General features: G+C 42.6%; 4 protein-coding genes across 9 annotated transcripts; 3 read left to right on the plus strand and 1 right to left on the minus strand.

Annotated features, from left to right (window-relative positions):
• The first annotated feature begins 9,128 nt into the window (after positions 1–9,128).
• On the plus strand, positions 9,129–48,585 carry CCDC80 (coiled-coil domain containing 80). Of its 2 annotated transcripts, none has more exons than XM_083438326.1 (8): positions 9,129–9,904; positions 10,412–12,279; positions 19,268–19,424; positions 21,513–21,649; positions 22,633–22,781; positions 24,547–24,650; positions 25,628–25,744; positions 48,576–48,585. In XM_083438326.1, the coding sequence occupies exons 2-7, from the start codon at positions 10,423–10,425 to the stop codon at positions 25,723–25,725; spliced, it is 2,502 nt and encodes an 833-aa protein (XP_083294452.1). In that variant the 5' UTR covers positions 9,129–9,904; positions 10,412–10,422; the 3' UTR covers positions 25,726–25,744; positions 48,576–48,585. The 2 variants fall into 2 exon arrangements, with proteins under 2 accessions (XP_083294452.1, XP_083294451.1); XM_083438325.1 differs by lacking the exon at positions 48,576–48,585 and adding an exon at positions 27,426–28,446 and having other exon boundaries at positions 9,131–9,904; positions 25,628–25,708.
• Positions 31,788–45,525, minus strand: SLC35A5 (solute carrier family 35 member A5). 4 transcript variants are annotated; one of them, XR_014510577.1, is made up of 8 exons: positions 45,378–45,525; positions 43,381–43,533; positions 42,661–42,759; positions 41,390–41,523; positions 39,724–39,791; positions 37,466–38,255; positions 33,220–34,747; positions 31,788–32,907 (listed from the first exon to the last, which is right to left on the minus strand). XR_014510577.1 is itself a non-coding variant. In XM_083438437.1 (7 exons), the coding sequence occupies exons 2-7, from the start codon at positions 43,508–43,510 to the stop codon at positions 34,679–34,681; spliced, it is 1,290 nt and encodes a 429-aa protein (XP_083294563.1). In that variant the 5' UTR covers positions 43,511–43,533; positions 45,378–45,525; the 3' UTR covers positions 31,788–34,678. The 4 variants fall into 4 exon arrangements, 3 of the variants coding, with proteins under 3 accessions (XP_083294563.1, XP_083294564.1, XP_083294565.1); XM_083438437.1 differs by having other exon boundaries at positions 31,788–34,747; XM_083438438.1 differs by having other exon boundaries at positions 31,788–34,747; positions 45,369–45,522.
• On the plus strand, positions 46,055–63,386 carry ATG3 (autophagy related 3). The gene is made up of 12 exons (XM_083438477.1): positions 46,055–46,264; positions 47,809–47,850; positions 51,529–51,578; positions 52,489–52,559; positions 53,510–53,617; positions 53,853–53,902; positions 55,484–55,562; positions 57,687–57,721; positions 57,965–58,132; positions 59,265–59,392; positions 61,947–62,015; positions 63,091–63,386. The coding sequence occupies exons 1-12, from the start codon at positions 46,193–46,195 to the stop codon at positions 63,170–63,172; spliced, it is 954 nt and encodes a 317-aa protein (XP_083294603.1). The 5' UTR covers positions 46,055–46,192; the 3' UTR covers positions 63,173–63,386.
• Positions 63,387–67,874: 4,488 nt separating this feature from the next.
• Positions 67,875–107,467, plus strand: F5 (coagulation factor V). Of its 2 annotated transcripts, XM_083439063.1 has the most exons (25): positions 67,875–68,160; positions 71,290–71,381; positions 74,479–74,601; positions 76,292–76,504; positions 76,911–77,054; positions 77,160–77,381; positions 79,588–79,753; positions 80,396–80,573; positions 81,148–81,250; positions 82,665–82,876; positions 84,504–84,654; positions 85,392–85,604; positions 86,390–88,526; positions 89,855–90,014; positions 91,963–92,199; positions 92,651–92,858; positions 94,092–94,271; positions 95,232–95,348; positions 96,299–96,370; positions 98,431–98,525; positions 101,667–101,822; positions 104,364–104,508; positions 104,618–104,766; positions 105,412–105,594; positions 106,700–107,467. In XM_083439063.1, exons 1-25 carry the CDS (start codon positions 67,988–67,990, stop codon positions 106,844–106,846), a joined length of 5,976 nt encoding a protein of 1,991 aa, XP_083295189.1. In that variant the 5' UTR covers positions 67,875–67,987; the 3' UTR covers positions 106,847–107,467. The 2 variants fall into 2 exon arrangements, with proteins under 2 accessions (XP_083295189.1, XP_083295188.1); XM_083439062.1 differs by lacking the exons at positions 67,875–68,160; positions 71,290–71,381; positions 74,479–74,601 and adding an exon at positions 76,097–76,188.
• The last annotated feature ends 1,089 nt before the right edge of the window (positions 107,468–108,556 follow it).

Genomic DNA, 108,556 nt, shown 5'->3' on the forward strand with positions numbered 1-108,556 from the left:
ATTAACGCCTCAAAAAGGTCTTGTTTCTCCCATAGATTGAACCATGGATTCAAACCGAAATCAGACATTGCTCTTGAATGTTGCTCCGAGTCTCTCCCCAGCTCACTGCTTTACTTCCAAGTCACATCATTTGCAACTCAGCACTGTGTCAAAGTTCCATAAACGTGGGTGCAAAGGTAAAGGGGTTATCCACAAGATAACGGCAAACTGCTTATTTGTGGATTTCCCTCCCATTGTGCAATCTTCTCCCAGGGCCTTCAGTAATGACAATGATGGGCAGCGACTGGGAGTGCAATAGTCAATGCTGCATGGACCATCATTCATCAGGACTGCCTGTTTCCTGTTTCAAGAGGAAGCTAATGCCTCCTCATTTCCTTGAGTTATGCTGAAAGAAAAGGAAACGTTATCAGTCACTTGGAATTTCCTTCCTCTCTCCATAATATGGACTATCTCTGTTATTCAGGAGGCTGTAATTTATTTCTTTGGCAGAGAAAAGTTTGCCATTAAGCTTGAGAGGCAATGTGTGTGTTAGAAAAATCTTGTGTAGCAGTATCCTCTCTTCTCCATATGCTTGAACATAGGAAATCCACCAACTCTTCTTCCATCCTTTAATTAATTGATGCACTGTGTATACCTACAGTATTTCTACAGTGGTACCTCGGTTTAAGAACAGTCCTGTTTACAAACGATTCGGTTTACGAACTCCGCAAAACTGGAAGAAGTGTTCCAGCTTGCAAACTTTACCTTGGTCTAAGAATGGAATCCGAACGGTAGAAGGGCACCAGCGGCGGGAGACCTCATTAGGGAAAGCGTGCCTCAGTTTAAGAATGGATTCAGTTTAAGAACGGACTTCAGGAACGGATTAAGTTCGTAAACCAATGTACCACTGTATTTCTATTATTTGTATCCTTTTCCTTCCAAGGCACAAAGGCTGCATACCTGGTTCTCCCCTGCCCCATTTTATCACAACAGCCCCGTGCAGTTGGTTCGACTGGGAGATAGTGGCTGGCTCAAGGTCACCAAGTGAGCTACTTTGCTGCACAGAGATTTGAAGTCTTGCTTCCCAGGTCATAGTCTAACACAATAACAGTATGAAATGGGGTAGAAGTTAGCATGCAAGTAAAGGAGGAAAGAGCAAAACCAATAAGAGGTTTGACATGGGTAGATATGAACCAAGAAATGTGTGGAAAATTGAGAAGGGAAGGAGTACCAGCCAAGTTGAGGGAAGTCAAAAATGAGAGAATGGTTTTATAAATTGTTTGAATTGTATTAATTTGTCTTATTTGTAAACTGAATAAAAATTATATTTAAAAAAAAGAGGTTTGACATGGGAAAATGGAGTGGAAATTAATAAGGTATTTGGAATGAGGTGGAAATTAGGGGAAATTAGATAAGAAACTAGGGAAAGGGTGGTGGTGCTGAGTGTATTTAATGGGGCAAATGAATAAGACATTTTGAATTAGGCCACACTTTGACACTGAACTCCTAGAAAGTTGGTAATGGGTCAGTGGTCTTGGGTCAGCCTGAAAAGGGTTAGTTACCCCTGTTCTAAGCACTACAAATATTGGATCTTACACTGGCCCATACCAGTATATCCTGATGCAGTAGTGATCAATGTCAGTCTTTGTTGTTGTTTTATAATGTGCACACTAGGTATCTAGCAACCATCTATGAGCAACTGCTGGTGGTGCCATCACTGGACACTGCCCAGTTGATGCTGACCTAAGAAAGGGTGGTGGTTCCCCCTTTGTGAAATACCTTCCCTGTGTGGTGTGTATGGCTTTCCTTATTATTAATAACATTCAGAAGTTAAAAACTCAGGCATTTGATGGCTGAAAGAGACTGTTCCTGGCAACCATTAGTTCGTTAACTGTGGGGGTGTGCGACTGTTTTAAAAAATGTGTTTAGATGTTTAAAATATGTTTTGGCTTTACTTTAATTGTATTGCTTTATTGTTTGTTTTTTTGCTGCCCTGGGCTCACTTTGGTAGAAGGACAGGAAAGAAATGCAGTTGATTGGTTGATTATAAAGCTGCAGGGACCAAGTTCACACAGTTTCCTTTACTGGCATAGCCAATAATGAATGAATGTGTAGCTGTCTCGCACGTTACACATGAATGCATACCGTCTATACACATGTTGCTGATTCAGTAACCTGTGAGGCGGCCCAGAGTTTTTTCACATGGGGAAGGCTCCACATCTAGTCACATCTAGCTAATTTGGGGTGCCAAATGGCCCAGTGAATGCTGCAGAGGTATTTGAAAATACAGTAGCTGAGTTGTTGTTGTTTAGTCGTTTAGTCATGTCCGACTCTTTGTGACCCCATGGACCAGAGCACGCCAGGCACTTCTGTCTTCCACTGCCTCCCGCAGTTTGGTCAAACTCACGCTGGTAGCTTCGAGAACACTGTCCAACCATCTCGTCCTCTGTCATCCCCTTCTCCTTGTGCCCTCCATCTTTCCCAACATCAGGGTCTTTTCCAGGGAGTCTTCTCTTCTCATGAGGTGGCCAAAGTATTGGAGCCTCAGCTGCACGATCTGTCCTTCCAGTGAACACTCAGGGCTGATTTCCTAAAGAATGGATTGGTTTGATCTTCCTGCAGTCCATGGGACTCTCAAGAGTCTCCTCCAGCACCATAATTCAAAAGCATCAATTCTTCGGCGATCAGCCTTCTTTATGGTCCAGCTCTCACTTCCATACATAGCTACTGGGAAGACCATAGCTTTAACTATATGGACCTTTGTTGGAAAGGTGATGTATCTGCTTTTTAAGATGCTGTCTAGGTTTGTAGCTGAGTTAGTAGCAACCAAAAGCTTCAGCTACCCAAAGTCCTTCTGGGTTTACCAGAAGACAATATGTACACTGTGACGTATCTTTGAGCACCTGTAAGGAGCCAGCTGGATGATGGTATGAACAGCCAATTACAAATATACGAGCGATTTGTGCCTTCTCTCCCTTAGTGATTGCCTGTGCTCTCTGCATCTCATTTCACACTTGTCTTTGCACTACGAGGCAAGTGTTGATGGAAATAAGCCAACTGACATTTATGACAAGGCTTAACTTGCTTGCATTCTTTTATTCCTTGGGCAAGCTAGATGTCATAGAGACATGATCCATGTGTCAGAATGTAGGTCATATTTAATTGCTAAAAAGGGGTCAGATGGGGGTTGAATTAAGGTCCAGCATGGGGTTGCTGAAATCTTCCTCTGCTTGCAGTCTTTGCCCAGAACTTCACTCTCGTTATTTTTATCGCAGCGGCAATTATTTTCTTTCTCACAGGGCATACGACCTATTTGTTGAGCATTCATCCTGATTTGCTTGGACAAAGCTTTTGTGGGGGTTAGATTGTACACAGTCTTTATTGAGCAGTCATTCTGATTTGTTTGTGAGGATATTATCTTACAATAAGCATTCATTGTGTATTCATACTGGTTTTCTGGCAGGGTGTTTACATGTCTTGCCGTTAATCATTGTTCATTCCACACTTTTCAGTTCGTTTCCCTCTTCCCTTCCTAACCGCAAAAATATCTCCCCCCTTCTTTTAAGTGGATTGGTTGTGCTAGGGCAACAGAGCGCTTTAATTCACTTTAATTGCACAAACCTACATTTCCTGGTATGCGCTTGAATCCCTCCCACAAAATATCAACAGTCTGGATTGGATGCTCCCATAGCCCCACAGAGTGAAAAGCAACTGAGGAAAAGCAGAGGTTTTCTGGGGGGTGGGGGGAAGCTGCAACTCAGTTCAAATACTCGGGTCTGTGTTGGTTCCCTGAAAAAATATAAGTATAAAAGGAGAATTCCTGGATTCCAGCATCCAAGTTTGGGGCACCACATTGGCTGAGCCATGATTTTATTGTTTTTGAACTAATTCCTTTCCAGTATCCCCCCTCACCACGACCATAAAGTATCAATTTTGTTATACAAAATAGACTACAGCACTTTTTCTTTGCCTCTTAGTAACAGCCCAAAGGACTTCCGGGTCAGTGATTTTTAAAGACGTTGTAATAAAAGGGAGCTGCCACCAAGCGTGCTTTTTAAAAACATTAGATATGCATTGGGACACCTCTCCCTTCCATTAAGCCTAGCTGCAGCTGCATTTCATGGAAGGGGGCAGTTGCTTCCCCAGCAAACTGCTCTGTGAAGTGCCTCCCCCACTTCCATTAAACAGCTCACCTGGTCCATCTGCCGCATTATTAGTGGCCACACAAACTGCAGAGTGATGACAGCCTTACATTTTTATGTAAGAGTACAAAAGAACACATATAGGAAGCTGCTTTATACTGAGTCAGACTATTGATCCACCCAGAATAATCTACACTTTCTGTCAGTAGCACTCCAGGGATTCTGATAGGAATCTTTCCCAGTCCCACCTGGAGATGCCAGGAAGTGAACCTGGGACTTTCTGCATGCAGGGCAAATGTTCTACCATTGAGCTAGGGCCCTTCTGTAGGAGTCAGCAGCAGTGGACACTCTGGATACTCTTTTACTCCTAAGTAAACATGGATACGATTGTATCTTAAGTCTCTTCTGCACCAGCTAAGACTTCATCACAGCGTGCTACTCCTGCCCGCTAGTTGCCAACACATGCACCAGCCATGCCTCCCTGGCCTATGCATGACCGGTATCCATCTTAAGGGGCTATGCACATATTAATGAACTATGCACACATGACTGCCTTCAGCGGACACTGTCCATTAGGATTCCTGCCATAAGTAATGAGCCCTATATGCTTGCATTGGTAGGATGTAGTCTCCTTTCATACAGACACTGATCATGCTCCACTTGGAAGGACATGGCTGATGGGTGCAAAAGCACATTTAGGGGCAGGTCTAGCCCACTCATGCATTTATACCAAATATCTGAAGAGGGTTATAACACGTGTAGAAGAGAAGCCCTGGTATGGGTGTGGAAGGGACTCTTTGTGACTGTAGAGACAGAGGTCACAGAACAGCCTTATAAAAGAGGTTCATATCTGTGACTGCCAAATCAATATATCACCATAAAAAAGCATTATGGAATGAAGAAGGATTCCATGGAATTGTATGCCATTCAGCCCAATTCATAAACCAGTTAAGTGTTTGGATTTACCTAATGTACAGCACAGTCTTGTGCATGTGCACTTGGAAGGCCTTCCTGAGTTCAAAATGGTTTGTTCCTTCTGTGTTAGATTGCTCTCTGAACACAAGGGGACTGGGCTGTTGAAAGCCTAGGTTCCTAGATCTGAAAATTTCAGCCATGTTCCTAAAATGGAAAATGGCTCCCCCACATTGATTCACATTTTATTATGCCTTTGTGTTCTTTCCCCTTTGCACAGTTAAAATATGCATACAGTTACATCTCCTTCATAGATACCATGTTCAATGTGTGGCGAACGTTCCTAACAGCCCTGGCCAAGAGACATTTTGTTCTCCTCGGCTGACGTCATGCTTCCAGATGTCAAACAGACGCCATGGATGAATTATGTCCGTGTGCACTCATGCCAGTAAGTACAGCAACGTGGACAAAAAAGGGTGCTGAAATCGGGGCGATAGAAGAAGAGCCCTGCTGGATCCAGCCAGAGGCCAAGAGTTCAGCATCCTGCTCTCACAGTGGCCAAATAGATGGCTGTGGAAAGACCACAAACAGAACCTGAGAACAACATAAACTCTCTCCACATGTGAATCCCAGTAACCGGCCTTCAGAGGTATCCTGCCTCCAACAGTGGAGGTAGAATATACCGTATTTTTCGCTCTGTAGGACGCACCCGACCATAGGATGCACCTTGTTTTAGAGGGGGAGAACAAGGGAAAAAAATCTCCCCCTCTCAGCTCAGTGCCCCTTCAGCGAAGCGACAGGAGAAACGGAGCCCCTTCCATTTCTCCTCCCGCTTCGCTGAAGGGGTGCTGTGCTGCTCTCCCTCTCTGCTGAAGCCAGGAGAGTCTTGCTCTCCTAGCTTCAGGAAAAGGAACCCGAAGTCTCCGGAGTGCAGCGGGACCTCCTGCTGTGCTCCGGAGGCTCCAGGCTTCGGCGAAAGCAACGCGAAGCCTCCGGAGCGCGGAGGGAGCGCTCCCTCTGCGCTTCGGAGGCTTCGTGTTGCTATCGCTGAAGCCAAGGAGCCTGCATTCGCTCCATAGGACGCGCACACATTTCCCCTTAATTTTTGGAGAGGAAAAAGTGTGCCCTATAGAGCAAAAAATACGGTAACCATTGTCTCTCATAGCCACTGATAGTTTTATCCTCCATCTCTACTTCTGGTGGGAGAGAATTCCATAGTTTAACTTTGTGCTGTGTGGAAAAGGACTTTCTGTTTTGGCAAGAACATATGCCAAGAATGCCCAGCTATTTACAACAATGTGCTATGCAAGATGAATCTGCCATATTTTAGATATTATCTTGTCAAGAAAGTGAGGTTTTCTTTACAGAATATAATGTCAAAGTCCTGTATCTGAAACGGCTTATACAGCAGGCCATTGCTCTTCTTCATATATTAAATGCTGATGATTCAGTTGGGTGAGAGAATATTCCCTTTAGTAACATAAAAATATGTGGTGGAATTTGGGCAACCTGGAGGGGAGGATTCTGTTTCCTTTAAATCCAAAGGACACTCTCATTTCTTGAACACAGTGATATGAATGAGTATGTATTATTATTATTAACTGAACTGAGACAGAACTCCAACTACTTCATTTCCACAAATGAATTTGTCCCCGCTGGGTTGTTGTTTAGTCGTTTAGTCAGAAGGTCCTTCTTCTCCCATGGTCTCAGCCTTGGATCCAAGCAGAAACCAAGCATGGCTCTCCCTCTCTGGCTGCTTCTAGCTTCCAGCTTGCACACACCCAGCTCTGGCTATTGTCTTCTTCAGTATCAGACAGGTGAGGGAGGGGGCCCACCCATTTGCCCTCTGGCACAGAACAACTTCTTTTCTTATGCTAACAGCCCATCCTTAGGGCTATTAATCACCAAGAAGCTGGCCTGGCTACTTCAACAATGGAATTCTACAGGAATTAGAAAGGACTGGGGCATACAGCCTAACCCCCACCCCACCCCAGACTCACAGCAATACCATAAAACAGCATGTTGTTGTTGTTTAGTCGTGTCCAACTCTTCATAACCCCATGGACCAGAGCACGCCAGGCACTCCTGTCTTCCACTGCCTCCCGCAGTTTGGTCAAACTCATGTTGGTAGCTTCAAGAACACTGTCCAACCATCTCGTCCTCTTCTCCTTGTGCCCTCAATCATTTTCAACATCAGGGTCTTTTCCAGGGAGCCTTCTCTTCTCATGAGGTGGCCAAAGTATTGGAGCCTCAGCTTCAGAATCTGTCCTTCCAGTGAGCACTCAGGGCTGATTTCCTTAAGAATGGATACGTTTGATCTTCTTGCAGTCCATCCTCTCCGGGTACCATCACCCCTTTATTATTTAATTTTATTCATTTACTAAATTTCTATACTGCTCTTTTTTCAAGGATCTCAGGGCAGTTTACAGTCATGAGCTTTAAATGTGTAATGTGGCTGTGACATGATTTAAAAGCGAAGATGACATTTGGGTGAAAGATACTACATTTGGGTTAAAGGTACTACAAAAGCATAACTGTCCTACTATATTTCATCAACTGGTCATAGTAAACTTCAGGAGATGCAGTGCGAGAAATGTGAGGCTATGCACTGAATGATGCCTTTGGGCCAAATTAGATAGTCACTTAATACATACCAAACAGCGTTTCCATGTGCTCTGGTTTCCGTCACGGTGTTCTGTTGCACCAGAAGCAGTTTAGACATGCTGGCCACATGACCCGAAAAGCTGTCTGTGGACAAATACCAGTTCCCTCAGCCTGAAAGCAAGATGAGCGCCACAACCCCATAGTTGCCTTTGACTGGATCTAACCATCCAGGGATCCTTTACCTTTACGTTTTACATACCATGTAGTTATATATCTTCTTTTTCCTTCATTAATTTCAGGCAGGGGGAGGATTCTTACTGAGAAGGCAGCACTCAGGGAAAGGGAGCTTATCTCTTTGCTTTCATACTGCAGTCAGAATGGATATTGTCACCCTGTGCAACTAGGAGTCTTAGAACAAAAGTGTGCCCCCAAAATGTAATGTGTGGATGAGACTGACATGTGCATAACCTCTGAAACCGCCAGTACACATTGTATGTGCATACACTCTGTATGTGTGACTGAAGATCAAGAATGAGCATTTTCTGTGCAGTTTATAATTGTGTGAGCTAGTACACATCCATAAGGGTGAAGCCAGTGACTTTGTGTCCCCCACTCTATGTGCATAACATATTGGACTGGGATTGCAGAGAACCATGTTCATATCACTTAGCCATGACCATTCAGTGGTTGACCTTGCACCTAACCTGCCTCACAGGATTGTTGTGAGGGTAAAATGGGAGGCGGAGCCACGCATCCTACCTTGAGTTATTTGAAGGACAATAAAGTGCATTCTCTGACTGTGTCCATGCTCCCGTTTGCACTGCACCCAGTTTGCTCCTGCTGCTAGTTTGGGAAGTAATGCTGGCACACTGTCAGCCACACAATACGTGCCTATCCTGTGTCAATCTTGCCATTTCTTGTGGGTTCCCCAACCTTTATTGGAATTGAATCAAATAATGATCTAGCTGCATTTTAAGCCTGTAGTGTGTGCACAGCCCATGCCTGAAATCTACAGAGTGTCATATTGAAGTATGAAAAGTTCCATGTACACAACACAGCTTTGCCTTGTAGTGTCTGCTAGCCAAACATGAGGCCTGCATTTCCACAAAACAATCTGGAAAGGGAAATTTCTTAAAAAAAACAAACCGAGTGATTTAGTGTTACTTCTCAGGAAAAGAAAGCAATATACTAAAAAAAAAAAAAGACATAAAGAAAGCAACGTGTTTTTGTCTTTGAAAAACTGACATTCTTTTGAACATAGGTGAGGTGAGGACAATATGTTACTTAGTTTTTTTAAGCCGTGAGTCCACTTTTCAAACATGAAAGGACAGAGGAGGGAGATTCGGCAATGGAGCCAAAAGTGCTGAAAGAGTTAAGGTCTCAACCACCCTGTTCCAAAAAGTGATTGATGATGGTGATGTGTAACATTTCAGCTGCTCCCCCACCCCACAAAAAACCCTCCCTCCTCTCTCCTTCAAAAGTGTGCGGAAGTGGGAAAAGGAGGCAACAATGTTCTGTTGATCTGTTAAACCGAAGCTCCCTCTGCCTCTCTTATTTCCAGTGGCTGAAACTGTTGTTTCAGTTTGGGTTGGAGCTGGCCTGAAGTTATCCTGACATTTCTGGGAGGAGATCCAAAAAAGTGGTTTTTGGAGGTGGGGAGGGGGGTAGGAGGAGGAAAAATAGAGGATAGGGAGAGGGACGATTAGGAAAGGAGAGCAAGGTGAGGAGAAACTCTTTCCTCAGTATCACATTTGTGCGGGTGCTTGAATTTTGCCTGGAAAATCTATTAGCCTTGATGCTTTGGCTCTCTGGAGAGAGACAAAGGAGCTGCACTCCACGGAGGAGGAGGAGGAGGAGGAGGAGGAGGGCATTGATGGGGAAGTTTGTGGGACTCTAAAAAGAGGGGGAAAGAGCACAGAGCTCCAGCAACAGCAGCAATTCTAACATCAGAGAAATGTGCCTCTCTGTGGCTGCCTCCTGAAAAGAAAAGGGGGGGGGGGAGTCAGAACTGCGGCTAGATGGAGAAAAGCAAAGACCCTTTAGAAAAATCCCTTTCATTGCACCCAGCTTGGTGAAGAAAGTGAAAAGAGAAAGAAAGGGGAAAGCCAGGAGGGCAGGGAGCCATCGTGAACTGGACCTTGCCTGGAGCCCGTTTTGTGTAGCAGAAAAACTGCCGAGCTGCCTACAGCAGATCTACATGGCAAAGCCCTCAGTCTAAAAGAAGGCTCCGAGAGAATCATTTCTTGAAAGGAGAGTTTCCCGGAAGGGTAAGTTTTGACACTGCTCTGCTACTTTTGAGGGACAAGCTGACATTTGTGTATGTATATGTATATTAAATGTGTAGGCAGATGCATGTGCTGAGGCAGATGTTTGAACAGATCCCTGTTGTCCATTGCTGGTTCTCTCAGTCGTTTCTGTTTAAGACTATGTCTTCTTGAAATGAAATTTCCACATTGCTCCAGTGTGAACACCATAAAGATAGCGGCGAATCGTCCTAATCCGATACGCAAGCTGGCCAATCTCCCTTCTTTGAGAGAGAGAAACTAGAGAATGCTGTTCTCTATATATTCGTGCCTATGTTAAGAGTGGAGTTCCATCTAAAATGGAAAAGGGGGGCAAATTTGGAGGGTGCTGATTCTCAGAAATGTTGAAGGAAGTTCAAAGCATCTAAGAAAGATTAGGAAAATTTCTCAGGAAGGAAAGTGTTTTTGCAGTCTATATGAATACCCAGTATGATCATTAACACTTGTCCCCATCTTCTTTTATTTTTAAAGTCAATCCCACAATGAAGTGGGCACCGGTTGTGAGTTTAACTGTGCTGTGGGCTGCGTGGCTAGTGTGTGGCATGGAAAAGCCATTGAGGCAAGCTGACAGAGGGAGGCATGGAGTTAGGAGAGTGCCTCTGGCCTATAGGGGCAGTAGCAAATCAGCTGCACAGACGAGGAGAGCTGGTGTGTCCCACAGACTTTTAAGCCCTTCTGGGAGGTTTCCTCAACGTCCTCTTGTCAAAAGGGATTCTTTGGAACCAAAAAGGCCACAAGCAGCCCCGCTAGAAGATGACTCCCGTGCCCAGGTGAAGACTGGTGGGACTAAAGTACGGCTGACACAAAGACCTAAGGTGGAAATGGTTAGGGATGAAGGGCCATCCACTGCGTTTCGATCACGCACAGTGCGTTTCCCATCTGGGTCTAGTTCCCCCAACATTCTGGCTAGCTTTGCTGGGAAGAATAGAGTCTGGATTATCTCTGCTCCTCATGCCTCTGATGGCTATTACCGGCTCATGATGAGCCTTCTGAAGGATGATGTCTATTGTGAACTGGCTGAAAGGCATGTCCAGCAGATTGTCTTGTTCCATGAGGAGGGCGAAGAGGCAGGGACAGTCAGGAAGATAACCACGGAAGGGAAAATCCTGGAACAACCTTTGGATCCCAGCCTCATTTCCAAACTCATGAACTTTCTGAAGCTGGAGAAGGGCAAATTTGGCATGGTGCTGCTAAAGAAGACATTGCAAGTAGAGGAACGATACCCTTATCCAGTTAGGCTGGAGGCCATCTATGAAGTCATTGACCAGAGTCCCATCAGGAAAATTGAGAAAATAAGGCAAAAAGGCTTCATCCAGAAATGCAAAGCTGCTGGGACAGAGGGCCGGGTTGTTGAGGAAGGCAACAATGGTGCTAGTGTCACTAGGGCAACACCAGGTGGTGGACATGTCCAACCAGTATCCAGGAAAGAAGAAACAAGGAAAAGCATTGGGCAGCCAACACGGGTTAAAACTGTGAAGAAGTTTTCGACAACCACACTGTCTCCCCCTCCAACTAGGGCGCCAACTCTTCCTCCCACAACTCTCAGGCCAATCACCAGAATGATGACAATAGCAAGCAGGCCTACAACCACCACCACCACGACTGTGCCTACTACACAGAGAACTTGGACCACAAAATCACACACCTTGCTTCCCACAGCTCCTGAGGTGACTGACGCTCGGGTGACAGAGAGTTTCTCCTCCCCTGTATGGAAAGAGAATCGCAGAGAAAGGAATCCAGCCCACACACAGAGGCAACAGACCACCACAAGGAGACCCAGCAAAGCCACTCATTATGACACCAATTCAGAGGTCCCAACAGCCACCTCGGCGCATCCAACGAGGGCAAGTGCCGGACGATACAGAGACAACCGCACAGACCGGAAGGACTATAACAGTCGAGGTTCCAGTGTCACAGCTGGCCAGCACAAGCCTGCTAAAAGCAAACCACCTAAAAAGAAAGCCCAAGAGAAAATACTGAGCAATGAATACGAGGATAAATACGACTCAGGGCAGCCTGCTGTTCCTCGCTTAGAGGAAAATGTTCCGGCGGGACATATCCCGCCAAAGAAAGGGAAAGATCCAAGGAAACATGACCGCTTAGATAAACCTGAGAAGAAGAAGAAAGAAAGATCAGAGAAGAAAAATGAGAAACAGGCCAAGAAGGACAAAGCTGAAAAGAAAAACAAGCAAGAGAAAGAGCGCAACAAGAAAAACAAGAAAGGAAGCAAAGCGGACAGCGAGGGAGTCCTGAAGTCCAATGCCAAGCCTTTCACGCAACCCCCCAGGAAAACTGTGACAACACTTTTGGATTTATTTGAAGGCAAAAGACGCCTCCTGGTAAGTAGATTATACATGGGCATGCATCACTTGAGGTCAGTTCACAAGTTAGGCTGCAATCCTAACCCCACTTACCTGGGAGGAATCCCCGTTGAATTACATAGGACTTACTTCTGAGTACAATTGCAAGTTTCTTACTGAGGCCCTGTGTCTACCTTTATGTGTAGCAGCCAAAGCAGCCAACCATCACACACTTCTGTCTCCTGAAAGCCTTGGGTGCCCATTTTTCTTTATTTAAAACACTTCACTTGCTCTGGTGGCATCTCTTCGCCCCTAACTGCTTTCAGGGGAAAGCAGGTGATACCAGAGTGAGTTGAAAAGAAATGGACAAATCCTGCTGGAAGGTAGGACTCAATGTCAGCCCAGATTTATGCAGCCCTTGGCCTGGTTTCAGGATCCCTCTGCAAGCAGTCATTTCAGACCTCTGTCAAGAGCGATCTGTTCCTCCCACACTAGAGAGAGGAAGAGAAAGAAAGATGGCGGCCCCACCCACTGCTGACTTCAACTCCTCCCACAGTCAGCAGATGGCCCCTGACAGATTAACCCTGCTGGACTGTGGCCCTGAAACACTGTTCAGTATCACCATCACATGACAGGGAAGACGAACCCATGGCTCTCCAGATGTTGTTGGACTATCTCATATCTGACCATAGCCCATGATGGATGGGACTAATGATGGAGTGGAGGGCCACAGTTTCTCCACCCCTGCCAAATGATCTTTAGTCTGTCCTGGGCATATTCCAAAGGCATGCCGCCTAATAATGTGATGTATGCCTTATAAGTCTCATAGGGCATATGATGCAACCTTTCTCAATCATGTGCAGAAGCTGCCAGAAACCTATAACTGGGGAGGTGAAGATGGTAGGAGCTGTATTTTGCTAGTCCAGGCCTTAAAAGAAATCCAGAGAAGGATGTGCTATGTTCAGCATGGTTGCGTTGTCACTGCTTTCATATATATTTGAACTCATAGCTCTTCCAGTTGACATCTGTTCACAGTAATGTTGATAACTTCTGGGTTTCAGAATCAAGCCAACTGTTTTTTGGCACTTTTCCTGGGCAGGAACATAATGCATTTGCAAACATATCCCTTACAAAGTTGTTGGTGAGATGCACAGAGTTGCCTTTCTCTTAAGTAGAACAGCTTGTGATGAGCTTCTGAACCTTAAAAGCAGCACAACGTGGCTTTGTATCTCCAGAATTTAATAACTTCACATATTATTAGCCGGCTCCTCTCTGAAATCCTTTTGCAGAGGACACAAAGCAATATGCTCAGATGTTTTCCTTGGCAGGAGGAATTCAGCTTGAAGGCATAGTGTGACAATTCAGACACCCTTCATAGGCCACATTTTTCATACACAGTAATCTCCGTGAAACAAAAAGCATCTACATTACATCTCTTAAGTGTACAACGTTTGTTTTGTTTGCCACAAAGTATAATGATTAGGAAACCATGCAATATAATGTGTGGCCCATAGCCTTTGGTAATGCAAAGTTCCTTATTTTTGTGTGTGTGCCGTATTCCTTTGAATGCTTACTGAGAAGTAAATGCAATGTGGCTTACTTCCAGGTAAGTGTGTACATGTTTTCAGCTTTACAGCACATACCTAGGACATGTTGGCTGAGAAGTAAATTCCACTTAGTTCGATAGGATTTACTACAAGGGCATAGGATTGCAGCCTTAGTGTGTTTGCCTTCTGCATTTCTGCATACAGTGGTACCTCGGGTTACATACGCTTCAGGTTACAGACTCCGCTAACCCAGAAATAGTGCTTCAGGTTAAGAACTTTGCTTCAGGATGAGAACAGAAATCGTGCTCTGGCGGCGCGGCGGCAGCAGGAGGCCCCATTAGCTAAAGTGGTGCTTCAGGTTAAGAACAGTTTCAGGTTAAGAACAGACCTCTGGAACGAATTAAGTACTTAACCCGAGGTACCACTATATTAACCTGCTTAGCTGTTTGGTATAAATAACTGCTGGAGTTCTTTCATTTTGAGGGTGAATGCTTCTCCCAGATCTTAATTAATTAATTGGTTGATTGATTGTGATAATGATAATAAGAATAATACCTGGGTTGTGCAAGGTCAGCTTTCTCTGTTGCTTGCAAAAAGGAATTAAGCAGCATGTACAACAACAACAAAAATTTTAAAGCAAAGTTTACGGCAGAGCAATGGCAGGTTATGCCCTGATGAAGCATCATTTCAGGTATGAGGAATACATACAGGAGTGTTTGTGTGCCTTTAATGAGGTGCTAACTTTTATGGGGGGACGCGGGTGGCCCTGTGGGTTAAAGCCTTAGTGCCTAGGGCTTGCCGATCGAAAGGTCGGTGGTTCGAATCCCCGCGGCGGGGTGTGCTCCCGCTGTTCAGTCCCAGCGCCTGCCAACCTAGCAGTTCGAAAGCACCTCCGGGTGCAAGTAGATAAATAGGGACCGCTTACTGGCGGGAAGGTAAATGGCGTTTCCGTGTGCGGCTCTGGCTCGCCAGAGCAGCGATGTCACGCTGGCCACGTGACCCGGAAGTGTCTCCAGACAGCGCTGGCCCCCGGCCTCTTGAGTGAGATGGGCGCACAACCCTAGAGTCTGTCAAGACTGGCTTGTACGGGCAGGGGTACCTTTACCTTTTTAACTTTTATGGAAAGAAATTAGTGGCAGGACAGGGTGAGGTCAAGATGAGATCAGGATGATAGTTAACGGGATAAGCAGAGATATAGAATTGTAGAGTTGGAAGGGACCACGAGGGTCATTTAGTCCAACTGCCTGCAATGCAGAAATATTTTGCCCAACATGGGGCTTGAACCCACAATCCTGGTATTAAGAGTCTCATGCTTTACTGACTGAGCATATAAAAAGCAGATTGCACTGACACTATAAGTAGATGAGACGAATGCTCTCATATTGCTCTTAAGATGCCTACAGAGAAACATTGCAAAGCAGAGCCCCTGTTCAGGTGGTCAAAATCAGGTACATCCACGACTATGATTTCTTAGCATGTGTTGGGGATTGAGGTCTATTCCACCAGTGAAAGCCCTGATTATCGTCCCATACATGGATTTGCCTCTTAATGAAGCATGCACCTGTGAGTGGATTTAAACTATAAGCCTTGTTTGCAAATGCAGCACCAACCATACATTTTTTATTATTATTGATTTACTTTGCAAACTGTTTAGACCACTTAAATATGAAAATATCCAAGCAACGTTTTGGGTGGCGGGTGGTGGGTGGAGAGAGCCTTGTGCCTTAAAGGTGCTTTCAAAGTATTGTGAATTTACAGACAACTTTCTTTCTAGCATTGCTTCAACCAAAGCAATCAATCTTTCTTTTCAAAGTGTAGCAGATTAGAAAATGGAACCTAATCTTCATAGTTTGACCTTCATAGTGAAGTCCTAATACTTAGCAGGTTATGGTTGTTTAGATTTAGGGAAAGCCCTTGATCAAAGCAGCGAAGAGATGCCAACTGACCAGGACATAATGTCTTGGTCTGTTTGCTATGTCTTGGCCTGCTCCTGTGCCGTCAACAGCAGCCAGATTGGTAGAAATCTGCAAGATAAACTTTTTAATGGTATGGAGACATTCAAGGTCCTGTTAAAGAAAAGGAAGCAAGAGCCAACTCTGAAATCTAGACTTATCACTGGCTTTGACTTCCTGACTTCCACCTACTGTTTGTGTCTGTGGTTTTGCTTCAGGCCCATCTGTTTTGGCTCGGTTACATTGCTTTTGTTTGCTACTCTGCGGTGTGGAAGCGCAGTCTGAAAACCTGAGTTCATCCCCACAGAGGATGCAGCCAGTCTGCATGTATAACATATACTAAAATTAACCCCCTGCATGAACAGGCCTCCCCACATTTTTTTAAAAGAGTGAAATATACAAGTATTTGCTTACAAAATAGCTGCTCAATGTGAGTAGGAGAAATTGGGATTACTATGGAGCGGGGAGCAACAGGGGGGGAAAGCTTAACTCTCCCAATGCTGTGGCCCTGGTCTAAAATCGGGGTCTTCAGTTGCAGTATTTAGCCTTTTTAAAAAAACAAAACAAAAAACGTGGTAGGTGTAAGCAACAAATAATCTCCTGCTATCACACTTGAGGTAGGAACTGGAGAGAAATACAATTTTGTTTGTGTTGTAATGAGAGACTACCCAACTTGAAGCAAGGCAGGGTGGACTGCAGACCTGATCTCCCAGCACCACTTATCAAGATGGTATAGTGTACTGTAGGGCAGTAGCAAGCTTGGGGTGGTGTGGGTGCACTAGCAGAAACAATCTGGTGCTGCTACCAGATTGCATGTGCACCACCCAGACCTCACTGCTACTCTGCATCCACATTGTCTTCGTATGAAGCGGCAAAATGGCACTAGGAGGCTAAGTCCATGGCAGGACAGCCCCCACACTTCCTGACCGCTCCTGCCTGGAGGGGAGATAGCGTATAAATGTAAATAATTGTTGGGTTGGATCAGACTTTAGTCATAGATATATTGAAATCAATGGGACTTAAGATAATCATGGCACTGAAACCCAGCCAGATGGGTGGGGTATAAATAATAAATTATTATTAATGGATCTGTACTTCAATATAACTAAGTCTGGATCTGACCCATTATATTGGATTTCTTGCTAAGGGCTGTGTGTGTATGAAGCAATGGCAGTTCTGAGGCTTGAATTTGGCGACTTCAAGCCTGGAAGCACAAGCTTCCACTTCATACCTCTAGGAGTTCAAGGAAACTATGAAAGTTCAGGAATTTTAAGGCGGTGTTGTCACAAAATGGCCTCTGGCCTTTGTTGGCTGTAATCAAGGTAATCCTTGACTCATCTTTAGCTGCCCAAACCCTGTTTGGTTTGTTTCTTCTGTTCTTGTCCGTTCAAGTCCATTTCCATGTTCTGTGCTATTGGCTGCCTTCTGGATACTGACCTTTGCCTGACCATGGTGCAATTGCTTAGAGAGCCTTTAGGAATGATAATTAAATAGACCCCTCAGGCATTACTCAGATCCTGGCCTGCGAGTCCTCATGCCTGAGTGTGTTCCCAATCAACAGCCAAGTTTCTGGCAGTGCACTACAATCTGATCCAGTCCTATGTAAATAAAAGGCAAACACCATTGGTTTGCTGCCGGGTGAGAAATTAAAACCAGCCACCACTTTTATCTAAAGTTCCAGTTGCAAAAGGTTGATAGTGTATTACCATATCGAACTGGCTTAGCACAAGCACACAAGCAAGGGTGTTCCCAGTGAGGAGACTGTGGTGTTTCTCAAAGGTTAAGCAGTGGTTATTTCCCCCTGGAATTTCTGGCCTGCAGTAAGTTGCCACATAATGCAAAAAGCTAATTTTCTTTCTTTATATATAAAAAAGTTTACATACTGCTGCAACATAAAGTTATATCACAGCGGTTTACAACATAAAACCAAACAATATAACCAGAAAAAGTTAAAAGTAATTTAAAAGCAAAACAAATTAAAAACAGTCAACATTAGATCACTGTGCGGGGGTGTACTCTGAATTGCCTGCATACCCAGTGGTACAGGAAGTTTTCAGCAGGCCTTTAAAAGTTGGCACAGAAGGTGCCTGCTGAATCTCTATGGGCAGGGAGTTCCACAGGATGGAGCTAATGACACAAGGTTTGGTTTCTTGTTGTCAAACGAGCCGCACCAACACAGAAAATGATCTCTGAGGTATCCTGAACCCAAGTTGTTCAGGGCTTTGTAAATCAATACACCAACCCTGAATGTGGCTTGGTAGCAGGCAGGCGATTGTGACATATGTTGTCAGTGTTTACCTCAGTTAATAGTTTCCTGAAATACCTCCCCCCCTCCCTGCTGTGTACTTGAACAGTCACGTATAACACACCCTAAACTTATTTGCAACACGCTTAAGGCATTGTTTAATTGTTTTACATAGGAAATCTGGGGGCTGGGGTAGGCATTGCATTTGCTAGGTGATCAGCATAGTGAATTTTGTCATCCCTTTTGGAAGCCATCACTGACATGCGGCAGGGGCAGAAAAACTCCCTCTGGCTTGGAGCCAAATATTCTACTGTGCAGACGGTGGAGGGCACTTCCCCCCAGAAAACTGGCCTTGAGGGGTCAGGGGACACTCTAGAGCAGTGGTTTTCAACCCTCGGGTGCCTTGATGATGGCCAGGGGTGCCACTGGCAACACTGGCCTCTGTCCCTCTTTCCTTCTCTCCCTCCTCTGATGCCCTCTCACATCTCTGCCTCCCAAAGGCTTGCACAGCTGTTCGTTGCGGCAGCCCTGGCTACAAGCTCCTCAGGCAAATAATGCCTCTGGGGCTGGCCAGGGGGTGCTACCCAGGCCCCTGTGGAGCAGTGTAAGGAGGCCCCTCTCTTTGGGGCGGGGGGGGGGGCAGCTCGGAGACCAATGGAAGCAGTTCTGGCTGCCCAGAGGACTCTCAAGGAGAGGGGAGAGGAGGCTGAGGGAACACTCCACAAGGGAGGGTGTTAGAAAAGGGGTGAGGGGCTGCCAGCTCTGCAGGCAAGGGGTGACATAACTGGGTTCCTGAGCCCACAGGGGTGCCGCAGAAAGAATGTAGTTGGTCAAGGGAGCCGTGGGCCCAAAAAGGTTGAAAACCTCTGCTCTAGAGTGTTTTGGGGGGACTTTTTTGCTGGGGAGGGTATGGCCACACACATGCATAAGTGCAGCTTTGGATAAAAGCATATGTAATTAGCTCTGACTCATATGGTGAGCTGAGACTTGCATTAAACATTCTAGATGGGAGGATAGAAGCAGATCCCTCTGGCAAATATATTATGTAGGCCAGGCCTCAGGGCTGCATCCAGTGCTAGTCCTACTCAGAGGAGGCCCATTGGAATTAAGGACCAACCTAGGCTCATTATTTGGTCTACTCTGAGTAGGGCTAGCATTATATACAGCCCATTGTCTACGAGTTGTTGTGAAAACCCTGGGAGTATTATCTATGTATGACTTCTGGTACTAACACGGTTCAAAAACCAACAACCTAAACCTTCTGTTCTCTGTCATCTTCCTAGCTGATCACAACTCCCAAGATTGACAGCACCATGTATGTGCAACAGAGAGATGAGTATCTGGAGAGCTTTTGCAAAATGGCAACTAGAAAAATCTCAGTGATCACCATCTCTGGCACCGTGAACAACAGCCGCATGAAGATTGACCACTTCCAGCTAGGTTGAAAATCCTTTCCTTTAATTTCTTTCTGGGCAATAGAGGCATGGAACAAGTGTGTTGTTGTTTTTTTAAAAAAAGAAATCAAAAACCCTGAGAGTCCCTTTGTGGTAATATGGTTCTTCCCTCTCCCACCCTTTGTATTTGCATAGTTGGTATTTCCCCCGTTTGGTTTTCCATGGCAAAAAGTTCAAATAATTGGAGCATCACTGCGCTGGTCTATCAAGTCAATGAAACAGCAGAAAGCTGAGAATTGTGACCTGGCCATGCCATAAGGCAGGAAGTCATTTGGTTCAAGACTAGGAACATCTCCTGTCTCCAGATCTTTGTATCCTAGCCCCTTTCAGGTGTTTACTTATCCCTAGAGTGTCCACATGGCCTCCTCCACATGTGACCTTGTCATGAGTAGAAAGTTCTGAAGATGCACTCAGCTAAACATGGCATTTGGCTTTCCTGTGACCAAGAGCCCTCTGTGATGTAGGTTCCCAGTTACAGGGAGGACCGTAAGCCCATTCAGAAGAATGTGCTTACAATCCCCTTCAGACCTTCCCACTCTCAGTTAAGGAAGGGGCTGGCATGTGTGACCCATGGACAGAATAAAGATGAACACCTAAATAGGGCTTTTGATTCTGCTCATATGCTCAGTGTCCAGTTTATTTTGCAGGTCTTTGGTTATAGGCTCATATTATCTAACACACACAAACCTGACTGGCTAGTGTTAAAAAAAAGAAGCAATTGACCTTTGTCCTTGTGTTCACACTTGTCATTCAGTGAACCTTACATTCTTGCTGTGAAACAATGACAATTTCATAAAGTTAAAACTTAGACATGTTGGATTGGTTTTGTATGAAACCAATACAACAATAACAATAAACTAATAAAATTCAAATTGAGGCAAAGTTCATTTGTCATGAGTCCTTGGAAAGTTTGATAGTTTAATTGCAGTATAACCTCATTTATCTGAATAGTTTAGATGGTAACCTAAAGATTCACGTGCTCTTAAGTGTTCCTGTTTACAGAGGAGTGCATGAAATAGTGCAGAAATTGATATTTAGCTGTAAAAGCAGATTTGGGCTACCGTTGAATGCTTTTGAAATTGCATTCATGTAGGTTGTTACAGATGCAGCCTTTCTTCGTAATCATAATGTTTCAATGCACACTGATTTCCTAATGGTTCCAAGTATTGGATTTGGGCTGCTCTTTGGGTGTTCCTCTTTGCAGGGGAGAATTACACCACTGGAGTTCTTTTTTCAGGCTGCCAGGGTCTGAGAAAGAATGAATGATGAGGATGCTTTATACAGATAAAAAGTTTTTGCTATCTTATTCATGGGCAAGACCTGCATTGCTGTGTAAACATAAACAAACAAGCATACTTGGCCTCAATTAGTTTAAAGTGTAGAAATACCAACTTTGAATAGGGAACAACAGGAGTTTAAAATAGATCCTGGAATTTAGCACCCCCATCCCATGAAATCTCTCACCAGTTCTTTCTCTCCCCCCCCCCCATGGCATTTCTGGTTGGCTTTTTGACCTACTCTGTTTGGTTTCATCTTGTGGTATTAACTTGCATATTGTACAGAAGCCTTATAAAAGTGATTTGTGTAGTCCAGCCTTCATAGTCTTACACACCCTAAATAAACCAAAACCTTAAGGAAGTAAACACATTGTACACCCTTGACTGATGTAAATTTTGCACTGACGAACAGCACAATTCTATACAAATCAATTCAGAAATAAGATCAATTGAGTTCAGTGACACCTAACCCCAGGATAATGGGTACAGGGCTGCAACCTAAGTATCTAACATTATGTCTCTGGGTTGATGGTGTCAAGGTTCTCACTGGTCTCCCTTCTATTATTTGGGCTGTTTTGCATTAGCAGCTTCATATATGAATGGTGCTCAAAATGCTTGTTTAGGAAGAAGTAATGTTTTTTAAAACTTCACTCACTTCCCCGTCGAAAAGACTAAATCTTTTTGGTGGGTACGTCTGAACAGAAGGTGAACAGAAGAACTTTCCCCCTTCTTCCTTGCTGTTCAAAAGTGAATTTAGGCTTGTTTGGCACTTATCTCCATGTTGTTTTCCTTTAAAGACAATGAGAAGCCCATGAAAGCGATAGAGGATGAAGACCTCGTGGACCAGCGTCTCATCAATGAGCTGAGGAGAGAATATGGAATGACATACAATGACTTCTTCATGGTGCTAACTGACACTGATATGAGGGCCAAGGTAGGGAGAAGTATATTAGCCTGGGGCAGGAGAGATGCATGAGTGAGGATGAATCAGGATAGAGTGGGGCAAAAAACTGTGCTAGTACCTGAAGAGGCAAAAGAAGTTGAAGATGGTAGGAATCATGGAACCCAAATCCAGATGGTAGGAACCAGGGATTTTGGTGGGAAAATGCTCACTTGTATGCTTACAGGTCGTGGCATTAGGAATGGAGGAATAATTTGATTTTGGTTGCATTTTAATGAGAAACTACCTAATTCACACTTATTGAACCAATATAAAAGCCCAACATAATAATCCTTCAAAATCTGCACTTCTCCGAATATTGTAATGCAGTTCCTCAACCAAAACATGTTTACAAAAGTGCATATATTTGGAGAAAGTCTGCACAAAAATGCATAAATTAGGGAAAATAACATACAATAGTGCATTATATTATCATGAAATGCTTGCAAAAATGCAGTCAAAACTGGATACAAATATATATATATATATATATATATGGAGAAATTAACACTAAAATGCTGAGGAATTTCATGAAGATTTTCTAAAATGCAAGTTGCTACAGAAATGTGGAGAATTGAATTAAAGATTGGATGAACGAGAAACCAAAACTGACAGATTCATCCATTCCTTCATGGCATTCAGCTCCTACTACAGAATGATCCTGCAAAGTGACAGAAGGCACTCACTATAAAAAATCTTCAGTAGCATGAACATGACTTTATTTACATATGATATTTAATTTATACTCAACCTTTATTTAATCATGGAACTCAAAATGGCAGACACAGAATTCCCCAACCAGAACCAGACCTGCTTCGTTCACGTGCTTTCAACCATGCCTGAGACCCATCAGTATTAATCTGTCAAGAAGAATGAAGCTGACAGTATAATGACATTGGCCATTAACTTTCAATGGGAAAGCAGATGTTAAGAGATTTGTTTGCCATCAAACCATTTCTCAATGTTTCCTTTTACAGCAATACTATGAAGTGCCCATAGCAATGAAGTCTGTTTTTGATTTGATTGACACCTTCCAATCACGTCTCAAAGATATGGAAAAGCAGAAACGTGACGGCATTACCTGCAAAGATGACAAGAAACAGTCCCTGGAAAACTTTTTGTCCAGGTATTTCCTAAAGCCCACCTGTGGCTATGCCAGAGCTCTTTAATAATGCAAATTGGTTTAATATTAAGCACTTGTTGAACATGTATTTTCCATTAACTGATTACTCTGGTCAAAAACTCACAATAATCTTCGTAGTAGTTAGTTCCAAAACAGAGAGGTGGTTGAGTTCAGACCTGTTTATTGTTTCCAACGAATATCCACTGCAATTAATAGACCTAATTAATAGACCTTCATTCACTTCAGTAGGTTTATTCATAGTAAGACTAGAATTGAATACAACCCTACATTACTGCCAATGGGAAACCGCACAATTTTGTTTGCAATTAAATATCTAGTAATTAAAGTTAGATACCTAATAATTAAAATTGAGCACAGAGTGAGGGAAGTACATTTAGAAATAACCACTTATAAGAACATTTATAAATGGAAATATCTCCAAACATCATGTTTATTATCCTCACCTCCACCCCTACAAAATGGGCATTCACTGATTGTAATGGAGAGAGACCTCTCATTTTCTATGAGCGTTGGCAGTACTAATTTGTTTTCTATAATTACCTCTCCCCCTGAATGAAACAGCAGGCAGCAGCATAATTTCTCAGCCATTGCTTCTCTGGGAAAAGCATTCAAAATAATGATGTTGATTGTTCTTAATTTGCATGTCAAGTCCCAGCAAATTGAACAACCGGTGGTGGGGGGGGGGGAGAGAAAACCCTCCAGCTTCAGAGAGGCAGGCTCCTAATTTGTCTCAAGTTAGAGAACCCAGTCTCAGACTCCAGTTCTAAACACACATGCTTGGGAGCACGTACCATTGATTTCGGTGGGATTAAACCACAGAGCCCAGGACTTGCTGATCAGAAGGTCGGCGGTTTGAATCCCCGCGATGCGTGAGCTCCCGTTGCTCGGTCCCTGCTCCTGCCAACCTAGCAGTTCAAAAGCATGTCAAAGTGCAAGTAGATAAATAGGTACCACTCTGGCGGGAAGGTAAACGGCGTTTCCGTGCACTGCTCTGGTTCGCCAGAAGCAGCTTAGTCATGCTGGCCACGTGACCCGGAAGCTGTACCCCAGCTCCCTCGGCCAATAAAGCGAGATGAGCGCCACAACCCCAGAGTCGGCCACGACTGGACCTAATGGTCAGGGGTCCCTTTATCTTTACCTAACCATGCATAGGACTATGTGGTAACAACTAATAAAATGACTAAGGGATTGTCAGGTTTAATGAATTGGGGGAGGAAGGAGAGGGAGCACACATACTGTTAAAGAAGGGAAAGGTCAGGAAGATATAAACAGGTAGGTATAAACAGGAGCGCAGAGGTTCCATCTGTAAGACAACATCTGTAGCTGTTTAAGATACCATTTCCTGCTTTGAAACGGCACATGTTACTCTGTACATTTCTCTCTATATAGTTAGCTTTGGCTCTTCTGTTTTTTAATGTACAAAATAACCCACACTCATTCACTTTCGTGAATAAAGCAATAGAAGGTGATCTTCAAAGGAGAGGTGTGGGGAAGCTCAAATGGAAAAAGTATTTCATTTACATTAGTTCTGCCTGCCTAGGAAAAAAAACTTGAAATTTTGACAGCACAACCGAATAACCTGAAACCTAAAATGGCATTTCAAAGACATCTGAGCACAATTGCTTCCTCATGTTTGCAGTCTGTTTGACCCACACAACTTAAATCTGATTCCCGCTAGAACCATCAGGACTAAATTCAGTTGGAATAATCTTTGTGAATAGATTTTCTCCACCTATTCTCATTCCAGATTCCGATGGAGGAGAAGGTTGCTAGTGATATCTGCTGCCAACGATGAAGACTGGGCATATTCACAGCAGCTTGCAGCCCTTACAGGGCAAGCCTGCAATTTTGGTAAGTCTCCATATGCTTGCTTTCAAGCTATTAACTACTCTTGGTTTTGTTTGTTTTTGAAATCCTTTGCACCAGCATGAGGACCTTCAAGCACATGGGCCAGATTTAGCTTATTAACTACTCACAACCCTATGCATTTGGATAGTACCATTTGCTACAGCAATCCTGTTATTTTCATGGGATGTATAGTATGAGGGGGGTGCATCTAAGAGCAATTTTACCCATGGCAGCCTGGATGTGGCAGCTGCCAAAAATTGCTTGTGTGCACTCTGTGCAAGGTTTGGAACATGTACCAGTCTGATCATTTGAAGAGCTTTGCATGCCAGCAAAAATGTCTAGTGCTGGCATGGAGAGATTGTCTATGTGATCAAGTAGAAGTGGTTGGCAGCTTCCACATGCATAGTGCATGAGAACTGGGCATACAATCACAGACCTAATTCATTGGCATTCAGCATTTCATTGCCTATAAGAGCCTTTGCCAACCTGGTGTCCTCCAGATGTTTTGGGGCTGATGGTGGTTGTAGTCCAAAGCAGACATCAGGCTAGCCTCCAACATCTGTTTCGCCAAGACATAGCAGGGAATGAGCCTCCTCAAATCCTTGTGGACTGCTTGAATCAAGTGATTCTTTAGTACCTTCCTTGATTGCTGTAAAATAACAGTTTTTAAGTTTAGAATCTGTGCTCAAATTATTGGGAGTGGGGAAGGTAGGAGGAAATCTATAACCTCCCCACAATTTTAGCCTGATCATGGTTCCTCTGTAGCCTTCTAAAACCATTAGCAAAGAGCATCTTCCATCCATAGAATTGGGCAAATCTATGCAATGTTCCTAAAGAAACTGCATACCAGCCTCCTGTATTTTGAGCTTATAGAAATGTGGGTGGGTGTACATCTGAGAATTTTGCAGTACATTAATGTTTGCCTTTCACTTAGTAGAAAAAGCTGGCATCAGTCTTTGACACCCTTCTTGTTTTAACAGGTCTGCGTCACATAACTGTCCTCAAGCTGTTAGGTGTGGGAGAAGATATTGGAGGAATGCTGGAATTGTATCCAATCAATGGTGAGAAATTATTTTGAGTTTGTAAGACAGCTCTGTGTGTGCCTATCATTCTGAGCCATATACCTGTATGATGTATCACAATTATTATTATTATTATTTTAAAAACTAGAATGCATATTATTGTAAGTTTATTTTCAGAAGTTGTTCTCAAATGGGTCTTGAGTTGTGGCTGCAAGAAAGGTCATAGAACGTGAATGAGAGTCACACATGAAGCTACAGCACAGTCCTATCTCGCGCAAATCCTGGAACATGCTGTATCCCAGTAACAACACTTGAGAAATTGATTTAAGGAACTTCCCACTGTGGAACTTCCCATGGCCCTAGTTTGTTTTAGTGGGCAAACAGACGTATGAAAAGCATGCCCCTACAGTGCTTGTTTAAACTTAATTTATTATGTTCTGTATTTCTCCAACATTATTATTATTAAGTTGCCTTGTGAGTTTCCTGAAGCCAGGAGGACAAAAAACAAACAGCCTTCCTCAGCTGTAGTCTTCTTCAGGCATTATGCCCAAACAGGAAATAGGGCACACTGTGTATACTGACCTTGCTGCCAAAGTCCCTATCCCACTTGCTTGGTCCCTGACCTTCCTATGTTGAGCCAGGAAGAACTGAAGAGGGCTTCTGGCTGCATTCGGTTTAACATGAGTAGAAGACTCAATGTGATTAGGAGCTAGTGTGGTCAAAGCATGCATAGGGATGGCGAGGCAGGGCCCCCATGACTTCTGCGTAGGTTGATATTTCCTCTTCAAACATAACACCTCAAAACCTCTGGAGAAGCATACACACACTCTCTCTCACACACAGACACTGTATATTTAAAGTTACCAGCTAGATTAACAATATGTAACAACTGAAAAAATGGGCAAGATACAAAATTATCGTACAGTGGTACCTCAGGTTACATATGCTTCAGGTTACATATGCTTCAGGTACAGACTCCGCTAACCCAGAAATAGTGCTTCAGGTTAAGAATTTTGCTTCAGGATGAGAACAGAAATCGTGCTCTGGCAGCGTGGCTGCAACAGGAGGCCCCATTAGCTAAAGTGGTGCTTCAGGTTAAGAACAGTTTCAGGTTAAGTACGGACCTCCGGAATGAATTAAGTACTTAACCTGAGGTACCACTGTACTTCCCCAAGTCTTTCATGCTATAATTCAATATAAGGAGAAAATAATTCAGGGCAGTACATCTGGTGAAAGGGGTAGGGGGGGCAGGAATGAGATACCACAAGCTGGCACAATTCTCTCCCAGTTGGAAAAACTCAGTTACATAAACACGAGTAATTCAACTGAACTAGAGGAGCTCAATGGCACTCCCTTTTAAACCAAAAACACACGTTCCCCTTATTAACCTGCATCCCACAGATATCCAAGAATAGAAATGGAGCCCCGTTTGCTTCCAAAGGGCACTGGAAAGCCAAAGAATTTGAGCACTGAGGAAACGAGATCCTAGTGGATACACTTTCAGTCCACAGTGAGGTTAATGTGTCACGGAAACCTGACTATTTTCCAAAAAAAAAGGCATCTTGCTTTTTATTGCTGTGGGCAGGAAATGATGTCCACTTGGCTGCCCAGAGTCATCTCAACCACCATCACGCCTCCAGCCTGTTCTACTTCAGCTTCATATATAGTACGCTTGAATACATATTTTGCTTTTAAGAATGACTTGTCTGTGTGTCATGAGATGCTGACAAAATTCCCCATCTCTGTCTCCTCCTAGGGAGCTCCAGCGTGGACAGGGAAGAGCTCCCTGCTCATTTGGTGAAAGATATCCGCAATTATTTCCAGATCAGCCCCGAATATTTCTCTATGCTTCTGGTTGGAAAAGACGGGAACGTCAAATCTTGGTACCCTTCCCCAATGTGGTCCATGGTGATTGTGTACGATTTGATTGACTCTATGCAACTTCGGCGGCAGGAGATGGCCATCCAGCAGTCTCTTGGCATGCGGTGCCCAGAAGACGAATACGCCGGGTATGGATACCATGGTTATCACCAAGGGTACCAGGAAGGCTACCAAGATGATTACCGCCATCATGAAAGTTACCACCATGGATACCCCTATTGAAATTAGGAACTTAACCTTTACCTGCACCCTGCTTTCATCTTAGTAGCCATTCAGACCACAAGCAGCCAGATGTGGGAAGCATTTGATGGTCACCTGGCAATGTTTCTTTTCTTCCCTCGTTCAGTCAAGGGACTACTAAAGTATCGGACTTTGGCCTTCTCTATAACACGCATGATGTGAAATAGGTCAAGCCAGTATCCTTGGTGCCTTATGGAATAAAGACTCCTTTATATTCTGGAGCCCTTCTAATCTGAAGGTATATCTTGGTGCTATGTATGTATAGAAACCCCCACCCCCCACAAACCCCACACACCCTGACTCGAGTGATGGGCATTGTACTGTAGGCAGAATATAAACTGTAAAATAAGACACTAACACTCCTATAGCTTCCTGTTTCCCCATGCCGAGGGAGGAAATATTTATTAGAAAATGTTGTGAATTTTTGCCGAAGTGGAGGAATGGTGGATCATATTACAAAATTTGCCGCTCAAAAGAAATCCTTTTAGAAAAACTAATGTTAAAGGGTTGTTTTTTTAATTAAAAAAATGTTTGGGGTAGAATGATTTATTTTATAACATGCCAGCTCTGTAGTATAACGGTTTCACCTGTTATGGAAAACTTGAGATTGTTAAAGGTTTGAAATAATACAGTGAGAGATGATTTTGTGCCAACCATGTTGCTGCTTTAGCTGTGCCTCTTTATCTTGTTAAGAGTTTTTCTCCCTTTGAAGGCAGGAAGCCATTCAGCTCAGGGAAGGTCCTGCCTGTGGGACAGAAGAGGTGGAATAACAGCACTTTCCAAGGAGGAAGACATCTTCTCCCTATCCTAAGTTATCCTCCTGCCTTGGCAAGGAAAGCTGAGTCATTCTCAGAGAGTTCTTTAAGGAAACTGAGACATGCATCCTAGAAACCTAAACAAAAAAACCAGAAATCAGCAGTAGATTAGCAGATTAACAAAAGGGCTCAAAGACACATCTCAGCTCTAGGGCAAGTTCTGCTGCTTTCACCCCCTGGGAACAGCATTCCTATAAATTGACACCTTGAAGGAATTTATGCCAGGGGCTATTGTTTCAACGTACCACATATTTCAATTGCGAGCCCTCTCAGTAGACCAAGTGTTGCCAGTCTGATGCCCTGAAATATACTTGGAGTCGAGAGTGGATTTCATGAGCTGAATAAAGCTCATAGTGGTGAGGAGGAATGGAAGTTCCCCCAGAATGTCTGCTTTATATACATTATTTACACAATGGGCCCCATGTGATTGGCTAATTCCGGGATTCACCTGTAGGCCAATCAGGTTGCGGATTCACTACTACCTGGAGCTGGATTGGGTGGCTCCTGTAGACCAATCATACTGCTGCATTCTGAACCCTATTGTTCTAGGACTAATCAGACTGCTGCCTTCTGGATCCTATTCAACTCAGTACATAACATGCCCGAAGGTGCCATGGTACCTATGAAGGCTTCTAGTGGCACAGCTGGGCAGGTGTCCCAGACTCTGAGCTGCTTTACTACTACTGTGGTCTCCGGCCTTCCTAGAAAGAAAGTTATGGGACAACATGTGCAGGTAACGTCTAAGTGATTTCTGCAGTGGTGTGGCTAAATTGGATATTTTTCATGGTACTGAGGAATGCCATGGAATTGTTGAGTCATCTCACAGATAAGCAAACAAGCCATGAATTCATAGAATTGTAGAGTTGGAAGGCACCCCAATCCAACCCAACCCCCTGCAATGCAGGATTTGTTTCTCCAAAGCTTGGTTTCTTTTCCATCTGTTCTTGCCTCATGCCTCTGTAGCTTGACAAGCATCTTGTGGTGGGGTTGCCATGGCTAAACAAAGGTGTTGGGTTTGAACATAACATCAAATCCTGGCTCCTTTTTAAAAATTTAAAACAAACCATGGTTCATAAAGCAACAACATACCAATGGCTTCACATTCGCCCGTTAATCTGTTGTGCTGGGATTAGGTGTTCAAAAAATCCACACTTTCGTTAAACAAATAATGGCTTACCATTATGTGCAAACCAGGCCAATATCAATTATAAATTACTACAGAGGAATGCAAAACACAGCAGAAAAGTGAGGGTTTCCCCTGGTATTCATGCACAGTGCACAAGTGGAGACAGAGACCTGTATTAAGTATAGCAGTAAGATTATTGTTCTTCAAGTGCAAGGATGTCTGCTTGAAACAATGTCCCCGATCCTCCTCCCACCCACCCAAGTGCTATTTCTGGAGATTCTCCCAACCCTTTGCAACAGATTTGGGAGGGAGATTGAGGGGAAAGTGAAAATTGTACTGGCTTCTGCTAGCACAATGAGTTAGTTGAATACAGCCCAAAATATGTGGTTTGAAAGTCTAACTAACTACTCCTGTTTAATGTCAATCTTCAGGCTGTGTTAGGCAAATTTATAAGTGCAGACCTTTTATGGGAGGAAATTCTCTGGGAATGTTTAAGTAAAAATCTCTCTGCCTTTTGCTTCTTTAACTGAAATGTAATCTGAAGCTAATGGCCTCACAAATGCTTTCTGGAAACATACTAGCAAGGGCAGTTGTAATTGTGGTCAAAGTGAGGAGACCCAAGCAATTCAAATGCACACTACATGCAGTGGAAAGCACTAAAAGTAAACTGCACAACAGTAGTCCAAGCTCTAACTCTTTGGGTGGGTGTTATTTTTTGGTACTAGGAGTTTCCTTTGCAAAGCAAGTTATCTACAATGGTACCTTGATTCCCAAACGGCTTAGTTGACGAACAAATCAGCTCCCAAACGCCACAAATTCAGAAGTAAGTGTTCCAGTTTGCGAACATTTTCTGCAAGCCGAATGTCTGTTTTGTCTGTCAGCATTGTTTCCGGGGCCAATCAGTCAATCATAAGCCACATCTTGTTTGGGAACGTTTTAGAAGTCGAACGGACTTCCAGAACGGATTGAGTTCGAGAACCAAGATACCACTGTACTATTAATGAAAATAATCATCTGGAATCTTTATTTGGAAATACTTTTAACAAAATCAAATTTCACACAAGCCAAACAAAGCAAAGTTTCCTCTCTCCTAGGGCAGAACTACATGTTACACTGGAAAAAAAAAGTGCTTTCTCAACATGTCTGCATTTAAATATGAATGGAGGAGCAGGGGGACATCTGAAGGGGACAGACGGAAAGGCAGGAGAAACTTAAGCCTTCCAGCACCTCCCCAAAATTATCCTAGGTAGTTTTTTGCTGCAGCTTGGTTTCTTTCCAATCATGGCAACAAAAGTACTCTATCCCACCCCACATATTACACAATAGCCATGCAGGGATTTGCAGGGGAGATTTGGGCACAGGAAAGGTTACCATGAAACCTCTGGTCCTATATTAGTATTCTTAGAGAAATATTTGTTCTCCCTGTATTGTATGATCCTTGGCTAATAGGGGACTGTTATAAAATGTGGGCTGGTCTACAGGTTAAGCTGTTTTTCAGTATTTTAGCTTTCTTTGGGCTATGTCCTGGATTGAAATAAAGGGACAACTAAGGGCATTATTTGCTTGGGCAAGTTTTACTCCTCTTTTGCCCCAGGAGACTCCAGAGTATCCAAGGTATTAATAATACCTGGGATAAAGTGGATTCCCAACTTGTGAGTTGCATGCAATTAGTGGAGCAATTTGATGTGGCTCACAAAACTGCATTAACAGAACAGTCTGTATTCATATGCAGTTACTGGCAGCATATATACCCATTCGTGTTATTGCCACTTTGTAAAAAATAAGCTTTGGATTTCTGCTTTATCATCCATAAACGTCTTCTTTCCTCATGCATCTTCTAGCCTTAAAGGTAAAGGTACCCTTGACCGTTAGGTCCAGCCGTGGATGACTCTGGGGTTGCGGCACTCATCTCACTTTACTGGCCAAGGGAGCCAGCGTACAGCTTCCGGGTCATGTGGCCAGCATGACTAAGCAAACCTTCTGATCGGCAAGCCCTAGGCTTTGTGGTTTAGACCACAGCGCCACCCGCGTCCCACAAACACACAAAAATCCAAAATCCATTTACGTTGTAGTTTATTTGGCCGTGTGGACTGTAAAACAATGAAAACACCACAAAGAGGTCCCACATTTTGGTTAACACCAGGCACTATAAGGGAATCAGGCAGAGTTCCTTAATGAATGCACTTGAATAGCAACAACAAAAGAGTGTACACCAGGAAGCTCCTGTTCTGTTATACTAGCAAACAATGGAACAGATGTCTTAGCAGCAAGGCTATCACAAATGCAAATGAGGAGCTAAAGCACAATCAAAACCACTGTCCACATAAACCACACCTGCTTCAAAGCTGCTCTTAGGAGCAATTAGCTCCTTATTTCAAACTCTGTTCAAATAAATAAGCCAAGTTCAAAGGAATGCTCCATTTAGACTTCTTCCAATATATTTTTGAGTTCTAGGAGTGTCATAAAACAATCTGAGAAACCCCCAGAAGCTGCACCTTTCCATCAACAGACACAAAAATGAGTTGTTATATATGCAATAAGAAGAAGAAGCTTATATGATCAGATCACCACTTCCTGGAGTATTTATCTACTTCTGCAAGATAAGGGCCTGTATTTCTTCCCATCCCACTGCTTTGTTGCTGGGTTTCTTTGTTTTTTGGCAAATAGGGACTTGGGCTGGAAGTGTAAAACTGAAGCTGTGACAGTTCAAGTATGACCAAGATTTTCAAATTATATTGTAGTCCCCCTAAAAAGAAATACAAGAGAATAGAAATCAGAAACACCCGACCTCCTCGCCCCATTTCTGTTCACACTATTTCCTTATACATAGTCTCATCCCTGAATGAACCCTAGTTAAATTACAAAACATGCGTTTCCTTGAATCATACTTAACAAAAGGCATTGTTAAAAGTTCTAAGCCTACACCCATAACATTGTTCTTTGTTACTTTTTATTTTATCCCTCATATTTTTGTCCCTGTGCTGCACTTTTACACAGTTGTAGTACGCAAAAAAAGTTGTATTTTACACAGAGACAGGCATTAAAGAGGACAAGAGATAAAACTAAGGGACAAAAGGCAGAGTGGGCACTTATGCCGAAATCAAATATGGAGAGGCACTGCAGCTTGCCATTTCAAGTAGCAAGAATAGGCCAGTACAGGCACATGTTCCTTTCATCTGTGTGCTGCCCTTTTACACGAGCTGTGAAACAAACCAGGAAGTTTCAGTTAATATATCATCTTCCGGATACATTCAAACTAGGAAAATACGGTTAGTGACTTCTAAAGAAGACAAGGATATGAAACCATAGTTTAAAGTTGGCTTTTGAATCCTGGCTGATTTGGAAGCCGTTAACGATAGTCAGGGAGATGGAATCATCATGGGAAGCGATGATTAAGTGCAGCTTCTTGGTTTGTTTCACAGCTCGTGTAAAAGGGCTGCGCACAGATGAAAGGAACCTGCGCATACCCTGTGCTCCTAATTCAGTACTTATCACATTTGAAAATGTGAACAAGCGCATTGGGTTCTAAGGATCCATCAGCGGGATGACAATTTTGATTTGTGACAAGGAGGGGAGAAAATCATTGTGAGCCCACACCATGGGGGGGGGGGGGAAGAAACCTATGGCCCCCCAAATGTTGGTGGACTGCAACTCTACCATTACTTTACCGCTGGCAATTTTGGGTAGAACAGATGGGAGTTGTGAGTCCCAACAACATTCCCACCTTTGCTTTAGAAGCAGCATTAGGTATCCCAACAACAACTTTCAGGCTCAAGTATAAGGATACCTAATGCTCACGTGTAAAACATAGCACCATAAACACCAGGAGGGTATATAGTGTTCTTCAATATGTAAGCTTTGGATTACTATATTGCAACCGCATCCACCACTGAGCTCCACTTCACATGGTACCAGTGGCATCCAATGCTACTCCTATCCAAGAGAAGAACTGCTGGAATTAATGACTATGACTAGTTTATGTCCAGTAATTTCAGTGGGTCTACTCTGGGTAGGACTAGTACTGTGGACAGCCCAATACTTTAAAGCTGCTCCTGTAAAACAGTTTAAATATACATCTAAGAGCATAGTTGTGCGTCTGACAAATGCACTTCTTCAACTGTGCAAATCACAGAAATGTGAGTCAGGAACCATGTGTGGCAACAGCATACACACATGGTGGTAAAGACACATTTGACACTGTTTCAAATACCCCTGAAATATGAGTAAATCCTTAGATGTTTGTGGAATACAATTGTGAATAGTTTGACAGCTCTTATATCCAGAATACTATAAGATGAACAACCTCCATGGCTCCATCTATTGATTCTTCATTTACATTTGCTCTGAACCAAGGTACCTCGGCTAACTTCAGTAGCGTTAATGCTTTCTTACATTCATGTGAAAGAACCAAGTGAGAAAGTGCCAAGTGATGCTTCCAGTTCTACGTCTCTTCATCCAAAGCAGTCTGAAGTAGCAACCATTGCTGACCGCTCTCTTTCTGCAGGAATTCTTCACTCTCGTGAACTACAGAAGTCAAGTACATAAGAGCAGCTGTGCTGGATCAGACCAAAAGCACAGCATCCCACTAAGCACCATGGCCAACCTGATGACTATGGGAAGCCTAAGAGCAGGACACGAAGGCTCCCAATCCCCAACAACATGTATCCAGAGGCACCTGTATTTGATCCTGGAGTCCTCATTAAGAACCACAGATAGCATCATCCTCATCCTCTATGACTAGGTCCCTTCCCTCTTCAAGACCCCTTCACAGTAGTTAATCTATTACCTTGCACAGCTTTATGAAAACACAAATTAAAATCCCACCTTAGTGATAAGAAAGAAGAAACCTCCACCTGTTGGTAACGGTCCGAACCTCCCCCCACCTCCCAGGGTAAAACTTCATTTTCTTAAATAAGAATGTCTGTACTTCAAAAATCCAAAGTCAGGCTATAAGGCCTCTTCTTCTGAATCATGGTCACTGTCTTGCTTCGTAAGTCTCTCAAGTTCTTCTCCATCCTACAGAAAGGGGAAAGAGAGCGAAAAGGCAACATTAGTCTATGCTTGGTTAACATTTTCAACTGATAATAAACAAGAAGTAAGCACTAAATATTTCAGCTTTGTGAAGTGACAGCAATTTATAGAATATTCTTGTAACAGGACCCACAATCATGGGCTTCACTTGACCTGGGTATATTTTGAAACTGCTGCAAGATCTTTTCATTTCAGCTGGGGTTTCTTATGGCCAGGAATCAGGGGTGGGTGACTGGGGGAAAGAGAGAGAACTCCAGAGTTAGCAGACTCATATGTATCTATGTTGAGGCTGGAGAACCTGGGGCCTGAGGGCCAAAGACTGTCCTTCAAGGCCTCCTTGGGACTCTCTCCAGGTCACATTCCTCCCAATGCCACACTTCCTCCTGGCCTGGCTCTGCACTCTCCTTGAGTGCTTTTGCCTGGCTGGAATGTGTCCTTGAGCTGCGATAATGCCTTGTTTGCCTAGAAGGAAATATGTGGGTCTAGAAACCCCTGCCTTTTGCATGGCTTGATTGTAAAGGTAAAGGGACCCCGACCACGGCCGACTCTGGGGTTGCAGCGTTCATTTTACTTTATTGGCTTTATTTACTAAGCCGCTTCTGGCGAATCAGAGCAGTGCACGGAAACGCTGTTTACCTTCCCGCCAGAGCGGTACCTATTTATCTACTTGCACTTTGAGGTGCTTTCGAACTGCTAGGTTGGCAGGAGCAGGGACCGAGCAATGGGAGCTCACCTCGTCGCAGGGATTCGAACCGCTGACCTTCTGATCGGCAAGTCCTAGGCTCTGTGGTTTAACCCACAGCGCCACCTGCATAGCCTACTGTAAAAAGGCAAGAGCCACACCTGTTGCTCCACCCACTTGGTGCCTCTGGCCATGCCCACCCCAGGTATGGGTCCTTCAGAAGGTTGCCCAGGACAGACTGTAGCTCTTGGGCTGATCAGTGTCCCCCACTTTCACCTGTTCGCATTATACGGCGTAAAGGCCCTTTGCTAGTGCCAAAGCTATGCTTTAGTGTGTCTCTTTCGAAGCATGTTCTTTCCCAATTCACTATAAAATCATTTTCTGAACTACCCATTCATTAAAGTTAATCCCCCTAGGGTGAATCAGATCAAATGCTGAAACAAATAAATACCAGACTAGGACACAAAGAAGCCCAGGTGCCTAGTCTTCCAAATATGTGGTGCTGGCTCTGAGTTTATATGGATGCCTATGAATTAAGAACACTTTATGAGCCTAAAAGGTCTATAAATATTTGTTGTTACAAGCCATTTATTAAGAATTAGGAGCTGAACTGCAAGCAGGAAGGCTGAATGGAAACAGGCAGCAGGTGGCAGCTCAAGCAGCTGCCTGTGAAGGTTGCATAGTAAAACTTTACTGTCATCCTGAGCAAATAATCGGAGTGAAGATCATGCAAGGTCACTTGTAACAAAGGGTTACTTTGAAACAATCAAGTGAAAGTGATAAAACTGAGCAGCTGGGTTTTAAATCTCTTTTGGATGCTAAGGCTGCAATTCTATGCATGCTTACCTCAATAAATACACTGGGAAACACATCTGAGTGCACCCTGGAGCACAGATCCTACATATTTTCCATATGTCCTACTACGCCTATCTTAGATCTCTGCGGAAACTTTTGCTCTGTTATGTATTAATAGGTAAGACTGTTTACTCCTCCCTTTTTGTATCAATTGAATAATATTTTTATAGGCTACTGCTGATGAGTTTAACATGCACTGATATATCCAGAATTTGAGTTCAGCAACAGGACAATAAAATTTAACTATATTCCATATTATTCTGCAAAGGTACCACACAGATGCATCTAGCAGGAGCAGGAGAAGCTCTGACTTGACAGTCATGAATTGATTTGTTAATGGAAACATTTAATCACCTGCACATGTTTTGGGGAGCTGCATCTGCGAACTGAACCCAGCAGAAATCCAAGATCATAGATGCAGATGTGAAAGCTCCCTCTTCCTATAGGTCTTCCAAGTTATCACTATAAAGCATTCATTCAAGTGTGCACAAATGTTACCCAAGAGCAGCTTTAACTGTCAACAGCGCCCTCTGGTGCCCACTTGCACAAAGAAGCGGCTATAATTCAACACAGCATTAAGCCCACTGAAATCAATAGTCGTAAGCGCAGTTAACTTTGGGTCAGGTTGCCGGCTTGCTGCCAGCACATTTTGTCATTTCTCAGCTCTACAGATATCTATTACAATGACACCAAGCCAACATTCATGGGTGGATGGGAAATGTCTACAATGACATCAGGTGCCTCACAAAAGCATTGGTTTGCAGCACCGTAAGCAAGTGAAGCAGAGCCACTCATTTGCAAAGGGGTAGACCTGCAGCTAAACCACTAAAGCCTAAACCTCTGAGAGCCAGTGTGGTGTAGTGGTTAAGAGTGAGACTCGTAATCTGGTGAACCGGGTTCGCGTCTCCGCTCCTCCACATGCAGCTGCTGGGTGACCTTGGGCTAGTCACACTTCTTTAAAGTTTCTCAGCCCCACTCACCTCACAGAGTGTTTGTTGTGGGGGAAGAAGGGAAAGGAGAATGTTAGCCACTTTGAGTCTCCTTAGGGTAGTGATAAAGCGGGATATCAAATCCAAACTCTTACATCAAAGCAGCAGCAGTGGTGGTGGGATGGCATCAGCCGGCCCGCGCAATGGACTCAAAACAACCCCCTTCCCAAGCCTTACCCCATTGGAGCGCTCCCAGGGCCCTCCACCGACTTTGCTCCTCTCCCACTGAGCGGTGTATTCCACACATCGAGGGCTGCTGGAATGGTAGATGAATATGGACAAGAGCACCACAGGAGCCTGCAGGAAGAACTCCAGGGAAGGCTTGAAGTCAAAAACAAAGACAGACACCGTGGTGATGATCACGGTGGTGACCTGTGCAGACAGGACGTGAAACATGTTGTCTCGGAACTTCAAGATGAAAGCCACGGAGAGCCCCAGGAAGGCAGTGACGAAAATAAGGGCGACAGAGAACGCATTGTGCCCATAGAAGAACCCACAGTGTTCTATCCGGCGCCTGTTTTCAGGGCGCAAGCTCAGAATCAGGGCGTTGAACATGGCTCCGAAGAGGTACAGCTTGGTGTTCTGTACAAAGATGTTTTCACTGAACTGGCCTCCTTCTTTCAATATCTTTTCATTGTAGATGTTGGCCAGGGCAGAGATGAAGCACTGCACCAGTATGAGCAGGTGTCCTAGCCCAAGGGGAATGGTTCTCAGGGCTCCAGTGGCAGCAGTGATGTTCCAGTTTAAGCTGGGGAAAAGCCACGTTCTCGTGCAGTTCTCTCTTCCTGAGCACTCTTCCTCCAGGCTGGCATACTGCAGGCAGCTGTTAGAGTGGCTGAAATAGATGTCGTGATGGAACCCATGCATGGCCAAGCTATGCTTGTGGCTTCCTGTCCCAGCCGTCAGGGCGACAATAGACAGGAACAAAATCAGCAGGGATGCCCACTGCACCCAGGAGAGTTGCCGCCTGTGTGTAGACAAAAAAAAAAAGACTCTCAGTGTACACGGACAGGTGCGAAGCCATCCAGCAAGTCAATCCCAAACAGCACAAGTCGTGGGTAGAAATATGCTGCCCGTCTTCTTTGCCGAGGTAGCTGCACAGACACAATCTCTTCTCAGCTCCCCAAAAGTAACATTTTCAGTGCTGCAACACATAAACCAGGAGACAGAAAACTGCGGGTATGCTGTACTCAAGGACCAGGATTTCAATCAGCAGTTTAGAACATCCATCTCTCTCACCTAATACAGTGGTACCTTGGGTTAAGTACTTAATTCGTTCCACAGGTCCGTTCTTAACCTGAAACTGTTCTTAACCTGAAGCACCACTTTAGCTAATGGGGCCTCCCGCTGCCGCCACGCTGCCGGAGCACGATTTCTGTTCTCATCCTGAAGCAAAGTTCTTAACCCGAGGTACTATTTCTGGGTTAGCGGAGTCTGTAACCTGAAGCGTATGTAACCTATTATACAGGTACCACTGTATGAAGATTGAATTATTTTGCATTTGTTGAAACTGTGGAAGGTGGACATAAGGATATCAGAGAATCCATCCCTAAGTAGAATATGGCTCAGCTAGAATATCATGACAAGACTACTAAAGCCATCATTTTGGGGACTCTAAATGCACAAGGGCCATCTGAAACACTGAGGACTAGCTCTTACTGAAATCCTGAAGGAAACTAAATACATAGGACAGGAGGCTTATTGGTGCTTGGCTTCAAATTAACCTGTAATGTTGGTGACGGAATTTGTACCTGCTGCATAGGCTTATTGAAAGTCTAGTCCTAAGCAAGTTTACTCAAATGAAATTCTGTCTCATTCATTGGGACCAAAGCACGTGTGTTTTGTTATGAACAACCAACAAAGAAAAAGAACCAAGCTCAGTCAGCGTCAGTAGCATGCTCATTAACACATAAAGACTTAATACATATCTGAATTTACAGTGGTGCCTCGCAAGACGAAAAGAATCCGTTCCGCGAGTCTCTTCGTCTTGCGGTTTTTTCGTCTTGCGAAGCAACCCTATTAGCGGATTAGCGCTATTAGCGGTTTAGCGGCTATTAGCGGCTATTAAAGGCTTAAGGGATTAGCGGATTAGCTGCTGAAAGGCTATTAGCAGCTTAGTGCCTTAGAAAAAGGGGGTGGGGAGGGAAAAAAATCACAAGAATCGCAAGACATTTTCGTCTTGCGAAGCAAGCCCATAGGGAAATTCGTCCTGCGAAGCGCATTGAGAAACGGAAAACCCTTTTGTCTAGCGGGTTTTCCGTCTTGCGAGGCATTCGTCTTGCGGGGCACCACTGTATTTTGGCTTGCTTTAAATTTCAAACACCTTTATATTCTTGTTTATAACTGATTTAAAGAGATCTTGGTGAATTCTAATACCAACACTAGAAAGAAAGAAAAATATTGACTAATGAAAACATGCTTCCATTGCTACTTACTTCAGCACAATTCTGAACAGGAGAGCAGTTGTTATAATGACAAAATTTGAGAAAAGCACAGCCATGGCCTAGAGAAAAGGAAGTTGAGGAGCAAAGTTACATGCCAAATGCAACCTAGCAATGGGATAATCAGTCTGTAATGCCCTTTTATCAGGAAGGTCTGCACTAATCTTGATATCATAGCTGAGGCTTCTTAGTCCAAACATAACTTGCAACGGCAAAAAGAACGTCCTCACCTGACTTAAGAACAGCTGAGAACTTGTTCTGAAAAACTTTTTATCCTGTTCTTTGTCTTATGACCCCAGGGCGATTTATAATGTTAAAAGAGTAGACAATTGACAAAAAAGGCATAACATAAGAAGAAGTGTGATGTTTGTGCCTATGGGCTTCCCCACCTCCTTTCACTATCTTCTTGCATCATGGTTATTTGAAACCATAATTTCCTCTTACATCTGAGACTGAAAACTATGGTTTCATGTTGTTTCATGTTGAATATTTATAGAGTGCTTTCTACGGTACAAGTGTGGCTCTTTAGAAGGGGTTAGCACAGTGTTTCTCAAACTTAGGTCTCCAGCTATTGTTGGACTACAACTCCCATCATCCTTGACCACTGTTCCTGCTAGCTAGGGATGATGAAAGTTGTAGTCCAACAACAGCTGGAGATCCAAGTTTTTGGGGGAAATGTGTTAGCATGATGCTTATTTCCAACCCAATGAACCACTGTTATGTTTGAACCACTCTTATTTCTTACCTTTCTAGAACACAGCTCTTTTCCTTATGACTAATATCATATGGATTTTTTTCACCATGGCTCAATTAAATGGGGAAGATAGCCCATCCTTGAACTTGTAGGTTTGAAAGACATGCTACTGTCCCCATTTAAAAACAAAAACAAACCTTGGCTATACATACCCTCTGAACCTGCCCTGTTGCGCTGGGTCATAGCTAGGCACAATACTCCAGATATGACTGGTGTCAATTCCCTTAAGATTAATTACTAGCTATTAGATCTTGCGGGGACGTGGGTGGCGCTGTGGGTTAAAGCCTCAGTGCCTAGGGCTTGCCGATCGAAAGGTCGGCGGTTCGAATCCCCGCGGCGGGGTGCGCTCCCGCTGTTCGGTCCCAGCGCCTGCCAACCTAGCAGTTCGAAAGCACCCCTGGGTGCAAGTAGATAAATAGGGACCGCTTACTAGCGGGAAGGTAAACGGCGTTTCCGTGTGCGGCTCTGGCTCACCAGAGCAGCAATGTCACGCTGGCCACGTGACCCGGAAGTGTCTTCGGACAGCGCTGGCCCTTGGCCTCTTTGAGTGAGATGGGCGCACAACCCTAGAGTCTGTCAAGACTGGCCCGAACGGGCAGGGGTACCTTTACCTTTACCTATTAGATCTTGCATACAAGTTTTTGTTAAACCAAGTGAAAAACACATTTCCTTATCCATCCCCTCTTGTACTATAGCTCTGGCAGAGCCTACCCTAAGTATCCAGTTCAGCTACTGAGATAGTTAGTTCATCTCAACAGGTTAAAAAGTGAAAAAAAAGAGGTTCCCTGCAGTCTCGTTGACTTGACCATAACTTCAAGTTAATAGTAAGTATGGTATGGGACACATTCTCTGTTTACAAAAACCTTGAGCATAAAGTGCACATTGAATTTCTAAAGTGTTACTTACTGGCTGGAGATAGGACAAGACATAGAAGACAATCAGGTTATCCAGAAAATAGAGGAAGGCGGGAATTGACCACTTAATGTAGCTATTCAATTGCCTCCATGAGCTACAGCCAAATCCACTATGAGAATAACCTCCTAAAAAAGGAGTAAATAGGGAAGAAAGGGGGGGGGGGATCAGTTAAACACTCTTAATTTGCTTCATATCTACACAAGGGTGGCTAACCTGCAGCCCACCAAACGTTGCTGGACTACAAGTCCCATCATCCCTTACCATTGGCCATGCTGGCTCAGACTAATGGGAGCTGGAGTCTGACAATGTCTAGAGGGGAACAAGCCCCCCACTCCAGCTTTTGCCCTTATTCTGGGGTTTAAAGAGGCACAATCCTTGAATAAATAAATTCACAGGGAATCTCTTGGGCAGGCTCAAATATGAAACTATACCATGCTTTCCTGAAAAGATGTTTTGACTAAATGCTTGCAGTCATGTTGTTTGAAATTCAGTCTCCAGTCACTGGGTTCCTGATCTTCTTGCTAAGACTGATTTCCTAATGTGTTAAAGACATTTAAATGGGAACTTTACCACATATATTCAGTATTTTGAGGCATTTGTGTGAAATAGCTTGCCTCAGGGAAAAGGCTACTTTGCAAGTGTTCTCTCTGTTGTGGCAATCGTCAAGTTTTTCAAAGCACTATTTCAAACAAACCTCCACCCAAAAATGACTCCACATGAAAAGTCACGATGTATGCACTTTTATCATGTGATGAAACATGAATTCAGCCCACAAGGCAAGTAATAGCTTTGAATGCTACACAGCTTTAAAAGGTAAAATTCATGAAGAATAGGTTTATCAATGACTTTACAGAACTCCTAAGTTCAAAGGCAGCATGTGAGTAACTACTAATGGCAAGAGAGCGGCCTTATACAAAGTCAAACCATTGGTTCATCAAGCTCATTATTGTTCACACTGACTAGCTTTGCCACTCCATGGTTTTATACAGCAGGCATTCCCAGTCCTACCTGGAGATGCCAGGGACTGAACACAGAACCATCTGCATGCATGCACCCCACACCACTGAGCTGGAGCACTTCCCAAAACAGTACTTTTCAGCAGAGCAACACTGCATCCTCACAGATCCCATATTTTGTGAGTACAGACAATGCAAGACAGATTCATCTTATAGCTGCCTAAATTCCACTGATACATAGCAAGCAACTAGGGAGGACATTCTTGTAGCTAAATATTGTGTAAGAACCCGACCGTAACAGCTTACCTTTCCTGGTGACCCAGAGTGCCATTACCAGACAGAGCACCAGCTTAACTAATTCCGAGCACACATTCACAGTTGCAGGAAGATAATCATACTGGTTATCTGAGAAAACAGAGGGTATACAGCATGTTACAAATATCTACACCGAAGAACAAAAAACTAGCAACAGGTGGCCTGTGTGCGCATGTATCTTCAACACAGATGCAGATGTAGGATTTGGAATACCAGCAACTGCTGCCTTCATTTTTATGCAACAATTAAGTTTTCATGCCATACAGCTGTGAAGAATGCATGAAAATATTCATGTTGTTGCTGTTAGAAAGCTTGGTAGATTTAAAAAAGGGCTTTGAGGTTCAAGGGGTAAGGCTTCTGTAGTCTACACATTGCCCTGCCTCCCCCAAATCACCATTATCATGCATCTCATGCTCTTTTACCCTTTTCCTCACAAGGAGCAGGTAAATATATCAAGTGACATAAAAGAAATGCTGGTAGTTCTGCTTGATATCACAGAAAAGTTATCTGACTACACAGAGGGCTTATTACAACTGATCTTCATGGCTCTGAAGAAAGAAAACAGATTGCCAGGTAATTCTGATTAAAAAAATTAGGACTATTTACATTCCCTGATAATATTGTAGCCTTATGCTAGTAGAGAGCATGAAGACAGATAGCATGCTGATCAATCATGTTGTTATCCATATAGAATTAAATATTCAAGCATACCTTCATTGGCAGAGTATTTCATTAGAAGGATACGACTTGATCCCAAGGTAACAAAGGTACCTCCTAGAAGGAATGTATACATGGCTGGCTTGGCCCACCGGGCAGGCTGACTACAGCACCTGGACTCCATTCCACTGCCTTGTCGTCAGTGCCCTTTGAACAGCAAAGCAAAAACTTATCAAGTAGATCCTTTCAGAAAAACAGCAGCATCTGTTTTATTACTAGTGAACATAACAACACCCAATAGGCTATTAGTGCTTTGCTTTACGTAACCTGCATGAAATTGTGTTTTTTCTGTACATGCTTGAACAATATTCTGGAGGCCCTAATCTAATCTTCTTGCATTGCTATTCCAAATAAAACCATTAAAGCACCTGCAGAACTGAATGTCGCAAACATTTTAAACTAAGATCCTAAGAATGTAAGAAGAGCCTTTCCTCACAGTGGGAAGCCCCAAGCAAGACCTGAGTGGAACAGCACTTTTTCCACTTGTGATTCCCAGGAACTGGTACTCCGAGGCATACTGCCTTTGAGAGCAGAGGGAGAAGATAGCCACTGTATCTAGTAGTCATTATTAGCCTTATTCTCCATGAATTTGTCTAATCCTCTTTCAAAGCTATCCATGTTGGTGGCATCACCCTATCTTCTGGGAATCAATTTAATAGTTTAACTATGTGCTCTATGAAAACAAATGCTTTTTTTTTTGGCCAGTCCTGAATCTTCCAACGTTCGGCTTCACTGGATATGTCAGAGTTCCGATCTTACAAGAGGAGAGTAACTCCTACCTATCTGCCCTTCATCATGTAGAAGGTTTATTAAGAAACTTCCCTTGTCTCAGCTGAATAAGCTGAAAGGCTTATGGCATCTGAAGCATTTTGAGACAAGAGCTCCAAATTATGCAATAATATTTAAAGAGTATGAAAAGTTTGGAATTTTTCCTTCTTCTATGTAAGTAATGTTTTATTTTGGCATTTTCATAAGTGATGAACAAAATCAACAATACAAACACACACAACAGCCCATCTAAGCATTTGTAAATCATCTGCAAATAAACAAAATCGGACAATAAAAACAGGAGCTGGTGTAGCAAAAAGGGTATTTTTCTTTGCTCCTCCCACCTTCTGCCCTGGCTAGCAAGAGTGGCAGGGCTCTGGAAGTGGCATCAGCTATGCCGCTGCATGAAGCCCTGCTGCTGACAGCCAGGGGTTGGATGGACAGGAATCCTAAAGAACATTATTTGATAATACCTGCCAAGTAAGGTCTAGGGAACTAAGTTATACCCCATTGCATTTTGCATAGGAAGAAAGGGAAACTCAACACATTATTTTAACAAATATAACTCCACGTCCTCCAAATTCACACTATTGTTCTCCATTTCTCCCTCTTGCACACAGTTGTGTCTTTCCTCCTGAAAACTAGCTGAAATCAAAACTGCAACATCAGACTGATTGTTTCATAAACTGACTGAAATGAACAAATTGGCCAATCTTGTGCAGGTATGTGTAATAGAATAATAAGTAATTATCCTTTATATAGCACAGGTCAAGTGTTGAAAGAGCTTTAGATACCCTATCTCCGTTATCCGTACAACCTTCTAACATGGATTAGTATTATTATCAACTTATTGCAAAGTTTGTTGGGTAGGTGCTTTATAAGCAGCCCAACACATAGTTTCTGGCATAGCTTTATCTTCAATTGAGGAAAATCTTCACCTGTTACATTTCTGTATATGTAGTTGCTGTTAAAGGCACAGAAGACAAGCCGGCAGCCTCAACAGGCACCTTGAGGCTACAGGAAATCACAGCTTCCCTTCCCCGAATGATTATTATGTTTTTATATGTGTTGGAAGCCTCCCAGAGTGGCTGGGGCAACCCACCCAGATGGGCCGGGTATAAATAATAAAATTATTATTAATTATTATTATTATTATCACTATCCTGCAGCTGCGGTGAAATTTGAACTCGGGACCCTGGGCCTTCCTAGCCCACCTCTCGCACCTTCAGCCTCTCAGAGGTGTCGTTGTCTGACAGCTGTTGCAGTTTCTCTTCATACATCCCTTTCCTCGCCGGCCCCAGCCTCTGGCCGCTCGCCCCTCACGCACGCGCACAGAGCGCTCAGCCGCCGCCACTTCCTGCTCGATCACATGACACGAGCGACGTCGGAGAGGGAGGCGGTGCCATAGAGGTACGGTAATATTCATAGAGATAGGAAAAGTGAAGAGTAGCACATACAAAAAGTAACCGTGATGAGGGAGACGGAATTGGGCAATACCGGGTTTTTTGGAGGGGGGCGATATTATTGATTCCTACTAATGAAGGTATCGCCCCACTGTGGGTTTTAAAACACACCAAAGCTGCTGTATGCATTGGGACCGGGAGCACCAATAAGGATTGAGGTGCTACCGACGTGTGTGACCTGACTAGGGGAAGAAATAAAGTCGTGCGACTCTTAGTTTCCTATCTCTACGGGCGACTATCTCCGTCCGCTGCCGGGAGCCTTTTTCTTCCCCGCCCCTTCTTCGCGCAGGCGCAAGAGATACCTTTCAGGGCGCGGGACTCTGCGTCTGCCTCAGAACAGGACGGAGGAGGGAGTGTGTTGAGCGAATCCCGTGTCCAGGGGCCCCCCTCACGTGACTGCCTCCTCCGACCCTCATTGGAGGCACCGGGGGGAGGGGGCGGAGTCCTGGGTGGCGGCGATCGCCCGGAAGGGAGGCAGGAAGAGGGGCGAGCAGTTGGGCTGGCTTTGCGGTTCGGTGGCCGGCGGCGGCGGCGGCGAGAGGCGCCCACCTGGCCCCGCCCGCAGCACCGGCAGGATGCAGAGCGTCATTAACACGGTGAAGGGGAAGGCGCTGGAGGTGGCCGAGTACCTGACTCCGGTGCTGAAGGTGAGGCCCCTCCCTCAGCCCCCGGAATGGAGTGCGCGGGGCAGCAGCCGGAGGGAAGGGCGGGGGGGGGGTCCCCGTTGTCATGTCGTTCCCATGGGGGGGGGACCCCGCTTTTTCTCCGCCCACCGTCGCCAAAATAGCATTTCTGTCGGTGAGAAACCCAGAAGCAGCCCTCAAATAGGCAACCAAGAGCCTTGTGCAACCCTGAAGACTCGCGCGTTTTATTTATTTATAGTTTTACCTTGTAACTAAAAGGAGCCCCTGAAAGCTTTGTGCCAAAACGCCGACAACAAATCGGCAGTGCCAAGGCACCCTTTTCTGTTTCCCCTCACCACTGTTTTTTTCCCCCCCTCTCTCCCTGGAAAATGGCTACAGTGGAAGCAGGCACCCTCCTCTGTTATATCCCCCTCTTAGGAGGAATGGCCCTTTATGTGACCCATAAAACCGTGCAGGTTGTATGTTTACCCTGCAGGAGCTGTCAAAGGTGGCCTGTCCTCCTCTCTGAAGGTGGCGTGGCCTTGTTCTGTATGTCATGTGGTAACAGTGTGCTTACAGTGCACATTTTCTGTGCTGGTGGTGGGATGTTTTGCAATGGGTAACGGGTTATGTGTTTTGATGTGTTTCGCTGGCCTGTGAACAGGTATCCTGCAAAAGAACTGGTGCAGCACAAACTGAAATATGTTTGCTAAGTACAAAGGTCTTTCGTTACTGCTTCAGGTTTCTGAGGAATAAATGCACTCCAGAGCCATAAAGAATGCATGTTCCCCTGCTCTTACAGAACACTATTATGACAGCTTCTTTGGATAAGTGGTGCTGCTGTGTTGCATTGATGCATGGAGAAGGAAGGATACTTCTATCTCGTTTAGAAGAGACACTGTCCTTGGAGAAAACAGTAGAATAAGCATAATTTATTCAGGAGCCAGAGAAAGAATGGAAAAAAATCCAGGTGGTGTGTGTATCTGGAGCCTAGAAGTTGTAACTTTTATGAATGGCTCTGTCCATAGTTGGCATTTTTAAAAGCAGATGTGGACTCAGTCCCCACAGCTCTCTGAATGATTGTCATTTTTTAACAGTTCTTCTTTAAACAGATGACAGATGGGAGTTTGTGATAATGTAGAACCAAGCAAATTAAAAGCTGAAAATATGTCATACCTTGGGATAAATTTGCTTCAAGTTAAGTATTTTTGGGTTGTGCTCTGCGGCGACCCGGAAGTAACGGAGCACGTTACTTCTGGGTTTCGCCGCGCGCACATGCGCAAATGGTAAAAATGACGTCATGCGCGGAAGCGGCAACGCACGGATGTGGGTTGCATTCGCTTCAGGATGCGAACGGGGCTCCGGAATGGATCCCGTTCGCATCCCAAGGTACCACTGTATTCTTTACTTAATCATAGATGCTCACGCTACTGTTATTCTCATTTTATGAGGTAGATTAGAAGCTTAGTAATATTGACTTGCCTGGCCTAGTTTGTCTTTATCCTGAGACCTTTACTTTCAAATCTAAAAAGTCATCTTTTTATTTTTCTTCTCTATTTTGACTGTAGGAATCAAAGTTTAAAGAAACTGGAGTTATCACTCCCGAAGAGGTATGTATACACTTGTCGGCTTGTTTTTCAAAGTAACTTTTTGAAAGTAGTAAAACAAGAAGTTCCTGTTGCAGAGTTTTCTAGTTCCTCTTAATGCAAACTGCAGTTGTGACAAAATGCCAGTATTTAGTCCATATTTTCTTGGAAAAGTCATTCACAATTGTGAACATACCAACCAGATCTCTGCACCCACTACAACTGAAATTGTATGTGCACACAACTGGATTTTTCTCTGTAAAAATGCATCGGGTTGGGCTGCAAAACAGATCCCTTTTCTAGCTATTCTAAAATGCATGGTATTTGTAAGCTGCCTTGAGGGATGCTACAGACAAAAAGCTGAGATTTGTACACTTCTTAAATTAGTGCATCAGCTGTTCAAAAATGATTTTAAGAGGAAATGTGGAAATATTACAAAATTTGTAACTGCTTCCTCTTCCTGAGAGGTCTGTAACAGCAAGCACAATAATATTTTCAAGTACTTGTTTAGCATCTATTTCAATCAGTATTTTCCTTGGCGTTCTTCTGCTATGTTCTAGAGTTTTCTCAGTATATTGGTGCTCTTGTCTATGCAGCTTTCCTTGTAAATGAGGGACATTGTGTCCCCCTCACTAGTCTAGCTGTGGACTGTGTCTGAATACCTGCATGTACCTTTCAATTTGGGTCGTGCTGTTATTTTATTTAAAGATTTATATGCTGCTTTTGAAACCAAACATTTTCACAAGCAGCTTACAATCAAGATCCTAAAAACACTTTAATTCCAGTAGCTTCAAAAATTAAACTAAAATCTGTAGCATAAAGAGATCCCAAACTATTACTATCACAAAACAGCTTTACCATTGAAAATCCAGTCCACACACTACTTTACTTAAAGACAGATTGAGATTAAAATGTCTATCAGAGTTGTCTAAAAGCAAATGGGTAAGGAGCAAAATGAAACTTCTTAGGAGGGAGTTCTGAGACGTGGGACCTGAAAAGGCTCTATCTATTGTACCCACCAATCTAATATATTTTTAATGGGTGCCCTGCAAATATGTACTTGTATCTGATCTTATGGCAAACAGTACTTCCAAGTACAGTGGTACCTTGATAGTTGAACGGCTTGGCTTCAGAACAAATCAGCTCCTGGACACCGCAAACCCAGAAGTGAGTATTCCGGTTTGCGAACGTTTTTTAGAAGCGGAACATCCGATGCGGCTTCTGATTGAGTGCAGGAAGCTCCTGCAGCCAATCGGAAGCTGTGTCTTGGTTTTCGAACCATTTTGGGAGTTGAATGGACTCCCGGAACGGATTAAATTTGAGAACCAAGGCATCAGTGCAATCTGGTCCCAAACAGTTTACGGCTTTAAAGCTCAATACAGTGGTACCCCGCAAGACGAATGCCTCGGAAGACGAAAAACTCGCTAGACGAAAGGGTTTTTCGTTTTCTGAGGTGCTTCGCAAGACGGATTTTCCAAAGGGCTTGCTTTGCTGGACGAAACAGCCCTGCCTCTCCTGTCATGGCGACGGTTACTGCACGCTCGCTTCCCCGCTCCTCCGGCTCCCTCCCACCTTCCTGCTGACGGCTCCTCCTGCTCCACCTTCCGGCTGATGGCCGACCTTCCGGCTGCCTCGCGTCGCTGCCCACCACCCTCGCGCGCTCCTCTGAGAGAGCCGTTGCCGCCAGCAGCCAGCGTTGCAGCCGGAGTCGAGCTCCTGAGCCCCGCCGCCCTCCAGCAGCCGCGTCGTGCGGTGGCCACAAGGCGCGGGTGAGTCCAAGGTACCAGCTGCGGCAGCTGCCCTGCTTCTCCCCACCCCTCCCCGCCGTGGTGCTTCGCAAGACGAAAAAACTCGCTCTACGAAAAAACTCGCGGAACGAATTAATTTCGTCTTGCGAGGCACCACTGTATCAGAATCTTAAATTGGGCCCTGAAGTGAATTATCAAACAGACTTCAGATTACACGATCTAGGTCTTAATATTTTACCTTGGGACACTACTTATTTGAAAGGTGCTTGCAAAGTAAGTATGTAAGACTCGTGTAGCATGTGAAAGAAGGAGAAGACACAAGAGGTAGGGTTAAGAATTTTTATAGAAAGAAAATAGGCATGCCCAAGATTCACGTGTCTGTTTTTGGCCCCTGCCTTCACATACCACAAAATGGATGAGGCAGAACTCATGTTTTTTTTACTAAAGCATGGTCAGTTGCAAATGCAGAAGAAAGTAATTGCTCATGACTGTGATCTAGAACATTTCCAATGATGTTACAAATAGCAGGAATACAGAAGTTTGCACTGAACTTAAGAGGCCTTCCCTGTTTTCTTTCCCCTTTTTAAAAAGGAAACTGATTCGTCCAGTTTTGGCATAATATTTGTTTCTACTGTATTACAATTCTTATCAAAGGAACACCAGTACCTGAAGCTTATGGGAGATCTTGCAAACCTTTTTCTGCCACCCGAAATACAAACTTGTTCAGCAAAAAAAAATAACTTCTAAAAATTGAATGCTAGCAATTAAGACTAGATTTTTTGACCTTAATTCCTAAATGTCGATGGAGTGGCAGATTTTTACAGCAGAGGGATTCACTGATAAGAATTTAATCTTTGATGGCAGTTCTTATGGGTTCTTTTTAATCTGCCTTCAAGTTATTATATGAAGCCACTGAATACTTACGTTCCATGCTTGGCTAACCAGCAAACTTGCGTCAATATAATAATTTAGCTCCCTCTGCTTTCCTGATTTTTAGACTGGACCTTCGCTGCTTTGAACTTAACACACAGTGTGCATAACGGAAAACACATCCTAACAGTAACAGAATTCTCCCCTCCCCATCTTGTTATTTCAGCAAGATGTAAAGATATAGGGCTATATTGAGTGCTGCTGTTCTGTTAGCACAGCAGACTTCTGCTTGTGCAGTGGAACTTCCCACTCCTCCACTGCCATCCACACACCCTCAGAATCTGCTTCAAAGTGTTGAATGATTCCCCAAAACAGATTTGGGGAGCATGTAGGGGAAGAAGGGAAGGGAAAGTCCTGCACTACTTGAGATACAACCTGAAGACTTGTTTGGAGATGGATCAGTTAACTATTGTGGTTAGCTAAGCATTTCTACTTCTCCTAGTCCACTAGATTTTCCTAGTAGTTGTTTATTTAGTGCGGATATAAGTGGCTGTTGCTCACTGTCCCAAGAAGTTGACACTGCAATACATATTTAATATATTAAAGATGGTCTTTCTGTCATTCTGTCTCTAGAGAGAGAAGAAAGAACCTTGCTTAGATGTGACTATTTGTGATGGTGATTATTTAGTGCATGGTTCTTTTTGGCTTTCATCACTATGTTTTTGGAGCATGTCTTGTGGCTATATGCCTTTAAAATATTTAGTGTGTAAATGCCAGCTGTTGCACTTGGCTTGTGGATCATCCCATTAGCAATCTATCCAGGAATCCCATTCCAGTTTGCAAGTTAATTGCGTGATGGTCCCATTCAGACAAAATATTTTCTTGTATATGCATCTGCAGAAATTGTTCAAGGAGCAATTGTCTCTGAATTGGGAAAGACAAATTACTGAGCTGGTATCAGTAGGATTTGATCTCACACTTACTCTGCACAGCTATAAGTCACGATGTTAAGGCTACTGAGGCTGGTGAAACTCTGTATATATATCAGATATTTTTCAGTCTTCTTCTGTTTTGTGTTTGGCAGTTTGTGGCAGCAGGAGACCATTTAGTTCACCACTGTCCTACTTGGCAATGGTAAGTAAGATTCTACAGAAACCACCTCAAAAGAATACATAGGGATGGGTAGCACATTCACTGTCTGGTGATTGTGAATGTGCACATATTTCCCACTGCGTGTGAGAGAGAAACTATACAAAGACGCCTAATTTGTATAATTCTTCCCTCCACCCCACCTACTTTTTTTGAGAGGGTGTTGCAGAATGGACTTGAGCATATATGGCTTACTTCTCAGTTGTATACCATTACTTGAGTGTATCTGCTCTGAATTCCTTTGACTTCCGAACATAAAACATGGACACTTGAAATTGCTCAAGATATGTGTTGTATTTTTTATGAGCTTGTACTGACTTCATTTTCAATTTAGCTTTTAAAATTTATCAGGATACAAAGACAAATATTTAATATACCAAAAGAGGGTTTTTTATGTATAGTTAGTGAAACATTAGCCGCACTTTAAAGGTGTTTTTTAGGATTAGAAGAATGGTAGGATTGAAAAATGCCTATCTGTCTACAACTTGTAACAGGCTTTGAGCAGTTCCTTTGGTTTGAACTCACAGAAGCCCCTTGTCTCCTTCCTGCAACAGATACAATAAGCTTGATGCACTACATGTTGTAAAAGGGGAAGCAGAAGAAATGCAATTCTGAGAATGCTCTTATCATTTAACAGAAGTGGAAATGCAGACTGGGATTCCATGCACTAGGCAACTAGGTCTGTCTTCCAAAGGGGAAAAATTACTTGGGTAGTTTTCTCTTTTCTTTGTCCTCCCTCCCCCCACCCCTTTCTGTGCCACAGGGCAAATAATCTTTGAAACTGGTCAGAGTGTTTTTGTTTCTGCTTTAGCAGAAACATGATTCTGTTGCATAAGAGCCAGAATTGGTCTCTGATTGTCCGCAGCTTTTCACAGCCTTACTTCATATTTTTAAGGGCTACAGGAGAAGAATTAAAGGTCAAGGCATATCTCCCAACAGACAAACAGTTCTTGGTCACTAGAAATGGTAAGTTTGGCACTAGTGCTGTGATTGTGACTGAATATGCACCAGCCACAGCCCTGCAGATGTATCATTACTTTCATACTTGCTGTTGAACCAACTTTGATAGGTGTGCCCAGTTTTATATCTTGAGAGTCGCTATGTGAACTTTTGAGATCCTTAGCTTCTTTATGTGCATGACATGGGTAAGCAAACTGTGCTTGTGGTATGGATTACTTGTATGAGTAATTTGGTGCTGTTCTGTAAACATCTTTATGCAATGCATAATGTAGTCCAGATGTGTTGGACTACAGCTCCATCATCCCTGACCATCAGGAGGGCACCACTATGGGGTAGGCTGGCTTGGGTGACTCGATTGGTGAGGGACATAGGGCAGGCAGGTGTTCTTATCCCACAGCAACAGGTTAGACTAGAGGCCTGAACAATTATTTCAATATCTGCTTCTGTCTTGATCCAAAACAACAAAACTGAATGAAGCTGATAAAGATGTACTTTATGCAAAACTGAGAGAACATTCAAATACTGTACCAGTTCTTTATGATTATGTCATATTTAGGAAATAGTATAATAGGGCTTTACCCACCTTACAGTACATATGCTGATCCTTAGGTCTTCTGCTTTTAAGCAGCAGTTCCTCTATGTGATGCTGAATCAAATGCTTCAATAAAATTCATGAAGGCACTTGCCCTTAGTGCATATAAGTTTCAAGTGACATCTGTACTGCTTGCTAAATGCTTTCAGTGTATTTTAGCTCCTAGCTAAGTTAGTGTCCTTTTTGTGCCTGGACACATTTGGATTCCCCAGACCAGTAAGCTTCGCTTAAGACTGAACCCATGCTCCAAAAACATGTGCTGAGATTTGTGAAGTATATACATCAACCTCCAATTCTGAAAACCCTGGGGGAATTTATCTCCAGCTGATTTTGTGAATGAACAGTGTTCACTGTTTTTTTGTAGTGCCATGCTATAAGCGATGTAAACAGATGGAGTATTCGGATGAACTGGAAGCCATTATAGAAGAAGATGATGGGGACGGAGGATGGGTGGACACATATCACAATGCAGGTATTGCATATTTCTCTTGTATATTAAACTTGTAAATGCCCAGCTTGCGGCCTCTATTCTCGTGTACTCTGAATAATGCTCTAGAACATATAAGTGTCCAGACCTGGAGACCATCTTCAGAAATTATAAGTCACAGTTGCCATCACCCAGGGTTTGGGGTGGGGAGCAGCTGTTTGTAGAATCAAAATATTAGCAGGTTTCTCCCTAGTTCTGACTATATCTGTGCTCTCTACAGGCGTTACAGGAGTGACAGAATCCATTAAGGAGATCACACTGGAGAGCAAGGTATTAAGTTGTGAATCTGTGGCTAATATGCTGATGGGTAATACAAAGTGAACCCAGGGCTTTTTTTTCAGCCGAAACTTGCCGGAACCCAGTTCTGGCACCTGTCAGTGGGCACCATTGCCATTCTAAGAGAACAAGGGAGGTGTTCAAGGTGAGTTCCAGCACCTCTTTTTCTAGAAAAATAGCACTGAGTAAACCTAACAACTTGGTATGCTTGCTGGCGTAACTGCTTTCCCCGAAGAAAAATTATTTTCCCTTTTATGTCTCCAGTGGATTGGAACAGTAGGTTAGATGCCTAATATGAATCACAGCAGTAAATCCACTGCATACCTCTGGATTGAGGGAGGCACTCTTCTGTAGAATATGCAAGCATATTCGTGAAAACAAATTCAGGAAAGTTTTCGACGCCCACAGGTAACAGAGCCATGTTATTTAGGTTGGCTAATGTGAAGGTAGCCAGCCAGAGCAGTGCAGAGATTTAAAGCACATTTTTATCTTTTTGTTTTGGCGGCTGGTTTAGATAACAGAGCAGCTAATTTGTGGTTACATTGCAGCCCCCAAACTGCTGGTTACCTAGAGCAGGGATGGGACTCCTTTGGCTGTCCAAATGTTTTTATTTCTTTGTTAAATTTCTATACCACCCTTCGTCCGAGAATCACAGAGTGGTTTACAATATAAGAGCACAAACAATACATAGCATAGTAACAGACAAAAGCGACAAACCCTCCCTCCTTCAGTTTAAAAGGCCATAGATTGGCCTCGAAGAAGAGGAGAGGAATGTTTTCACCTGGCACCAAAAGATATGTAATGAAGACTCCAGGCAAGCCTCCCTGGAGAAGGCATTTCACCACAGAAAAGGCCTGTTCTCACGTTGTCACTCTCTGGATATGTCATGGAGGAGGCATATGGACACAAGTTGCTGGCCTGCAACTGCCCTTATCCCTGACCATGGGCTGTGCTGGCTGGGGCTGGTGGGAATAGAGTCCACAGGTTTCCCATCCTTGACGTAGGCTGCCCAGGTGAGGGAATGGGTAGGTTTACCCTTGTCCTATCTTATCTAGAAATGGCTGGACTGTTATGCTTATGCTTGGTAAAAGTGCTTCATTCTTACGCAAAACATTTCTAATTTTCCCAAAAGAGAAAATGTATTCAAGAGTGGTAAAGTTTGCAAGCTTTGTGGTTGCTGTCTTCAGTTTTATCCCAGCCAGGGTGTGCAGTCTCTGATGCAGTATAGGAATGTGAGGTCACCACTTTTTAAAAGATACGGCATGCTTTGAGAGGGCTGTACAATTTGAATTTTAATTGAAAAACTAGCTATAACTCGTTGTGTTGGATTTCATTTAGAGCAGGGCTTTACTGCCATACACTATTTTCATATACCTTCATGATGATCAAGAAACAAGCTTTATTGACACATTTATTGGTATGTTTTTGTTTTGGTACCACAGCGAGTTGCCAGTTTGCAAGTTGGTAGAGTGATTCAGTCTCCCCATTCATGGAATTGCTGAGTGATCTCTTAAGTTTGATGCATGAATGCTCAGGAGCACTGAAACGGTACATTGCTTTTTCTTGTCTTCAAAGGACAATACAAAGTTACCAGAGCGCTCAGGGTCTTGTGATGATGAAGATGATGATGAGGGAGAGGCAGCTGATATGGAAGGTAATAGCCGCTCACTTGAAGGAATGCTTCACTAGATCATGTTGTTGTTAGGTATGAAGCAGAAGCAAAACAATAATGTTGCCATCATTGCACTTTTGAGTCCATTTTGTGCACGGAATTCTTGCTGCAGAAGATTCCTTCCTGCCTAGCGTTGCAAACTTCACTGCAGTTATTTAAATTCATGAAACAGTCCCTTGAGGTGGAGGGGAATTGGTTGCTGCCAATGAATTCAAACTGTGACTCCAAAGATGATAAGCTAGGAAGAATTTTGTAAACATTAGGACTCAGTTGAGAAAGGAGAAAGTACTGGGGAAACTTTCTTAGTGGAGGTCTTAGAAGGTTAGATGAGGTTTTAATGGGATTCATCTGTATAGATTTAATTCTGAGGCAAGAGGTTTGATTGGGAGTTACTCATCACTTCCAGTGACGTGTAAAGACTAGAGAAGGGGTTGGCAAGATTTACCTCTCCTGGGCCGCTTCACTTCAGCAGAGATCCCTCCGTGGGGTGGATTTCACGTGAGCGTGCCCGCCCGCGATTTCCTGCGCCTGAGCACCCATGATTTCCGGCGTCTGTGCAGACGCAGTTTCCGGCGCCACGGAAGCGAGTCCCCGCACTGTGCCAGTTTAGTACAGCACGCAGGGACTTGCCAGGTTGCTCAGATTGGGGGCAGCTTGTGGGCCGGTTAAACGACCCCTGTGGGCTGCTTGTGGCCCATGGGCCTGAGGTTGTTGACCCCTGGACTAGAGTATTGGACTCAAATGTAGGAAATCGGATTCAAATACCTGCACAGTTGTGAAGCTCTGTTACTTCATCACAGGGTTGTGGTGAAGTTAAAATGCCTCTTGGAACCCCTTGCAGGAAAGAGTTAAAGTACTCCCTTCATGAAGCAATAAATTTAAAAGTAATATAGTCTCAGCTCACTGGAGCTGAGAGTACATGGAAGAAATTTGTGTTTCTACGTTGTGTTATGTAAGATGGAATGTAAGTGATACAAAACTAGCCCAAGATTATTTTTGTTTTGCTCCATCCAAATAGTCATGATTCTACTAGCCATCCTGAGTGTCTTGAGGAAAGGTGGGGTGCAAGTGTGAAAGACTGATAAGACCTTCTTATTTTTAAATTTCTCTACCAGTAGTCTGACGAATCAATACGAGGAACTTAAAAGATGTAGTCTTAAATTACTATACAGTAATCCACAACTAGCCTGACAACTCAGTGGCATTCTGATGAGTAGGGCACAATACTTCCAAGGGACAGATTAGGTGAAAAGAAGCCAACCTAGTAGAAAGGATTATACCAAGGCAAATTAAAATAATGACAAGTTACACTGTAGTCTTAAGAGAGAGAAATGGCATGCCATTTGGGGAGCCCTCTGGAGCAGATTTTGGGGGCACATGAAGATGAGGGTGAAGTACCTTGAGCTTAAATCTGCTCACACAAATTTGGTTTCCACCTAATCTCTACTAATCACTTGTCTGTGGTCATTAACAAATATGGAAAAAAGGTGCCAAGAGGACAGAATTGGCCCCTTTTAAGTTTTGGAACGCATAAGAAAAGTATATGCTCCTAAATATAAAAACTAATTCAGAAGTAATTGCAGGGAATTACTGCAATTACCGCTAGGAAATAATATCAAATTCATAATCTTTATACAAAAAAGAATGGTAAAATTCCACCATATAATATATTTATATTTACATTTACAGGGGGAGCTCTACCATAAAGCTCTCTATAATTTGCTTGGGCTCCTCTATCTTAACCTACACTGCTCCTTTTCTTTCACCCTGATTTTGCTTGCCTCTTGGGCACTCTACCCAGCCCTCAGCCTGCCTGCTTTTTCCTACCACCCTAACACAGAGAATGTTTGTGACCATTCTGTGACAACCCAGCAGCTTATCCCGTGGGTGGGGTGACAACTGGTTAACAACATAGCATGTGCACCTCAATATAATTTAATGTTTATATTGAGGAATGCATTCTTTGTTACAGCATACACTGCAAAGTGTATTTTTATAAACTTGATAACTTCATTCTTAATCTGCATCTTCCTTGAACACCCTGGGCACGCATAAATATTTAACAAAAGCAGTAAATAGTAACATGATCTTTTTATATCCTTTCAGATTATGAAGAGAGTGGGCTATTGGAGACAGATGATGTAAGTGCACTATGTTCATTGGGCAGCAGCAATGTCTTTTCTGACTTCAACATATGTCCAGTAGCATATTCCTTTTAAAACTGCATGTGGACTTCATATGTATATTTTCATTAAAAACTAACCACCAATTCAATGAAAAGAGTTTATACCACCACCTAATGCCTGTAGTCATTGAATTTGGTGGGGAGTGGGCAGCAGCTGACATTTTAAAGCTATCAATTTATTTCTTAAAATCTTGAGCAGGCAACATTGGATACAAGAAAAATAGTGGAAGCTGCTAAGGCAAAAGCTGATGTTGGAGGAGGAGGAGGAGAAGAAGAAGATATCCTACAGACCAGGACGTATGACCTTTACATCACATATGACAAATACTACCAAACACCAAGGCTCTGGTTATTTGGTTATGATGAGGTACAACATTCTTTTTTCCTTATTTGAATCTGTTCAGAGCTCAGTAGTGCAATAAAATTGGTAATAAGTTATGGCAAGGCGGCCTCAGACATACTGCGTCAAAGATCATGCAGCCTTCTGCAAACAAATGTAAACAAGCTTTCTTTGGTGTCGCTCTTGCATGAAGCTTACTTTTGTGGTGCGCACTGGAAGTCAGCAAGAAAATAACGGAACTTGTTTCTTGCACTCAGCTCCCTGTTGACCAAATACATATTTTTCATTTTTGCAATTCCAGTGAGCTTTGACTATATGTGATTTTGGCTGTAGGCACAATCCGCAAAATGTAACCCCCACCTAAGTTGCAGGCTTACTGTATGAGGCTTGCAAAGCAAGTTCTGTTTTATGTTGCTATTATTAATTTCATTTTTATACTGCTTTACTTTTTATGGGGGGAAATCAAATTAGTTAACGATGATGATAATTTTATTATTTGTACCCGCCTATCTGACTTGATTGCTCTGGATGGTTTCCAGCAGATATAAAAAGATAATAAAACACCAAACATTAAAACGTCCCTATACAGGGTTGCCTTCAGATGTCTTCTACAAGTTGTATAATTATCTCCTTGGCATCTGATGGGAGGGCGTTCCACAGGGAAGGCACTACTACTGAGAAGGCCCTCTGCCTGGTTCAGTGTAACTTCTTGCTGTGAGGGAAGCACCAGAAGGCCCTTGGAGCTGAACCTCACTGTCAGGCTGAACAATGAGGGTGGAGATGCTCTTTCAGGTATACAGGGCCAAGGTGGTTTAGGGCTTTAAAGGTCAGCAACAGCACTTTAAATTGTGCTCAGAAACATACGGGGAGCCAATGTAGATCCTTTAAGACCAGTGTTACATAGTCCCAGCGGCCACTCCAAGTCACCAATCTGGCAGCTGCGTTCTGGATTAGTTATAGTTTCTGAGTCACCTTCAAAGGTAGCCCCACGCAGAGTAGTCCAAACGGGAGATAACCAGAGCACACTAAAACAACACACTAAAACATCAAATAAAGCAATCCAGAATAAAACACTATTTGCTTGGCTGAAATTCTTTGAGTAATTACAGAGAAGGAATCTATGCAATTTGTCTTTACTTCTCTGTCTCTCTCTCTCTAGCAACGGCAGCCATTAACTGTAGACTATATGTATGAAGATATTAGTCAAGACCATGTCAAAAAGACTGTGACAATTGAAAACCATCCCCATCTTCCTCCACCTCCAATGTGTTCAGTTCATCCGTGCAGGTATGCTTCAGTCTGCATTCTAACAGCATATGAATTTACTAACAGCATATGAAAATATTCATGAAAAAAGTTTTGGTGGATGAAATGTGTTTTGTATTCTGGCCACTTTTTAGCATCTTTTTTATTCTTTATTGTATTCTTTATTGGTCTTAAACTCTGAAACCCTTTCCCCCAGCACTCAGTTCAAACTGCTCTCATTCTAATTTACTGGGTCTGTTACATAGTGCACAGTGTCATTTGAGCAGACTTCCACTCGTGCAATGGGAAGTCCTCTTCTTCCCTTTCCCCCTCCCCTGCAACTCTCTAGCCCATCCTGCATGTGTTCTTAAAGGCTCCCCCAATCTCTGGAGTAGATCTTGTGTGTTTTAGGGAGCTGCATGGAGACAGGAAATCTGTTCTGCCAGTAGTGTCCTTCTAGTGGGTGTATGCTGTTGGATTTTGCCCATTGGACTTTGATGGCCACTGTGAAGTCAGACTGCTGGGGGTCTTGCCAACTAAAAGTAAATTTTCTGGGGTTTTTGCCACTTTTCAAACTCTCCAGAAGGTGTCAGGCAATCATCCTAGAAATGAGAACAGTTGTCATGCTTCAAGCTGCAATCTCAGGCTCTGCTACTTGGGTTTCTTTGTTTTATTTTTTAAAAAATATCTTTTCAGCTGTCTGTTTACACAAACGTCACACTTTGCTGTATGGACAGAACATGCATTTGTCTTCACTCTAAAGCCCTAATCTTTTTGTTGAACTCTTGAAATACAGTGTTACCTGCTTAAGGTGTTGAAGTTAAATGTTCTGCTTAGGCTGTTCACTTCCATCATATTGTTTTTGCAGTTTAAAATGGTGGGAAGATTCTGGGATTCTCCTTCATTTTAATAACAGGAGCATGCTAACTTTTAAAAATCATTTTAAAAGTCCAGTTCTGTGTTCTGCCGGAACAGGTGAACACCTTTTGCCCTTACTCTGGCAAATTCCCTTTGACTTTGTAGTCAAAAGGACAGTTTAGCATCTCTGGCAAAAGAGACTGAACAATGCTGAATGGAAATCTCTGGGAATAACAGCATGACTGATTTTTAAAAATAAACTCTTATTGGGCACAAGTAGCTCAAGTCCTTTTCTGTCAGCAAATAGGAGTGGGGGCTATATTGCTGTTTATATTCCCATACGGAGAAGTTTAGACCCCTTAAGTCTGGAAAAAGAAGTCAGAATGTAGTGCCAAACTCTGTTGTCCAGCTGTTTTGCCATTTTGGCCACTTCAAGGTCTGTGTTTGACCAAGTTGAAGGGCTTTCCGCTACCTTACTATTAAATGTACATAAAATAGCAAGTTTATCATGTACAACAGACTTATTGTATTAAGCCTGATAACAAGCCACTGGTGTTAATGGGCAACGGGAGCCCAGTAAGAATGCAAGAATAATATCAAACCAATGTTTGCTCAAAGTTTCCCAATATTGTGTTATGCTGAGTTTTATTTTGCTCATTCTGCTGCACAACATCTGTTCTCAAAAATGTGGCAATCATTTCCTTAGTAGGATTCATGATGAACTCACTAAGAGGGTTAATAGACTGGCACAGTTTTCACTTCCGCAACTTGAAGTAAAATCTGGTGTCCCTTGAGTTCTTCTGCTGTTGGCTGAATCCTTTTTTTTTCATTTTCATTTTCCGAATTGTTTAAAAACAGCAGTTTTCCTTCCATGTTGTTTAGCTTTCTTAAAGTATTTCATTAGTTAATTAACAATGCAAAGTTGTGTTCAGCATCAGCATCCTCCCAAGTTTTCAGCATGTTGTTTTGGAAAAGACTTCCAATAGTTATTGGCTCTGATGGTGTTGGGCTGCTTGTCCTGCTCTCATCACTGTCTTCCTTTTACTTTTCCAGCTTCAGCAGTTGCGTGAGGGTATGTTATGGGAAAGAGTTACTGGGAATTGGTTGTAAAATACTCACCACTTGGGACTGTTCTGAGTGCTTAATGAGGTTCATCGCAAAGGCTGCAACCCTAGTTAATGCAGCACTGCTGTTTCCTTGTTGTGATTCTGTTGGAAACGAAGTCCTTGAATAGGGTGATTGCAATAGATGGTGGAAGAAATACTGGTTTGAGTAATGTTTTAAATGCTATATTACCTCCAGGTAGTGATGTCTGCTTTGGATGCCTATGTGTGTTAACTCTACGTTAGAAGGCCAGTCCATTGGCTGTGTCCAGTAGCCATTCAATCCCTGATAACCTCCCTGGTCCTGTTTAGTCTGCACTGGATTGAGAGGAAGTTGTAACACCAGCCTTGCTGGCATACAGTTCTCCCGTGCTGCCACATTATCTCTGCCAGTTCCACTAATAACAATGATAAAATAGGGAGTACAGTGAATACTAGTGCAGACTTGCTTTGCTGTTGCCCAAGCAGTAACCAGAGATGGCTTGAAGTAGCTATTTCAACTTTATTTTTCAATTCTCATTGCTTGCTTCTGCCGCCAAGAACTATCTTGCATAGAAACTGTAATCAAATAACTTGCTGTATTATACGATAATGCAATATATGTATATTTCAAGATATTCACCATTTGCTTTCAGACATGCGGAAGTGATGAAGAAAATCATTGAAACTGTGGCAGAAGGTGGGGGAGAACTTGGAGTTCATATGTATCCTTTTATCTAACTGCAAAAAGTAGGTATGTGTTTGTTTTTTAGGAAAGGGCTCTGCACTGATTGCTTGTCTGTTTTTCAGAGTATGTTCTCCCACTTTCCCCTCCCAGCCCCTGCTCAAGCGCATGTTCAAGTTTCAGGGGGCACTGCTACGCTCAGCCGTGCTAAGGCACTTAAGAGCAACTGCCTTATAAGAATGGCCCGCTTTGGGTGTGACTATCACTAGGTGATGTGAATCGAAAAGATTCTTATAATTAATCCATGGTTCACACATGGCTAAGCCAAACATGAGTGGTATCCAGGGAAGTAGTTCTGTTAGTGCAAGGACGTATGGCTGTGCAGTGGAACATCTCCTCCACCTACTCCCTTCTCTTCTATGTTCCCCCTGAATCTGTTCTGGGGGTTCACCCATATTTGGGGAGGGCGCATAGGGTGTGGAGAGGCAGGAGAATTTCTGTTGCACCTCCAGAAGTCTACATTGTCGGATACTATCCAATGTATTTTTTCCTTAATGCAGTGCTATTGGTGATATCCACCTAAGTTAGAATGAGCGATAAAACTGATCAATTAATACTAGCCGTAATAGCTACTCTCTACCACAATTGTTGGAGCCTGTATGTCTCTGAATACTCATCACTTGTGAGCACAATTGGAAAGAGTACCGTTGTACTCATATACTGCATACAGGCTTCCCATAGACACCTGTTTGGCCACTGGATGGATGCTTGACCTGATCCAGCAGATTACTTAAGTCCATTGTTCCCAATAGGCCTAGTTTGCACAGGCAGCAATAACTATAATAAAAACTAATTGTTCAGTCGTCTTTATGCATGTGGGAGACACTCTCTGGCCATTAAAACTGTTCCACTAGACTAGACTGGTAGCCTTATCTATCTTTTTCCAAATAGGTACATTTGGTGCTTGACTATTGAGGAAGGTTGGATTGTTAAAGGAAGATTGAGGAAGGTTGAATTGTTAAAACTTAAATTGTTTTTACTTGGCTGCTTTGGGGTTAAAAACTTGCTTCTCTTTGTGGAACTACTGGGTTGATTTTCCTTAATTAAATATTCAGGTACCTTCTAATTTTTTTGAAATTTGTACAAGCAGTCATTCCGACAATAGAATATGACTACACGAGGCACTTTACGATGTAATTAGGGGAAAGAATGTTTATGCTAATTATTGATTCTAATTTTTAAAAAGAATAACCCATACCTGTGACTGACTTGTTTATCCACCATGGTATACAATTTCTGTAATGTACCACTTCTATCAAGTTTATGCATCAAAATAAAATTCCACTACCAGCCTTACTTTTTAATAAAGACCTTTATGTGTAAAAATAAATAATAAAACACTTTTTTTTCATTCCTGTGCTGTGGGTACAGAGAGGGTTTTTCTTTTTCTTTGACATATAGTACTGCGAAGACTGGGGAAAAGAACGAAAAGAAAAGCTCAAACCAAGATCCCAATTCATGTTTGTTTTTAATAAAATTTATGAGAATTTTTTAAAGTAAAATTTTAGCAAGACATGAAGTGGAAAATAATGTGTGATTTCTGACTAGTGGCATTTCAGAATAAATTGACCAAGTCGCTTAGGTAGATCTTAATACACACACCTTAAGGCACACCTGATTTCCCAAGTGCACATTAGTCTAGGTCCCTATTTGACGCTAGAAACCCAGCTCCTCTCATGCTCCTTTGAACATCAGATGGGAATGAAAGCATGACTGGGTGTGAAGACTAGGAAAAGATGTGGCATCACTTTTTTTCAGTTTAATGCTAATATACTGAAGAAAAGCATGTGCAGCTAGTGAAAGTTGCATCCAGAACTATACCTGGCATGTGCTTTTCTATCTGGAATACTAAATTTCTGTCTGCAAAGATAGTACTCAAACCTTGTTTTCAGAAGGTTCAGCTTACATGGCACCAATCTCCTTAATGACATGGTTGCTTTCCCTTTTTATGTCGCCTGTACATGAATGCCCTCTTACGCACTAAAGATATAGAAACATTTCCCCTACTTTCTACACCACGTGTTCTTTTAACTAGGAAGTGAGATCAGAAGTGTCAAGGAGGATTCAAGGAAATTGGCCTCTTCTTGCTGCCGTTGGAAGGAATAGGAAGCAGCTGTCTTCCACCCAGCAGTCAACTTGCGTCAACCGAAAAAATGTTCTCAATAAGTGAAAATAATACAGCTTTTTGCATAACTTCTGATGGGATGGTGGGAGAACCTTATTGGCTCCATTTCTACCATGGAAGAAAAATAAGATTCATAAAAATAGCATGTGGAAACTACAACATATAGTTCAGTTAGAACCTATTCTATTCTTCTATGGATGTTGGCAAATGCATTTCCCTATCATGGCCAACATTTTTACATAGGAGTTGTGAATTTAAGATTTACCGTATTTTTTGCTCTATAAGACTCACTTTTTCCCTCCTAAAAAGTAGGGGGAAATGTGTGTGCGTCTTATGGAGCGAATGCAGGCTGCGCAGCTATCCCAGAAGCCAGAACAGCAAGAGGGATTGCTGCTTTCGCTGCGCAGCGATCCCTCTTGCTGTTCTGGCTTCTGGGATTCAGAATGTTTTTTTTTCTTCTTTTCCTCCTCCAAGAACTATGGTCTGGTGCGTCTTATAGAGCGAAAAATACGGTAAATCTGATGTTCCATCCACTAAATTTCTGCTGCAAAAAACGTAACACTGTTCAACTTACGTTTCAGATAACTTCATGTTTCCCGAAGTATCTTAAATACTGCTCACTTTAGACTGTAAATGCTTACAAGCTGCTTCTAATCTGTTTTTGAGTATTTTAATCATCTCTTTTACAGCAATAACAATGGGAATGGAAATGCATGTTTTTTAATGCAACCTTTTGCAAGTCAAATGGAAATATAACACAACCCAAAGATTTGGACAGGTTCTTTTGTGTTTTGGACATGGCGTGAGGGTAAGGGTGAAATTTGCAGATCACGACCCATCATTCTGTTCATTATACTGCTATTACATAGGTAAAATCACATGCCCCTTCCCTTTTCTAGCAACAGCTTGTGTTCCAAAACTCTGCTTTCTTAAATCGCATCATGTGTTTTAATTGCCTCTCCCACTTCAGGAAAAAACAACTATTTTACAGGTTCCTATGGCACTAATCTCATTATTGTAATTCAGAAGTTATAAAACGATAGCAAAACCCAGAGGTAAACATGGCTTCTTTTTCTGTGACGTAGAAAATGATAGCAGTGATTGGTTTGCTGTCCCCAGTTCAGAATCCTCTGGAGGCAACCTGCCAAGTCCCAGTCTCCCACGTGCATTCCCCCAAAAGGACCTGATTGTTTGCTGCTGGTAAATATTAACTTCCCTCTGTTTGCGAACTAGGGAGAAGAAATAAAATAACACTTCTGTGCTCACTGCATACATGGTCTGGAGTTATATTCTGGGCACCATTTGAAAAGCATTGCATGGCTGTCTTTTCCATTTTGAAGCTGACCTCGGAGCAAGAAAGAGCAAGGTGGTTCATCTAGTAATGTTTACCCTGGCTACGACGTTAAAAGCCCCGTTGTCACAAATATGTGCCCAGGCTAGCTCCAACGGCACTTGAGAATTTAGATCTCTAAAAACTGATACTCTGGATCAGTGTTTCCCAACCTTTTTTTATAATTTATACAAAATACAATTACATAGAATGATAGAAACATAATGAAATATTGTTGAGGCAGAAAAAACATAGAATCATAGAGCTGGAAGGGACCCTAAGGGTCATCTAGTCCAACCCCCTGCAATGTAGGGAACTCAGCTAAAGCATCCATGGCAGATGGCCATCCAACCTCTGCTTAGAAACCTCCAAGGAAGGAGAGTCCAGAACCTCCAGGGGAATATCCATCTTCCATTTATTATAAAAAGTAAGCAACACCTATTTGACCCCAGTTATTTGATGCAGAGTGGGAAACCTACAGATACAGTCCAAAAGGCACACAGGGAGTTCTGTGTATATAGGAGGATTTTAAAAAGCAAGTCCTCACTGACCTGGTGCAAAAAGATCTTGACATGCAGGGGAACCCTGGCTGCCTAGATAAAACACCATAGCCACACACCGTTATGTGGGAGTAAGGCCCACTGATACCAGTTTCCCAATGTTTGGCTCCCAATGTCTCAAGTCAGCAGGAGTTTTAAATCACTACATTTAGTACACTAGATGTTGGTGTTCTGACAGAATACAAGCTGATAAGACAATTTTTCAAGTTGTTATTCCACCTACAAAATAGTGTAAGTTGCCTCATAGATTTAACACTATAAAGTTCAGCAACTCTGGGCTGGATTAGTGGCCCAATGGGCTCTGAGCTCCAATATACCTGTGTATATTGTGTGTGTGGTTTCCTGCCCTTTAATACAGGTGGGCTTAATAATAATAATAATAATAATAATAATAATAATAATAATAATAATAATAATGTTTTATTTCATGATTTTGTTATTTATACCCTGCCCATCTGGCTGGGTTTCCCCAGCCACCCTGGGCGGCTTCCAGAAAATATAAAAATGTAATAAAAGTCAAACTCCCTGATACAGGGCTGCCTTCAGATCTATTCTACAAGTAGTGTTGTTCTTTATCTCCTAGACATGGGGTGGGGTGGTATTCCACAGGGAGGGCACCACTACTGAGAAGTTCCTCTGCCTGTTTAAAGCTCCCATCATGGCTGACTGTGCTGGCTGGTGCAGAAGGGAATTGTAGTTCCCAAATCTGGAGGGTTCCATATTAGCTACCACAGGGTTAGAGTGGGAGACTGGGGTTGGGGAGCCCCAAGTTCAAACCTTGCTTAGCCATGAAGCTTGTGGGTTGGATGACCTTATGCCCATCGATTCAGCCTGGTTTACTCCATAGATTTGTTGTGAGGAGAAAATGAGGGAACAACCAGGCATGTTGCCTTGAGCTCTTGGAAGAAAGAGTCAGATACTCGTGTTCTACAGGCCCCTACTGTTCTAGCAGGCCCTTGACTACTAACTGGTTGTTGTGACAGGGTCTTCTGAGGGTTACTTATTCATTTTCTGGAAAAATATTTATCGTGGGTTTATAGTTCTATCTGCTTTCATTTATGTTGTGAGCTGCCTTGGGTCCTGCACCGGAGAAAGGAGGGATATACCATCTTTTTCGCTCTATAGGACACACCCGACCATAAGACACCTGGTTTTAGAGGCTGAAGGGGCGCTGTGCAGAGAGGGAAAGCTGTGCAGCGCCTCTCCAGCGAAGCAAAGCCATGAGAGCAAGAGGGATTGGTGCGCACCTATCCCTCTTGCTCTCCTGGCTTCAGCGAAAGCAACGTGAAGCTTCCGGAGCGCAGCCATGGAGCCTGCATTTGCTCCATAAGACGCACACACATTTCCCCTTAATTTTTGGAGGGGGGAAAGTGTGTCTTATAGAGCGAAAAATACGGTAAACAGAATCATGGAATTAGTATTTATGTAGTGAAATGGTGTTCTTGCCTTCAGACCACAGTTTTGCTCAGTAGTGCTCTTCCCTCCTCCCCAAATTGGCCAACCTTGGGCTACGATTGGCCAAAGCTTTCCAAGGTGTTCTCCACATGACTGGATAGCCTGCTATCATGTCCTGAATCTCTTGCTACCACCCCAATATACGCCTGGCCTAGTGGGCAACAGCACATATAAACCGCATGCTCCTCTGTGTGGAGTGGAATCTGCTTCCTTGCAATTTGTTCCTTGGAGGAGAAGGTGCTTGTGGAGGAGGAAGAGGGGAAGAACAAGGCAAATTCAGCAGCTGCTTATCTCGACTACAATCCTTTCAGCAATGAGAGAGAGAGGCGGAGGAGGAGGGAAAGAGCAATGACCTAGGCGTCACAAATGCCAGTATCCCTTGCAACACCAGCCACAGCGAAAGCATTTTCCTGGGGAAGTTGCAATCTGCAGCACTAAAAGTACGGCCTGTACCTCATGTGTCTCTCAACAAATCTGCATCAATGGGAACTGGTGCCATGGCCCTTGCCTACAAACATCTTCTCTTAATGCTGCTGGGCGTAGGCTGGCCAGGTCTGGGGAATCCTAATGCGGAAGCAGCTCGGGTCCGAGAGCACTATATAGTGGCTCAGGTCGCTAACTGGAGCTACAGTTCCCAGGCAGAAGACCTGTCCAGGTAACTAAATGTGTGTAGCTTATTTGGGGGTGTAATGGGAAGATGAGGTTTCCCCACCCCTGAAGAATGGGCTGCTAGGTTAACCAAGATAAATGTTAGTTTTAAGTTGCTTTCAGTGGTGTGACTTCTAAACTGCCGTGATTTTTGGATAGATTTTCTGCTAGTGTTACTCATCATTATTTTCATCTATCTATTGTTGGCTTTCAGCATTTTGCTGCTTATTCACTTTTTACCACTTAGAAGAATGAAATTTGCTCACATGAGGCTTCATTCTCTCTGATATACTAGTTTGTTAAGTGCAAGGAAGTTGTTTCCATGCAAGCAAGAGAAGATTCAGACGTGCAACGTCACTCCCAGGTGCAGCCTGAGTTGTTAAAATGTTCTTCGACTTTGTGATGTATTTTCTTGTTTGGTTTTAAGTAGCTTTATGGTTTTGACTGTATATATTCATAATTTCTGTGCGCCTTATTGGAAATACTGTATACTACCTATTAAACAGGGAGAAAGAGAGGAGATGTGCAGGCCATCACGTCTGCTGTCCTATCTAATTTCAGCCTTAGACTGGTTTGCAATGCAAATATAAACCTGTGCTGGTGAGAATGTCCATTTGATCACTTGCCCACGCTTATATGCCAACAAAAGGAAAGAGAGTGCCTCAAGGGCACCTTTTAACTTTTTATGTAAAAATGTCACAAAACATTCCCAAACCTTGATTGAGAATAAAAAATGATGCTTCTTAGGCAAGTGGAGATTTTTATTTTTATTTTTTGTCCTGGCCTCCTTCATGGGTGTATCCAGGATTTTTGTTAAGGGGGTGCAGGACTTCGTGTGGGGCAGGACTTTTATTGGGGGGGGGGGTCAGAACTGACGTGATTGGTCAGTTAGTTAAGTATTAAGTATTACTTGATGTAAGGTGGGCAGCTGCAGCTGCCGCCTCCGCCCCACCTTGGATAGGCCCATAGCCTCCTTAAAAATATTTGCAGCCTCACATGGAGGTCTTTAAGCAGAGGCTTGACAACCATATGTCAGGAGTGCTCTGATGGTGTTTCCTGCTTGGCAGGGGGTTGGACTCGATGGCCCTTGTGGTCTCTTCCAACTCTATGATTCTATGATTCCCAAATCTTTGTCTTGTTGGGTAAACCCACAGATCAGTCACTTACCTTTGTAACTTGCCTTTTGGACTAATGTCCTGAGCCAGAATGTCATACACACTCAGATGCACCTATGGAACTCCCACACATTCTGGGCTCACTCTTGAATGACTAGTTGAATAAATGCACTCAATAGTGTTGAATCTGTGAGGCAGGCTCTGCCATTGGCCACTGTGAGAACAGGACTAGATGGGTTGTTGGCATGGTCCAGTGGGGCTGTCTGCATGTTCTATCTTCTTGAAAAATCTCAGCTTTTCTTTCAAAACAGAGCAATGTTAAATCTGAGTGTGTTGTGGCAGCTTTTTACAAAGGCTCAGGAATTTGAGGGGTCTCAGTAAAGCTTCTAATAAAGCACATATACCTGCCTTCCTGATTTCCTCCTATTGATCCTCCACATATTCTTGCTTTTGTGTACATCTCTGAGGCTTATTCCATTCAAGCCGGCCCTAACACAGAGTTGGAATAGATCAGGATATAGTAAATTCTGAAAAATAACCTTATAGTTTATTTAGTGGTTTTATTGGCCACTCTTCAGTTAACAATAAACTAATAACTTCAAAATCGCAATAAAGCACAGCAAAACAATGTAGTGTAAAATTGGGCAACAGATATTGGTTATAATATAGTTATGGAAGCATGGGAATAATTATGGAATACAGATGCAGTCATACCTCGGGTTGCGAACGCGATCCGTGCGGGAGGCATGTTTGCAACCCGCAGCGTTCACAGCCTGAAGCGCCATGTCTGTGCATGTGTGTGACGTGATTCAGCGCTTCTGCACATGCGCGTGATGTCATTCTGCGCTCATGCGCTGAAACCCGGAAGTAACCCATTTGGCGCGGTCCGCAACCTGAAAACGCACAACCCGCAGCGTTCATAACCCGAGGTATGACTGTATAAAATTTACAGCATGCTATGGTTTAAGAGGAAACTGTATGAAAATGTTATATAGATGGTATCTAACACCAAGTAAACTGGCAAAAATGTATAAATAAAAAATGAATAAGTGTTCAAATGTAAAGAGAAAGAAGGTACTTTCTATCATACGTGGTGGTCTTGCACTAAGGTTAAAGCTTAATGGGAAATGATATATAATGAATTGAAAACAATGTTTATAATAACATCCGTTAACAAAAACAAACCGGAAGTTTCCTTCTGGGAATTATAGGGGTAGAACTACCGAAACAGTATAGAAATTTATTCATGTATACAACTGTAGTGGCAAGAATGTTATTTACACAAAAATGGAAAGAAGAAGTCCCGACGAAAGAAGGTTGGATACAAAAACTCACGGACTATACAGAAATGGTGAAACTTACCAGAAAAATAAGAAATAAAGAAGACAAACTTTTTATAAAAAATGGAAATGGTTTATTGAATATGTACAAATAAATTGTAAACAGATATGGACACTGGCAGGATTATTGTAATAACCTGCAGTTTCATAAGAGTAAATAATTAAAGTAGATGAATAAAAGAATAAGTTAAGTTAATTTAGAATATGCAGCAAATGATAAATATAAATTTAAGGAACCACAGAAAGAGGAGGAAGGAAGTCGAGTTTTGAAATGTGAAAATGACTGTAAAGTTATTGAAATGTGTATTACTGAAAACCACAATTACTATTTTTTTTAATGTAGTGTAAAATGCCCATGTAAAACCTCGTCACACATTTTTAAAAGACCAGAGGAAGGAAAAAGAGTGCTCACATGGTGCCAAAAAGAAAATGAGAATGGTGCCAGGCATATTTTTTGGGAGAAAAAATTCCAGAGATTGGGTGCCTTTACAAAAAAGGCCCTGTCTCCTGTCTTTGTTTCAGCAGGTGGCTCTGCTGAGAATACAAAATGTGTTTGGTACACATGTTGATTTCTGCAACTGTGCTTAACTTTCATAATGTATTTTACAGCATAGAGTTCTTATAAATATCTTCCACACGGAAGCTATTTCCTGTGATAGTTTTAAGACTCTTCTATTTCAGATTACCAAAATCAGATCATCTATTTAAGAAAATTATCTACAGCGAGTATGAAGCAGATTTCAAAAAAGAAAAACCAAGAAATGCTCTATCAGGTAAACACAGAACGATTTTCAGATATCGCTGGTGAAATTTTCACAGCATGGTATAATCTCTCTGCTGTCACAAATCCAAATTAACAACATTTTAAACCACTACAGGTTTATTTACCCATTTAGGTCACAATCCAATGGATGTTCCTGAGGTTAGAGGATAAAGTGGATTTCCCCCCTGGGCCTGCAGTAAGGCAGGTCTGCAGACAGAGGCGGGACATCCTATTTGCAGAGAAACCACTACTCTCCTTGCCACTTAGCCACTGGTACTCTGGTGGTGGGGTGGGTCAAGGGAGGTTTAGAAGCCAAAGTCCTCTTATTCCCTAGACATGGCCCCCAAACAGCATGGGTGGGGAGAGTACATCTGCCCTGGAGTTGGCACACTGATCTGGGACAAATGGGGAGGTTAGAAAACAAAATAAAAGAGTAGCCCCAAAATGAATAACACAAAACCTAGAGAAACACCCTCCCACTCGGCCAACATGAACCCAGTAGGGCTTTGGATTTGCTGCCTCTCCTCTCCCTTCCTATGGGTCTACTCTACCCTCTTTGAGTGCCTGACTCAGCTGCTTCTTACTTAGCTGGTTGAAGAGTTATAGAAACTTCTGACTTTTGCCTGGCTGGAATGCAGCCTAGGGTTCAAGGCATGAATCACATTTGCTATGACCCTGCCCACCTTTTGCCCCTGGCCACACCCAATACTGGCATACGGCCCCTGGAAGCTTATCCATGAGGAATGTGGCCCTCAGCCTGAAAATACTCCACATTCTTTTTCTAAGTTTTAGAGGTAGAGGTAGGTGGATCCTGCTGCTCTTTCATATCCCTGGCCACCTGCTTGCAGAAAGCAGGTGAACAGGTAGCAACAGCAGTGAGAAGGAGCATGGCCAGGAGACGGTCAGTAGTCATTTTTTCCAAATTACTCTGTTCTTCTCCTTGCACTGATAATTAGATAGTTTCCATTGTCCCATTAATGACCCCAGATACCAATAATGCACTTGTGCAGAACAGCTAGCTAGAAAGTGACTGATAATTTCAGTAACTTGTGTTGTATCGCTGACTCAAAATATACAAAGGATGCCTAGCTGTTGTTCCTTTCAATGTTATTTTGCACGTTGCCACAAAGACTGAGTTGTGGCTTCCTTCTTTCACTTCCACATTGTTCCAGAATTTCCTGCATGACACACAAAGTCTTCTACAAATTTTAATGATAAATAAGTACAGTGGTACCTTGGGTTACAGACGCTTCAGGTTACAGACTTCGCTAACCCAGAAATAGTACCTCAGGTTAAGAACTTTGCTTCAGGATGGGAACAGAAATCGTGTGGTGGGAAGCGGTGTACACATAGCATTAGTCAGAACCAATCTTTCCTGTATATATTCTGTCATTTCTTATGAACTACTGTGTTTTGATGCTCCCCGCCCCCCAGTCTCAATCTGAATTGAGAAAAATAACAACCCAGCTGTGTGTCAAGTCAGTAATGTGTATGCAGCCCAAATACAAAGTTTCCTACCACGCTGACGGAGTGGTCTAATATTGTTAGTTGCTTGTACCTCTGTATGCGATTTTCCTTGTTTTTAAGTGACTAGATTTTTCAGGCATTCCTTCAATGTGTTGGTAGAGTGGGGTGGGGAGAATTGCACTGGAAGGCTCAGCCCCTGCCTTCATTCATTAGAACATGAACTCTTCAGATCATCCTTCACCATAATACCATGTGATTACATATAATCATTTTTCAATGTCTTTCTTTATTAAGACTTTGATTAATTTTCCTATTCATTAAATGTCTCCCAATATTTTCCTTCATCTACCTGCAAAACAATTCAAGATTAAGCAGAATTGCCACGCCTAGCCAATTCTCTTTTCATGCATACAGCGGTCACAATGGATTCTACCGGTTTATTCTTTTAAGTGTTCCAGAACGAGTATGGGCTACATAAGTAGCAAATACTTGTTCTATACCAGAGCTTTCCAAACTGTGTTTCGCGACACATTAGTGTGTCAGCTGCAATGTGTAAGTGTGTCACACGAAGGAATTAGTTTAACCTCCGGTTTGATAGTAAAACTGAATTACTGTGTCACGAAATGATGCAAAACTGAATTACTGTGTCGTGAAATGATGCATATCTAAAAAGCATGTCACCAACATGAACTGTTTGGAAAGCTCAGTTCTATACAGTGGTACCTCGGGTTACAGATGCTTCAGGTTGCAGATACTTCAGGTTACAGACTCCGCTAACCCAGAAATAGTACTTCAGGTTAAGAACTTTGCTTCAGGATGAGAACAAAAATTTCGCAACAGCGGCGCATTGGCAGCGGGAGGCCTCATTAGCTAAAGTGGTACCTCAGGTTAAGAACAGTTTCAGGTTAAGAACGGACCTCCAGAACGAAGGTACCACTGTATAGGAAAATTTAGGCACAGGCCTTTTAAATTTAGCTAGGCCATAGGCTCAAGAGAAAATGGAATCATCAAAACCATACCCTCCAACTTTTACTAACCAAAATCTGGGACCCCTCCACCATGCCATGGCTGCATGCCTGCGACCCCCCTTGCCTGCCCAGATTGCCTCCGCCCTCTTGCCATCACTGCCATACCTCCACCTGCACTGCTCATCCTCCCTGCCCTCTCGCTCTGCTCACCCTCCTCACCTGTGCCGCTCAAAAATGACCCTAAAAGAGAGCAAAAACAGCAGAAATAGCGTCTAGCAATTCCACAAGCTTTTGCAAGCACAATCCTAGGAGCCCTTGCACTGACCGTTGAGGCCTGTGGAGAGTTGGAATTTGAGCAAGGAGGTTTGGAGGGAGCAATTGTGGTGGAGTTTGGTGGATTTTTGTTTTTGTTTTTAAGGGTTTTCCAATATCATCTCCTTCTTCTTACGTCACAGACAAGCATAAAGCTCAATTGCTGCTCTGAACTTATTGGAGGAAGGTTGGTGTGTGTTAACAAATAATAACATTCCTGCCCTAAGGAATGATGGTGCGTTCTAATAGCCACTTGTGTGTGCAAGTTTGTGTCTCAGTCAAAACACAAGTCTCTTTTTCCATGTTGTGTATTTTAGGGATTTCTCTTTCTCTCTTTAAAATATATTATCATTTTGGTAGGGCTTCTGGGGCCAACACTACGTGCTGAAGTGGGAGATACACTTGTCATTCATTTTAAGAACCTGGCTAATAAACCACTGAGTATTCACCCACAAGGCATAGCGTACAGCAAACATTCAGAAGGTAAGTGCTGGTAATGTGACTGTGTTGCCAGATATCTCGGTGACGATCCTTTCATATTCCTGGCTTCGTCAGCCATCAGGACCAGCCAACCAGAGCTCCCATTAGTGGAAATATGACTGTAATGGAAAACTTAAAGGACACACCAGTCAGGAAGCTAGACGAGAACGTTATTTCTTTTAAACAGGAGCGAATCCGTAACAAGAAACTTCAGCCTGTCCCCTCAGATATAATGAAGTCAAATGCCACCTAGTGACTAAACTATATAACAACATCAGAAAAGCTAAGGTGTTTCTCAGATTTTGATCAGATCCCCAGCTCTTAGAAAGAAAAGGAAAAGTGGATATACTTTAACCTGGCTTAGGGGTAAACTGCAAGTGCAAAAATTTCAACATTTTAAATAATGAGATATATTTTGTTGGGCTTCACGAGGAAGGTTAGATCAGTGTCCTCCTGTATTTTGTACTAGGCATCAGCCAGTGACTGACACAAGTTGTTGTTTGAATTGCAAGGGATAATGATACCAAATTGGTGTACCTGACCCCCAGAAATATATTGCCATGCCTTTAATATTTAAATAGCGGCATATTAAATAGAACTAATTCTTCTAGAATGAGCTGAGAAGGAATATCCATATGCCATTTGCATAAGTAAATGGAAATATGTTCTTCCAAGTAATTTCTGCAAAAGAGCCCTCGATATACAATGGTAGAGGAGAATGGTAAGGTAAAGGTACCCCTGCCCGAACGGGCCAGTCTTGACAGACTCTAGGGTTGTGCGCCCATCTCACTCAAGAGGCCGGGGGCCAGCGCTGTCTGGAGACACTTCCAGGTCGCGTGGCCAGTGTGACATCGCTGCTCTGGCGAGCCAGAGCCGCACACGGAACGCCGTTTACCTTCCCGCTAGTAAGCGGTCCCTATTTATCTACTTGCCCCCGGGGGTGCTTTCGAACTGCTAGGTTGGCAGGCGCTGGGACCGAGCGACAGGAGCGCACCCCGCCGCGGGGATTCGAACCGCCAACCTTTCGATCGGCAAGCCCTAGGCGTTGAGGCTTTTACTCACAGCACCACCCACGTCCCATATAGAGGAGAATGGTAAACTGAAACAAATTGGCAAGTTTCGGTTTGCACAGCAATAGCAAATAGTGCCAGGCCCCTGTAGAGCTTGTCCCCAAATGACTGGGAAGCACGGGGTGTTCTCGGTATGACAGCCAAGTCCAGCAGGCCTCTGGCATCCCTCCCTTCCAGCTGGCTTAGCCCTCCGAGGCCCAGGGCAAGTGTACCCAGTTGTACCTCCCCTGCTCCCACCGCGTGTGCACGGGCCTATGTAGGGCTATCTAGGAATAAGTACCTGTTCTCCTGTACTGTATGTGCATGTACAATCCTCAGGCAGGGCTGTATAAGAAAGGTGGATAGATTGGAGGAACCTGTGACCCTCCAGATTTTATTGGACTGCAACCCCCATCACTCCCAGCTTGCATGGCCCATGGGCAGGGAGTGATGGAAATTATAGTTTAACAGCATCTGAAAAGACACAGGTTCTCCATGCCTGGTATCAAGAGGACATTAGACTCAGCGTGTATATGGATAGGTGGGTGCATGTACATTTATTTATTCATTGCTTCATAAGGGCACTGTTGGTATGATTATGTATGAATAATACATGGCGAATCCTTGCTTCCCTGCCACTGAAGGTTCCTCATATTCCGACAAGACATTGCCTATCGAAAAACTGGATGATGCTGTGCCTCCTGGAAAAAGTTATAAATACGTGTGGAAGGCCACTGCAGAAACTGGACCACGGCAGGCTGATCCTCCTTGCCTCACCTATGCCTACTACTCACATGAAAACATGGTGCAAGACTTCAATTCTGGCCTTATCGGTGCCCTGCTAATATGTAAAAACGGTAATAAAACATTTAGGTTGAAGAAACCAGCAAGTGTTTCTTGGGGATTATCTGTAATGTCTCTTCTTCCCACACATGCATTCCTGTTTATCATCTGCCTCAGCTCCTTGGCCTCTGACAAACTAGGCCCTTTTGACAGGAATAATTTCTCTTCTAGCAGGCCCAACTCTTCAAGACTCAGCCCTGTCCCCTCATACTTTGGTCTGGCTAAGGTGTCCTCAGCCCCATAGAGTTGGTGCCTATGCTGGGAGAAAAACCCTAGAGAGCTGCTGTCAATCAGTGTCAACAGTAATGAACTTGATGGGCAGCTTCCTAGGGGTCCTTCATTGTCTATGTCTTATTTGATAAAACACTTTGTCCCCCCCCCTCCCGCCCCAATGTCGGTGACAGCCTCTTCTTCTTCTAGGAAGCCTGCATGAAAATGGAACACAGAAATTTTTTGACAGGGAATATGTGCTGACGTTTGCTGTGTTTGATGAAAGCAAAAGCTGGCAAAAAGGATCTTCCCTCATGTACACCATTAATGGCTACGCTAATGGAACACTGCCAGGTACTGTATATCCTGTTAACCTAGATGGATTTGCCTGACTGACTGCCATTACGGTACAGTGATTTTGAAACAAAAGTTTCCAACTGCTGTTCTTTTGCGTTTCAGATGTACAAGCCTGTGCTTACCATCGCATTAGTTGGCATTTGATAGGGATGAGTTCTGCACCTGAGATCTTCTCGGTCCATTTCAATGGGCAAACCTTGGAGCAAAACCACTATAAAATGTCAACGATCAACCTTGTCGCAGGAGCATCAGCAACAGCAAACATGTCTGTGAGCAAGACAGGAAAGTGGCTCATATCGTCCCTTGTTGAAAAGCATCTGCAAGGCAAGGAGATCTTTCTTCAGCAGGCAGCCTTCATTACCTTCTCTCATATAGCAGTTGTACAAAACATACAAAATCATCTTAACTATAGCAGCACTTGTGGTGATGGAGGTGGGGGCTAGGAAAACAACTTGGCATAAATTAGAACTGCTGTTTGCATATGTTGACTACAGAATAACAAGACACCTGTAACTACAATTGTATTTTGTTAGCGGGGGATAGTGAAGTGTCCTTTGTCCATGATTGGCTCACCACTGAAATACAGGGTGAGTCCTTTAAAAGAGGCCCTGTGGATAAAGGGTACACATGTTCCATAGGGCCTCTTTTAAAAGACTCACCCTGTACATGCAGTGATTTTCAGTGGCCACCACCATCTGTCCAGATAGTCATGTGATTCGCTTTAAACCCTTGGATGTGTTGTTAGTTAAGCTGACCCTTCATACTAACTAACTAACTAACTCACTAACTCACTAACTCAGTAAGAAGACAATACAAATGTCTTTTGTTTCATTGGTTAAGTACAAATGCCTATGGATAAGTCTAAACCTTTATCAGTATAGTCACTAGATTCATAAAGCAAAGTTTTACTAGATTAGCCAATGGAGGCTGCTTTTAACTCATGGGGAAATATTTAAGTAGGTGAAGCTGTGAGCCAAGAGCAACTTCTTTATTTGTTGTGACCAATTTGGTTCTGATGTGCCTGTAATAGCCAGTGTGGTGCAGTGGTTAAGAGCGGTAGTCTCGTAATCTGGGAAACCGGGTTCGAGTCTCCGCTCCTCCACATGCAACTGCTGGGTGACCTTGGGCCAGTCACACTTCTCTGAAGTCTCTCAGCCCCACTCACCTCACAGAGTGTTGGGGAGGAAGGGAAAGGAGAATGTTAGCCGCTTTGAGACTCCTTAAAGGGAGTGAAAGGCGGGATATCAAATCCAAACTCTTCTTCTCTTCTTCTAATAGGGAATGAAAAAATAAAATATTAAGAGACATCTTTTTTTTTAACAATAAGCGGTAGTTTTTGTTTCTTAAAGTTATCTTCTGCTGTCTTCAGTGTCTCAACAATGCATTTACATTGAGATTATCATAATATGCTCATTTATGTACGTTTAGTTGATTAAAGCCTATATTAAGCCAGTGAAAATGCTTTGTTTAGTTATCTTAGTTGTTACTAACTATGCAGAACTAGAACTTGTAAAGACATACTCTCAAAATAATTTTTGCACCTGTACAGCTATTAGTAGGAAGAAGCTGCATGGATCTATTTAGCATCCTGAAGAAAACCCAAGCCTGTCCCTATGAAGACATTGTTTAATTTTGTTAAAAGTATGGCATTGTGAATCATGAGCATAAGTCAGGTCTCCAAAAGGCTCTGTCACACTCCAAAACAAACAAGGCAGTATTGAATTGTGCCGTTCCTTGAATGGAAAGAGTCTTCCCATTTGCAGAAGAGGTTTTGATCTACTGGAGTCTCTGCTAAAGGAAGAAGAGGGGAGGCAATGTCCACAGATTCCCCCCTTCCCCTGCAACCTCCCATGCCACCTCCCACACTATTCTGGAAAATCCCCCAACCTGTTCTGGGGAAGGTGGGGCCCCAGAAGGGAGGAGGAATTGATGAAAATCTCACCCTGCCTTCTGTTAGTGTAGGGTAACCACTGTATCATATACCTATGAGCCAGTGTGGTGCAGTGGTTAAGAGCAGTAGACTCGTAATCTGGTGAACTGGGTTCGCGTCTTCGCTCCTCCACATGCAGCTGCTGGGTGACCTTGGGCCAGTTACACTTCTCTGAAGTCTCTCAGCCCCACTCACCTCACAGAGTGTTTGTTGTGGGGGAGGAAGGGAAAGGAGAATGTTAGCCGCTTTGAGACTCCTTAAAGGGAGTGAAAGGCGGGATATCAAATCCAAACTCTTCTTCTATGGATGCAAGGCCACAAATGGATTCCACATACTGCTGTGTGTTTCAAGATGCATTAACGTGGCTTTGTTATTTATACCTTAAGAGAGTAATGAATGGCTCATAGATTCTTTTTGCTGGCTAAAGTGGTGGAGATTTTGATCGCAGCAGGAGACAAATGTACATCTTTCAGAGGTCTCTAGTAAAATACATATATAACGAAATCTTTAACTTCCACCTGGTTTGGCTGAAGGGAAACAAGGAAATCCCTTGGGCATGCACGTTCCTTTACAACTAACAGTCATGATCTGTCTTTCCAGCTGGAATGCATGGTTACCTCAACATAGAAGACTGTGGAAATCCAGACACTTTAACGAGACAATTATCCTATAAAGAAATGCGGATGATTAAGGACTGGGACTTTTACATCGCTGCTGAAGAAGTAATCTGGGATTATGCCCCGGAAATTCCTGACAGTGTTGATAGGTAACATGATAGAATATGTTGGTTGAGGGGTGTGTATAGACTGGATAAGGTTCTCAATTCTTAGGTTCCATTCACACTAAACATTTAAAACAGTCTCACACCACTTTAAACAATCCTGGCTTCTCTCAAAGAATACTCTGAATTGATCCCCTGAAATTAAGGAACATGACCAAGGCTGCATTCACATGACAATTTATTCTGTTCTCCTTATGTTTCACTGACTGTTAATTGCTGCATTGTGCCTGAGCTTTCACAGGATATAAAAGCCATTTCCAGAAATATAGCAGAATATACAGCAAGTTCAGCACTCATTTTGGTGTTATTTGCAAAAAGATTTCTTTCTGGACGTAATACCGAAATGGTGCTACCATATATCCAGAGGTGTTTTTTATGTTATTTGAAAGCTCAAATATAATGTGAAAATAGCAGTTTGGTAACACGTGCAGAAGAACCCTTTCATTACTCTACTTATTCCTGCCTTTTTACTGGGGTTTCGTTGGGTTGCTACAATGCATATAATCATTTGTGTTAATGTAGATTTTTCTAAATAAACATTTCCACCCACATAGATGTACTCTCAAAAGAAATAGATGCCTATCTCCCCATTTACAGATATTCTTCTTTCTTTTCCCAATTTTAAAGGAAATATAAAACTCAGTATCTGGAAGCATTTTCCAATCACATTGGCAAGAAGTATAAAAAGGCCATATTCAGGCGATATAAAGATGCCAGCTTCACCAAACGCATAGACGATACAAGGGCCAAACAACATGGAATTCTAGGGCCTCTTATCAGCGCTGAGGTCAGAGATAACATAAAGGTAAGTACTGAGCAACAGGTATAAGGACAGAATCTAAAATTTCATTTTATTTAATTCATGCATAGGACTTACGCTATATGCATTTTGACTATCCAAAATTTAACATTTCTCTGTATTTATATTGAGTTGGGTCCAACCGAAGCTAATTGTACTCGGGTCCTGTTGAAATCTATGGGTCTTAACTTAGTCATGACCAACTTTTCACAATGATTTCGGTGGAGCTTAAGTGCCACTAATTTAGGCTGGACCCAACCCACTGTCTCTTCTATGCAGTGCTGTGTTGATGACAACCCTATGCATAAAACATGTTCCTCCATGAGTCTTATTAACCAAATAATTTATCCTGCACATACAGTTGCTTCTAGAAATTATTTATTAGTTGCATTCCTCCAATTGGTTTTATGGTTATCCTGTACATCCCTCTGGGTACAGTTAGTAGAAGAGTAACTTTTTTATTTTATTTTTTAAAAAACCTATTATTATTATTGCTTCAGCTTCTACTACTATTGCAAACATCTTGTATAAAGCATTATTGCCATACTGAACACATATTCTCCACCTACATTTTAAACAGATTGTATTCAAAAACATGGCCAGCCGACCCTACAGTATTTATGTGCATGGAGTTACACTTTCAAAGGATGCTGAAGGAGTCGTTTATCCTTCGGGTGCCAAAGGTTGGTTATTCATTACTTCTGCCCAGATTTCCTCCTATTTTTCTTATGGTGGCCAATATATATATATATATGAATGAATGAAATAGCTTCCCTAGCAGTTCAGTCGATAGAGGTGTTCCTGTTGTCATTTTCAAAAAGTTTTTTTAAAATTTTTTTTAATGGTCATTCCTTTTTAAATGGCTCCAAAGTTAACTGTAAAGTCAGTAGCATCCAAGGTAAAGGTAAAGGGACCCCTGACCATTAGATCCAGTTGCGGACGACTCTGGGTTTGCGGCGCTCATCTCACTTTACTGGCTAAGGGAGCCAGCGTACAGCTTGCGGGTCATGTGGCATGACTAAGCCACTTCTGGCGAACCAGAGCAGCATACGGAAACGCCGTTTACCTTCCCACCGGAGTGGTATCTATTTATCTACTTGCACTTTGACGTGTTCTCAAACTGATAGGTTGGCAGGAGCAGGGACCGAGCAACGGGAGCTCACCCTGTCGCAGGGATTTGAACCACCGACCTTCAGATCGGCAAGCTCTAGGCTCTGTGGTTTAACCCACAGTGCCACCCACATCCAAGGGTACTTCAAATAGGAATGGAAAGAAGAAATTAGCTGGCTAATTAAGGACAGAGCTGGCCCCATCATTGCACAGAGGGAAGTGGCCACCTCATATGACAGATGCTGGGGTGGGGCAATGGCAGAAACCTCCTGGCCATTCTTCCCTGGCCCCACACCCCTCTGCCTTTCTTCTCTGCTGAAGGACAGAACTGTGTATTCTATATTTTCTGCTTGAGGCAAAGGGCAAGACCAGCCTCCCTGCCCTCCCCATTCCATATACAGCAGCAAAAAAACAACAACCCACAAAGGTATTGAGATGCCTCCTATTTCCATGATAAATGGCTGCAGAATTATTGCAACAGAATTAATTTTGCTTCAACTGGACTTCTGAGATGCCCCGGCTAGCTCTTTTCTGTTATAAGAAGAGAGCTTATAGGTGTTAAGGGTTGCTGTGCTCAGAGATCCTGCTTGAAGACTTCCCATGGGCGTCTGGTTGGCCACTGTGAGAACAGGATGCTGGATGAGATGGGCCATTAGCCAGATCCAGTAGGCTCTTCTTATGGGTGGGGATTCCCTGATTAAGGAAGAGATGTAAGCACAATAGTCCAATGGGAGAGGCATAGGAGAGAGATCCTGATGGTTTCCACTCTGCTTCTTTCTCCTTCTGCATGTCAGAATAAAAGTCATACAATATGTGAACTCACACCTTACTCCAGAAAAAGAGATGTGTTTCAGGTGTAGCAGGAAAGAGCACAGAGCCCAAGAGTCTGAAAGGGGTCTGTAGGCAGTCTGTAGGCAGTGTTTACACACTGTGCCATTTGCTTCTGCTCTTATCATCTTACTCCATTTATGTCCTTATTCCATCCAGAGAACAGCACTGCAGGTAAACTAGTCCAACCAGGGGAAATTTACACATATCGTTGGACCGTACTTGACACAGATGAACCCACAAGTGAAGATCCTCAGTGTCTCACCAGATTTTATCATAGTGCTGTTGATATAACAAGGGATATCGCCTCAGGACTTATTGGACCACTTCTGGTTTGCAAACGCAAGGCACTCGACGTGAAGGGAACACAGGTACTGTCAAGTATTGCAAAGTGAGAGAGAAAAGATGGCGGCCATAACGCTGCTCTCTCAAGGTTCTGAGGCAGTATGCCTCCAAGGGCTCATCCACACTTTGCTTGTTCTGTTCCTGGAAAGCCTGGTTGTGAGAGGTTTTCTGCTTGTCCCTGACTTTCTAGGCATGGGTGTGAGTGGGAAACAGGATTTTGAACCAGATGGTTTTATCCAGCAGGGCTGCTCTTAGGCTCTTGGGACCAGGCAAGTTGTGAATGCATATTTTTATCATGTAAACAGCACCCATGAAGAAGCATGAGCAGCCACAGGACCGTGCTGGGGGTGTATGGAGATGGAAGTCTCATGCAAAATGACTGGACGAAAACATTTTTGCCTGGCATTGGAATGAATGTTTTGGTGCCACATTACCTCCTATGGACCAGGGCATTAGAGATATGGATTGCCATAGATCAGAAGACTCCCTCATTGCCACCAGCCTTATTTCATATGGTGGAGGAATCCAGAGGAAGGTCTCAGATGATGACTGTAGTGCTTGGGCAGAGTCATGTAATACTTTTTTTATAGATAAGCACCAACCCTTGGATTGTGCCTGGGAAAAGATTGGTTGGTAGCCAGTGTGGTTCTTTAAATACTAGCAAGATGCATCCTGCATAACCAGATCCATTTGGCACAAAACTTAGCCCAGTGGCCTGCTTACTAGCAGAGGTTTCAAAGGTTATAAGGGCATGGATAACAGTGGCCAGGCTACCTAGAAAGGTGCCATAACCTGAGCTAATGAAAGGCACTTTATGCCATAGAAACCACTGAATCCAGCAGAACTCTCAAACAATGAACCTAGATCTTCAAGAGGAATTTGACCTCATTCAGACCAGGTTGAACCCTACCTCCCTGGTCGGATGAACAATTTATCTGGAATGAGTTTTAGTTTATTTGTGCTCTACCACTCAATTACTGAACCCAAATACTGGTTTCATTGAATCTGATCAATAGTCAAAGTAGGGCTGAGTGTCTTCTAGCGAAGGGGAGAAATTGATTAGGTTTGCATTTTAATGGGAAACTATCAAGTTTGCCCTTCCTGAATCAATATATGAAATGAAACACAGCTCTTCTTCAAATTATGCCATGCAGCTCTCCAACCAAAAAAGGGGTACAAAAATGTATGTATTAGTGAAAACAATGCTAAAATGCATTCCGTTACACTTGGAAAAATACTTATGCTAGGCTAAATTCCATACAAATGTGCATATTAGGAGAAATATGCACACAATGCCTATGAATTTTCATGCAAATATATGCAGAAATGGGACAAACCAAACTAAAGATTGGAAAGGTGAGAAACTGAGAGAAATAAAAATTGACTGATTAATTCATCTCTTATATTATGAATATACACTGATAGCATCTGCCTCTCTGAATGACTTGTCTAAGCAACTTAATGTAGATATTAAATAGTACAGGAGACCATGCCACTGGATTGATCATCCAGGTAGGAAAGGAATCACCATAATTGTCTAGAATTCCTAGACAGCCTGTCCAGGTTTGAGATTCAATGTTTTATAAGTCAGAATGGAGTGCAGAGGGCTCTGGTATGTGATCAGAAATGATGGCATGTCTTAATGCTTTCCAGAATAAGGCTGACGACGTGCAGCAATCACTCTTTGCCGTCTTTGATGAAAACAAGAGCTGGTATTTGGAGGACAATATCAAGAGATTCTGCAGCAATCCCTCCACTGTTAAGAGAGATGACCCCAGATTTTACAAGTCCAATGTCATGCACAGTGAGTAGAAACCTGACCCAGAATTTCACTAAGCATGTGAGAGCTCCACTTCAGTAGTGTGAAATAAAATTATGTGGGTGTTTTTTTGTTTTGTTTTTAATGGAAGAATAGCATGCTGTTTCCATAATGCTTGACTGCTTGATGGCATTCACCACACTACACCAATACAATGCTACAAGTTACATAGAAATAAAGTGGTAGACTAAGGCGGCAAAATTCAACATTGTACCACTTGAGAAGAGGGAAAATATTGTTTTGAGCTTGTCATCGGATTGCTTTGATCAAATGTCTGGGGCAGGGCCAACCCAGGACTTTCTGCCACAATCTGCAGCCTCTGTCACATGCAGTTCTATTTTTAAAAACTATGTTAATTATAAATGTTTACACTACAAATGAGCAATCATATTTTAGAATGCTCGCCCTGTGTAAAAAAAAAGCTCCCTGCATGAAGTAACTTAGCCCAAGTTAATGTAATCTTCCCCTTGATGAGTTAGTTATTAGATGCAGGGAGCTTTTTTATGCCTGAGAACATTAAACAAAATACAATCAAATGATAAGATCTTCCCATGCAGTCAAAAGTGGTAGAGCCCAAATTTCTGCTATGTCATTATGTGTAACATGTTCCTACAGGTGTCTGTTTCATTCCTGTTATAATGTCCATCGGATCTGGAAATTTGATATGCTCCTGGTAAAGTTATATATTCTTTGTTATATTGTTGTTGTCGTTTTTATTTTAGCTATCAATGGCTATGCATCTGATAGAACAGATATCCTTGGATTTTGTCAGGCTAATATTATTAAATGGCACCTCACCAGTGTTGGCACACAGGATGAGATAGTGCCGGTGCATCTTTCTGGCCATACTTTCCTGAACAGAGGAAAACATCAAGATATCTTGCATCTTTTCCCAATGAGTGGTGAATCGGCTACAGTGACCATGGACAACGTCGGTTAGTAGCAACCTATAAATCCTGTTCTTACAGTGGCCAATCAGATGCCCATGGGAGGCTGAGCACAGCAGCACTCTCCCCTCCTGCTGTTTCCAGGAATTCATATTATTCAGATTGTTTCCCTTTTCTTTAGAGTGATAGTCTCCTTTCCCCAAGAGTGGCATTCTCCCTGACATTAGTGGAGCTATTGGGAGTGGAACAAAACCACAAAATCCCCCAAAGGCCTCATCCACCCACCTTTCTGCCTCTCTCAGATTTTCCAGGTCAGCCACCTTGGCCTCAAAGGAACAAAATTGTTCCCAGAGAGCCAGGAGCTCATTGGACCAAGGACACCTCCACCCCTGCTGGCTTTCTACCTGCCTAACTGTTTTGTGGTTTACTGAGTTACTTTATTAGAAACTTACATTTTGTTTGGGTCAAGGGGACGAGGGTCAGCATCGTGTGCCCTGGGTTTCTCACTTTGCTGCTGAACTCGCTTAGCTGTTGTAACACAAAGCCTTGATGCTTTATCAGATGGGCCTCTCTGTAGCTCAGGAGTTGTAATCCAACAAAATTTGGAGGTCCACAGGTTCCTCATCCCTGTCTTGGTGGGAGACAACATATTGCAAAAAATAAAATAAAATAATTTGTAATAGAGTTCTCTGGTTCTGTAATATTGTAATGAGATTAAGGTTTGGTGTGAATCCTTTACCACCATTTGTGAGCCACAGAATTTACATTCAGGTGTCCGAGAAAGGCAAACTGTACAAGTAGTATGAATAATGCACATTATTCTGAATTTGCAGGAACCTGGCTTTTATCATCATGGGGTTCCCATGAGATGAGCAATGGAATGAGACTTAGGTTTAGAGATGCCACTTGTGATGATGATGATTACACAGAAAGTTATGATGACGCTTCAGATTATGCGCTCGTCACATTTTCATCTGAGAAAAGTGACACAGCAGCACTAAAGGAGGAGAAAGCGGACAGAAGCACGATAAATGAAAATGTCCTTGATAACTATGAGGATCAAACTGAAGATGACTTAGAACAAGATATGTATGCTTCGATGCTCGGACTTCGATCACGTCGTAATGGATCGATTGCTGAAGAAGAAGAAAAGCTGAATATCACTGCTCTTGCCATACAAGAAGAAATTGACAGCACCCGCAATAAGACTGATGGTAATGTAACTGGGAACTCACATCTGGTGTTCACAAATAACAGTGATACTTTACATGGTGATGATGTGTTGGAAAGTCCAAGCAGTGCTTCGAATACAGCTGCACTTGACTCCCTCCATCCTAATTACACATCTTTGGCAAACGATACTTTGATTGCAAATGTTGCTGCAGTGGTTAGAAACCTGTCAGCTGAACAAGGCAAAAGTAACCGTACTTCACATGGTGATGATGTGCTGAAAAGTCCAAGTATTGTTCCGAATACAGCTGCACTTGACTCCCTCCATCCTAATTACACATCTTTGGCAAACGATACTTTGATTGCAAATGTTGCTGCAGTGGTTAGAAACTGGTCCTCTGAACAAGACAAAAGTAACCGTATTTCACATGGTGATGATGTGCTGAAAAGTCCAAGTACTGCTCCGAAAACAGCTGCACTTGACTCTCTCCATCCTAATTACACGTCTTTGGCAAAAGACACGTTAATTGCAGATATGACTGCAGAGGTTAGAAACCTGTCAGCTGAACAAGGAAAAAGTAAACCTACTTCGCATGGACCTTCTACAGAGAAGGAGCAAGAAGATAACGAAGGTGAAAAGGATACACGGCATGAAAAGAGGGAAAGGCAAGGTCTAACAGAGGCAGTATTATTTGCTCTTAAAGAGATGTATGCCCTGCTGTTTCATGTACAACAAAAAAGAAATCTTTCTGCTTTAGACAACACCACTTCAGATATTCCATTTCTTCCCATTCCCAGTGCAGAAACTGCTTCCAGCTTAGATGCCAGTCACCTTTCACATTATCTTTATGATTATGAGGATGAAGAGGAAACAAATACTGAGTTTTCCATGCTTTCAACAAATTTACCTTTGGCTGTAGCAGAGACAGTGGAAAACAATGGTTCTGAACAAGAGTTGTTGGACGATCAACAATATGATGATTCGACTTCTGATGGTATGTTAGACAGCTTTGCTTCTACTCCCATCCCAAAGCCCACAGAGAATTTGAAGGACTCACCTCAGCAGAGGCCAAAGTGTCCTCCCAAAAAGACGGCTTCTGAATGGAATATTGTTTCTGAGAAGGTGATTTATGATACAGAAGCAGATCTCACCAAACCTGTTGACAATAAACTACAGAACAGCTCCAGAAATGTCACCTTGTATCCAGAAAATACCATGTTCCCTAGCAAGAGAAAGCAGGAGACATACAAAGCTGGCTCCCAGCTTGAGTTAGGTCAACTAGAAATGAATAACAAGCAGGAAGCCCTGAATGAAAAGAGAAAGGTGAATTGTACCGTCAGTACAACTGGAACTTTCCAGAAGGCTCGGCGAAAGAAAAGAAAGCCAAGAGTTTTAGCACCGAGAACTTCCAAACCTCTAATGTCACCTAGAGGATTTGGCAGCAACCAAGTCTCCATTGAACGCAACCATACCATGCTGCCAAATGAGGTGTATGATACTTTGACACCAAAAGAGGATAAACCAGAGGTCAAATTAGGTTTTATAGGCGACGATGGGGAATATATGGAATATGACATAGACAGCACAATCTATGACGACAGCAGCAGTGGCTCTTATGAATATGAGACAGTACACTATCACGACCCATATATAAGAGACCCCCGACTTGACAGTTATACAGCACGTAACCCAGATGACATAGCTAAGCGTTACCTCCGGACTATGAACAATGCAAACATAAGGAGATACTACATTGCAACCGAAGAGGTTCTCTGGGATTATGCGGGACCAAGAAAAAGGTTTGGATGAATTATTTCTCTCTGACCCAATTCCATCTTGCTGGCTTTAGTGCAACGCGCTAAGCAGTGCAATCCTATACATGTCTACTCAGATGCAAATCCCCCCTCGGTAATTGTGTTTAGAATTGCAGCTTAAAACCTTTTAGAATACGTCAGTCTTTATTAATGGGCTGTTTTTATTTATTTTAAATAAATAAATAAGCCCATTTGTTTCTGGGCAAATGGTTGCCCAAAGTGGCTTACAATATAAAGCAACAAATGATGAAAAGAACAATAAATAATATAACCATAAAGCAACAACTCATCAACAGTCCACGCACACTCCATCAGGACTGATCGATTTTGGGTACTTCTTGATCATCAGAATCAGGTGGTTAAGCCCGCAAATCTAGGAAACTATTCTTTTTTAATTTATTCATTAGGGGAAAATGGGTTGTACCACTTTGTCATGCGTAGAGTTCCGCTCATGCAAGGGGACTTGCTCCCTATATGTCCTCAAAATCTGTTCTGGATGGTCCTTCAACCCTCTAGAGCAGATTTTGAGGGTGCATGAGGGGCTGCAGGGGAGAGGAGGGGAAAGATTCATTCCACAAGCAGAAGTATGTTGCAGAAGCAGAACAGCAGCACTGGGCACAACCCAGTCTCTTTATTTTCTTTCTTTAAAGCACAAAATACTTCGGTGGGGCTGTTTCAGGAAGTACACTGAGCGGCTCTAAGCAGACGGGCAAATGCAACCATGTTTGCTTAGTTATATTAAATCAGTTAATGTTTAATATTTTTACCCCACTCTGCTGTTTGTAGAACATTTCACATCCAAAATGTACAATGCAGTTAAAAACAAAAACGTCATGTCAGTTACGAAAAATGTTCATGTAAGCCATGCCAAACAGCAATCAAGTTAAAAACAACAGCAGTACTCATTCAAAGAAAAATGATTTTTAGTTTCTGCCTGCAACGGCAACAAAGCCCTGTGAGCTACAATTCTCAAAGTTCCCTAGGAATAGGAATTGACTGTTAAACCAATCTGTCAATTATAGCTCTGTGAGAGGAATATGTTCACCTAACAATGCTCAGCATTCTTAACAAACTACAGTTCCCATGATTCTTTGGGGGAAGCCATGATTCTTTAAAGTGGTGTGATATAGCTTCAAATGTACAGAGCAGATTGGGCCAGAGTCACAGAGCCGAAATAGATGCCCTTTTGCTTTGATTCTGCAGTAGCTTCACCATTTCTCAGTCTCCAAGTGCTTACTGATATTAAAAATTTACCCACAAAAAAGTTATTGTTTATTTACAGTCTTTTCATCTCAATCCTTCCATGTCCTCAGTACAGTGAAAAGTGGCCCAGCCAGGACAGGGTACAAAAAAGTGATTTTCCGAAGTTATCAAGACGATACTTTTAGGATACCTGAAGCTGGAGGGGAATATGAGGAACACCTTGGCATCCTGGGTCCTGTCATTAGAGCTGAGGTGGATGATGTCATCCAAGTAAGTTCATGTTCCCAGTCTTTGAATAATTGAGGGCATTTTTTTTCCCTTTTTAATAACTTCAAAATAAAAAAATGGATTTCATTTTTGTTTGGGTGTGTTAAAAGAAATAAATAAATTCCCTAAAAGACCATGTGTCTTCTTGTGGCTGGGCATTACTAATGAAAATAGAAGCATAAATATATATAACAAATCCTTTTGCATGCAGCCTGAACAATACTCGCCAATGTGCTCTGAATGCAACAATATTGCATGAACTTCTTATAGCATGGGGGGCGGGGAATATGTGATATGCCTCCCAGATTTTGTTTGACTTCCATCAGCCCCAGTCAGTATGGCCAATAGTCAGGAATGAATGGCTTTTGGAGTCCAGCCATATCTGGAGGACCACAGGTTCCTTCTCCCTGCTGTAGTCCATTTACATGTATAACACATAAGGGTTTCTTAGGCGGTCTTCTCCTATGAGATTTTCTACTGCAGAAAGCAAAGGTGAAATGAGTTTCCTTTCCTTCTCATTACCCCCAACTCTTGAAAGTGTGAAACGTGGTTGAAGGAAACTTCCACCGACAGCAATGAAACGCATGCACTACAAACTGACCTGCAACGAAATGCGGCAGTGTAATTTGTATTTTAGATATATGCTGCCATTTTTAAATCAAAACCGATAGCAAAATGATTCAAATCAGCCAGCCATGTCTTCTTTCAGGGTTCCATTCTCTCCTCCCAGTTTTCCAACAGACACTTAGCATTCAATGGCTACTGAGCATGTCCAGTCCTCATTGGATTGGTGGGGGGGTTTTTTGCATGGGGGGTCCCTCCTAGATTCTTTTCTATTTTTTTTTAACTTCAGCAAACTTCGAGACTTACCTCCAAGCCTGCTGATATTCTTTGGTGTGGATTTTAACCACATGAGTATCAACGCTTGGAGAACTGAGCTTGTTAAGAATACACAGAGTAGGATTACTGTAGTACTAATTTATGTGTGCCGTACATGGGAGCAGAAATGCATAGCAAATCTAAATTCCAGGTAGGGCTGTGAATGGCTCCTTTCTGAAATTCTGGAGAGCTACTGCCAGCTAGTGAAGACAATATTGAACTAGATGGATCAATGGTCTGACTCTCTACAAGGCAGCTTGTATTGTTCCTTAATTAAACAACTTGGTTACAGTTAGAAGACAGGTAGCGACAACCATTTATAATTAAACCTTTGCATATGCCCAGCTTGTTGATCTGTACAGACAGACAGCTGTGCACAATAAGTACATCCCAAGACAGATTTTCATTCACAACCTGTCTATAGTTTCAAAGAATTTTTCCCATGGGAGCAGAGTTCTAGATGTGACTTGATGAAGTCTCCAAAGTCTGAACCCAGGATAACTCCACAAAGCTTTAAGTTTTTGGAAGGGAGGTTTTCCACCTTCATAACTGCTAACCGCTGTCCGTTCAACCAGGCAGAGGGCCTGCTTGGTAGTGGTGCCCCACCCTGTGGAACGCCCTCCCATCAGATGTCAGGGAAATACAGTCGTCCCTCGGATCCCAAACGCCTTGGTACTTAGACATTTTGGCTTCTGAATGCCACAAACCCAGAAGTGAGTGTTCAAGTCTGCAAACGTTCTTTGGAACCCGAACGTCCAACACGGCTTCCGTGGCTTCTGATTGGCTGCAGGATCGTCCTGCAGCCAATCAGAAGCCGTGCTTTGGTTTCCTAACGTTTTGGAAGTCGAAGGGACTTCCGGAACGGATTCTTTTTCGACTTCAAAGGTACGACTGTAAACAACTTTTAGGAGACACCTGAAAGCAATCCTGTTTTGGGAAGTTTTTAATGTTTGATATTTTATCGCTTGATGATGATGATGATGATGTTGGGAGCCGCCCAGATGGGCATAGCGTAAATAAATTATTATTATTATTATTATTATTATTATTATTATTATTATTATTATTATAGATTCACTTTAAAAATCTGGCCTCCAGGCCATATTCTCTCCATGCCCATGGGCTTTATTATGAAAAGTCTTCTGAGGGTAGAAGCTATGATGACCAGTCTCCAAAATGGTTTAAAGAGGATGACGCAATCCTGCCAAATGGCACCTATACTTATGTCTGGCATGTGACCCAACGGTCAGGACCTCCAGAAGGTCAGAGAACATGTAGATCCTGGGCCTACTACTCTGCTGTAAACCCGGTAAGGCAATCTAATACAGAAAGTTTTTGTTTTTGTTTTAAAGCACTAATACTTCTGTGGAATCCTCTGAGTAAAAAGGGAAATGAAATCTTTCAACAGGAATGAAGAACATGTTGGCTAATTTGGCTTCCAAATTTGTATGCCTTTTGCTTTTCAGATATATCTTGGATTTGAGATTCTCTGTGTATTAAGTGGGTGTATGTGGAAATGACCATGTTATAACATTCATGAATTACTAATATGATTTAATTTATTATCTGCCTTTCACAAGCTGGTCCCAGGACAGGTTACAGCAATTTAAAATTCAGGATTTTAACAGTTTAAATTTATTACATATTAATATATCTGCATCAGAATGAAGTGAGCTGATGCTTTCAAATAAACCACAAGAGCAGCAATTCATTTACCTGAGAAACTAATTTTGGAACCTCTTTCCTGTCTTGTTTTGTAGGAAAAAGATATTCACTCTGGCTTGATTGGTCCAGTCTTGATCTGTCAAAAAGGAATGCTTGACAAGTATAGCAAGCCAAAGGACATGAGAGAATTTGTTCTGCTTTTTATGGTCTTTGATGAGGAGAAAAGCTGGTACTTCAATAAATATAAAAAAAGGACTCATGCTGAGAGAATTTCCGGAGCAAAAAGGCACCATAAATTTCCTGGTATAGATGTTTTCCTTTGTCTACTATAAGATCCCTAGTGATGATGAATAATAACTATGACTATATTGAAGAAAAATGATAGGGATGTTTTCTGAATGTTAACATTTTACAGACACAAAACACTTGCATGAAATTTTCCCCCCTCTGTTGTCACCCATGTTCCTGATAAGAGTTCAAATATAGTAGATTTATAATCAGAGGTCTCAAATTGTTTTAGCACAACCAGTCCTGCTATTGACTATTTCCTTTCACTAATATCAAACTCATCTGATCTTATTTTTGCTTCAAATATTTTCCTGTTTCATTCCAAGGCCCCCCTCTTGATACATGTTAATGTATTCTGTTAATATTTTGTTAACAGAAAAATCTAATTAACCTCCATCATGATACGCAAGTCAGTTTTCTCTTTATTCTTCAAACTTAACACTGTATCCTTACGCTCCCCTTCAAATTGAATTATTCTATTTAAATAAAGTTTAACTAGAAAGGCAGTGATATTCCTCAAGGCCATTGTTTATCCCATCAGTGGGCACCAATGAGCAAAAGTTAAAAAGTTTTAAGCCACTTGGATTTGAGCTTATATTTAACTCCTTTCCACTGAAACTGGAAGGGCTTGAGGTATTTAGTGCTGACTGGATTACATCCATTTTAATTTTCCACATCCAACCTGACATTTGTAAAGCTAACTTTCGCTAAAGCCCTTGAAAATCGCAGGTGGCAAGGAGCACAGTTCCTGGGTGCATTATTTGAAGGTGAAGCCTCCATTGAGAAAATAGGGACCAACTATGTGTTGTGGTTCTCTGATTAGAACTTCCAACATAATTGTTGTCTTGTAAAACCAGCCAGTTGGCGTGTCCCAGTTTGGATGGTTGTGCCTGTAAATCTTCATTTGCTACTAGCAACTTCAGGTGGTGGTGGTGGGGACTATTAGAGGCTTCTGCAGCTTCAGAGAAAGAGGTGAAACCGGACGTGCCGCCCCTGGTGACAGCAAAAAACAAATTACCCAATGTTGCCACAAGACCATTAGATTTCCAGGTTGCTACTGTATGCTATGATGATACTATCTTAATTAAACCACGGTGCTGAAATATTCTTCTATGTCAAGGCTTTGAAGAACTAAGTAGTTATAGAAATTGTAGTTATGCATCTCAACGTTTTTTAAAAAAACAACAACCACAGAAGGATATGTGTGCTGTTTCTTAATCTCTGATCCCATGTTCTTTTTTGTTCCAGCTATTAATGGGGTTTCATACCACCTTCAGGGGTTGCGGATGTTTAAGGATGAGAAGGTCCACTGGCATTTGATAAACATGGGTGGGCCAAAAGACATTCATGTTGTTAATTTCCACGGTCAGACATTCACAGAACAGGGAAGGGAAGATCATCAGCTTGGTGTCTACCCTCTTCTTCCTGGTAAATATAATCAGATGGATCCACATATTGTTGTCAGAAAATTAAATGCTCTTCTCTATGGTGTTGGAATGACTCTGAAGAATTCTTAAGTAGTTATATCAATGTGAATAAAAAAAAATACGATTTTTTTAAAAGAATGACAAATGACCCAGTCCATGTCAGCATATAAACAACCCCTGATTTCTATGGTAAATGGCTGAGAAATTATTGCAATAGAATCCACTTTGCCTCCACTAGCCTTCTGAGATGCACTGGCTAACTCCTTTATGCTACACAAGAAGAGGGGTGACAAACTGGATCCAGCTAGTAGTCTGGATCCTAATATTCTCCATCGCCATGGGCCACTTTGACAGGGGAGCAGGCACCAACCACCTGTCAATCACCTGCGATCACCTTGACATAGGGCTAAGCATTTCTCTTTGCAGACTGGGTTGAATACAAGTTAGTATGCAAAGAGAAAATGGTCTTGTCTACAGATTGATTTTGATCAGAAATCCTAATGTATGCAGTGAAAATATAGCATGAGAATACATAGCCGGCAGTCTAAAGCTGAATACGGTGGTACCTCGGGTTATATACGCTTCAGGTTACATACGCTTCAGGTTATAGACTCTGCTAACCCAGAAATAGTACCTCGGGTTAAGAACTTTGCTTCAGGATGGAAACAGAAAATGTGCTCTGGGGGCGTGGCAGCAGCAGGAGGCCCCGTTAGCTAAAGTGATGCTTCAGGTTAAGAACAGTTTCAGGTTAAGAACGGACCTCTGGAATGAATTAAGTACTTAAGCCGAGGTACCACAGTATGATTTAACCAAGAGCAACCAAAAAAACTGGATGTTTGTGAAAGTTCAGGAACCTTGTACCTGATGTCTAATTCCTGTTAGTGGAGAATAATAAAAAACAGAGTAGGCGTTGGTTTAATATGATGCTAAAATGTGCATTCATTTCCTTTCTGCTTTTAAGGTTCATTTGGTACTGTTGCAATGAAATCGTCAGGAGCTGGCACATGGCTTTTAAAAACAGAAGTTGGTGAATATCAGGAAGCAGGAATGCAAGCCTCCTTTACTGTTATAGATACAGGTAACAGAGTTTAACACAAAGCAAAACAAGGCACATAAGTGCCATTGCATGGTTGGGAAGCAGTGTGTGTGTAGTGGGACTTCAAGCTATTGCTAGTAAATTAGCATTGTGTTGTATCCAATACAGTACTGGTCCAACTGTTAAGATCGTCCTACTTGCATGTAGGACCCTGGCAGAGACACATGCCTAACTAGCATGTTTCTCCCTCCTGATCAATCGTTTGGGAGCTTCAGATGCTTTCTTCAGCTCGAACATCACAACGACTGATACCAAGAGGCATCAGCACACTTACGATCCTGCAGAGTATTTGCAGTTTGAGTAACAGAACTCTGTAGCACAGCATTTTGGCTAATCTACGTTTATTTACATATAATACACTCGGAGCATTCTGACTTAGCTCCTTATTCTTTCTCATCAGACAGCAAAAAGAGAAAGAACAAAGGACAATAGTCCCACTTCACGGAACACAGTAATACCAAAACATCCTGTCTCCGTCACTTCCTACACATTCCCATGGAATGAAAACATACACCGTCATGTGATAGACAACAATCCCATGACTGCAAACATGGAGCAAGAATCCTAACAACTCAGAGTAGATGCACTGAAATTAGTCAAGATGGCTTACTCAGGTCTATTAATTTCAGTGAGTCTATTTTGACGAAAACCTTGTTGGATGCAACCCATTGTCACTGGGGCAGGCCCTGATTGGTGGGTACTGGCAGAGTTTCCAGGGAAGCTGGGATCAAGTCTGCCATTTTTATGCTGTTTTTTGTTTGTTTTTTTAAAGTCTGGCTGTGTATTTTTTCCTTCCCATCCCAGACTAAGTGCACACAAGATGTAGCAATGGTGCATCTCCATCTCACCCCCAGGTGTAACCTAGGATATAGGATTGCTCTGCCTAGCACCAGAATTTAGGTAGGGCTAATGCGTTTGATCCCTCTCAATAGGATGCAAGCTGCCCATGGGTCTAGCAAGTGGCATTATAAAAGACTCACAGATCAGTGCTTCGAACTACATAGGTAAGTTAAATTTCAAAGTGAAGGAATTTAAGTCGTTAAGTTGAATACGTTTTGTCTCTTTGCAAGTGATATACTTTAAATTCTAGCCTTTAGCAATGGAACCACTGCACAATAGACTACTGCTTTAATAAACACCCACATTCTGTGGTGGCCAACCATTAACACTTCCATTCTTCCCCATTGTGGTAGACATAAATTATCTTTCATGGTACCAAAATGGACAGCACAAATGGGTAATATACTAACTAGTAAGGTAAAGGTAAAGGTACCCCTGCCCGTACGGGCCAGTCTTGACAGACTCTAGGGTTGTGCGCCCATCTCACTCAAGAGGCCGGGGGCCAGCGCTGTCCGGAGACACTTCCGGGTCACGTGGCCAGCGTGACATCGCTGCTCTGGCAAGCCAGAGCCGCACACGGAAACGCCATTTACCTTCCCGCTAGTAAGCGGTCCCTAGTTATCTACTTGCCCCCGGGGGTGCTTTCGAACTGCTAGGTTGGCAGGCGCTGGGACTGAGCAACGGGAGCGCACCCTGCCGTGGGGATTCGAACCGCCGACCTTTCGATCGGCAAGCCCTAGGTGCTGAGGCTTTTACCCACAGCGCCACCCGCGTCCCTACTAACTAGTAGGCATGCAATATAACATACTGAATATAACGTGTTTGTTTAAATATTTTTATTTACAAAATTTATAAATATTACAATATTGTAATCTTTACAATATTACAACAACAACAACATCACATTTCCCCCCAAAATACAAACAATTGTGAATTGTCCTGGCATTTGTACAGACTCTTATGATATATTATAATTATTATTCTAAAAAACATTGCCCCATTTCCCCATATTTGTTAGTTTCTTACCATAGTCCACATGATTAATATATTATATAAATATTTGCCACATATTGCAAAATGAAAATAGATTATGCTTGCCTCTGGCTGCTGTTAATTTAACAGGTCAATTTCTCAGCCATTCAGTGTGGTTTGTGATGGTGTTTGGTTTAGCAAGCAAAGACCTGCTCTATAAATTGGTTCTGAAAATGCCATCTCAGCCTGCGACTTGCCCTGCTGGTGATGAATTAGCAACAACAATTTTTTCATTGGAAATGCATTAGAATGTGTTTGTTTTAGCAAGTTCTAGACCGCTCCTAAGAGGGACGCGGGTGGCGCTGTGGTGTAAACCACTGAGCCTTGGGCTTGCCGATCAGAAGGTCAGCGGTTCGAATCCCCGCAACAGGGTGAGCTCCCTAGCAGTTCAAAAGCATGACAAAAAGTGCAAGCAGATAAATAGGTACCGCTCCGGCGGGAAGATAAATGGCGTTTCCGTGCGCTCCTCTGGCCACATGACCTGGAAAACTGTCTGCGGACAAACGCCAGCTCCCTCAGCCAGTAAAGCAAGATGAGCACCACAACCCCAGAGTTGTTCGCGACTGGACTTAACTGTCAGGGGTCCTTTACCTTTACCTTTAGACTGCGCCTAAGAGCAGGGTTGTTGTTTTTTAATTCTCACTCACTATTTTGTTTACAGATTGCCAATGTATTATTGATAATGAATGAATCAGTCAGTTCAAACGTGTTTCCATCAAAAATGCAAAGAGCATGCAAAAAAGGATGGTAAAGACCTTGGCTGTTCTGTTGGGTTTGAATGTGTTAGCGTACAGTGGTACCTCAGGTTAAGTACTTAATTCGTTCTGGAGGTCTGTTCTTAACCTGAAATTGTTCTTAACCTGAAGCACCACTTTTGCTAATGGGGCCTCCTGCTGCCACCGTGCTGCCGGAGCACAATTTCTGTTCTCATCCTGAAGCAAAGTTCTTAACCCGAGGTAAGCTTTATGGGTTAGCAGAGTCTGTAACCTGAAGCGTATGTAACCTGAAGCATATGTAACCCGAGGTACCACTGTATTGTAGTTTGTAATGGGATTCAATAGCTTTTATTTACTGTTAATAATGTAGTTTACAACCACTAAACTGCTTTTTTGAAACAATTGTTCTGAAAACTGGCATTGTTTAAGCTTTTCAGTTTCCTTTTGCAATACATTTTCTGTTTGGTCTTACCCAGGATACTGGGAGCCTAAACTGGCAAGATTAAATAACGATGGAAAATACAATGCTTGGAGCGCTGGGAAGAACGAAACTGAACTTCCCTGGATTCAGGTATGATCTGATCACAGAAACAGTTTTATGAGTATAGATTTGAAGTAACTTGATTTAAAATAGCTTGCTTTTCTTTTTTAGCTTAAAAAAAAAAGCTGAGTTGAAGGTATGATGGCCTGTGCGGGTAAAAGAACCGAATTCGAATATCCTTTATTAAGCGTAGCAAACCACACATTATCAAACAGACACCGTATAAAAATTGTGCAAAATACAAGCTCAACATAACAAGGTTTGTCCCAGTCAGATCTTTAACTCCAGAGAAAATCAATTTGCATAAATAATACAATACAACACTACCACATGACCGATCAAATAAGAACCACTAAATCTCTTTATAATGGCCCAGTCTTTCTACATGGACAGTACTCAGAAATTCAGCCACTATTGAAGTAATTTGATTATTCCTGTCTGAGAGCAGGTCCTGAACCATTGGTAGCATAGAACTGAGCCTGTTGAGTTGTAAGGACTCTAATAATTGTCTTCTGGCATAAATGCCAAAATCACAAGAAAAGAAAATATGCTCCAAAGTATCAGGTTCCTGTTTACTACATTTCAGAGACGCTCTGATTCTGGGAGAGCTAAATATCTTCCTCTTACTATCATTGAGGGAAACATATTAAATCTGGCTAACATAAACAGCCTGCACAATTCATGATTCTTCAGATTTGTCATGTATCCCTTTTGAAAATCTCTACACAAAGGGAGATTTAAACAGAGAGGAGAGCAAGTGCTGTGCTTTGCAACCTCAAGAGTGGAGAGAACACTTTTTTTCCTGAAAAATTCTTCCTGATAATTTCCCAAGTAACTTTGGGGTCAGAATTTTCAAGGGTAAAAGAACCAATAGACTAGACATCAGAAAGTCCTTAAGCTTTGAACTTCTGGAATAGTCTGATGGATAAAGTTGCAGGCCAAAGAGCATTGTTGTACTTGAAACAGGGTAGGATAGATTTATTAAACATCTCTTGTAACTGCAAAAATGGAAAATGTTCAGAAAAGAGCATGCAATATGATTAAGGAGCTGGAACAGCTCCCCTATGAGAAAAGGTGCCAACAATTGGGCCTTTTCAGGTTAAATAAAAAGCGGAGCGAGGGGTGGGGCATGACAGAGGTCTATAAGATAATGCATGGTGTGGAGAACGTGGTGAATTTTTCTCTCATTATACCAGAACTCACAGGACTGTCCAATAAAGCTAAATGATGGAAGAATCAGGACAGACCAAATAAATTATATTTTCATGCAAACTCTGGAATTCACTTTCAGAAAATGTAGAGCTGCCACCAACTTGGATGGCTTTATAAAAGGATTAAACAAATGTTCCATCACTACTATTCCAGGACATCATGCCTCTGAATACCAGTTCCTAGGAGTCACAAATGTGGGGAGCGCTGTCACATTCCAGTGCTTCTTGTGGGCTTCCTACAGGCATCTGGCTGGCCTGTCAGAACAGGACACTGGACTTTAATGGGCTTATTCTTAAATTATTCTTAAATTTGTGGGGCTTTAAATAAATTCATATTCTTCCATTTGAGACTGTTGGGGTCATATTTTGCTTTTATGAGCTTTGGAAAGCTTATACCTTTCGTCTTCTTTGAAGGTATCAGGGACAGCTTCAATCTGAGATGAGATGCTAGGTGATGTGGATTTGTATCAATATAATCTGATGGATTGCCATGTTTGGGGTCAGGCCAAATTGCCTAAAGATGCCTGGCTGGGCCTGTGTGGCTTCTTGATAGTCTTGTGTGAGTCATCTGGTGGCCCAATAGGTTGTTTGTGACGAGATAACAAGCAGTGGGTTAAAAGTTGTTTGGGTCTGGGAATAGGAATAGGGGATTGACCTATAGGCCCTGTGATCACGTCTGTAATCTTCTCAACTCTGCAGTTCTGTGTCATCTTTGAAAAAGAAAATATTAAGCCTATTGTAGTGGCTACGAATGTTTTGAAACATCTTTCTAAAGTTCATGGCCGAGACAGAGAGAGATTTGAGGTCCATCTGCGGGCTTGCGTGTGCTTAGGGCAATAGTTAACTTTTTGGCACACTTCTCCTGCTTCATCAGCTAGGATAGAAAGGTCACTTAATACTGTTTGTTTGAATTCTGAATATCTAGAGAAAGGGCTTTTGTATTGGTAAATAGTACCACTACTGAAAGAACAAAAGACAATGTCCCCAGAACTTAGAAGGAAAATATGATTTTAAAAGAAAATAATGACCTATCAACAAAAGTGTTGTTTTCTACTTCTGACTTGCTCTCTGTTTGCCCCTTGCTACAAAATGGTTCATGGCCTTCAGCAGGTCAGAAGATCTTTGTTGGATCCAGTTATATATTCCAATCATGCAGATGCCAAATGTTTTTCCATTTTTGGTATGGGTTTTTTTTGTCCTACGTGAGATTCTTGATTTTACTTATTTCAAGTGCCCGAAATCGCTTAACTCTAAAGTACATAACCTTCCAAGGAAATGTACCTTGCTCTTAAAAAGTCTTGTTTCAGCCATCCTAGGCAGGTAGTTTATTGAAGCACTAGTATGGCCAAACTTGGCCCTCCAGATATTTTGGGAATACAATTCCCATCTTCCCTGACCACTGGTCCTATTAACTAGGGATGATGGGAGTTGTAGTCCCAAAACATCTGGAGGGCCAAGTTTGGCCATGCCTGCCTAGTGGAACTGCCTTCTGTGGTGGATGTCCTGTATTCTGTATGCACTGATGGGAAATGAAGCAGTGTGACTGCCCCAAAACATTTGCTGGCACAAACAGTATCAAAGGTGGGATTGTGTATGATTTCCCCAATAGCATAATGAGCACCAAGGCTGATGAGGACAGCAGCGGGGAGCTGGTACAAATTTCTGGGGCCCAGTGGTCTGGAAGGGGCCCCAGATCCTAACCATCTTGCATATGTTTTTATCTTTCTCAGTAGCATCATTCCAGACAGAAAGAAAAACAATAAAGCTGCATATTATATGAAAAAATGAACATTGAAAAATAAAAATAAACTGGCTGAGTCACAATATACACATAGAACTAGTCGTGTACCATGGAGTTTTACGTGTGCATGTGCCAAAATCACACTTGTCTTTCTCACAAAGAGCATACCTTTCCAATGAAACCTCACTTATATGGATCTACTGTTTTGCTCCTGTATAGGTGGACCTAGAAAACCAGGTTCTAATCACAGGCATTCAGACCCAAGGAGCCAAGCAGTTAATGCGTTCCTTGTATACAATGGAGTACGTCATTGCCTATAGCAAAGATGGAAGAAAATGGGTTGCTTTTAAAGGGAATCACTTAGGAGCACAGAAGGTTTGTATATTTACTGTACTTGTCCCTGTTTTCCACTTTGGGGGGGGGGGAGGGGAAAGGCAGCAGGAAGAAGAAGAAGAAGAAGAAGAAGAAGAAGAAGAAGAAGAAGAGGAGTTTGGATTTGATATCCTGCCTTCACTCCCCTTCAGGAGTCTCAAAGCGGCTAATATTCTCCTTTCCCTTCCTCCCCCACAACAAACACTCTGTGAGGTGAGTGGGGCTGAGAGACTTCAGAGAAGTATAACTGGCCCAAGGTCACCCAGCAGCTGCATGTGGAGGAGCGGAGATGCGAACCCGGTTCCCCAGATTACGAGACTACTGCTCTTAACCACTACACCACACAGGCATTGAAATTTTTGCTCAAGGGATAATATAGATTAATATAAAGAGAGCCAATGTGGTGCAGTTGTTACTGTTAGACTCCTGGACTATGACAAAGGAGATCAGGGTTCAAATTTCCACTCAGCCGTGAAGCTTACTGGGTGACCTTGGGCCAGTCTTGCAGCCTAATCTACGGTGTTCTGAGGATAGCTTTTCCACCTGTCTTGCTCCACCCTCCAACCCTGGGAGCCTTTATAAGAGACCTGTTCTGCTACATTACTAATCTGATTATAGATTAGTAATTCTTTATTGTAATTGATAAGTGCAGACTGTTAAATTATTATTTGCTGATGTTTAATTTTACTGTTTACTGTTGGTTTCTAATGGATTATTGAATATTGCTTTATTTTATATACATTGTTTATTTTAAAGTTATTGTGACTTTTTGTATAGGATCAGATTGTTACTATTAATGTTCGATATTTTATTATTTTTATGTGTGTTGGAATATGGGTGGGCTAATAATAATAATTTAATTATTTAATTTTATTTTATTATGCAACACCATTGTTAAAATATCTTCACTGGCTGTGCATCTACTATGGAGTCTGCTTGCTTTAATTTAGGTCTATAGTACCATAGGGATTGCCTAAACCCTAATATCCCAGCTTGATCACTGAGAACATCTGCAGGAGGGCCACCTGAGATAGCAAGGCTCATGTGACATCAACACGAAATAGATCCTTTAGTTTGATCAGCCTAGTCTTGTGGAATACTCTGCCAACAGGGATTCAGCAGGCACCTCTAGTTTCAACCTTTAAATGCCTGTTGGAAACTTTTCTGTGCTGCTAGTCTTATGCAGATAATTAAGAAAAAGTTAGTTGATGGTCTCTGATTTTAAATTTTTACATGTCTCATTGCATATAGGTATTACTGCCAACCACGTTGATTTTTAAAAATAATATAGCAGTATAGAAATAAATAAAAAATAAAAAATCACAGTGAGACAGAGAACCAAGTATGCCACCTTCAGCTCCTTGAAGGAAAGGTGGGATGTAAATAAATATGAGAATACAAATGCTAAGCTTATATGAATACTAGATGCCAGTGCTAAACATATATGACCACATGCAAGTAACCTTTTCCACATGTAGCCCATGAGGATATAAATGTGTATCTCCATTAATATTGCAATTCGCATCCAGTCCCCACTGAACTGGCTGGGTGCATCTTCTGAAACACATCTCCACCTAGAGAGCCACCATTTATTATGCATGGTTAACTGGAATAAAAATTGGTTCAGGGCTATTATGGTCCATCTTTTTTAGCCCGAGAAATTGTATAGAAATCCTGTCCTCCCTTAAAGAGGGCACATGTTGCGGTGAGACCTGGAAACTGATCCCCTGTGTTGTGGGTGGGCAAGATTTGTCAGCCACAACACCCGATTGGTAGGTCCCTTGTAGCTAGGTGCAATCTGGCCAATGGGACACAGTCCAAACGGTTCGAGGGACCTATTTATGCCCATGCACGTGACCCAGAGCTTCCGCTTTCGGCTTGTGCATTCGGAACACCTGCCCACCTCTCCCTACTTTTAGGGCTTTTGCGCTTGACCTTGCTATGCCATCGTGTGTCATCTGTCGTTGGGACAGGGCCACGGCAGGAATTTCCCCCACTTGGCTGTTGCCATTTGGGTTTCAAATCGTCACAACTTGTAGGGTTGCGGATAGGCTCTGGTTTAGGTGATAGGGATGGGAGAACACTCTGCCACCCCTATGTGAAGGGTATTCCGTAAAAGGAATCCAGGGACTCAAATGGTTTGGTCAATCCCTGAGAGGGAGTTGTGCCTGTGTCTGAGTCCAGGGGGACATCTGGGTGGCGGACATAGTCCGTTCCCAACTTTTCACTTATCCAAGTGTTCACCCTTGGCTGACCTATGCTGGAACCCTGGGTCAGCGCTACCTGCATGGCAGGGAGCTAGTCGAACCAGAGCCTATGCAACCACTCAATTTCTGTAATCAATAAAGTTGTGGCCTAAATTCTGCCAAAAACCAAAACTAAAATTTTAGTCAAGTGTGAATTTATTTCGGGGGGAGGTTTCTGGGTCTGAACAGGCAAATGGGCAGAATCCATGTAAGAAAATATACGTGAGATACTTCACTGGGAGTGCAACCATTAACAAATACCGCAGAGTTACTTACAGAGCTCTTTTGTTTCCACTAGGTTTTTGAAGGCAATTCAGATGCCCATGGAATAAAAGAAAACCTCATTGACCCTCCTGTTGTTGCTAGGTATATTAGGGTGTATCCAACCAAGTTCTATAACAGGCCTACTCTTCGTATGGAACTCCTGGGTTGTGATAGAGAAGGTAAGACCTGGACCCTGAAGCTGAGGCCTTTCTGTGTGTACATCTTTGCTGTAAACCATACTGTTGCTTAGGAGATCTAACCAGGATGTGTCCATATTTTTAATGATAGATTGCTTTATGCCATTGGGAATGGAAAGTGTGGCTATCAAGAATGTGCAAATTACAGCCTCTTCTTATAAGAAGACTTGGTTGGGTTCATGGGAGCCATCTCTTGCCCGCCTCAATCTGAAAGGGAAGATGAATGCCTGGCAAGCAAAGGTAAAGACGAAAGCTGCAAAATCGAAGCTTCTGCAGTTGTTTATTTTTTTAATAATGTAAAAGTAGAGTAAAAATGAAGTAATCAGTGTCGCACACAAGCTAACCATCATATTAAAATAGCATATAAAGAAAAAGAGGAAAGAAGTTAGCGCTAGTGCTAGTGAATGAACTCCATTAAAAAATAATAATACCTGTAGCTTGAAGTCATTGGATCCACTCCAGTGTACACAGGATCAGCAGCTGTAATGCCTGCAGGTAATATCCTTGATTAGTATATACACTTAACCCTGGAATACTGAGCTTAATAAGACTTACTTCTGAGCAGACATATATGGAATTGTGCTTGAATGAAGTGTTGGTTATTTAGCTTTAAAATTTTCATTGCTTTCTTTTAACAACTGTGTTTTATTTTCTTTGAATTACTTCCGCTTCACAAATTATTTTGATTGTAGATCAACTAATACATATAATTAAATAAAGAATACATGGAAGGATGCTAAACACTTGGCTATTTTAGAGTCTTCGTCCAGTGTTCAGTAACCCTGTGCACTTCTGTAGAAATCAGTTACAAGATTTGCATGTATTGGATATTCACCAGTGAACTTGCACAACTCAGTGTTATTATTGTTCTCATTAATTTTACAGTCCAACAACAACCAACAATGGCTGCAGATTGATCTCCTTCAACCTAAGAAGATAACAGGCATCATAACACAAGGAGCTAAATCAATGTATAGTGAAATGTATGTGAAGACATTTTCCATCCTCTACAGCGATGATGGTTCAGTGTGGAAGCCTTACATGAATGATTCAACTTCCATGGAAAAGGTACCAATTCTTCCTCCCCCTCTCTATTTATTATTTTCATTTATGTTAAGCATTAAAAATGTTGGCCACTCCCCGCTACTACTGAGGTCGCCTTTAACAGTCTTGATTTGCCAGGTTTGACTCAGTGACTCTATACTGCCAAATCATTTTGCTTCACCAAGGATTTAGAGTTCTTACAAGCAATATAGGGACCAGTGATCATTAGATACGGCTTGTGTAATGTGGAATAAAATACTGGAGCTACATCTCCAAACAGTGTTTTTATTGTAAAGATCAAAAGCTAGAGGCCTTAGGTCCAAATCCTAATGTGTAGCAGCCCCCCCCCCCCCACTGTGGGGACTGGAGCTTGGGAAGATCTCTGCCCAAGAACTTGTTGTTGTTGTTTAGTCGTGTCCAACTCTTTGTGACCCCATGGACCAGAGCATGCCAGGCACTCCTGTCTTCCACTGCCTCCCGCAGTTTGGTCAAACTCATGTTGGTAGCTTCAAGAACACTGTCCAACCATCTCGTCCTCTGTCATCCCCTTCTCCTTATGCCCTCAATCTTTCCCAGCATCAGCTTCTTTTCCAGGGAGTCTTCTCTTCTCATGAGGTGGCCAAAGTATTGGAGCCTCAGCTTCAGGATCTGTCCTTCCAGTGAGCACTCAGGGCTGATTTCCTTCAGAATGGATAGGTTGGATTTTCTTGCAGTCCATGGGACTCTCAAGAGTCTCCTCCAGCACCATAGTTCAAAAGCATCAATTCTTCGGCTATCAGCCTTCTTTATGGTCCAGCTCTCACTTCCATACATCACTACTGGGAAAAGCATGGCTTTAACTATATGGACCTTTGTTGGCAAGGTGATGTCTCTGCTTTTTAAGATGCTGTCTAGGTTTGTCATTGCTTTTCTCCCAAGAAGCAGGCCTGAGAACTTAGAGAATCATAATTGGTAGTGTTTGCTGTGAACTCAAAGGATGGCCTAATGGCCTGACACATAAGGGACTGCACAGGTTTATATGAACTTAGATATTATGTACCATTGTGGGAATATGTTAGTCCAACCTTTTGTCTACTCATTGTGCATTCATTCTGCATTTGTCCACTCATTTTGTTATGCTTGTTTTCAGGTGTTCACAGGCAACATTAACAGTGGTGGCCTAGTCAAGAACTACTTCAGGCCACCGATATTTTCCCGATTCCTTCGTGTCGTTCCAAAAACATGGAATCTGAGTATTGTACTTCGGATAGAACTCTTTGGTTGTGATGTGTTTTAGGGGCTGAACAGAAGACTGTCATATTGAAAGCCCCACAACCTTTAAGCTTGCTGATGCCAGATGTTGTAAAAGGGGAAACCATAACAAAAAACTCTTTTGGAGTGATTATGGTGTGTGTATCCAAAGCACTTTAAGCTGTGAACATTCACAACATTTGTCAGTATAACTGATCTAAGCAGACAAACACTGCCATTGGTTATACATTATCTCAGATCAGTTCCAAAGTTGCCTAATAAAAGGGCAGTTCCCAAAGATAAGCAGGAAATCAAAGAATTGTAGGGTTCTGTGATTTTCTGCATATCAGCTAGACTTTTGTGCTTCCAACAATTACTGACTTCATTGTATGTGGGGAAAGCATTTAAAAGAACTTACACTGCATATCAGAGAATGATTTAAGATGAGTAGAAATAGTTATGTAAGTTATGTCCCCTAATACACAGTCGTGTATTTTGCTAACTAGTTATGGTTAGGTCTTCCTTCCATGACTTTGGAGGTGGATTGACACTGAAAGTCATAAGCGGGTGGTAAATCTTTCTGCAAAATGCTTAACACTGTTTCATGATGTTATTCATATTTTCTGAATAAAATGCAAAACAATGCATATCTAATGTGTAAAAAGCACACTTGGTGGCAGCTCCCGTTTATTACTAAGAAGCAAAGAAAATGTGCTGTATTCTTATTTCTGTATAACAAAACTGACACTGTATGAGGGGAAATGCTAGAAAGGAATTAGTTCAAAAACACTAAAATCATGGCTCAGCCAGTGTGGTGCAATGAGTAAAGTTTGTAGCCTGGGTACAGGAACTTTAGTTCAGATCCCATCATCTCTGAACACTGGCCATACTTGCTGCTGGATAGGATTTGGAGTCCAGCACAATCTGGAGGCGGCACAGATTCCCCATCCTTCGCCCATGGATAGCAAATGTTGTTTCATTCTTTCCTGCTGTGGAACAAAGGCCCAAACTATATATGATGTAGGAGACATTTACTTCTTCTTTTTAAAGTATAAAATCAACTGGGGAAGGGCCTGAACAGGATCCAGTCACTGGTGCTATTGGAGGCATTTGACTCCATTCCCCTACACTGTTTCCCCAACTAAAATAAATTATCGCAAAGCTGCTATTAGTTCTAGTTGAGGAGTGGGGAAGCCCCCACATGAGCTAACACCAATTTAGAAGTGGCAAGCAATTTCTATAGAGCAAATGGTAAGGGGAGAAAGGGTTAAACCTTGATCAATTTCAGCCTACATCTGCTTTGAACGAAATAAAAAGAATTTTGAGAAATCTCATCATGACTTTCATGCAATTTGGCCCAAAGTCACAGAAAACTGGATAAGTGCTTAATTAGATCTAATCTGAGGTCGTGGTTGTTTTTTAAAAATCTGAAGTTTTTTGCCAAGCTGACTACTGGTAGATGCATCTGATTCACTTTATCAAGCATGTTAAATTTTTAACAAATCATTCATTGTTGTTATTTCTTATAACTGTGAAGGATGAGTTTACTTCAAAGCATCTGACTCAAACTCTGGGTTGCAACATTATTATGTTTTTCTGTTCAGAGTTCCTGCACCCAGCCAGCTCATATGCTTACCATATGAATATTATTCTTCCTGTATTCATTGTACTTTATTTAAACTGGATTTTATTTTCCATTTCACTTTTGGCAAATAACATTGTATTGGTCTTAAACCAATAGAGAATCATAATTGGT

The sequence above is a fragment of the Podarcis tiliguerta genome, assembly GCF_965153285.1.
Source record: "Podarcis tiliguerta genome assembly, chromosome: 4".
NCBI classification, from domain to species: Eukaryota; Metazoa; Chordata; class Lepidosauria; order Squamata; family Lacertidae; genus Podarcis; species Podarcis tiliguerta.

What these genes read in the sequence shown, in the direction of transcription:
- CCDC80 (XM_083438325.1), top strand. Translation starts at nt 10,423, where the DNA reads ATGAAGTGGGCACCGGTTGTGAGTTTAACTGTGCTGTGGGCTGCGTGG. An exon ending in AAGGCAAAAGACGCCTCCTG is followed by an intron (nt 12,280 to 19,267) that starts GTAAGTAGATTA and finishes TCATCTTCCTAG; the next exon opens with CTGATCACAACTCCCAAGAT. An exon ending in ACACTGATATGAGGGCCAAG is followed by an intron (nt 21,650 to 22,632) that starts GTAGGGAGAAGT and finishes TTCCTTTTACAG; the next exon opens with CAATACTATGAAGTGCCCAT.
- SLC35A5 (XM_083438437.1), bottom strand. Translation starts at nt 43,510, where the DNA reads ATGGAGTCCAGGTGCTGTAGTCAGCCTGCCCGGTGGGCCAAGCCAGCC. An exon ending in GAAATACTCTGCCAATGAAG is followed by an intron (nt 42,760 to 43,380) that starts GTATGCTTGAAT and finishes CTGTTTTCTCAG; the next exon opens with ATAACCAGTATGATTATCTT. An exon ending in CTGTTCAGAATTGTGCTGAA is followed by an intron (nt 38,256 to 39,723) that starts GTAAGTAGCAAT and finishes GTCTACACACAG; the next exon opens with GCGGCAACTCTCCTGGGTGC.
- ATG3 (XM_083438477.1), top strand. Translation starts at nt 46,193, where the DNA reads ATGCAGAGCGTCATTAACACGGTGAAGGGGAAGGCGCTGGAGGTGGCC. An exon ending in GGTTATTTGGTTATGATGAG is followed by an intron (nt 58,133 to 59,264) that starts GTACAACATTCT and finishes CTCTCTCTCTAG; the next exon opens with CAACGGCAGCCATTAACTGT. An exon ending in TGTTCAGTTCATCCGTGCAG is followed by an intron (nt 59,393 to 61,946) that starts GTATGCTTCAGT and finishes ATTTGCTTTCAG; the next exon opens with ACATGCGGAAGTGATGAAGA.
- F5 (XM_083439063.1), top strand. Translation starts at nt 67,988, where the DNA reads ATGGGAACTGGTGCCATGGCCCTTGCCTACAAACATCTTCTCTTAATG. An exon ending in CTTTACTGTTATAGATACAG is followed by an intron (nt 95,349 to 96,298) that starts GTAACAGAGTTT and finishes CCCTCTCAATAG; the next exon opens with GATGCAAGCTGCCCATGGGT. An exon ending in ATCACTTAGGAGCACAGAAG is followed by an intron (nt 101,823 to 104,363) that starts GTTTGTATATTT and finishes TGTTTCCACTAG; the next exon opens with GTTTTTGAAGGCAATTCAGA.